Source organism: Hypomesus nipponensis, chromosome 9 (genome assembly GCF_054491055.1).
Source record: "Hypomesus nipponensis isolate SF chromosome 9, ASM5449105v1, whole genome shotgun sequence".
Lineage (NCBI taxonomy): Eukaryota > Metazoa > Chordata > Actinopteri > Osmeriformes > Osmeridae > Hypomesus > Hypomesus nipponensis.
This window is the reverse complement of record NC_140369.1, coordinates 9,043,025-9,161,687: the sequence shown is the minus strand read 5'-3', so window position 1 is coordinate 9,161,687 and position 118,663 is coordinate 9,043,025. Positions and strand designations below refer to the sequence as shown.

General features: G+C 42.6%; 17 protein-coding genes, 3 non-coding genes and 1 pseudogene across 27 annotated transcripts; 12 read left to right on the top strand and 9 right to left on the bottom strand.

The window, feature by feature from the left end:
- Window positions 1-940: 940 nt before the first annotated feature.
- On the top strand, window positions 941-6,727 carry dnajc14 (DnaJ (Hsp40) homolog, subfamily C, member 14). The gene is made up of 7 exons (XM_084705698.1): window positions 941-1,267; window positions 2,349-3,888; window positions 4,069-4,175; window positions 4,294-4,413; window positions 4,526-4,686; window positions 4,841-4,943; window positions 5,227-6,727. The coding sequence occupies exons 2-7, from the start codon at window positions 2,611-2,613 to the stop codon at window positions 5,522-5,524; spliced, it is 2,067 nt and encodes a 688-aa protein (XP_084561824.1). The 5' UTR covers window positions 941-1,267; window positions 2,349-2,610; the 3' UTR covers window positions 5,525-6,727.
- A 992-nt stretch (window positions 6,728-7,719) lies between these two features.
- Window positions 7,720-13,947, bottom strand: inpp1 (inositol polyphosphate-1-phosphatase). 2 transcript variants are annotated; one of them, XM_084705700.1, is made up of 7 exons: window positions 13,808-13,947; window positions 13,630-13,715; window positions 10,148-10,353; window positions 9,989-10,049; window positions 9,688-9,891; window positions 9,415-9,586; window positions 7,720-9,253 (listed from the first exon to the last, which is right to left on the bottom strand). In XM_084705700.1, exons 3-7 carry the CDS (start codon window positions 10,349-10,351, stop codon window positions 8,746-8,748), a joined length of 1,149 nt encoding a protein of 382 aa, XP_084561826.1. In that variant the 5' UTR covers window positions 10,352-10,353; window positions 13,630-13,715; window positions 13,808-13,947; the 3' UTR covers window positions 7,720-8,745. The 2 variants fall into 2 exon arrangements, with proteins under 2 accessions (XP_084561826.1, XP_084561825.1); XM_084705699.1 differs by having other exon boundaries at window positions 13,630-13,934.
- Window positions 13,948-14,758: 811 nt separating this feature from the next.
- Window positions 14,759-15,904, top strand: LOC146272709 (protein S100-B-like). Its single transcript, XM_084705629.1, has 3 exons — window positions 14,759-14,918; window positions 15,336-15,477; window positions 15,696-15,904. Exons 2-3 carry the CDS (start codon window positions 15,349-15,351, stop codon window positions 15,846-15,848), a joined length of 282 nt encoding a protein of 93 aa, XP_084561755.1. The 5' UTR covers window positions 14,759-14,918; window positions 15,336-15,348; the 3' UTR covers window positions 15,849-15,904.
- Window positions 15,905-16,008: 104 nt separating this feature from the next.
- On the bottom strand, window positions 16,009-19,551 carry LOC146272708 (bile acid-CoA:amino acid N-acyltransferase-like). Its single transcript, XM_084705626.1, has 11 exons — window positions 19,367-19,551; window positions 18,631-18,840; window positions 18,449-18,548; window positions 18,118-18,314; window positions 17,860-18,035; window positions 17,618-17,734; window positions 17,462-17,547; window positions 17,241-17,334; window positions 17,075-17,155; window positions 16,837-16,972; window positions 16,009-16,665 (listed from the first exon to the last, which is right to left on the bottom strand). Exons 1-11 carry the CDS (start codon window positions 19,425-19,427, stop codon window positions 16,565-16,567), a joined length of 1,359 nt encoding a protein of 452 aa, XP_084561752.1. The 5' UTR covers window positions 19,428-19,551; the 3' UTR covers window positions 16,009-16,564.
- A 161-nt stretch (window positions 19,552-19,712) lies between these two features.
- sys1 (SYS1 golgi trafficking protein) lies at window positions 19,713-22,270 on the top strand. Of its 2 annotated transcripts, none has more exons than XM_084705627.1 (4): window positions 19,713-19,992; window positions 20,513-20,757; window positions 20,837-20,904; window positions 21,028-22,270. In XM_084705627.1, exons 2-4 carry the CDS (start codon window positions 20,596-20,598, stop codon window positions 21,266-21,268), a joined length of 471 nt encoding a protein of 156 aa, XP_084561753.1. In that variant the 5' UTR covers window positions 19,713-19,992; window positions 20,513-20,595; the 3' UTR covers window positions 21,269-22,270. The 2 variants fall into 2 exon arrangements, with proteins under 2 accessions (XP_084561753.1, XP_084561754.1); XM_084705628.1 differs by having other exon boundaries at window positions 19,713-20,162.
- Window positions 22,271-22,956: 686 nt separating this feature from the next.
- Window positions 22,957-26,914, bottom strand: LOC146272706 (neuritin-like). The gene is made up of 3 exons (XM_084706336.1): window positions 26,650-26,914; window positions 25,423-25,576; window positions 22,957-24,729 (listed from the first exon to the last, which is right to left on the bottom strand). Exons 1-3 carry the CDS (start codon window positions 26,699-26,701, stop codon window positions 24,495-24,497), a joined length of 441 nt encoding a protein of 146 aa, XP_084562462.1. The 5' UTR covers window positions 26,702-26,914; the 3' UTR covers window positions 22,957-24,494.
- A 266-nt stretch (window positions 26,915-27,180) lies between these two features.
- On the bottom strand, window positions 27,181-30,602 carry LOC146272705 (translocon-associated protein subunit alpha-like). The gene is made up of 9 exons (XM_084706335.1): window positions 30,448-30,602; window positions 29,621-29,730; window positions 29,442-29,535; window positions 29,225-29,352; window positions 28,900-29,034; window positions 28,605-28,681; window positions 28,417-28,495; window positions 28,067-28,160; window positions 27,181-27,942 (listed from the first exon to the last, which is right to left on the bottom strand). The coding sequence occupies exons 1-9, from the start codon at window positions 30,515-30,517 to the stop codon at window positions 27,878-27,880; spliced, it is 852 nt and encodes a 283-aa protein (XP_084562461.1). The 5' UTR covers window positions 30,518-30,602; the 3' UTR covers window positions 27,181-27,877.
- Window positions 30,603-32,363: 1,761 nt separating this feature from the next.
- LOC146272704 (uncharacterized) lies at window positions 32,364-33,487 on the top strand. Its single transcript, XM_084706310.1, has 4 exons — window positions 32,364-32,481; window positions 32,580-32,647; window positions 32,741-32,784; window positions 32,938-33,487. Exons 1-4 carry the CDS (start codon window positions 32,456-32,458, stop codon window positions 33,187-33,189), a joined length of 390 nt encoding a protein of 129 aa, XP_084562436.1. The 5' UTR covers window positions 32,364-32,455; the 3' UTR covers window positions 33,190-33,487.
- Window positions 33,488-35,331: 1,844 nt separating this feature from the next.
- LOC146272703 (ammonium transporter Rh type B pseudogene) lies at window positions 35,332-37,572 on the bottom strand (annotated as a pseudogene).
- Window positions 37,573-37,745: 173 nt separating this feature from the next.
- arfgap1 (ADP-ribosylation factor GTPase activating protein 1) lies at window positions 37,746-43,468 on the top strand. The gene is made up of 13 exons (XM_084704195.1): window positions 37,746-37,951; window positions 38,278-38,344; window positions 38,646-38,755; window positions 38,933-39,104; window positions 39,196-39,296; window positions 39,399-39,485; window positions 39,652-39,766; window positions 39,868-39,924; window positions 40,044-40,076; window positions 41,049-41,105; window positions 41,520-41,579; window positions 41,948-42,003; window positions 42,088-43,468. The coding sequence occupies exons 2-13, from the start codon at window positions 38,285-38,287 to the stop codon at window positions 42,437-42,439; spliced, it is 1,260 nt and encodes a 419-aa protein (XP_084560321.1). The 5' UTR covers window positions 37,746-37,951; window positions 38,278-38,284; the 3' UTR covers window positions 42,440-43,468.
- A 1,494-nt stretch (window positions 43,469-44,962) lies between these two features.
- elmo2 (engulfment and cell motility 2) lies at window positions 44,963-58,208 on the top strand. 5 transcript variants are annotated; one of them, XM_084704191.1, is made up of 24 exons: window positions 45,057-45,099; window positions 45,892-45,968; window positions 46,383-46,450; window positions 48,067-48,167; window positions 49,411-49,451; window positions 50,235-50,307; window positions 50,410-50,460; window positions 51,282-51,451; window positions 51,552-51,651; window positions 52,157-52,308; window positions 52,625-52,703; window positions 53,228-53,263; window positions 53,608-53,658; window positions 53,778-53,900; window positions 54,055-54,174; window positions 54,350-54,454; window positions 54,549-54,657; window positions 54,917-55,053; window positions 55,214-55,377; window positions 55,547-55,659; window positions 55,794-55,901; window positions 55,994-56,076; window positions 56,295-56,375; window positions 56,480-58,208. In XM_084704191.1, exons 4-24 carry the CDS (start codon window positions 48,090-48,092, stop codon window positions 56,678-56,680), a joined length of 2,175 nt encoding a protein of 724 aa, XP_084560317.1. In that variant the 5' UTR covers window positions 45,057-45,099; window positions 45,892-45,968; window positions 46,383-46,450; window positions 48,067-48,089; the 3' UTR covers window positions 56,681-58,208. The 5 variants fall into 5 exon arrangements, with proteins under 5 accessions (XP_084560320.1, XP_084560319.1, XP_084560318.1 ...); XM_084704194.1 differs by lacking the exon at window positions 45,892-45,968 and having other exon boundaries at window positions 44,963-45,099; window positions 52,157-52,302; window positions 56,298-56,375; XM_084704193.1 differs by lacking the exon at window positions 45,892-45,968 and having other exon boundaries at window positions 44,963-45,099; window positions 52,157-52,302.
- Window positions 58,209-58,354: 146 nt separating this feature from the next.
- Window positions 58,355-61,899, bottom strand: LOC146272700 (leucine-rich repeat neuronal protein 2-like). The gene has a single exon (XM_084705234.1). It carries the CDS (start codon window positions 61,897-61,899, stop codon window positions 59,353-59,355), a length of 2,547 nt encoding a protein of 848 aa, XP_084561360.1. The 3' UTR covers window positions 58,355-59,352.
- A 9,731-nt stretch (window positions 61,900-71,630) lies between these two features.
- On the top strand, window positions 71,631-74,451 carry LOC146272699 (acidic mammalian chitinase-like). The gene is made up of 11 exons (XM_084705702.1): window positions 71,631-71,655; window positions 71,772-71,801; window positions 72,078-72,297; window positions 72,458-72,514; window positions 72,617-72,782; window positions 72,966-73,090; window positions 73,186-73,309; window positions 73,423-73,608; window positions 73,720-73,842; window positions 73,938-74,076; window positions 74,164-74,451. Exons 1-11 carry the CDS (start codon window positions 71,631-71,633, stop codon window positions 74,415-74,417), a joined length of 1,449 nt encoding a protein of 482 aa, XP_084561828.1. The 3' UTR covers window positions 74,418-74,451.
- A 218-nt stretch (window positions 74,452-74,669) lies between these two features.
- Window positions 74,670-79,629, bottom strand: slc6a14 (solute carrier family 6 member 14). The gene is made up of 15 exons (XM_084705693.1): window positions 79,564-79,629; window positions 78,974-79,139; window positions 78,069-78,200; window positions 77,771-77,920; window positions 77,479-77,590; window positions 77,025-77,157; window positions 76,767-76,907; window positions 76,477-76,612; window positions 76,271-76,363; window positions 76,056-76,181; window positions 75,853-75,971; window positions 75,657-75,756; window positions 75,419-75,528; window positions 75,147-75,314; window positions 74,670-75,021 (listed from the first exon to the last, which is right to left on the bottom strand). Exons 1-15 carry the CDS (start codon window positions 79,627-79,629, stop codon window positions 74,911-74,913), a joined length of 1,863 nt encoding a protein of 620 aa, XP_084561819.1. The 3' UTR covers window positions 74,670-74,910.
- Window positions 79,630-81,935: 2,306 nt separating this feature from the next.
- On the bottom strand, window positions 81,936-85,439 carry fmoda (fibromodulin a). Its single transcript, XM_084706452.1, has 6 exons — window positions 85,312-85,439; window positions 84,215-84,620; window positions 83,780-83,902; window positions 83,504-83,644; window positions 83,148-83,415; window positions 81,936-83,026 (listed from the first exon to the last, which is right to left on the bottom strand). Exons 2-6 carry the CDS (start codon window positions 84,563-84,565, stop codon window positions 82,875-82,877), a joined length of 1,035 nt encoding a protein of 344 aa, XP_084562578.1. The 5' UTR covers window positions 84,566-84,620; window positions 85,312-85,439; the 3' UTR covers window positions 81,936-82,874.
- Window positions 85,440-92,720: 7,281 nt separating this feature from the next.
- LOC146272695 (lumican) lies at window positions 92,721-97,152 on the top strand. 2 transcript variants are annotated; one of them, XM_084705319.1, is made up of 5 exons: window positions 92,721-92,987; window positions 93,708-94,067; window positions 94,339-94,663; window positions 94,823-95,180; window positions 95,213-95,395. In XM_084705319.1, exons 2-5 carry the CDS (start codon window positions 93,762-93,764, stop codon window positions 95,310-95,312), a joined length of 1,089 nt encoding a protein of 362 aa, XP_084561445.1. In that variant the 5' UTR covers window positions 92,721-92,987; window positions 93,708-93,761; the 3' UTR covers window positions 95,313-95,395. The 2 variants fall into 2 exon arrangements, with proteins under 2 accessions (XP_084561445.1, XP_084561444.1); XM_084705318.1 differs by lacking the exon at window positions 95,213-95,395 and adding an exon at window positions 96,604-97,152 and having other exon boundaries at window positions 92,724-92,987; window positions 94,823-95,140.
- On the bottom strand, window positions 95,869-95,940 carry trnaw-cca (transfer RNA tryptophan (anticodon CCA)). The gene has a single exon. It is a non-coding gene; the product is annotated as a tRNA-Trp (tRNA).
- Window positions 97,153-98,624: 1,472 nt separating the features above from the next.
- Window positions 98,625-98,696, top strand: trnaw-cca (transfer RNA tryptophan (anticodon CCA)). Its single transcript has one exon. It is a non-coding gene; the product is annotated as a tRNA-Trp (tRNA).
- A 4,502-nt stretch (window positions 98,697-103,198) lies between these two features.
- Window positions 103,199-103,270, top strand: trnaw-cca (transfer RNA tryptophan (anticodon CCA)). Its single transcript has one exon. It is a non-coding gene; the product is annotated as a tRNA-Trp (tRNA).
- Window positions 103,271-104,779: 1,509 nt separating this feature from the next.
- prelp (proline/arginine-rich end leucine-rich repeat protein) lies at window positions 104,780-110,969 on the top strand. Its single transcript, XM_084706371.1, has 7 exons — window positions 104,780-104,913; window positions 108,022-108,463; window positions 108,663-108,848; window positions 108,943-109,100; window positions 109,213-109,409; window positions 109,920-109,998; window positions 110,087-110,969. The coding sequence occupies exons 2-7, from the start codon at window positions 108,029-108,031 to the stop codon at window positions 110,175-110,177; spliced, it is 1,146 nt and encodes a 381-aa protein (XP_084562497.1). The 5' UTR covers window positions 104,780-104,913; window positions 108,022-108,028; the 3' UTR covers window positions 110,178-110,969.
- Window positions 110,970-113,984: 3,015 nt separating this feature from the next.
- Window positions 113,985-115,549, top strand: il19l (interleukin 19 like). Its single transcript, XM_084705794.1, has 5 exons — window positions 113,985-114,143; window positions 114,233-114,295; window positions 114,651-114,803; window positions 114,954-115,016; window positions 115,271-115,549. Exons 1-5 carry the CDS (start codon window positions 113,985-113,987, stop codon window positions 115,400-115,402), a joined length of 570 nt encoding a protein of 189 aa, XP_084561920.1. The 3' UTR covers window positions 115,403-115,549.
- The last annotated feature ends 3,114 nt before the right edge of the window (window positions 115,550-118,663 follow it).

Below are 118,663 nucleotides of genomic sequence, written 5' to 3'. Positions count from 1 at the left end.
TCATGCACAGGCCTATAAAAATGCTAATCATTTGGACATCAGCGTTGGGCAGCAACAAGAGGACAGTTTCCCGATGGTTTGGGTATCTCCGCATGACGCAGACAAGACAGGGGCAGAGCATTGGGCCTATGGACAGGGGATTCCCCGATGATGCAACAGGCATCATAGCTTCGTGGAATCAGAGAAGGCTATGTAGGCTTTAACATCTTTGTTAAAAGGAGATGTAGGTGTATTTGGATATAGCCTATTACTAGGCCTATATTATATTTCTTCAAAAATATAAGCAAAATGATAATCACATTGCCAAGTTTTTAGACATCAAAAGACTTAAATTGGGTAGGATAGAGTTTATAGGATTGTATTTTAAGTGATGGTTTATATTGTTATGCGCTGGATAATCCCAAGGAGGTTGCACAAAGCGCCATTGTCTCAGGCCCCTCCTTGTGCTCGGGTCGCTGGTGATGGGCGTAGAAGCATGTATCCACACCCCAAACTCCCAAGTTGTCTACAAACAAGAACTAACATTCTGTGGATAGGGCCTACGCTTAAAGGAGACCCAATGGCCTAAACTGTCCCTCGTGGTAGGTCCGGAGTTGACAGTCACGTATTGTGAATAAGGGCGGTCGCGCATACACCTTCTCATGTGCGCATTACCAGCAATCTCGGCTACAGTCTATTTATAGCCTATCAACAAGGCTAAACACAATTATGGCTACAGTCCTACCCCTGGGCAGAGAGGTGTGTGTTATTCATAGGTTGAGGAGAGGCTGACGACAACATTGAAACTAAAAGGTGAAGCGAACAGGCATTATTTAGAATGTAGCCTAATCTATCTTGCTGAGAATTTGGAGTAACTTAAATTTAAAAATTATGAAAAATAACTATGCCTCTTAAACCAACAGGGTAGGCCGACAAATAATCATTTAATTCCCAACCCTCAGTTTATCTAACCATTTAGAATATTCATGACCTCGAACTAATACCCAGCATGCTAACCGTAACCTAATACAGTATTTTAAGAACCATAATAAATATAGTAGCTATAGCGGGCATCATGGATTGGATAGGAATGCAGCCTACTGTAATAGGGTTAGCAGTGCCAGCGGAAACGGGGTTATGAGCTGGCTGTTGCCAGTAGTACTACCCTGGAAGTGAAACATTGTAGCACAAGCTAGCTCGCTCGCTATATGCAACAAGGGCAACGTCTGCTGCCATTGAAAAGTAAACAATATTTGTTTGAGAAGATAACAAATTATTGAAAACGGAGGTAAGTTGGAACAAAAACGGATTTACATAGTCCTTGTTGGATTTAAGTTGTGCCTTGTCTTGCTAGCTATCCTATTCGATTAGCTTGGCTGCACTGCAATAAGACCGGACTCTCGCACGCTAGCTAGCTAGCTAGTAGCAAGTTAAAACGTTCGAACTCTAAAGAAAATATTTGTCATCGCTCGTCTCTCTTTCATTTTTTACGGAAGCGAAAAGTGATTTAGTCTACGCTGTGTCCGTGTGTCCTTATTAGGTTGAGTCAACGCTGGATAGCCAGATTGCTGATCTAGCTATCCACAAACTCACCTTTTGGCTCGACCAGAACATTATGATTATTTTCAATACGGTCGGAAGAGCAATGGTGATATTAGCACGCCTATGTTTACATTTTGACACTGGTTTAAACTATGGTCGCTTACAAGTAACTTTACGTTCTCATACGAGAGGATAGATGGATAGAGGAATCAGTCTTTTTTTACATAACGTTTACAAGGTTCAAGCTCACCAAAGCCCATATCTGTTCCTCTCCACTGAATATATTTTGAACGGAATTAGCTCTGCCCTTTGCCCGAGCTAAACACACTAGTCTAGCTAGCTACATAATTTTAGAAACAACAGCAGTGACGTGCTAAGCTTAACATCAAACCGCTCGTTCTACAGTAAAACGTAAATCGTCCTCTTAACTAGCATATTATCTGGAAATTAATTCATTAATTACAAATGCGCAGTGTCACATCGCCTTGTTATGGGCCAAGAAGGATCGCCTTGCTAGGCAAAGCTAACGTACTGTACTTGGGCTATCTAACGTTCAACAATGCAAATGTATCATCACGCTGACTAAGATAGCTTAGACGTTTTGGCAAACCTCCCCATGCAGTGCGATTCATATTGAATGCTAGCACTTGCTCAAATTGAATGCAAATACATTGTTTTGAATTGGCAATCTATCGAGTGTTAGCTAGTGCTAGCTATCTAGTTGGTATGTAGTTATCTCCCCGTGTCATAGTATGCTTTGCTTAAGTTGATTAGGAATTAAGATGGTAAGTAATGTTAAAACTAACTAGCTCCATGTCTCTTCACAGGCAAGTTTCAGATGTTGGATGAGGCCAGTGGAATCCAACCAATGTAATGACTGATTATTTGGAACATCTGCCAAGCATTTGCATTGGTATTTACTTTATAAAAAATGGAGACTGCTATTCATGGATGCTGCCATCCTTTTCTGACCTTTCTCCCTTCTGAGGACTTTTGGTGAAGGCGTGAACTGAGAAAATGAATCAAGGCCACCACCTTCAATGAGAGTGGGTAGTGTCCTAGCTCTTTAATTGAGAAACTGAAAGTTAGATGGATATAGGCGTGGCTGAGGGGGAGATGGAAAGCCTGACAGGAGTTGAAAAAACCCTCCTCTCAGATGTGCCCCTTTCATCTTCCAAGTTCACACCCGATAAGAGGGAAGCTAGCGAGGATGAGGCTGATGTTGTGGATGAGGCTGTTCCAGAAGCAGAATTTACAGACAATCTCAGATCAAACCCTCAGGATACACAGAGTCCTGTCACCTTTGAGGACACTTTTGGGAACATAGATATTGAGTTACGTGTGACTCCAGAGACTCAAGAGGAAGTTGGGATACAGCCGGAAACAATAGTGGGGCCACAGGAGTTGTGGGGTAGAGAAACAGAGGAGGAAGCGGAAGAAGGAAGTCAAAATGAAGCTGGAAAGGAGCAGCACATCAATGGAGAGTCTGGATTAAGGAGGGAGGGAGCCGGGAGGAGAGGCAGACCTCGTAACAGTGGAGGGGGAATAACCACAGAACATACTAGCCACACTATATCTTCCTCCACTGCCCCATCCTACCCACCTAAAGGGTCCCTACCGTCTAGCGGTGGTCGGCACAAACAGGCCCGGAGACGCAACCACCACCACCACCAGGGCAGAGGCCGCAGGCGAATGGGCACCCAACTGGCCCTGACCTTGAGGGAGCTAATGTCTGAGTCGCTCAGTCCCTGGTGCATTTCCTGTATACATATGGTGGTGGAGCTCATTGTCACAGTGACGCACCATTGCGGCGTCTGCGTTGAGACAGGAGCGGTGGTGCTCTATGACTTTGGGTCCCAGCTTCTAGCAAAGATGACAGACCTCCCTGGGATGAAGGCAGACGCAGGGCGCACAGTGGATTGGGCAAGAGATATTGTGACAGTCCTAATAAATACGAGTTTGAAGTCAATTAGGGGGGCACAACAGGCTTCTGCATCCTACTTTGGGTTATTCTGCTCTGTGGTGCTGCTGGGAACCCAGTGGGCCAAAAACACTTTAGTGTGTCTGGGTGGTGAAAGGGGTAGGCGGGTGTGGACTGCCATGCAGGATTCCAGGGTCTGGAAAGGGGTGGCCTCTATGGCAGAGAGAGTTAGTGGCTGGTTCAAGAGGAGAGTAACACAGGTGCCCGAGTCCTCACCTGAGTCACCTGGTGGGACTGGGAGGTTTCAGTCTGGACAGGAGCTGGACAGACTGCTGGCCTTAGCTCTTGTACCTGAGGATGAGTTGGACCCCTTTACAGTGCTGGGAGTAGAGGCCCATGCTACTGAAGCAGAGCTGAAGAGGGCCTACAGACAGCTGGCTGTCCAAGTATGTCTTTAGGGAAATCGTCATTAGCAATACAACTTAAATACTTGAAAATGTGTCTTAATACATGTTAGAATATCAAATTGTAAAGAAATCATCACTGTACATGCTCCAACTGGAGTCTCTTTCATAATGGGCGTGCTTATGTCTATCCTTCTTTCTCCATCCATCTTTCTCTTTTAGGTCCATCCAGACAAGAACAAGCACCCTCGAGCCGGGGAGGCTTTCAAGGTCTTGAGGGCTGCTTGGGATGTCGTTAGTAACCCAGAAACACGAAGAGAGTATGAGATGTAAGTTTAGACAAACTCAAAGCATAAAAATGCCATACTGAATTGCAAGACGAAATACTTAATTGCCAGAATTGCACAGCAAAGTCAAGGACGTCACAATAGGTCTGTTACCATACAGGAAGCGGATGGCAGCAACGGAACTCTCAAAGTCGATGAACGAGTTCCTCACCAAACTACAGGATGACTTGAAGGAAGCCATGAACACCATGATGTGCACAAAGTGTGAAGGCAAGCACAGGTAAGTCATTCTTGTGGCAATATATTCGGAATATTTGTTGGCGTAAAGATTCTTTCACTACAACACATACCAATCTGGCCTTGTATAATTATTGCCGGCCTGTCGTGTACAGGAGGTTTGAGATGGACCGGGAACCTGCAGAGGCCAGGTTCTGTGCCGAGTGTAATCGTCGTCACAGTGCAGAGGAAGGCGACCTGTGGGCAGAGTCCAGCATGCTAGGCCTACGTATCACATACTTTGCCTGTATGGATGGCAAGGTCTATGACATCACAGGTACCATTAGAAATGTATTGTTTGCATGATGTCACGCCATCTTTTTTTTGTGAAAGTGAGTTGGTCTCTTACAGGGGCACTAGATTTCAGTTGAGACTTTGCCGTTGGCTTCTAATATCTTACTAATTAGTGTCACCCTCTCCTTCCCTTTCAGAGTGGGCTGGTTGCCAGAGGATTGGAATCTCTCCTGACACACACCGTGTGCCCTACCACATCTCCTTTGGCTCCAAGAACAATGGCAGCTCAACACGCCAACGGTTTGTCCCCAGAGTACAAGGGCATTAAGTGACAGTGAAATGAGCCCATTTGCTTTATTTAGATTATAATGACACTTCAGGGAACACTATGGTCATTTCTGGTCCTAGAAATAGAAAATAATGTAAATTACAAATTAAATATGAAGCATAGCTGAGGTCATCCATATTTAGAGTCTCTTTCATAGTTTAGATGGATGCTGTCCTTGGATGGATGCTGCAAACTGAACTCTTCTAGGAACTTAAGGTATGCTTCCCATCTCATCATTATTTATTTAACCTCCAGGACACCCTCAGAGCATCCACCAGGCCCAAGCAGCCCTGCTGATTTGCAGGATTTCTTCAACCGAATCTTCCAGGGTGGGCCCCCCAGTGACTTGACTGCAAATGGGGGCTTTTTCCCCTCAGGACCGCCCCCCCATCACCCCCCTGGTGCTGGACCTAGTGGACCCTTCACACCACCCCCACCTCAGACTGGCTTCTTCATGCCTGGGGGACAGAGACCAGAGCCCAGTGAGACCTGGACAGAGGCTGGCAAACCGCCCCGCAGGAGGAAGAAAGTTCGGAAGCCCTTCCAGAGGTGAACCCGGTGGACAAAATAATGAGTCACCATAGCAACACAGGGACACTACAAACAGTTGCCATGTTTGTCTCTTTCGCCTTTCGCTGTCGGTAGACCCAGACCTGCCCTACATGAGTAAAACTCAGGAAGATTCAGGTGGTCAGGACTGCCAAACCCAGACAGACAACACAGAGGAGCCAGCCAAAGGAGAAAAGAAAGACTGGACCATGAAGTAGAAGTATTAAGTATTGTAGGGTTAGGAAGTGGCATTTTTGTTGATTGACTCAAATTTCATGTTATCAATATGTTGTTTTGTGCTGTAGCCCCGCCACCGACATCAAGCCTAATGCTATAAGGACAACATAATGCTCTAGGTCTGACTTTCCTGCCAAATCCTGCATTGCATGCATGATTGCATCATTATAGTTCTATCACTTTTTACTTTTAGTTTTTGGCTTTAGTCTCCCTTTCAGCTCTCAGTTTCTGCTGTACAAAACGTGGAGCTGAGAGGGCTAATTGTGGCCAATTGGAATCAGCCAAATTTATGGATCAAAAAAGCTCCAAACTAGGGCTGTCACTAAGTACGATTTTTAGTACTGGACTATTCTGTCCATTAATTGAGTTACTTACGAAAAACACTGGAAACACTTGTTTTATTTTCAAATATACAGAATTTGAATTTTATAGATATAATGAATCAGTTTTTCTACTCTTATAGACCTAATTTCTAATCTTCTAGACCAAATGACATTGTACACATCGTAATGTTTTTTTTTCTTCTCACAATTACATTGTGTAGAATGGGCTTTCATGGACGCTGTGGGCACTTGAAGCTTAGAAAGGAAATTTTATTTATTTATTAAATAACGCTTTATTTTTTATCCGAGACATTAGATAAATCAACAGAATAGTTAACTACCAAAGTAGTCATTAGTGACAGCTCTACTCCAAGCCTTGGAGAACAGTCTCTTAAGGGCAACTCAACTGCCCATGTGGCTTTAACTCGCACACCCTTCCACTCGTTGCCTTCTTTGATCAATTGATAAATAAGGTTATCATTTGAGCAATTGATAAATAAGGTTATCATTTGAGCAATTGATAAATAAGGTTATCATTTGAGCAATTGCTGTTCTGCCATTTATTGCTTTGAATGAAAGTTAAAGAAAGTTTCATTGTCTGTAACGTTTGTAATTTTTCTTTGAATTTAAGTTTCAATTGAGATCAATCAGCATCTCTGTCAGTCTTTGATATCAGTGCTCCAATGCTGTATGCACAATATGCCTGTCAAAACATTGAACATTTGACAAACAAGCTCTTTGACATGACATAATAGAAGGAGGTTTTCAAATAGGTATTGGTGAGTGTAAACAACGGTTTTCAATCCTGTAACATTATTGGCTTAACGGTATCATAAAGAATTTAGAACTACAGAGGGGTTCATCTGTTGCACCAAACTGCATGTCTTGCTAAGTTTCCTGGACATACAAGCCTAAAATATAAAAAGAACATGAACATTTCAGTCATTCAGTAGTACGAGATTATGCATACTGTGTCCAGGAAACAACCCCTTTCTGTATCAGAGGACCGACTGAAGCCATGTGAGCCAGTGCTCGGGGGATAAGTCTTGAAACACTATACAATGATTTGTTAGAAGCAAGATGTCAAGCCTGTAAAAGGCCTATAAAACCAAGGGCGTAAGACACCACTGCCTCTCCTCCCTTAAATTGTCAATATGAGTATAGCACCCAAACTTATTCCTCCATTCATAACCTGTCTTATGTTCAAAAGTCAAACATTTTGGAACAGTTTATTCATCTAGTTCATATTTAAAGCATGGGGTCAATCTCCATTCATGAATAGCACCTCTGCTTAAACATAACAATCTAAAATGAGAAAATTGAGATAGTTGGTTTGAGTTCAGTTCTATTGCACCTTTTTGTCATTCTGTGGTTGTTTGGTAAAGTGGGATAAAGGTCTCCTGTTGCACATGTTAATTTGCTCTCCTTGAGGTGAAAATGTTTGCAATGCAAGTGATCATTCGATATTTTTTTTTATGGAAGTATTATAGATTTTATTAAATCTTTATTTTAGGCTACAATGTCACTTGTGATGTTTAGATGTCTAATTGACTTAAGAATGTACATTATGGTATAAGTAGCAGTCGGAAGAAGCACGTGTATGAAGTGAGCCTGCTAATGAACGAGCCAACCACATAGATGAATAATGTTTCATTTTTATATTTCAAACAGAATATGCAAAAAGAAAATTGCAAAAAATCAGACAATCATCAGGGTTTAATGTGTATGTTCTCTGAGGGATGGTGGAGTTGTGAGTTGGCTAACAAGTTTAATTTAATGATAAAGCATCACTGTTTGGTTAATTTTCTGCTTTCTCTGGTTTTCATATTAAAGTTGATTTCCAAAAAAAGATTTTTAGATCTTGATGTTTTTTTCCGTCCTTCTGTTAACTTATAATATATGTAATTATATAGATACCTTTTAGAGCAACATTTTATTTTGTTACAGATGCATCTAAGGTCAACTCAGTAAAGTACTAGTAGCCGTACATCCTGTTACCTCAGATTGGTCTAATCCCAGTTTACTGTAAACCAAGAGTGAAGCTGTGGATGTTCCTCCTTTGGCTTTTTCTTTGGCCTGATGAATTCACAGAGCTTTGTGACCTGATGAATTCACAGAGCTTTGTTGAGGGGGAAAAAGTCTCTATATAGCCTGTATCTTACAGCTCTGCTCCATAAAAGGCATTTTCTGGACTTGCAAATTCTGAACTGGTTCATTTGATTCTTTTCTACGCTTGCCTTGTTCACACCAATTATTGTCAAAAAGGATACACTTATGGTACTTACCACACATCTTAGTGGGTTCCCATGATAAATTATTCAACATATGTATAGCAGATCATTGATGAAAGAGTTCCACATTATTCAAAAATGTTTTGCCATGTGATATATTACCTAATTACAAGTGAACTTGTAAATGCATATTCAACACATTTAGTCATTTAGCAGACGCTCTTATCCAGAGCAACTTACAATACAATGTGGGGATACATTTATCCCAAATACAGTAGTTTACAGTTCAATAAATGTTAAAATTTCTAGGAATATTCACATTTGCATATACATGTCTACAGTTTGAAAAATAACTTGAACATAATTGTTGATATAAAACACAGATATCCTAGCAGTCAGCAAGCCTAACCCTGTACTTAACATTGCCACTTCAATTAAAACTTGCCTTTTAGTTCCTGAATGACTATTTGGAGTAGTTTGCTGTCTAGATAGGCCACCAGGCCTCCCTGGTTAGCCCAGCGGTCTGCCCCAGGGCTCTCTGTGTGGGGTCGGTGGTAAGTCAGTTCTTCTTGATGACCCCTCTCTCCAGAACTGGAACGGAGGCACTCCGCCAGGTCAACAATCCCCCCTCCCAAAGCCCGGAGCAGGGCATGAGGGGCACAGGAGTCCCACTTGAAGGTGCTGCCTTCAGAGAGTACATAGATGTCAGCCAGACCCTGGATTACACACAAGATTTTGTAGCCTGCTCCAGAGGCATACATGAGCCTGTCTAGGCCACACAGTGGGGTCAGGGCCTCCTTCACTGCCTGTTTCTCACTAGAGCTCAGGACCACTGATATCCCCCCTCCTCCTGTGCTTTCTTTGGTTCCGTTTTTAGGTCGGTCCACTGAGCAGGCCTTGAAGCTCCCATACGACACACCCCAGAAATGCTGTCCCTTCCACCTAAAACAAGAACATTTTATAAAATGTATCACTGCCTATACAGTTTTTCTTTTTTGCCAACAATGAAAGCCACAAGATGCTATAAAAGTGTAATTATTCTCAAAAAGCAGATAAGTAGTTTTATATTCAGTCAAATGGTAAAGCTTGGGGCTAAAACGTACCCCCCTGTTGAGTCTTTGTGGTGGAAGGGCTGGTTTATAACACCCATGACAGGTTCCCCCGTGGCCCGGAGGTAGACTCCAATCAGAACCAGGGCACATTGCAGACCTGATGGAGACAGATGCCCCTCCACCAGCACCTCCTCACGACCCTCAATATACTGACTGGTAGCATCTAAAAACACACACAAAAGGTCACTGCATTTTAAAATGTTAAGGTCCAACTGTGATTTGCCATACTTTTTGCTTTTGGGCTAACAAAGGAATGGGCAGTACCAATTGGGTCTATCCAGATACCCAGGTCTGTGGGACTAAGGGGCATGTTGAGGGTCTCTGTGCTTATGTCTGTGATTGCCACTGGATCCTGGTGGATGGCCCGAGCCAAGAGAGATGCTGCCATATGGTCACCATCCAACACTGTAGCCAGGAGAGCTGCTGTCTCCTCTTCCGTAACACATACTGTTACTGTCACGCTCTCCCCTGGTGGCAACACACACTGTTAGTCAGGTGACAACAATAGAAAAAGAAAGGGGATGCTGGAGGTATGTTTTGTTGTTATTAAACTGTCATTACTAACCTAGTCCATTTTCAAACTTGTTTGACTCTTCGCCATGTATAAAGCCAATCATTTCATCAAACTAAACAAATAAGGGGAAGAATTAAGGCTTCGGGCTTAAATCACCCACAGTATATTGTAAAATAAAATGATGATGCTTCTGAAAATGTTATGCTTTACCTGAGTTCCAACATCATGGCGGATCATTTCTTGAATCACCACATCTGCCAGTGTCTTGAAGTCCTGAACAAACTTTTTGTTCTTGTCCTCTCCAGTCTTCTCTTGAACAAGCAGCTGAAAGAGAAGGGCCTCTTGTCTGCAGACCCGGGCCACATTAGCTGCTTTCTCAGCCACCCGCAGGAGCAGTTTCAGCAGATCAGCCATGACTGAGACATAAATGAAAGAGACAGACAGACAGACAGACAGACAGACAGACAGACAGACAGACAGACAGACAGAAGAAGAACATGTAGGAGAAGTTATGGGGGTATGGCAGGTGAAAGAATTGGGAAAGGGTGAATAATTCAAAAGACCTAAACACAGATTTGGTACTGCCCTTTAGGAAGGAAGGTCAGGTTGTGGTGTGTGTGTGTGTGTGTGAGCAACAGAGAGAGAGAGCGATAGAGGGGAGAGAGAGCTTTCGAAGGGGGAGACTCAACTCAGTTTTCAGAGCTGTTACCACCCAAGCGTAAATATTTAAATTCCCCCCGCGTTGCGAAAAGAGGGGGCGGCTTGGCCACAATTTTTTAAGACTGCTTTCAAGGTCGTACTATACAAAGAACTACATACAACAGCTTTGAATTGCAGTTGTTTGTGCTTGACTCTGATACTCCATTAGCTGTTGCTGTGGTATATAGGCCTCCAAAGCCACATAAAGACTTCATAATGGAATTCTCAGACTTTCTGGGGGTATCATGCCAAATTTTGAGAGATTTCTAATTGTTGGAGATTTTAATATTCATATATGTTGCCCCCTAAACTCATTTACTAAGGATTTCATTAATTTAATGGACGTTTTTGATTTAGAGCAATTGGTTACAAGACCTACACATATAAAGGGGCACACTCTTGATCTAATCTTGTCCCATGGGATACTGTTGAGGGATATTGAGATATGCGAACAAAGTTTTTCAGACCATAATCCAATTATTTTCAATGTGCCGTTAGCACTAAATACTATAAGTCTCCATAAAACTGCTCGTAAAGTGTGGAGAATCACTGCTGATATCTCTGCTATCTTTTCTGCAGCGCTTAAGGAAGTTTGTCACTTTCTTGAACTTGCTGCACCGGAACTCAGTCCAGATGAATTATTATATAATCTTAACTCCATCTGTGGTACAATCTTAGATGATATTGCTCCAATGAAAACAAAACGCCAAAAATCAATCCCTGAGCCATGGGTGAATAATACTACTAGGACTCTGAGACAGGCATGTAGAAGGGCCGAGAGGAAAAGGAAAAAGGACAAACTACAGATCTCCTTTGAGATGCTGAGAGACTCCCTTTTTAAATATCAGAATGAGTTAAGAGTAGCCAAATCAGATTATTTTTCTACCCTTATAGATAAGAATCATAAAAATGTTTAATGTTATTAATACTGTGCTGAACCCTGTTGGATCTATTTATCCGACTGAGTCAGTGGCTATGTGTGAACGGTTTAGCAATCTTTTTGTAGAGAAGATAGCGGGAATAAGACATAATATTAAACCAACCACTGGTGATCCAGCAGGTCGATTAAACTACAACGGCCTGTTCAGTAAGTTTACACCTGTTTCAATAACCTTTTAAAATGACATTGTGAAGAGGCTAAAACCTACAGGTTCACCACTAGATACTATCCCGACACGTTTATTTAAACAAGTGTTCAATGAAATGGGTCCAATACTTCTACGTTTTATAAACAAGTGCCTTGAGTTAGGGGCTGTTCCTGAATGTCTGAAACATGCATCAGTGCAACCCAGACTTAAGAGGCCAAATTTGGATTCCGCTGACCTAGCAAATTTTAGACCTATTTCTAATCTGCCATTTTTAGCCAACATTTTAGATAAAGTAGTACTGTGTCAGCTTCAAACATTTTTAATCGACAACAACATTTTTGATATATTTCAATCTGGCTTTAGAAAATTTCACTCCACTGAAACGGCTCTTGTCAAAGTACTGAATGACATTTTCTTGGCCACTGACTCTGGAGACTCAGTAGCGCTGGTACTTTTGGACTTAAGTGCTGCATTTGACACCGTAGACCATAATGTCCTGCTGTCTCGCTTAGAACACCTAGTGGGCATCAGAGGCTCAGCTTTACATTGGTTCCAATCCTATCTGACAAATAGGAGCTTTTCTGTTAACAGTGGTAACCATCGATCCTCCTCAGTAAAGTTGACATGTGGGATTCCCCAAGGCTCCATTCTGGCACCTATGTTGTTTTCTTTATATATGCTGCCCCTTGGCACTATTTTTAGAAAATATGAATTAATTATCATTGCTATGCAGACGACACTCAAATATATTTTCCTCTTAAACAAAAAAATAGCTTAGAACAGATGACTGCCTGCCTCGAGGACGTGAAAGCATGGATGTCTTTGAATTTTTTTTGTTTAAATGAGAGTAAGACCGAAGTTATGGTGTTTACACCTTCCAGTGTACATAAAACAACAAATATAGATCTGGGTGTTTTTGCACCATATGTTAAACCATATGTTCAAAACTTGGGTGTGGTATTGGATAGTGCCCTAAAGCTTAATAGACAGGTAAATCAAGTTGTGAAGGCAAGCTTTTACCTGCCAGAGTTCTGACAGGAACTCGAAAATATATACATATAACTCCTGTCCTTCAGAAACTCCATTGGCTGCCGGTGTGCCAGAGAATTGATTTTAAAATCTTGCTTTTAGTTTTTAAATCAATAAATGGGTCAGCTCCGTCCTACCTCTCTGACTTGCTGACAGCCCATCAACCTACAAGAGCTTTGAGATCTGCAAACGTAGGCCTTTTAACAGTTCCAAGATCGAGACTAAAGACGAGAGGAGATAGAGCATTCTCTATTGCTGCTCCAAGACTTTAGAATAGTCTTGCTCTGGACATTAGAACAGCGCCTTCCTTGTCCGTTTTTAAAGTGAGGTTAAAGACCTTTTTATTTGATGTGTCCTATAGGGATGAGTGTTGATGCAGTTGTTTTGTCTGTATGTATCTGTTGCCATATCATGTCAGTATGTATCTGTTGTGATGTTGATTTTAGCACTGTGTATAGCACATTGGTCAACGAAAGTTGTGTTTAGTTGTGCTTTATAAATAAAGATTGATTGATAGAGGTTGTGAGCTTGAGTTTTCCATCTCTAGGGTATATCTAAGTAGGCTATAGAATGAAATCAGGACATCTCTGAAAAATGTAGTTACACTGAGAAATCTCTAAAGATATTAACAAACACAGGAACAAATCACAAAGGTATGGGTGCTGGCGAAGGGACATAGAATAGCTTACTATTTTAAAAACAAATGGCTTATTGCGGGTATCTCGTAATGTGGTGTCAGCAGTGCCTGAACGTAGCCTAATAACGTACATGTAATTCATCACATAGTCTTTACGGCACCTATGAGCTAAAGCTATGCATGTCAGAATAAAAATACGAATAGGCACACACAAATAGGTGCAAAATAATTGCTCTCACCGAAAAGGTTCAGGCTGCCGCTAAAACGTATTGGTATTTCCTTTGCCCTTGGTAGCTGGCCTGTCGGTATCCAAGCTGCAAGTTTCCTGTGTGTCATGCAGAGCAAACGTCTTTCCCGCGTCGCCAAGAAAGCACAAAATGACAGTTTATACACAAATAGCGTTAATAAATGCCTTACTGTTAAAGGGAGCTGTGAACCGAAAAGTTTTAGAATATCTTTGGAGTGATTACGTCGATGCAGATGTTTCGTATTATAGGGGGGGGTGTAAATTTTCCTCTGAGAAGAAAGCTTCGTAGCCGATGTGGGCGGAGTTTAAAAAGCACACTCTATTGAATCTAAACATTTCTCATAGATTAAAAACCTTTCTCTAAAACAAACACTGAATACATTCAAATATGATTATGCAGCCCCAAACTGTGTAACATCAATCGAGTATGTGAAATTGTATATCTTTTATAGTAGTTTATCATTGAAATATTTTTGCAACATCTTTTCCACAGCTATCTTATTGCCCATTTGGAAGTATTGAGTCAGAGGTGTGTAGAAAAATCATTAATGCTGTAACACGAGTTTAAATTAGTTAACAATGGTCTTAAAACTGGGTTAGGCAAGAAAATTAGCGAAGCTAGCTATTTTAGCTTCTGTTTGACACGATTCAAACAACCCCCCCCCCCCCCTCTTCTAAGCCACTCCCACAAAACTAAAGTAACGCTATTGAGTGCAGGGGCAGAGTGCGCGCAGGTAGGTAGACAGGTAGACAGGTAGACAGGTAGACAGGTAGACAGGTAGCCCGTCCAATCATTAGTCAGAGTTCGGTTTAATTTAATTTGTTGTGTTTATTACAGTCTTGCGACGCCCACAGTTGTCGGATTGACTTAATATTACCGTCCAACCTTTATATGTATTGGTTGATATCAAGATTTGCCTAAGTTTACTGAGGCACATATGACAAAAAGTGGTTCTCAAACACATTAGATTTTAAATAGTTTTTCAGCCTTCAACAGATGTGGGAAGTGCTATTTCCTGTCCATTAAGCTAATGTCCATGGGATATAACTTTCTTCCCAGATGAATTAAACAGAAGATGATTTAAGATTGTCTAGAAAAGCCTCTCATTGCCACCGGTATCCATTAAGGATATATTAGCCAGAGACTATAGTCTGGTACCACGGTCCATTAGAACAGCAAGCTTCCCAGTGGTTTGCTACAGTCAAAAAGTCTCTCTACCAGGCTGTCTCTAGCAAGAATCTCTAGCTTACACCACAGAAAAGGAAAGTTTCCTCAAATAGGTAAGACCTTTTTGTAATAAAATTGGCATAATGAACAATAAATAATATTATTCTATTTAAATCACACCCACACCATCATTACATGATTCAAAATATGGTAATATAGTTTACCCGTGTTGATTTTTATCCATGTCTAACGTATACATATTTAAAATAATGTTTATATTTAACAGAGTTTATTGCCATGATTGCAATGATCACATCAGAAACTGTTTGCTTCTAAGCATGCAACCATTAGTGCCCGTGTGGCATTGTGTTAACATTAAGCCTGAAGAGGATGATGACTTTTATCATTACAATGAAAGTGTATGTTTTTTCAACAAATTGTACAGTAAGGGTAACGGTAAGGGTTTACTAAAAGGCACAAGTTAATAAATGTATATTTGAAATTAACTGAAAGAAAATGTATTCGTACAGATCTCAGATTAACATGTCAGACCTGGAGAATGCCATGATCACCATCATCCAAGTTTTCCATAAATACTCCGGCCACAAATGCAAACTCAAGAAATACGAGCTCAAAAATCTTATTAATAATGAGCTGAGTAACTTCATTACAGTGAGTAATATTCGGTCTATAATGAATGTATTACATGTGTGTAAGGCATGATGAACATCGGTGTACGGTATTAAACAATATTTTATTTATAAATATGCACTATTCAAAAATGGGATAAAATGACTTTGCTTCTGTCTAGAAAATCTGGGAATAGAATGAATGGAATTGCATAGTTTGACCTCCTACTCCCTTCCTTTTTCTGTATATTCCTTTCAAAGAAAATTAAAGAAGATGTAACTCTAGACGAGCTCTTTGCTGACCTCGACCAGAATCGAGACCTGGAGATCGACTTCCACGAGTTCATTGCCATGATTGCAATGGTCACAACATCCTGTCACGATCTATTTGCTTCAAAGCACCACACAAATTAGTGGCATAATGTGAGCAATAAACCTGAACAGGATGACTTCAGATTCTTACAGTGAAAGTGTGTATGTCTGTTTTTCAATGAGACAATGAAGAGTGTGCTTTTGAACACTCATGCAAAATCTTGTATCATCCTTTTTTAAAGAGATGTGAGTAAATTAGACATCAGGTTTGGGTTACTTTATTTGTACCCGCAGGTAGATTTTTTCAGACAAACAGGTATACTGTACAAATTCCTAACAACTTCAAAAATCAGAGCCAAAGTGACAGTTAGGGAACGGGTGTACCTCTTCCAAGTATTAAGTGACTATGGTCTGAATAGATTTTAAAATAGCATTGAATTTGAAGTGGGAACATTGGGGGACAAGTGGGAACATAACAAAATAAATCAAAATAGAAAAAAAATATATTCTGCGTTATCCTCCAGCTAAAGTTTAATTGACAGTAGTTTCACTAAAAAAGCAAAGGAAGAACTGTCTGGAACAGTATTGCTGGCTGGAACATAATTTGATGGAAAGTAGCTGGCTGCTCTAAAAATGTGAAATAGACATTCCACTGGCGCTGAGCTGTTTGTGTTGCTTAACACCTTTAGGATGGCGTCATTAGCTTACACGTTTCCTGTTCATGTTACCTATTGTACTTTTAATACACAAGATTTAACCAATCCAATCTGGAAAAAAGGAGTGGCATATGCTGAATGATTTCCCCTTTTCAGGGTTCTTCACCCTCTTAGATTGCATTCCATAAATTCCAAAATCCTTGTCCAGGCGTGTTCCTGGGCAGCAGCATGGGGAGCGAGGTGTCCCCCCCAGAGTGTTATCACTACAGTAGAGACAAGAAAAAGATCAATTAGAAAAAGAGAAAGGTCTGTCTCTCTCTAAAATAAGACAATAGCGTCTTACTCTCATCGTGTTTTTCTTTTTTGTACTTCACACTGTCAGAGATGTGATGTTATAGAAAACAATAAGGTCAAAGAAGGGGAGGAAAGCATACGCTTTTTTGGTCTGGTGGTCCACATAGAGGCTCGTGCATTTGGAGTATAGGGTGGCTCAATCAGGTGACCAGCACCTGGGTATGACAGACGAACAAGCAGGTGGGATTTTCCTGCAGCCTTAAGACTCTCCTCAATCTAGAGACAAATGTATAGATGAATAAATAGGATTATCTAGTTGAACAGAACAACCTCTCGAGTCTTTGGACAATAGGGTGGAGTCTATCACACATAAACAACCTCATTTGCGTTCTCCATTGCTGCACAGCTTAGGTCATCTTCGCCAACAATGTACAGCAGGGGGCAGCACAGGTTCTCAAGCTGCACACAGACACAGATGGGTGCTATTATGCTCTCTGATCATTTCTTAACCATTAAATATTCCCTTAGCCTAAATATACTATACCTTTACTTTGTTCTCTGGTGGTATATTGTTGGGTAAGGAAACTTCTCTGAAACTGACATACCCCTGTTCATTGAAACTCCAGTGCTTCTGATAACTAAACCAAAATGATGTGGAAAAAAACATGCCAACATTTAGAGCTTAAACACAGCATTAAAAAGTATGTAATACATTTATTCTTAGTAACAATTCAGAGATGCATTCTCATTTGTACAACTTCTCACCTTTCAAAGCTTTGGTTCCTGCTGTCATTATCTGATAGCTTGTTAAAACTACCAATTGGCCCATTGATACAAATCACACACCTGGGCTGAGAGAAACTGGGTGAATTAAATTAAAAGGTATTTCACATCGGACCAAGATATTTGGAGTAAACTTACACTGACACCAATCTGAGTGGCGATTCTAAGAGACAGGTAGACTCCAAATGAAAGGCCCATGACACCTATCCGATCCCCACACACCTGTGGATGTTCCTGTAGCAGTTTGAATGCTGCCTGACAGTAGAGAAACCAAGAATAACTTAATGAGTAAATAAACGGATTTTAACCTAACTGGCAACAATATGGGAAATACCAAACAAGAATGAAATACCTAGTGAGATACAAACTACAAATGTTACCCTAAAGTACTGGTCTCCCACGTTAATGCAGTTTAGAGGACCGGGAATGTCATTGTGACCAAAATAGGCAAGGGCAAGACTTGCAAAGCCTCTGGATGCACACAGGGCAGAGCGATATTCTACCAGTCCTCCACCCATACCCCATAGGTCTACCATAGCTGGAAATGGGCCTGGGCCTATGGGAATAAATCAGGGGTTATCACATTAGCTACTGCATATTCCCTTATACTTTCCTGTTTATAGCCAACCAATGCTCACCTGGGGGTAGGAACAAAGTCCCCACTATTCCGTTTTGTCGTATTTCCATTCTTCTGACACCTGGAGCCATGTACCAGCGTTCTACATTGACAGCTGCCAGCTCCTGATTATTTTTATTATTATCTTCAAATGTGACATGACCATCCAGAATAGATATTTGAATTGGGTAGGGTGTCTCAACATTCTTCTTTCTTAGTCTGTAGAACAGGAGTTCCATTGGAACTGTCAATATTACTTGGATTGATTTAATGAATTGGAAGAACTATCCAGTGTTTTTTGATTGTGAAATATAGTGTTTGTGTGTGAAATATTTAGTTTGTCTGTTACCCACCTCAGACCCTTTCTTTCCCCATGTGCAGGCTGCAAGCTCCAGAATAAACCCATTGGCTCACAGCCCACATATGAACCCCCCACAGACACATCCCTGGTCACTGTGAGGTTGAGAAATAGAGAGTAAGAGATCATGTGGACAGATTATGGCTTTTGAAATTTAAATTAAGTTGCATATCTCACAGTTAACTCTGCCATTCTTATCTGTATTGTAGTGGGAGAGTGTCTCCCATAGGTCACCATCCTCGCTGTGCAAGCATGCACGCATGGTGATACGACTGAATGGGGGAAGGTAACGCCCTTCTATGGTAACCTGCTCATCGATGAGGGATCGAGTGGGTGAAATGGTCAAAAAAGGTGCTGGTCTGCAGTTGCTCCCCCAGCGGATTATCGCTGAGGTGAAAAAAAAGGTACATTTTGAGTAGGCTACATGTCATATCAGTTACAGAATGCATATGTAAAAGTAACTTTTAAAAAGGTTGATACATATCTATATGTAACCAGATGGAAAATAAGACAACATTTCAATGGTGAAAATGGTTGTTAAAGTCCTTAATTCAGCGTATTGTAGATATAGGCCAAATATTAGGGCTCTCAAGTCTCACGCTCTCACGCAACACTTTGTATTTCTCACGCATTTCAACCATTACTCATGCTGAAAAGTAAGGAATAACTTGTCCCGGTATATACAATTAATAGAAGCGCATGCATACTCAGATGACAGTTGTGTCGAGTTATACAAAGTTTAATGCAAATCGCTCTGGATAAGAGCTTCTGCTAAATGACTAAATGAAAATCAGAAAACATGATCACCCGCCCCCACTCCCACCCCTACTTTGCACACATTTCAAAGTTGTATATGAACATATTAAAACTGTAATCCTCCGAATTACGGTCGTTATTTATATTTTTTCCTTACCCAAACCATGCTGAAGGCATATCACCTTCCTGTGGATGTTGATCCTTTTCAGAACATACATTTCAGAGTTTACACAGTTCTGGCGCACACACGCGCTTTTAGAATGATGGTTTCAAGTTACCTATGAGAAATGGTTTACTGTTTAAAATGAGCAAGTTAAGAACTTGTTTATTTATATTTTTTAGGATTAGTTGTTTTACCACCCTGAAGTAAGCAGGATCCGGTTTGCTCTACTAACCCGTACAATGGTATATTAAACGCTTATTATATTATACATTTTCTACATGCAGTAACCTTCGACCTATGTCTTGCACAACTTCCGATACATTCTGGACTTCACTGTGTCTTCTGCACTGGAAGTGGCGCTATAGTTAACGATAATAAATCAGTAAAATATACTTCTAAAAGTACTAAATCTGCCCACCGTTTGAGGCATAGACTGTCGCCCGTTTAAGAGTGGCGGAAAATTAGTTCTGCGTAGAACAATCACTTCCGGTTGGGTTGTTTCTGTTGACAGCTCACTTTGTTAGCTAGCGCTAGCTAGCTGTTTGGTCAATTATGTAGTCAAAGATATGAGAGGAACTTTTGAGATGTGATGTTGGATGATTAGTAACAGTGTACAACAGGTGAAGTTCACTGTAATTTTCTTCTCGAGCTGTGCTAGTAAGGAAGGAAGCTCACATGACAATCGATAGCCTTGGCTTGCGAGTGTATTAGCCATAGTTAGCCAGCCTGATTAGGACCACCAACACCAACCAGGCGTTTAAGCTAACATAAGTTAGCATCAGAAACACAGGTAGCTAGTGACCACGTTCGTACAGCTACTTTCGCCATATATCGTGTGTCAGTAACCGATTATGAACTAGGTTAGTTTAACGGGATAAGCTAAATCTAAAATAACTAGCTAGCGTTACCTGGAACGCTTTCGAATTGGTGTCAAAATTCTAAACTTTGGTAAATATTAGCTTGCTAGCTAGCTAGCGGCTGTAAAGACGCCCGTCAACTAAACTAGCTAGCCAAAACTAACTCGTAGTGGAACAAATTTGTGGTGGGACTGAGCTACAGAACCTTAGCATATTTGTCCAGTAATAATGTTTAATGCGGATTAAACGTGAAGTCTAAATAGAAAATTGTTTGTCATTTCAGATCCTAAACTGATTGCATACGTGTAAATACTCTGGTACAGTCAAGCAGATTGGGCGACCTGTGTCCCAACTTGCAGCTCTGAGATGGCCAGTCATTTCCGCAGCTACATCTGGGACCCAATCCTCATTGTGTCTCAGATAGTACTGATGCAGTGCATCTACTACAGTTTCCTGGGTTTGTGGTTGGCTGGAGTGGACAGTCTTGTGCAAACCAATAGGTCATTGGACCAGATCTTCAGCTATGAGGTAAGTCTGGAAAATGAATGATTGTTTAGTTTTGAAGTAATGGCATCAGACATGTCATGACATTATTCTGTACTTGCAGGTGCTTGGGTTTGCAACAATGCAGGGCAGGCTGTCAATGATGGCATTCATCTTGAACTCACTTACCTGGTAAGTGGATGAGTTACTCATTGATTGATCCACTAGCTATTCTTTAAACACCATGCCTCATGCACCATGCCTCTGACTCTTGTTTTTGCAGTAACTATAATGCACCTGCCTTTGTTTCCTCAGTGCCCTTGGTCTGTGGTTTTTCATCCGTCGTGGAAAGCAGTGTCTTGATTTTACTGTCACTGTGCACTTCTTTCATATGATTGGCTGTTGGATCTATAATGCACATCTCCCAGCAGCCCTTTCCTGGTGGCTGGTCAATGTAGCCTGCATGGCTTTGATGGCCGTGATTGGAGAGTACCTGTGCATGCGGACTGAGCTCAGGGCTATTCCTGTCAACAGTGGACCCAAGTCGAATCTTTGACCTCCACCTGAACCAATTCTGGCACATATTTCATCCTGTGAACTGTTCAACCTACAGGAATTGGAATGATGAATACCCAAATTAGTGATGGGAAGCAATTGATTTAAGTGGTGGAAGATTTGAAAATAATCTCCTATCAATGGATCTTGATGTGACTTTTAACCTTTTCAACTTAAAGGTTATGTGTAGGCCTTTTTTTTATTTATTTGAACCGATTGGAAAGCAGACTTAAGTGTGGAATGAACCTAAACTATTTAGATGGCTTCTTGTCTACCATAAGGGGTTATGATTGTCAATTAAGATGGTTGAATGCTAAATATCAAACATGTTTTGTTGTTCTCTACACTTATTAACACATTGTTTACACATTATTTAATCGTTTCTTTTGTTCGCTAAATCGTTTAATTCTTCAAATGGTAGAACGTTAACTTGATAAGTGAGTAACATGCAGGATTTTCATTCAGTCTTAAACCATGCTATAACAGGCAGGTGGTATGCATGCATTGCATTGTTACAGTCACACATCAAGTTCACACCAGTTTATTAGTGTTTTATCGCTATGCATGGTATGCTATACTATGCAGAACAGATGGCCACTCTGGGCGTCTGTCAGCCATCAGCAGTGTTCTGACAGGATGCTGTCACTGTGCATCTGTCCTTAAGCTTTCTATGGAGAACTCCCATGTAAACTGATGAAAACCTATCATGGTGTAAATATGTCTTATTTTCATCTGTCACCTTGATTTGTTTAAATCTGGATAATGCGGTGTTGTGTTTGCAAACCCTTTCTAAGGGATGGGCTATTTGTTTTAAGTCTCTTCAGTAAATTTGATTACATTGCACATGCTTCACTACTGGACATTTGTTTATACTTTCAGCAGTGAAAATGAAATGTTGTCGCTGTAACATGGTTTAACATGATTAAGTCAAGTCCTATTGTTTAAGTTTATTTTAAGGTCCAATGTGTAATAAAGCAAGTAAAATCTTTATAGCCTTAATGTATTTGGTGTAAGAGTTTTATTTCATTACGTTTGCAAGACAATACTATGCAATAAGACAATAGATTTACATTTTGAAATATAAATATTCACTGTTTATGTTACACCTATACCGTTTAATACAATAAGTTGTTAAGCACAAACATTGTAAAGGGTTTATGTTTCATTGTGGATAGCCTGAATGTCGAGCAGGCGGTAGCATAATGAGAGGCTTATACCACACATGGATACTTAGTTCCCTAAGGCCTAGCCCTGGGCCCTGATCCTTCCTGAAGCCTCTGCCTCTCTAGTCCAGGGCCAGGTGGGGGAGAACATATGGGATTGCACTAACGAGTGCCTGAGTGGTGGCTGGGCCTGAACAAGCTGGATCCAGTACTCATTATTAACACATTGCCACAAGGAGAACTAAAAAAGAAAACCTTGGTGTAAATGAATGTGAACCAGATGAGTGTTGGTCTCTGAAACATCAGATATTTGAATTTACATGCACATTTTAGTGTTAATGTATGTTTTCTGTCTAATGGATGCATGTTTTGTAATTAGTGCACTCTATGTACAATAATACATTTGAACATCTAACAACAACTGTGTGTAATGACTGATATGATCATATCGTATTTCCAACTTCATACTTTATTCATTCAAACACATTTCCATAAAATGTATTTTAATACAATACTTAGTGCAGGCTTTTGTAAATAGTGTAGGCTTACTTTGCAGCTGGTATCTTCAAGGGACCACATACATATTCAATTTGTACATTCAGTAGTGTAATAGTAGCAGTGGTAGTTTCCTGATGTATTTTATCTACAGCATACTGTATCTTCTGAAGTTCAATCAAAAATGCATTATTTGATATTTGGTGGTTAATGATACACCCTTAATATAATAATATGGCCATGTTCATGCTTTCTTTAGCTGCCTTTCACATATAACAGGAGATAATTCTCCCTCCCCAAATGTTAACCATACATATTGCTCATGCATTGGGAACAGCTCTGTTATTGTTCCTGCACTTACCACCAGACACAGATTGGTTGACAAAATGATACCATTTTCCAAAGCACAGGGGAGGAGTGGACAACCAGTGCAAACATGCTGGTTACAGTAGGGTGTCTCTGGATACTAATGGGTACCATCGTATACTGAGTATCAAATCTAACACCTAGACAGAGCATGCAGAGATCCATTCCAAGTACCGTGGGGAGGTAATAGGAGAACATAAACTGAATGTATGCTGTGGAAAGAATTGTGCTGAAACTGCTGGAGCAAATCATGCATTTATGTCACAGATAGCTTTATCAAACATTAGAGATTCCAGAGTGAGGATTAAGTCCACAAGGCCCAACGAGGCAAACATAAGTCACAGAGAAGATACAGTAACACTGTTGTGCTATAAACTACAGATGCATTCAGTTGCATAATTGAATCAATCAGTGTGATGATAATAATACAGCTTGACAACAACAAATCCTAACGCTTTATGTTCCATTGGAGAATGCATGTTATTGCATCACAAATAATTTGCACCTACTGTATGTGCAGTCAGTGTGCTCTGTGTTATTGTGAAGTTAAGTTTGAAGTAAAAAAAAAAAGATTTGGGTACTGTGAGTAAATAATATTAAATGGGCAGATGATGGTATATAGACTCATGAAGTAACACTGCACATTCACACACAATCACTACTCATGTAACCATTTTCAAGTCCAGGAAAGAAGGAAACAGAAGGTGTTCACAAAGCATAGAGGGAATATCAGGTCAGATAATTACCTGATATTTACAGCACCTACTGAAAGGGATAACTGAGAAAATGAACAATAATGGGTGACTTGTGGTATGTGAAATGCCTTTTTGGTGTCTTTATAGCAGCCATGCAACTCACCCACGAGGGGCAAATAGTTTGTGGGGACATATATTCAAAATCTAAACAATTGGCTTGATTGTCACTTCAAGAAGCATTAATTTTTTAATTGCTTGGGTGTGTAACATCAAAACTCACTTTTTGATATTAACTTCTATGGCTCTTTGCTAACATAAACTTGTGATTAACAAGTGCAACACTATTTACATGGCAATTGACCATGGCAAGACCCCAGAGCTAGAAATGTTTACATATCAATTGCGTTATGTGTCTGTTGACCCTTTAGATTTCAGCTGTGCTCACATGGACACCAACCCAGGAAATGTGAAAGTGCTCAGGATCGGCCCCGGAAGAGGCATCCTCCACCTATTTGTAGGACCAGGTGGGACCATTCAGAATCAACATACCCAACAGCAGCAGGGATACGGTGGGTAGAGGTGAGTGCAAACTGGGAGCAGAGCTGGGGCTGCACAGGTCAAAGAGGCTTCCCTGGAAGCTGATCTTCCTGGAATCCTCCCTCAGGGTCTCCCAGATGGAACCCACCTCCTCCTGACAACCAGACAGCGCTGTGAGGGCACATGTGTGGAATGCTTCCCAGTGGCTATGGCAAACAACAGACCCAGTGATCAGAACATCCTAAACCCTTTTAAAATGTTGGCATTTAACTGGGTTACCTTTTTCCATAAAAACATCATTGGTTAGCACGGAACATTATATTGGTTTACAGTGAATCTTGTTGTCATTCTACCATTTTACACCATCTTGCTTTAATGTAGCCTCAACATTTGAGCTTGGTGCTAGATGGGAATTTTTTCTTAGACGACAAGGCATCTGTAAGTCTGTAATATACTGTACTATGTTACTGAGATGCACACTGTAACAATGACAAAAAGATGGCCTCTGAATTACATTACTGCTGCAGCAAAGTCATAAATTATTCAGCACTGTGGCTCAGTGTTTCAGCACCATTTATTTCTGCTATCCTCCTCAGAGACTGAGGCATCTCTCCTATGTTCCTCCCTAACAAATATATATTTGTCCTTGGATTTCAACATGTTTTTATGCCCAGTGATAGATTCAAATCCCTAATCAATAAATAGACATGGAATTTCATGTACATGCCTCTAGTTAAACAAATAAAAACAATCCGTTCTCCTATATTTCCTATTCTTGTACGGCAAGCATAGATGCACAATATACACAAATAGATGTCACATGGATGTACATATGCACGCACACACACACATACACACACACACACCAAACACACGTAACGTTATCTATCATATATTACCTGCACACAGCCTCAACTCCTCTCTCGCTGGTTACATTCTCCTGGTAGTTATCCATGCTCTCCCCAAGCTCCAAGACACAGTTAGAGAAGTCCCTGTAGATATTCTCACACTTTACATCAGCCGAGGCTCCTGTCACTGCCAGGTACAGGAACACTAAAAAATATAAATAAATGGAAAAATCTGATTAATGAAAAAGCCAAGAATAAGGAGTATTATTCAATCATACAATCATACATGTCAGAGACACTTGGGAATTTTAACAACGGACAGCTTATTCATCTTGTTACCAACATGTTGGAATCATAGACTAAACCAGTAATGAGTGTCTTCTCAAAAAACTGGGGTTCTGCCAAAAGTAGGTCATTATAATCCTTTGTTGTTCTTGGAGTTAAAATGGAGCTATATCATCCCTCAGCCTCACTCAACAGACTTTAAAACTGGCAATTTACAGTATAATTTTTTACCAAACGGCCTCCATTCAAATCTTCAAACATGTAAACAAGTCACAAGACCTAAAAATTTAACATTTGTGATGTTGGTTCAATGTATAATTGTAGGATTCATTTTACAACTCGTTATTTTCTTATTATTTTATAGATCAGACTTTTACCAGATCATGGACAAGGCCACTCTTTCCGCATCAAAGAAATGTATGTGAAATTCACGTGTTGAGAACACAGCATCAGTCAGGGTGTGGTGGAGGGAAGACAGCGGGATATTATAAACAGTGGGACAGTCTAAATACCTGTTCTATAATATTTTATCTTCTATTATTCAAAGTATAGTTAATTTTCTCTCCTCCAATTTCAATCCCAATTATTTATTAGGCTATTTTTCAGTTTAGTAGATGAATCTTTTTCAGAGATAAGCTTGAAAATGTATGTAATATTCTCACTGGGTGGTCGTCATTTTAGTACCTACACTGCAATGCTGTGATTTGAATAAAATATTGTTTAGCCTATACAATAGGTTATTTCACCACCCGAGAAGTGGGGTGTCAATATAAGCCCTGCAGGGTCGCCTCATAATGAATCAGTTCTGAACTTCATCTCACCTCGGTAGGAAACGGTGTAATAAATGTTGTGCATTTACAGTAATGCATTTCCTCTCTATTTCTATTTATGTTGAAAGACAATGCAATAGCCTCCTCGATGTCGCACAACGTGGGCTATTTTAAGATAAACGACCGTTATATCAGAAACAGGTTCAGTAAATATCAACCTTACCTACTGCAATACATACACATAATCCTTGACTCTTCACCGACATAAATTCCATATCCCATATCAAACCCTGCGGAGGGTATCTCGCGCCATCTGTGGAATCCAACAAAGTCGCTCATAAATTTAGATCATATCAAGGCGAACAGAAATTGATCAAGTTACGCCATTTGAGACGTCATAAAATGTGATCCTACACGGAGACGAACGTTTTGTAGTTAAGTCAATTGCTGTCCATCTTTCGTTCGAAAATGTGTTTACGGTCCTGACTCTACCTGTCCCTGATGTAAGTTGTTTTTCTAAAGTAGGCGCTCTCAGAGATGCTATGCACTCAAGCTGTGCATTTGTGCCACCCCCTGTTTCTCATTTGCTGTCGGTGGACTAGCGCCTATGGATAGGCTATACATTTTTTCAACCGGATCCTTATCAGAAATGATATTTTCAGGTGACAAGTTCTATTTGTGCTATGGTATGATTCGTGATGAGAGTTAAAATGCCACTGTAAAAATGATGACGCATCTCAATTAGGACAACCTGTACAACCCAAAACATATTTTATTTGGTTGAAAAAAAATGTGTGTAAAGTGTTTAATGGCTGATAGGCCATGTGACCTGATACCTTGGCAGCACTACATCAATTAAACTGAGCAAACAACTTGGCTTAAAACCTGATGGCCTTCCACACAATAGCCTGGAATACAACATATAACACACGTAGGTCTCTGCAGTAAAAAAAAAATCGGAAAACTCAACAAACCGAGTTTTTGGAAAAATTTTGTATGAAAACAATACTGCACATCCTGAGCCTTCAATGACATCACAGTTTAGAAATGGATGACAAAATATTTCTACTTACATTATTACATTAAAATCATGTAATTTTTGTTTCTAGGGCCTACAAGCTCACAGGTGTCACATGGTGTCTTCAATGAGTCAACACAGTTTAGTTTACACTTTCTTTTACTTATCAGTGATTCACAAACTGAAAGATCCTTTTTAAAAAGTTGGTTAAAAGTTAGCCAATGTCCAGTTGAAGACATGTCTGAATGGACACATCGCAAACCCTCGTGTCATCTGTCCAACAAACAACAACACAGATACATTTGCTTCAAGTAAGGACATAATACTTGTTTTGTGACTGGGTTAGCCCAAGGCTGAGGGAGGCCAGGTTGTTGGAGCTAATGAAGACATGCCTGTGTAAAGGACATTGACGAGGATTGCTGCTTGGAGTAGCTTATTGATCTGTTCCAGCAGCTCTCTTGGTGCGTTTCCGTGGGGAGGCTTTAGGGGATGCCTTGTCTGTAAACAGTTGACAATAGATATTTGTTATCCCTCTACATTTAGCCAGAAAACATCCCCTTACTTTGAAAATCTTTTTGAGAATAATTTTTGATATTAGCCAAGGGTCTACGTGAAAACATACTCATGACATTGAGAGTCTCCTGGGGAATCCAGCTGATGTCCACATCATTCATTCCACCAGTACCAGTCTCTACTTTCACTGGGACTCTCTTCCTCTGTACAAGACACAAGCCAAAGGTAATCAATACTTTAGTAACTGTCTTTTCTGCTTTGTCTGTCTATTGTGAGCCTTGTTTTATAGTTGCTCTGTAATTCTGATTCAAAATCTGTATTTTTTCCCCCCGATTCATTATTACATACACTGTACCCTTAGTTTAATCCAAAAAGAAAGATTGAATGTGAAATCAAATATAGTCAGATTACCATGTAACATTATCAGATATAACATGTACATCAATCAATAACTCTTACCGTCCGAGACTCCAGCACTTGGTAAATACCAAAAGCCATGAGGATGATCAATCCAGTGAGGAATATGTACATGAACATTCTGCAAGAGTTACAAAAAACAATGTCATACTACTGTTAACAGTTTTTTAAATGACCTTACATATATTTAGCACATTCACTAGAATTTAGTAATAAAAGTAATTACTTACGTTTCTCCATCCAGCCCCTCCTCCAGCTCAGTGATGGTGACAGTCTGGTTGTAAATGGCTGTCTGGAAAGTGTTGCCCTGAATAACAGTGGAAGCTCAAAATTAGTGCCTCAAGCCATGCAATCCAGAACCGGTCTCTGTTCAGAAATTGGGGTTATCTTCAAATACCTACACAAGTGCTTCCTAAAACAAGCACACAGTGAATGTTGAAGGGGCATGTAACAAATCAGTATCAGCAACTGTGATTTCAAGAAAACTAAGGCTTTGCATTCAGGCCCAATGTGATGTGGCTTTACCTCGCCATCCTGGTAGTTGAGGAGAATGACAAGACCAAAGGGCCGTCCAGCCATAGGCTGAGCTGGGATAAAAGAGTACTCAAAGGAGGCCTGCTTCTGGGGCTGCACCACTGTGCTGAGCGGCAAGGCTGTGAACTACAAAACAAAGCAAATAATAAAGAAGCTGGCCTAGTGTTTCCAGTAAAAAATAAATTGAAAAAACGTTACAAATGAAAAGCATGCCCATTATGAGATATGTGAAAAGGGAAAAACAAAGGAAAAGATTTGATATTGTTTGTTGTTTAAGTTCATATCTGAAGTCTTAATATGAGTAAGGCAGACTTACGTTCTGAATGTAGAACTGGAAGTCCTGAGGGTAACGGAACGAGGCCTCCAGTGAATGAACCGTAAAATCCTGGCTTCCCTTGTTGGTGAAACCCACCAGGAACTTAACAATTTCATTAGCTGGGAACTCTGGATAAAGTCAAAAATAAGAAATTATACAATTAATTTAACATGCATACGTGACATGCAACGTATGCTAAATTTCTTAGAGGACCAACCTTCGCCAGTCACAAAGATGATGGTGGTGTCAGCATCAGGATGGAAGGTTACATCAGTAACAGCTGAATCTTCATCCAAATCATCTTCAGTTTCCTACAATAATTATGAATGAATGTCAACATGAGCAGGAAAACAAATGAATCAAGCGAGTAAGTGAGATGAAGCTTAGAACACTTACCAAACCCACGACCTGATCTTCCTCAACAAGCACTTCATCTTCCTCCTCCTCTTCCTCGTCCACAGCTGCATCTGGGGCTACATCCTCAACATGATCTGCAGATACCTGACCTGTGTCAGCATAGATGAAGCCATTAGAAGTGTAGCGCAGCCATCACGTTACTAAATATGGTTCAAATCTTTGTGCATATCCCACACTCCAGAACCGGCACTATCGGGACATTTGGTGCTGCCCCCTAAACTCTGGCAAGTTCCAACTTACTTGCTTTAGTCTACCATGTACTGTATCTTACAGATGCATACATTGATTTTTATAAAGTATGCAATGCAGACTTATTCGCCCCCACAAAATAATGCAAGATAGGCTATTCGAATAGTTAACTAAAAATGATACTCTTATTTTTTTAGAGCGCAGCGCTTTCCGTCTGTGGTGACGTGTCCCAGGATTTAGGAACGCCATTAACTTGACTTGCACGATAACATAATTTTTATTTATTTAATTAGGTTATGTTCAAAGCAAAATAACGTTTGTTCTCAAAACTTCACTTACGATACGATAACGTATTCATAATTTCAGGCGGAAAAAAAGTGTTGCAGCTCCTACCTTGTTCATGATTCAACTCACAGGTGCTGGAATCTAAGAATTATCTTGGCCTAGGCTACATTTACATTGAAGGCTATATGTTCAAGACTGATTTAGTTGGCTACTTTCACCATTGTTACGGAATGAAAACTTTATTAAATGCCACGTCGATGTTAACTCTATCAGAATCTTCCAGCAAATACACATCTGGTCAGAATATATTCGTATTACATAAATATACATACCAGTGGCTATCAATCCACACGGAAAAGCCAGAAGAAAAATAAGTAGTAATTTGGAATGAAAATCAATCATTTTTATTCTGTCTTAGAACGTTGTAACTTGTACACATCAGCAGTCAGAAAGGAAAGAAAAGTTGAGAAGAGGGAGGGATAAGAGAATCTCAAACACGCCCCCTTTGCTTTGTAAAGTAGTCTGAGGCCCTTTTACTCCTGTGCTCAGGCAACGTCTCTGGGCACCACTAGGGGATCGGCTTGATTCAATCATCCAAAAACAGTAGTCTAAAGTAAACTGATTGGAGAAAAACGAATTCTTCATATAAAGCAATGGTTTCTTTAGTGTACTATCTTCCACTACGCTTACTCCACACTGATCGCTTTAATGGTAGGCACCTAGCCTATCATAATCACAATGACATTCAGATGTTGGACCGACATCTATCGACAAGGTGTCGCTGTTCAAATGGTTGCCATATTGTTCAGCAAATGTTAGAGCCCAAACACTAACCATAGCATTGGGAAGCCATCAGAACAGCGACCCCTGGTAGATTGTTGTATTTTACATTTAGTGGACGCTATTATCCAGAGCGACTTACAGTAAGTACATGGACATTGTCCCCGAGGCAAGTAGGGTGAAGTGCCTTGCCAAAGGACACAACGTCATTTGGGACGACCGGGAATCGAATCGGCAACCTTCTGATTAATAGCCCGATTCCCTAACTGCTCAGCCACCTGACTGTTTAACAATAAACATAGTATGTAGATGAAACAAGTCGAAATACAAAAAGGAAAGATTTACAAAAAGATACAAAAAAACATAATAAAGAATACTATAAGAAAGGCCTACTATTTTTTTTAAAGTGTACAATATGACATACATAAATGAAGAGCCGTACAGGATGTGCCAAACAATTCACAGTATGAGCAATGTGCAAGACTGTAATCCAGAAGTGCGTTAATGTAACGCATTTGTCAGGAGTGTAGGTTACATGTTAACGTATGTCAAAGTCTATGTCGGTGGGGGGGGCTCAAGCCTTGTTAATGAGGCCAGCTGCGGATGGGAAGAAACTGTTCTTGTGGCGTGAGACTTTGGTCCTGATGGACTGCAGTCTCCTGCCGGATGGAAGTGTCTGAAACAATTTGTGACCAGAATTAGTATAGCTGTTGGGTAATTGTGGTAAGCATTAAAAACTTGGAACTAGCTACCATTTGTCGATGTCATTGGAGGTACAAAACACATTCAATATAAAAATGCATTAACAGTGTTGTGCTCTATCCACTGTTCTTTATTTTAATTGAATGTATTTATTAATATCATAGCTGCTGCATCTAATTGCACCACAGCAACTTTAGACTCTCAAGCAGATGCAGCTCTGGCCTACTTTATGTCTCATGATAAGACTCATTATCTTCTGTCTTATTTTCATAGGAAGAATTGTGGTTTTCTGCAGATTGCTTGCTGATGCACAAGAGCTTCTGTTGCTGACATCCTGTGTTAAACTTCCATTAAAGGCTCATGTTGGTAGGAACCTGAATAAAATCTACATTTTAATTAGTCTTTCAGAATCAGCGAAGGGTATTATGACAGGCACTTGTAATAGAACACAAACAACGGGTACGTACATCATGTCTTATAAGATTGTTTGACAATCTTCATTCAAATGTTTCCTTAGATTTCAGTTATGCTTGATATTTAAAGAGATGCTCAAAGAAAGAAATGCTCAATAAATTAATGTCAGATGTGAATTCTGACTAATATGTGACATTTATATACATTTTGATGTGTTTTTTGTTCTTTCCTCTACAGTTTTTGATGTTTTCTGTGGGTCCTCTGAGTTATGGATACTATTGGGAGCTGTCAGTTCAATATTGGTTTTGTCAGTGTTATGGAATATTCTTTGCTGTATTCTAAAAGTTGGCACAGGTAGGATTTTAATGTAGATAAACATTGCTATACAAATGCTAATGCATCCTCACTGGTATTAACTATGTTTGCGTTACAGAAAAGGGGAAGATGTTTCTACCTCGCTTCAGAAGGAGGTATATACATTAATCAATGTTTGAGAGACAGAGAAATGCATATGTTTATGGTACAAACATGGATTTTCTGACTATTTTCTATTTTTCTCTGTAAACAGTTTAAGTTTGCGTTTGAGGGACATGGAAGACAACCCTATTTACGGAAATATAACCTACACTCAAACTAGTGAGTACAGATTCCTCAAATAAGAACATTGTGTCATGGATTTAAACAATATGGTGTGAGCTTGTGACTGTATATATATGTCTTTTTTTACAGGAGTTGACCCTCCAATCTGTCCATCATCTATCCAAAATTCTAAGGTTACAAGCAAAATTATTTTCTTGAGACCTGTGTTACTAAATAAAAATGTCCAGCTCTGTACAAACCTTTCTGTTTCATGTTGGAGCATTGATTTTATCAAGACAAAGTGTTTACACTATCATCTTACCACTAAATTTTTTTGTATTTGTCAGTCACACTATAAGGGTGAAGACTACGCCAACTTGACCCTGAAGGCCCCCAAGCAAACCTCTGGTCGCAGCTCTCCAAAGATTGAATACTCTGATGTGGTGACACTGCAGGTGTTAGAGCAGACTGAGAAGGTGGCAGGAGGTAACACAGACACAGTCTCTGTGCTGTCTGATCTCTATGCCTCTGTCCAAACTGACCACACTAAGACCCTAGACACGACAGAAGGAAACGAAGGCTACGCCAACCATGTCTGACTGATTGTTGATGACTTGTTCCTTCCTTGTTTCTGTGTGCACATTGGGGCTCTTGCTGCAGATTGGCTTGTGACCACAAGATGTCAGTGTGGTTCAACATTTAAATATCAATTGCATCGGTTGTTCTTCCTCACATTTGCAATATGAGACAATGTTAAATGAATTAAATAGATTGATTTTGTTTAGTAATCTTTTTCAGTGATGGTATTTTAAACATATTTTATTTAAAATAACTTACTCCACAGTGGAAAGTATTTAAATGAAAACTTGAGCTGTCCATGTACATAAACATACTGAATAACCTATCATTATTATTATTATCATCAATATTCTGAATTGCTTTTTTTTCAGAATAAACAATTATGCATTTCTGTCCAGTTGACTTCTGTTGTTTAGTATCTCCTCCAAATAATCATCAGTATGTTATTCCCTTAAGATACTGTATGTTAATGTTTAAACAATAGAACAGTACATTTAAGTTTAGACTAGTCCTGATTAGTATTAATTATGAACCATATATTACGTAATGTACGTATTGTACTAATGTTGTATTATCAGCAGTTTATCTAAGCTTGGATGTCCATTAATAATCATGGTCAAAATGTTATAGTGATAAGTCAAAAGCCATAGACTCAGATAAAGTTGAAGGTTTGTCCATGGGATTGGAAAAACTGGTGTAATAATACAGAGATAAGCTTGTTGGCACAAACAACTCTCTGATAAAGAATCTAAAAGGTATAGTGTTTGGATCACCAAACCTTACTGGTAAACGTTTGTCAATTTGTTGACACAATCCCCCCCAAATCTGACCCGTGTTAACTGTGGGGTACTCTATGGCAACCTTCCCATAGTTTCCCTATGTAAAGCGGTGGACCACTGGGATTGGGGGTAAGACAAAACGTGCAGGAAGTAACCCCTCCAAACAGAAGTGTAATTCCCACATTCACTTTATTTTATAACAACCTTCCTTGTAATCTGAATCTGAATAAGGTGTTGTTAAGGGTCTAAAACTACCCGGACCTTAGGTCAGCAGATAAAGTACAAAGTCAGTTATCAAATAACTCCACAGATAAATTACCTGTGATATGAGGGTTGCAAGTTCAATCACGGCAATACCAGTTTGAGAAAAGGCCTCTCTCCAATTCATGTCCTTGTATTTCTGCAAGCAAAAGTAATTGATTGACAGAAAGGTTGATATGAAGTTAGTAATTGCACAAATCCACAAGAGAATATTGAGGAGACTAATGCAGTTGCATTAGTTAGTCTTTGATTGAAAACAGTCAACACACCCTTTTAAAATATTGTCATTAAAGCCATACACCTATTTTCTTCAGCAGTTTTTAGTCAAATTAGTTTTGATTCCATTGTATCCCTATAAAATAAATCAGTTTTCATTCCATAGTATCCCTACAAAATAAATCAGTTTTCATTCCATAGTATCCCTATAAAATAAATGTTTGGGAGCTTTTGCTAAAGACCCAGAGAAAGTCATCAAGTCGTTTTTAACTGTTTATTTTGAACAGTTGAATGGTTTCCTTCACACAACCTACATAACTTTATACACAGTATCTTTCTATAATTTCATTGCTTTTATGTATTTTTAAGTGAAGGACTTGAGAGCATCTTTGAGTGTTTATGGTGCACAGATATGGAATCCTTGATAAGATGATTTAGGGTTTTTCTTCAGAAGGATTTTTAGTGTATTTGGAATTATAACAATCCCTGTCTGGGATACGAGCACACAGCACAGTGCCCCATAATGCTGACTCACCCTACACCCCCCCCACCCTCCCTCTGGCACCATATCTGCTGTTGTTCTTTTCTCAACTTTCCAAAACCCCTGCTACCACATTCCTTACGGAGACTAGTTACGGACAGGTTTGTGCTGCACAGATAACACAGCCCAAACCCAGGCCCTTTTCCTGACCACTGGATAGCCCACATGCCTGCCTTTCTTACCCTATAATCAATAAACCACCACAATGATCTATTGAACAGGATAGTGGAATAATAAAAAAATAAAAAATAAAATAATGTGAAACAATCTGAAGATGTATTGTATAGTACCCAACTGCTGTGAAAGTGCCAAGTCAATGAAGTGAATCGCCAAGCACAAGTTCAAGATCAAATCAATGTATTTATTATATATCTCTAAGGTGCAGGTGTCTGATACACTCAAGTTGAGCATCTCAGAGGACTGGACAAAGAATACAGTAATGAAGGTCAATTACATAATATCACAATTTGGGAGGTTTTACTCCCACAAGAAACTTTAGGGGGTGACATCAACACAGCCTTCGCAAGCACAGACAAAAGACGCCACATTCATGGTGCTAGATAGCGTTTGTTTATGCTTAAGATAGGGCTCCTAGAAATGGCCTTGACGTTCCATGTTCTCATGAGTAAATATAGAACGGTATAGTTCAAACATTGTTTATTATATTCAGAGCATTCCAAACAGTACAAAAGTAATAAAGTAATCATTAGTTATTGTTAATTGATCAGTGGTTAGACATACCTGTTCAAATCACATAACAGACAATCATAAATGTTCTGTAATTTTCATGCAACACATGAAATACAGACTAAATAAGGAAATATATATAAACTTTTAGTTATTTGGCTGCTACAATACATATTACTGTAGTTACATTTTAGGACTGCATTAGAAAATGCATTAGAAAATGCATTGCAAAATACATTACAAAATGCAACAATCAAGTTAGAGGACCATTAAATCTTGCAGTGTATAGAACAGCAGAAACAATATTTTGCAGCATAGGCTACTCATTGCCTAAATATTGTTTTCACAGAGTCCCCTTAACAGATATTAAATGATGTTACCTCAAACTTTGGTGTCATCTTCAGAGTTGATGGGAGCTTTGTTTACACCCATGCTGTCAAAGTCAGAGGGCACATCAAAGAACAACTCATCGTCGAAGCAAAACTTGTCAGATGGCATTGCCAGACAGGGCAGTTTCAGGGCAAATCCAGTTAGCAACCCCCCAACTGAGGCTGCTGCAATGGTAAAGAAGATAGCTGCGACTTGGAAGAGGGCCTGCTCCTGGGCAGTGCGTCCCAGGCCAGGCTTTAGTCCTGGGATCAGCTGCTGCAGCTCCAGCAGCTTGGGATCTCCCACAGGGGGTGCACGGTGAGCAAAGATCTGGTACATGCTAGGACCATAGGTCTCCTCAGTGGCCATGAGGATTGCACAGATGCCTGCAGTGCTGGATATGAGGCCAGTGAGGCCATGGAGGTTGTGAATCCCACATTGGTCTTGGATCCTCAAGTGGCGGGCCATGAATGGGGTTAGGTACCTGTAGCCAAAGAAGCAGGCTATGCAGCCCATGATGCCAAGTGAGTATGCAGCAGAGGGAGTGATCATCATATCCACAGAAGCTCCGACAGTTACACCACCTGCCAGAGTCACATTCTGAATGTCAGCCATCGTCAGCTTGCCTCTTTTGTTGAACAGAGCTGAGAGAGCGAAGGCGGTGAGGGTGGAGGAGCTAAGGCCTATGAACGTGTGCAACACTGCCCTGTGCTGGTCGTCTCCTTTGACAGTCAGGGCTGAGTTGAAGGAAGGCCAGAACACCCAAAGGAACAGAGTTCCCATAAGAGACAGGATGTCGGACTGGTAACTGGTGATCTCCTTAAAATGACCCTGGTTCAAGTTGGGGCGGTAAAGCACAAATGTCACTCCCAACCCAAAGTAGCATGCAAATAAGTGGATGAGGATGGTGCCACCAGCATCAGTGATCTTGAGATGCTTTAACACAAACCATTCTGTGACAGCAAAAATGGGGACTTCCAGCAGAGCCATGACAAGGAGCTGGACTGGACTGGTCTTCCCCAGCACAGCCCCAAATGAAATGAGCACAACCGCACAAGCAAATTCAGCATTGAGCAGGTTGATCACACCCAGATGAATCTTTCCATCATAGTAGAATTGGAAATAGCCTTGCACCAGAATGGCCCATTGGATAGAAAAGGTGGCTGTAAGGAAATTGAAGACCATCCCGCTGAAGCCATAAAACCGCAGGAAAGCCAACAGGCAGCCAAAGCCAATGAAGATCATCACCTGCACATCAGCAAAAAAGGGGTAGTCTTTATACAATGAGTTGTCCATGGGGTTGGTTTCATTGTTTTGCATCTTGGCATTCGCATTGTCATCATAAGTGACAAAGCTGGCATAGAGAGCTAGCAAAACCACCTCCAAAACCAGAACCAGCACTGGCAAGCGGACCTTCAGGCTTGTGGAATTATTCATGATTCTTCACAACTGACTGCTCAGTGATGGATTAACTGCTTGTTACTCCAGCAACTAAACTACCATGTCCTTTTATACTCTCTCCAGTCAGATAAGAGCACCTAAGGATACTGGGTAGCACTGGACTTCAGAACGCTCTCCCTGAACATTGGATTGCACTTTGGCCCTTAAAACGGTATTAGTTTTTTTTAAAGTATACAAGCTAGCATGCTATGGTTAGAATAATTATAATAAGATTATGTAGGTACAAACCTGGCAACCCTGATAATCGTGGTTCGTGTATCCCAAAATGCACTGTAACGCCAACGTAAGCAAACACGAAAATGGCCAGTGGTTGATAGTAGCAGCTAGCTTGCATTCACATCCATCTTTAGTCAATGGGTATTATTTAAGCTGATAGAAAATTAATTAATCTATCAACGGACACTTTGACTAGTTATACTCAGCTCAGGAAGTCAGCTTCTTGAAACACTGCTTGCGTTATTGAACCAGGTAAAACCCAAGAATACCGCTACTAGCTAGCTTACAACTGCTAGCAAACGCTAGGCTACCAAAGCTGACGTGACGGCTAACTAGCTACTGTAGCTATCCACGGCTTTACGTTTTCACTTTTGCTGTAAAAAAAAAATATTAACCATCCTTTGTTGAATTATGATTGTATTTCTCCGTATTGATATTTTCTGTTGCATGAAGACAGTCACAAATAAGTCATTGATTGTTGAAAAGACAGGTTTCAGGTTTGCCGGCATCCAATTGCAATGATGTGAGTCACTTTGATACAACTGTTATTAGTGCTGATCAGACCCTATTTTTTAAAGTGCGAAAATGGCAAGTCCGAGAACCAGAAGGGTACTAAAGGAAGTGAGAACCCAAGAAGAAAACAATGTGAGTATTATCTGTACAAATCCGTTGTGACATAATTTGTTTTCCTTTAACATTGTCAGAAATTGATCGCCGCTGCCCCATTCATTGTTAGTGCCTACATAAGATTAACTGTCTGTCAATGAATACACTTTGTTAATAACTATACTCTGTTAATAACAGAGTGAACTGAATTCACCGAATACACAGTGTATTTTCATATTTCATGTAACGTTTTAAAAGTATTGGAGCTGTACTTCTATTTCTTTAGTAAAGTGGTTGGTTTGGTTAGTAATATATCCTACCTATGTTTCTCTTTCTGTAGCTGTGCTTTGAGTGTGGTGGTTTTAACCCTCAGTGGGTGAGTGTGACTTATGGGATATGGATTTGTCTAGAGTGTTCTGGCAAACATAGAGGCCTGGGAGTCCATCTCAGGTAAGGCCAATATCAGATTTACACCGTAATACACCTGTCCTTAACAGAACACCATTTTCTTAGCTTTTCTAATGACGTACAACTCAGTCTACCCACCAAACCTTGCTAATCACAAAGGGTTCAATAGTTTTAGCTTTTCTAATTGTGTCCTCAACTCCACTGCACTGTGTTTCGCAGCTTTGTGCGCTCTGTAACCATGGACAAGTGGAAGGACATCGAGCTGGAGAAGATGAAAGCAGGGGGGAATGGGAAGTTCCGTCTGTTTCTGGAACTGCAGGACGACTACGACCCTAATTGGACTCTACAGGAAAAATATAATAGTAAAGCTGCTGCTCTTTTCAGAGACAAGGTGAAAAAACATACAGTAGATCAGAAAATGTATTGGGCATGGCATTGTTTGACAGTATTTATGTGACACACTACTCTATTTAACTTGATAGGTTGCAACTTTAGCAGAGGGGAAGGAGTGGTCCATTGAGACTTCCTCTGCTAAAGACTGGACACCTTCTCAGCCGAGAACTGGACTCTCATCTACTCATCGGTAAAGGAAAATCTTTGGAATAGTTGGGATTAGTTTCATTGGTCTCATTTTGGAATGTGCTTGCAACAGAATTTTTGAAATCAAATATCTTGTTTAAAACAGCTCAGGGGGCCCAGTGAAGACATCATCCAACCCTTCAGACAAGGCATTTGAGGACTGGCTTGGTGATGATGTTAACTCTTATCAGAGGTGAGAGCTTTACACCTTCAGCTTTAAAGATATGTCTGCAGCTTCACTGCCTTGGTTTACCACTTCTGTTTCATCTACCTATTACTACTCGACACAACACAGTTTAGTCTTTAATGTGCTGTATTGGTTCCCGTATGTTGTTAATATGAAATGCTCTATCCTGCAGTGGTGGGGGTTATAGTGGGAATCAGGAAAACCGCTATGTTGGCTTTGGAAACACCGTGACCCCTCAGAAGAAGGAGGAGGACGTGTTTAACAATGCCATGTCCTCCATTTACTCGGTATGACTTGGCTTAGCCTTAGGAATTTGAATCATTTTCCTACTTAATGTATCTACCATGTTTAGAGTAAAACATTTTGTGTGGCATGTTCTTTTCTGTAGGGATGGAGCAGTTTTACTGTTGGTGCTAGCAAATTTGCCTCAGTTGCCAAAGATAATGTAAGTACCTCAATAACAGTTATTGAGTTTGACTTTGCTCTGGTTTACTGCATCATGCCATTAATGTTACTTGGATGCCTTTTTTTAATCCAAACTAATGGTCTTCTTTTCTTAAACAGACTGCCAAACTGGCAAGTCAAGCAACCCTGAAGGTAGGACCACCATTTCGTTTAAAGTTTAAATGGGCAAATATGACTTGACTGTGAATATTGAAGTAGTCTGAACTGTGTCGCTTCCCTAACCTTCTCTCTAAACTGCCTTCTCTGGATGTAGTTAAGGGGCTATAAACCTCCCCCAGAGCCGGTAAAACCAATAACGACTGCATGGCTCTTTTTCACCACCATAATGACTATTTAGTTTATTATTATCATAATTTTGCTGTTGTTTATATATATTTATATACCAGTGGCTGGTTACTGGTGTATGGTCCATGTTTGTCTTTGCATAAAGACTTTTTTTTTCCCTGTAATGGATTTATTGCCTGTCAGCTTTTGCTTGGCTGCACTTATCTGCTTGTTTCGTTTAATTCTGGTTATTAGCTGATGGATAATCTTCATGTATAGATAGAAAATATGTTACTTGTGGTATAAAGCAAGTTTAATTAGTTTTATTTGATTTACATACCTTTATAAATGTCCATTTATCAGATATATATGTGCATAGTCAGTGCAGCACATGCCCAAGGACTAAAAAGGCACAGTTCTAACAGTATGAAGGTGGTCAATGCCAAGGAAGTGATTAATCCATGTAGTCCTAGTTTTAAACAAATATATTGTCTTACGTACATGCTTTATTAGTACCAATTACATTGCTTTATTTTGACCGTAGTCAACAATTGGCAATCCTTTTCAGAATATCAACATTCCTGTCACAACCCAAATACAACCTTTAATATATTTGTTTTTATATCTAACTGCCCACTTGATGTAGGGTTATCCATCCAAGCATGACAGCCCTGTTACTAAGTCCTTGTGAGGATCCCCTGCGCTCTGCTGAATGGTTGTTTGGTGAAATGACGGCTTGCTTCAGCTGTCTGACCTGAGAAGCATAGTGTTGTCATTGTGAATGTCGAACAAATCTGTTCGTTTTATTCACACATTTTCTTCCTTCTCACTCCCAACCAGGCCACAGAGTTAGGACAGACATTAAATGAGAATGTTATCAAACCTACCCAGGAAAAGGTAACATTGATGTTTGAAGTTGACAGTTTGGTGGTGGGTCACACTGCTTTGTAGAAACAGCTTCAGATGTGAATTTGCACTTTGAACATTGCCTGTCATTTGGAATGTGTGTCTGCTGTAGTTATTGGTCAGGCCTAGATGCTCATGTGCAGTAGATGCTGTATTTGTTTGACTTGGAGAATTTCCAATCTGTTCCAGCTGCTCAGATTTGTGTGTGTGCATTTATACGCTTTTTAGTTGTAACATTAAACATGAATTGTCGTTAATGGACATATCAACCTTATTCTCAACATGAAAAGATTGTAATCAATAATACTGTCAGATTTTTTGTAGTTGTATGCTTTCTTTGAAAACTTCAGACTTAAAGATTTATGTGGCCTCTATTTTACATGGAATGCAATTTGACCTGTCCAGGTGAAAGATGGAAAATTGTTAGATGAAATGACAGTCAGCATCACCGGGTTGGCCAACAAGGTAGGGGGGAGGCAGACCTCTGTCATACTGCGCAAACCTATAACTAGTCTCCTGGGTAAGGGACCGTGGGTTCAAGCCAAGCATCTATAGGCCATCCACTCTAACTTGGCAAGGCAAAGTGCTGTGCTTCCCATATTTAACCTTGAAAAGGAGACTGGTTTAGGTATGTTAATATATATTTGAAAAATATTAATGCAATCTATATCATATTTCTTTCTTGCTGCCACTGTTAATTATGGTGGTGAGTACTATACATGTTGTTTTGTACTGAATCTGTATCTGATATGTTTATAAGATGGTTTATCAGACTTAATGCCTTATGTGATGAAGGCTTGAGTTTTGTACAAGAAAAGTCTTTTTTCTTTCAGGTTCAGGGAGCTGGTGCAAAATTGACAAACCTCTTTGCTGGCAAACCGGAGGATGGGTAATAATACATTTTTCAACATGTACTATTACACTCTTGATTGAGCATTGTATATGAATGTACCTGACCAAGCATTCATTACAGATCAGGAGGAGAGAGCTACCAGAACATGGATGCCACCGAAGGCTACCAGGGTAACCAGAGCCAGCCTCCGGCCAAGGACTTCTGGGAAACATTTGGCAGCAACAATTCCCTGAAGCAGGCAACCAAGAAGTCTCCGAGTAGCGACAGTTGGACCATTGCTGACAACTCTGCTGAAAAGAAGAGCTCCGATAGTTGGGACAACTGGGGCTCCGAGGCAGCGTCCAACAACAAACACAGCACAGGAGACAGCTGGGAGGCCTGGGACAACAACTGGGAGAATACTGGGGAGACAAAAGGGAAAAAGAGCCCCTCGAAACCTGCGGAAGAGAGCTGGGATAATGCAGACTGGTAGAGATCTCTCTCTCTCTCTGACTCTCCATCTCTCTGTCATGCTTCATCTACCCACCATTTCTCTTTAAACCCTCTACCTGTCTATCCTCCCTCCTTTAGGCACTTTTACAGTCGCACAGCTCTGTTTATGAGAACTGGAACCAGCATGGGGCTCAATATTAGCAAATGATGTAGGCCCTATCATTCATTCTTGAATACGAATGACTGGATGTGGTATTGAGCCCAACTAAGGGTTAATTCATGAATTTAAAAGGAGTGCAGTCTATTTTATTTTAGAGGAGGTACAGATTGTTTTAATATAATTTTACCCCAAATTGGTGCCGGTTTATCCTTCTTAATTATGAATGGTTAACTTAAACCATTTGTTTAAGTACACTAGAAACAGTTATTATGTGATATTGTTTAGGACAAACCCTGCACTCAATGCATCATGTCAATTGACAATATCTTGGTGAAAAGCATCTTTCTGTATGCACATAACCTTTGTGTGAAGGCCCCCAACATTGTGCAATGATGCCGTGTATTGCTGTAGTTTGTGGATTCATGGGTTGTTTCGTATTTGAAAGATATCTTCCATTGTCAGCCTTCTTTTCTAGTAACGTGGAGATATTAATGTAAACGAGGATGTTGATACTGAAAATCAGAGATTGAGAGAATGTTGGTAGTAAAACTCCACCGCTTTTCTATGGTTGTAAGTCAACTGTTATGATTAGAGGTTTATTCAATGTAAAACAAAGTCTGAGTGTGATTTTCAGACTGAGAGGATTATTGCATGTGGGCTATATTGTTATACTGCCAAAACTGTGACCTCACAGTAACCTCTCGTGACCTCAGTTTAACTGTAGATGGATATAGTCTAATTGCATCTGTCTATTTACCACAACACTTTCTCTGTGAGCTGTTTTTCAAGTCTGTGTTGTGTTGGATTTGAGTTGCTGTGGATTGATGAAACCTGTACAAACTACCTTGTTTATATTGTCATATGAAATAAACACTTCCAAGGCCATAGAGGTCAAGAAGACTACGAAAACACTTGACTACAAAATTGTGATGTCACAAACATCCAGACAAACTAAACAAAAACAAATATTAAAAACTGCTTGAATTGAGGATCTTCAACTTCTTAGTCATGTCTGCATTTGAAAGAAACAAGTTAATTGAAATTAATCCTAAATTCAGCTGTTACTGCTGACCTCTTGAACTAGTTTAAACATCACCATATTGTGTCTCCTATTTCCATGTTATCTGTGTCTTTGGTGTCCTCAAGCATTGCCTCAAATTCATGATTGATTCTTTCTTGAGGGCACAACTTTTTGTTGCACCTAAAATAAACTATTAGCTTTATTTTGGTGGAACCCCGACTTGATGGTATGGAGTGGCATGCAACTGAAAGAAAACTGCTTTTTCTATATCAGCAGCAAAGACTTCTCTAGGATTTGCATGTTTCCACAACCAAGATGATAAAAAGACAAAAACATTATTAGTAAATCAGAATAACTGTGATATGTGTGCAAAGCTTGTTATGTGCATCCTGTGCAGTTATGCTCCCCATCCCTATTTGATGTATCACAGGCCTTAATGTGCTGTCCTCATGCCTCTTGATAACAGTTAGGCTGTTTGAGTGTGTGTTTGTTCTCTTTAAATATATGGACAGCATGTATTATGTTATATTAAAGTTAAATGAATCACAGATTATTTTATATTTATGATACTTGACTATACTAGACTTTTCTTGTACTGTATTATTTTGATGATACTTGGCATTTTAAGTCAAGACATCACAAACTTAGCAGTCCATTGATATATATCATTTGAATAATTCATTGACCGTTTCTAATCCTTAAATGGTCATTTTCTTTAGAAATTATAGTTCTAATGATTTCTAATCTATGTTACAGATCAACAAAGATAGTTAGGTATGCGGTCTTTTCACAGTGTTTTGTAAAAATAAGTCATTGATACAATTGTTACATAATTGAGGAGGGTTGGTCGCAAAACTTCTAGATAAGATATTTCTGTCAAGTCAAAGAAATTGTATTTTTTAATATTCTACATGAAGCTGTTTCGTAAATTTTATTTTACATATACATGTTAATTGCATATTGGGCTTCAACTGGATTTGTTCTTTATTGAGTTTACCAAACTGTACTGAGATCAACATTCCATATGGTGACTATTGTAAATGAATCCTATAAATATCAGTTAAGTCTAGCAGTACTGTCAATGGTCTGACAGATGTTACATTTTTGTGTTTCAGTGCACCACCTGTTGTCTCTGGCATTAAGGTATTAAAGACCTGTACACAAAGTGTAGCAGTAGCTTATGTGTATACGAGTTATTGTCGATGTATTTTACGCTTGGCCTTTTGGAGAGGACTGACAGCAGAGGTCGGCTAGGAGCCAGCCATATGCATATTCAAAACTGTTCTAAGGAAATAAACCCTGCTATTCTGTTCTTATAGTTGTCCTGCGTCATAACTAGAAATACAATAAAGATATTCTGCATATTGTTGAAGTCTGTACGTGTGTTTTTCTGTAACAAGCGACATAAGTTGTATGCCCCTCCCACAAGGCGTGGTTTTATGTGCCTTTTTCCCCCAAATGTTCAATTGGTGGGGACTGGGAGAATAGTCAAGCAGCTGCAATATTATTCAAGCTAAGGGTAAGTAACCGTTACTGCATACTATACGAATTTACCTTCACTGAGAGCGTTTAAAAAAAATGAAAATAAATACTTGTATCATGCACACTTAAGTGGCCTTCTGATCAAGCACAATATTAGCTAGCTATACAGCCGCAATAGAAAATGGATGTTTGTGAACGTACATCACCAGTATTAAGTCATCCTAGTCAGAGATTGAAACATCGCGTGTCAAAGGGAAATGTAGATTATGGTACATTTTGAATGCATTTCCCGAGTTTCAATAATCAGTGTAAAAATATCACTAATACTAAAACAGCCGTATGTCTGCTGCAATCCTACAAGCTTGCAATGCTGGCGTGCTTTTCCTCTCACACATTCCGCTTTGGTTTGCCAAAACGTTTTGCTATTGCTAGCTAAATACGAAATCATCTGGTCTGCGGTTAGTTCATAATGATATCAATTTTTCTATTGACATTAATGAAATGTTAACTTAACGATTAGTGTAAGTGTCAGTTCAATTAGAAAATAAATGGTATTTTGTCTGTGCAGTGCAATTAACCTGTAAATGTAGAACCCTTTGAGAAACCATCCAAACCATCGAATATCGTACATACAAAGCGTTGCTGTGCCAACGTTCATCAGCAAGTTGTGCGACAAGTGGGCTGACGCCATACAGTATGGGATAGCGTTTCTTTCCTGATTCATCATTATTTGAGTGGTTTATACCGTCAGTAATGCAAAGTTGTAGGGTCATGTCAGGAAAAGGATTCTGCTTACTGTACTTGCTTGTGACATTATTTGCATCCTCAGGTAGCTTGAAGCACATACTGTTCCTTGGGCCTCTTCAGTGTTTTAGTGTTCACCACTTCAGTATTATTTTGGCCATGGTATGTTTTTTTTGGATTGTCATGGTATTCACATGTAATTGTAAAAGTCAAGGCATGATATATGTATGACTATAAATATTGATTCAAAAGAGTGATAACTATGGGGGTCAGATGGCTGAGCAGTGAGAGAATCGGGCTATTAATCAGAAGGTTGCTGGTTCGATTTCCGCCGTGCAAAAATGACGTTGTGTCCTTGGGCACGTCACCCTACTTATAGAATGTCCCTGTATTTACTGTAAGTCACTCTGGATAAGAGTGTCTGCTAAATGACTAAATGTAAACTATAAACACCCATTATCTTTATTGGTGAAGGTTGAAACAGTTAATACAGTTCAAACATAAGCAGGTCTAAGAATTCTATATTTGTGTACTGTTGTTCCTAACAAAATGTCCAATGTCTGAATGTTTTGGCAGAAAACCCGATGCAATGGTTTGAGCTGCAGTTCTTGGAGTGAGGTGTCCTCTCAAGGCTCCTTCAGAAGGTGAGACTTCTGTATCATATAAGATCTAGAATCTTTATCCAAGTATGGGAAGAAAATCAATGCACATCAGTGACTTGGCCTCACTCACTCACTCACTCAAACGGCAAGCAAATTTGAATAAATGTAGTAAACAAGTCCAGTCTGTGTGCACTGTGATATCAGTATTTTACTCAAGGGAAGCTTTTACAGTTTTGTTAAGGAGGAGCATGGGCACATACTGTCATCATTGAGTTTTTTTTTCCTCTGTTGGGACAGCAGTGCCTTGGCTCTGGGAATGGACCTCTCTCATATAGACCCAAACAATGACAGCATTGTTGCTCAGTTGATATATAGTGGCAGGAGTTCCTGTCTGGCTAGGTTTACTTGGCTATTACATGTGCCATGTGTCATGTGTCTTCCGCTCGCTGTTTACTTGTTGTTTTTGCCTTGATATGATTGCATCTGAAAGAAAACATGCATACCATAACCATAATTGCAGGGTTGTCTGACATTATGTTAAGAAGGTAGTTGTATTATTGCCCTGTTTCAGCTAAAGTGAGTCACACCCCTGATTTGTGGATGCAATACTGTGCTATTTAGCAGGTTCTTGGTTTCAGGAATAGAGTTTGGTGTAAAAAGTTTCTGTACAGACCTGTCTGTCCAAGCCTGTCTGTCCAAGTAAGAAAGAATCATGAATACCAAGTCAAACAAACAAGACGCTGTTCTAAACATGCGCCATGTTTACCAACCAATAACAAGCCAAGTGGAGTCTCTGAAGACAGGGATAATTCTGGGATATTGTGTTCTTCATGGATTTATTTGGATGTCATCCAGGTATTGTATAATTGGCAGAAAAAGGATCATGCATCCCAACACAGAGACCAGCCTCTCCTTGCTTTCTCCTGACGTTGACATCCCACAGTAAAGGATTGATCAGAGCAAGCAGTGAAAAGCACTACCTGGATAAGCTAGCCTGTGCTCACCAGTGAAAAGCGCTATCTGGATAAGCTAGCCTGTGCTCACCAGTGAAAAGCACTATCTGGATAAGGTAGCCTGTGCTCACCAGTGAAAACCTCTCCACCTCACACTGCTATGCTAACCACTCCTATGACTCTCATGTGTTGGTAAAATCAAAGACTTCACATTTGCTTTGTCTTAGAATGAGGAGGGTGAGTTGCTCTTGAGTTGAAGGACTATGCAGTGTTCCTCTGAAAGCTGCTGATTCACACCAGTGTATGTGTTCCTCCATGATCTCTTATTATCCAATCATTTTAGAGGTTGGCATTGAAAGGGATCTTCATAAGGTTGAGAGGACAGTAGTGAAATCGGTTCTGGTCACCTCTTAAAAGGCTTAATGTAAATGGGTTCAACAAATTGCTGTCCTTTTCATAGAGCCAAATTAAATAGATGCTGTAGCTTGGCAGTCAATGCCACAGTTAAGCGATTCCTTTTGGAGCCAATTAACTTTGTACAGGTTTTGATCTCATTTACCGTGTGACATTAATATGTTTCATTACTTTTTAATGGTTTCTTATGTGTTTAAACATTTCCCTTTGCCAACAGAGTTCGATATCTGTCATATTTCTTTTTTTGTTGTTGTGAAATTATGAGCTCAGCTGTGTGTTCCCCTGGTCTAGTGTGGTGTGATAGGACAGCAGCCATGCCACCCCCATCTGACATTGTGAAGGTGGCCATCGAGTGGCCTGGTGCCAACGCCCAACTCATTGAGATTGACCAGGTCAGTGACTGTCTAAAAACATTTCACTAAAAGCATCCTTCCTCTGTTATACTACATTCTTACTCAATACACCTATTTATAGATGTTTTTTTTTTTCCTGTGCTAGTTACACTTCAGAGACGGTTTAATAATTGAAGGGTAAAGAAAGCAAAGTCTCCTAGCTAATGCACTGACAGATAGCTGAACCTCCACGTCTTCACCGAGGCTTTGGTCTGACTTGGTCCGATATAGACCCCACTGAAGTTTCACACAAATAACATATTTTAAAGGTCCCATGACATGCTGTTTTTGGATGCTTTTATATAGGCCTTAGTGGTCCCCTAATGCTGTATCTGAAGTCTCTTTCCCGCAATTCAGCCTTGATGCAGGATTACAGCCACTACGAGCAGTCCCACAACGAGCTTTCCTTAGGACGTGCCATTTCTGTGTCTGTAACTTAAACGTCATGAGGAGGAGAGAGGCGGGGCTAACTGCCATGCTGAACTTTCATTTTTGGTTTACACCTTTCAACATTTCTAGCCACTGGGGGACCAAACTCATAAGGTTAAATTAAATTAAGGTTAAATAGAAAATTAAAATGTTCATGTCATGGGACTTTTTGAGTACAATAGTCATTAACCTCTGATTTGAATTATATTTCCAGTGTTTCCCACACATAGAAAATCGGGTACGCCACAGAATCAACACTGGCCGCCACATATTGTATTTTGTCCCAAAAAATGTGTTAACACTATTTAGGTTAAAACACTTAGCGTATTAGTTCAGCTGCATTTCCTTTCCCTGCTCTCCCTCAGTCTCTCTGTCACTCGCGTGTCTCTCTCACATACACACGCAGTCACAATGTCAGCACACGTTAGCAACGATGCATACATACACCGTTCTAGTAAGACAGCTATATCAGCGAGCCTTGAGCATAAGTGCCGTAGCTAAAGGTGTAGGAAAGTTGTTGATTTTGTGAAGGTGTGAATCATTTTGGATTAATATTTAATATAATAAAGTTCTGTGTAACAAATTATTAACAAATTCATTATTTTGAACCCCCCCCGTCTGACATGAAACAACCCCAACCCCCCCGCCTCCAACACACTGAACCCCAAGTTGCTCCCGATGGGCAGGCTTGTGCCTTGCATTGCAAAAAGTTAAAGCGCTTTGAGTGCTGCTAGAAAAGCGCTATATACAGTAAATGCAGCCCATTTACCTTTTTGAAGCCCCTGTCTGGCTCATGTCTGTTCTGTGTTTTCAGAAAAAGCCCCTGTCCTCCATCGTACGAGAAGTGTGTGATGGGTAAGAAATATGCCTAACTTCTAACAAAATAACTTTGTCAGTGTGAGTGTATGGGGTTTGTGTGAACATAGTCAACATTTCCTCTTAACAGGCTGCCAATTTATGCTCCAAAGTTTGAGTGTAGTGGAAGTCTGGTACAAGTGATTCAGGCAGGGTTGCTGTCTCCACTCTCCCCTCCCCCTCTTCCTCTCTCTTTTTCTCCCCCGTCTGTGTTCTTGAAAGGCCTTTTTCTTAGACTAATAAAGGAATTCTAATGGTACACAGATGGGGCCAGCCTCTACTGAGGATGTTTTTTCTGCTTACATAACTGTGTATTACCCTACTCTCTCTGTCAGTCTGCGCCTATTCTCCCTGTTCCTGCTATAAGCCTCTTGTTGTTCTCATTGTTGTATTTACTTCATTGTCATCTGAATGATTATCTATCCATCAAGAAAATAACAGAATTTCTTCTCACTTTCTCTCACCCACTCACCCACTCACCCACTCACTCACTCACTCACTCACTCACTTTCACATGTGAATGTATTCAATTTTTCTTGCATTTAACGCCCACTGGATGTCTCCTCACTCTCTCCATCTGCTACTCTGGCAAACTAAGTGCTTAAAACACCAATCTGAGTTCTTTACATTTTGTACATGTTACCATGTTTACTGTGGGTGTATTTAAAAACTGTGTTTATCTCAACAATATTCTCAATTTATCAGTGTGTTCTAGGTGAGTATTGGACATTGACTGTGTGTGTGTGTGTGTGTGTGTGTGTGTGTGTGTGTGTGTATCCATAGCTGGTCTCTGTCTGGCTCTGAGCAGTTTGCTTTGCGCTATGCTGATGGTCCTCAGCTCTACATCACTGAGCAGGTGAACCTCTTTCCATGCTACCATTACAAGGAAACATGTTGCCGTTAAAACAGCATTGTTTTCCTGTGGTCATTTTACCTGTTGTATTCTTTTGTGTTCCAGAGTCGTGGTGAAATGAAGAATGGAACCATTCTTCGACTGGCCATATCTCCGGTGGGACATCATTTATAAATATTCATTTATATGAATATTTAAAAAACATTATTATTTTTATAAATAAAAATATAAATCATTTATATTATTTATCATGTTTTAGGTTTATTAAAAACATACTCTATAAAAACAAAATGTTTTCATAGGTACAAATATTCTATAAATGCATTTACAAAAGTTCCAGTATAAAGTAAACATTATGAGTCTTGCTTGACTTGACCTGAGACGAGGCTAGTGGAGGCGATGCACGGCCGTGTGTAGCGACGGCCGCGAGTAGCGACGGCCGCGAGTAGCGACGGCCGCGAGTAGCGACGGCCGCGAGTAGCGACGGCCGCGAGTAGCGACGGCCGCGAGTAGCGACGGCCGCGAGTAGCGACGGCCGCGAGTAGCGACGGCCGCGTGTAGCGACGTGTAGCGACGGCCGCGTGTAGCGACGGCCGCGAGTAGCGACGGCCGCGAGTAGCGACGGCCGCGAGTAGCGACGGCCGCGAGTAGCGACGGCCGCGAGTAGCGACGGCCGCGAGTAGCGACGGCCGCGTGTAGCGACGGCCGCGTGTAGCGACGGCCGCGTGTAGCGACGTGTAGCGACGGCCGCGTGTAGCGACGGCCGCGTGTAGCGACGGCCGCGTGTAGCGACGGCCGCGTGTAGCGACGGCCGCGTGTAGCGACGGCCGCGTGTAGCGACGGCCGCGTGTAGCGACGGCCGCGTGTAGCGACGGCCGCGTGTAGCGACGGCCGCGTGTAGCGACGGCCGCGTGTAGCGACGGCCGCGTGTAGCGACGGCCGCGTGTAGCGACGGCTGTGTTGCTGGTCTTCTACAGGCGCGTGCTGCCCGCCAGCTTCTGGAGAGGATCCAGTCCCACAGCATCGATGCTCGCTTGGAAGCCCTAAAGGAGCTGGCCAAGCTGTCTGCTGACCCCACCTTCGCCACAGAGTTTATTAACATGGAGGGCATCGGGACCTTGGCGCGCCTGGTGGAGAGTGGCAACCAGTGAGTGTTACCGCCCCAGGAATCAGTTCTCCCAGGGACAGGTCTTAACCCTAAGAAATGGGGGGTCCCCTTACCTTGTCTTCTCTCCTGTGTTGCTCAGCTTTGGCGAGATGCTTGCCTTCACTCTCACAGCCTTCTTGGAGCTGATGGACCATGGCATAGTATCATGGGACCTAATCTCACTCTCCTTCATCAAACAGGTAACTTTATTCACACACCTGGAATGTCCCTCTTACTGTATTCTCTAATTAGTGCTGTTTAATTCGATATTTCAAATGACTCTGAGCAGTGTTGTATGAATTTGGGATAGTGTGATGCCTGTCTAAGTCTACCCTCATGTTTACAGCCTCTTTTCTTTAATTGCTTGACCTTCAACCCTCATTGCATGCCGTAACTGAGTGGGTTGCTGTTACCTAGCAACCTTCCCTCCATGTTATTTGGAGCCCCTGCGGTTGCGTAGTCTGTCCATAGTGTTCAGATCAAGTCCCTCCACATAACCATGCTGCACTCTGCCTATTCTTAGAGGAAACTCATTCAAATTGTGACTTTTTTCTGGGCTTTTCTATTCTGGAGGGAAAAAGAAGCTTATCTCTCAATCTACCTTCTGACTGTTCATCATCATACTGAGCCAAAATGTGAGATATTCCACAAGTACGGAAACTGTGACAGAACTTTTGAAATGTCCGCTTGTTGGACCTCCCTTAGATTGCGGGCTATGTGAACCAGCCCATGGTGGACGTGTCCATCCTGCAGCGCTCCCTGGCCATCCTGGAGAGCATGGTCCTCAACAGCCACAGCCTCTACCACCGGGTGGCGCAGGAGATCACCGTGGGACAGCTCATCGGACACCTGCAAGTGTGAGCACACACACACGCACCTCCCACACCGCGGGTGTGGGGCGCAGGAGGAGGAGCGTAGCAGTGGGATGTGACTGAGAGCAGAGCAGGAACACAGCTGCTCCTGCTCTGCTTTACTGGCTGGGATGACCTCAATTCAGTGTTAAGAAATAGTGTTGAATGTTTTTACAAGTGTTTAAAATCCAGTCTGATATAATCATAATATAATATAATCCTTTGGCCTGCCATAACCAGTCACCACTGTAGTTTAGCATCAGCATGGGGTCACTCAGGAACAGATGCTTCTAACTGGTTGTTTTTATGCTGATATCTCTAGATCCAACCAAGAGATCCAGACCTATGCCATTGCTCTCATCAATGCCCTCTTCCTCAAGGCACCAGAGGACAGAAGACAGGTTAGTAGCAGGCTTTCATGCCACACTGTTCTACAGTTTAGACAGAGACATACATACATATGAACGATGCATGACATCTGAAGAGCTGTGTTATGCCCCTCCATGCATCTCCATGTTACCCCTGTCATACCCTGGAATATACACTTGGAATTATGTTATGAAGAAGTTACACTCACGTTACCTCACTCATCAGTACTTGTCTCATACACATTCATCATGTTTGGCTGCCGCTGTCCATGCCTTACACAATGAGATATAACTTCTCTCATAACTGACTACTAACATGAGCCTTTATTATTGTTCAACACAGGACTGCATGCTTGACAGTTCACATGATATCTTGTTGACTTGCTGGAATGCACCATATATTGAATAGCAGCAGTCTGACTGGCTTTTGTACAACTTTGTGACCGTACTGTGTCATGCTCTGTGCATGCCGTGCCCTGTAGTGTATGGTCCATGCATAAGTGTGTGCACTCTCTGTCTCCATTACTGTCACACCTGCACATCCCCCCCCCCCCCAGGAGGAGTACTCAAATCCCCTGGACCAGCACCTCACTGTAAGTATGCATCCTTCATTCCATCCACCTCACCCCCCCTCTATCTACCTCTGCTCCTTATAAAACCACAAAGACATCTTACACTTCAGACAGAACCATGACCGTGAATTACTCCACTATAGAGACAGGTGAATAGCCTGCTTTAGCTGATGTCTATCAGAGGTACTGGGGGGCCCTCTTGTGGTAGCAGACGGCAGGCATGGATGGCACATCTCTGGGAGTCTTGGGAGGGAGTTGTGAGCTAGAGAAATGTTGATGCAGTTTTTAAGCTTAAATTAGCAACGGTAGCCTTGCTGTGTATGCTAGGCTAACTGGATCTGACCTGTTTTAAATTGTTTTCTCAGGAGATGGCGAGTACTTTGGCTCAGAAACACCTGCGCTCCATCATCCTTAATGTGAGTGTCATCTCAACATCAATTCTGTCAACCATAGTCCAGCTCTGGTTCGTGGTTAAACCTTTGTTCTCTAGTAAGAGGTGGCGAAACTACACACTCACATATGTGCTCTCTCCCAGCATGTCATCAGAGGAAACCGACCAATCAAAACAGAGATGGCTCACCAGCTCTACGTGCTGCAGGTGCTGACCTTTAACCTCCTCGAGGAACGCATGATGACTAAAATGGACCCCAATGATCAGGTACGGCTGCAAATATTTACGTGTCAGAAAGGTGACTTCCTCTGCCCCTCTGCCTCCTGTGCCCATCTGCCTCCTCTGCCCATCTTCCTCCATTGTAGCCTGAAAACATCCTGATGTTCACGTGTGATGTTCTGCTGTCCCACCGTGTGTCCAGGCTCAGAGGGACATCATCTTTGAGCTGCGCAGGATTGCCTTTGACGGAGATAATGACCCTGGTGCCACAGAGAAGAGGAAGGCCATGTACACCAAGGACTACAAGATGCTGGGCTTCACCGTGAGTCTGCAGACCCAGCACACGACTGGAACTCTTCAGTCACTTGAGAATGTGTTTGACACGGAGGAGGTTTAGTACAGTCTCCCTTCAGAGATATTAAGCCGTTTTGGTTATTTGTGATAATGTGTGGTTTTTGAGCTTGAACATACTGAGCAGGTCCTTGTGTTGTGTCCAGAACCACGTGAACCCTGCCATGGACTTTACCCAGACTCCTCCTGGCATGCTGGCACTGGACAACATGCTCTACCTGGCCAAGCTGCATCAGGACACCTACATCAGGGTATGGCTGGAACACAGACCAGTCAGAAAGATGGATATGAAGCATCTCCAACAGTTATTTACTTATGTGTGTGTGTGTGGTTCTCCTCCTCCAGATTGTCTTGGAGAACAGCAGCCGTGAGGACAAACACGAGTGTCCTTTTGGCCGCTGTGCCATCGAGCTCACCCGGATGCTGTGTGAGATCCTGCAAGTGGGAGAGCTGCGTGAGTCCCGTGCCCGTCTCCCACACACTCAACACCTCCCAGAAGGTTCCAGATGGTTCCAGACGCCTCACTGCTGCCAAGCAACGGCCCGGCTGTCTGTAGCTTTCCAAAGTTTATTAAAAAAAAACTATTTTAAGGAGTCAAAAGGAACTTTATTTGTACAGCCGTATGATAGAAAACCAGTTTCAAGTCTTAATCAAAAGGCACTATGAAATAAATATCTGTATGGTTCTCATCCCTTTGTGTTGTGGTCCTGTAGCCAGCGAGGGCTGTAATGACTACCACCCCATGTTCTTCACTCATGACCGGGCCTGGGAGGAGTTCTTCTGTGTCTGCATCCAGCTGCTAAACAAGACCTGGAAGGAGATGAGGGCCACGGCAGAGGACTTCAACAAGGTCAGAGGTCATCCAGGAAGGCACACATCTATTCACCTCACGTGTTTCGTTGGATTTAAAGTTTGGATATGGGGCCTCAGTATTGAGTCATGTAGGTTTTTGGATGGTCCAGACGGGGTTAGGATGCAGTGTGTTTGGTGTTTTCCCCCTGCGTGTCCAGGTGATGCAGGTAGTCCGTGAGCAGATCACGCGGGCCCTGGCCATGAAGCCGTCGTCTCTGGACCAGCTGAAGAGTAAGCTGCGAGGCCTGAGCTACTCGGAGATCCTCCGTCTGCGCCAGTCTGAGCGGATGAGCCAGGACGACTTCCAGTCTCCTCCCATCATGTCAGTCCCACGGCACACGCTTACTCTCTTTGCGCGACTCGCGCACGGCTACGCCTAGAAAGCCATAAAACATGCCTGTTTAATGCATCTGCTCTCTTGTTGCCAGTAGTGTGAGATATGCTGAGGGTAGTGTGGGGATAGGGTGCTGACTTTGCTGATGATCCTCCAGTGAACTGCGTGAGAGGATCCAGCCTGAGATCCTGGAGTTGATCAAGCAGCAGAGGCTCAACCGCCTGTGTGAGGGGAGCTGCTTCCGCAAGCTGGGCAACCGCCGGAGGCAAGGTGCGGGCCCCTCCACACACACACTTACACTTTCTGTATCTATGTTCAACTATTAATTTTTCCTCAAAGAGCAATAAACAGTTACTTATGTATACTGTAGTTACTGTTATCTCTCTCTCTCCGTTGTCCTCCAGAAAAGTTCTGGTTCTGCCGTCTGTCCCTGAACCACAAGGTGCTGCACTACGGAGACCTGGACGAGTCTCCCCAGGGGGAAGTGCCTTTTGAGCTGCTAACTGACAAGAGTAAGTCTCCTAGCCTCCTCATCCTCCTGTAGTGCTGTCCCAGACCCATCCACAGCCTGTGAAAGATGACTGGTCCTGTTCTTTCCCTACAGTCCCTGTGTCTGACATCAAGTCCGTGGTGACTGGAAAGGATTGTCCTCACATGAAGGAGAAGAGTGCACTAAAACAAAACAAGGTAACTACACTAAAGGTTCCATGTTTCATGGGTTAAAAAATATCACATTTTGTCTCGTGAAATCCTAAAATTCATGCAGCAAGTTGCATTGACTTATTTCCTTCTACGAACTGTAACTTTAACACGTTCAGTACTACATCAATATTGCAACCTGTTAGCTTATTAGCACTTCCAGTCCAGTATAGAGGTTTGAAGTGGGATCTCTACTACTCTGTGAGCAGGAGGTGTTGGACCTGGCCTTCTCAATCCTGTATGATCCTGATGAGGCCCTCAACTTTGTAGCCCCAAACAAATATGAGGTAAGTTACCTGCTTTAGCTGAAGAGTCACCAGCTCATACAGTGAGCTCAGCCTGGTCTGGAATTATATACATTAACGTGTGTGTGTGTGTGTGTGTGTGGCAGTACTGTATCTGGACTGATGGGCTGTGTGCCCTGCTGGGCAGAGAGATGGGTAGTGACCTCACCCGGAGTGACCTGGATACACTGATCAGTATGGAGATGAAGCTCCGCCTCCTCGACCTGGAGAACATTACCATTCCAGAGGCTCCTCCCCCTGTGCCAAAGGAGCCAAGCTCTTACAACTTCACCTATAACTATGGCTGAAGTGTTTGAATGTGTCTGGTCTGCTTCTGTGGGTTTGTGAGTTTGCAAAGAATTGTGTGTGTGTGTGTGTGTGTGTGTGTGTGTGTGTGTGTGTGTGTGTGTGTGTGTGTGTGTGTGTGTGTGTGTGTGTGTGTGTGTGTGTGTGTGTGTGTGTGTGTGTGTGTGTGTGTGTGTGTGTGTGTGTGTGTGTGTCAAGGAAAAGGAAAGGACATGCTTCTCCCCTAGATGTCCTAGTCCTTAAATCTCAACAACACTAGCCTAATGCTCTGAAATCAAACTGCCCTTTACTGTTAAAGGCTGGGTACGTATGACTTATTGAAAAATGTGTATTACATTTACCAATACTATGCCAACTCAGTATGAATCACAAGGTTTATATTGTGTTGCCTCCTCTTATTCATCACTCCATGGCCTTATCAACAGGAAATGTGAAAAGATGCTCTATGTATTTGGAAAGAATACAGTTGAGTCTTATTATTGCTTAATACCATCAGGTTCATCCCAACAACGAAGTTTGTTGTGTTACTAATTATTCTTTGAGTTAGTGTATATACAAGTCAGTTCATTTGTTCGCTCATCTCCTAATTCATTACTAATCTATATTGCTGTTTGTTATGCAGAATAGAAATTATATTTTTGTAAATTATGAAATCTGTTTTAGCTGGGAAGATGACAAGGTACCACTGGCCCATTTTTAAAGAAAAACTAAATAGAAGCAGAAAGTTAAGCATCACAGCTTATTTTTCTTTCTATATTTCTTAAGACACTATTCTTTACAGTCAATCATAATGTATAAATGCTGTGAAAGCACAGTCAGCAGTACAGACATGGAGCTTTCCAGCTGCGACCAGCAGCTGTATAGCTCTCTAAGTTGGTAAGTCGGTCCACAAACATGTGGATGCATGTGTGTACATGATCACAGCTATTGCAAATTTGCGCTTGTTTTATTTAAGCACTGTGCTTTGGCTTCGGTGACACATTTTTGGGTCTGAAAGAAATGTTGAATCAAATGTTTTTGCTGTGCTGTAACGTACACTGCTAATGAAAGTAACAAGGAATATGCTCTATATGCTGTTGGAGTTAGTCATGCTGTGTGCATAAGCACATTCATTACAGTTTCATTCCATTCAATTGTAACTTGTTTTCCTTGTGAAAGGGAGTTCATGGTTTACTGGATTTTTGATTGTTTATAAAACTCCATCTAAAAGGGATTTGATGTTAAGTGTCGCAGTCCAAAGCTTGTAGCCGCTTTTAGAATACTTCAACAGGCCACACTGAACAAAAGAGAATTGCTATGGACACTCAGTCTGGATACCTCTGAGGTAGCTTTATCACTTGGTATACTTTTACATGACCTTGCTCAACAATTTCTGCGTTCAGGCTAGTGCTGGTAGTGTTGTTAGAAAAAAAAAAAATGACAACATGCAATTTAAATATGGTATTCATATATAAACCACTGTATGTATATATTGTGTTGCCTTCTAAAAAATGTATTTTGTTTTGTGTGAATAAATACAAGTTCAACTGGCTCAGCCTCAGCGGGAGCCTTCCGTCCTGTCCTCACACCCCTCACTGTATGTGAACGTCCAGACAGCATGTAGTTCCTCTCTTTAGCAGCCAGAGGGCGAACTGAGCACAGGGCTCACACGACGTTACAAAAAATACTGAACATTCACACGCTTCGTGTTACACCGAGCATGTCTTTCTGTAGATGTAAATTACACCATTAGTATATCAGTCAAAAACATTTTATTGATTGTTCAAAATAGAATTCAATACAGTCATATATCATTTTTGAAAGAGGGAATACTTATGGGTAAAGAAATCTAGATTGTACTGCAGAATTTAAGACCAAATAAAAGTGTGATAAAAGCTAGACAGGTTATTTTCACATCGATTTCTTGGATGTGCAAGACCCAGAAGGCGCATGAAGTGTATGCAATGATGCACTTCGGAGAATGTGTCTCTGTGTTTGAAGATACAAGGCTGGATGGAGTGGTTAGAATAGGATGGAAGAAGAGAGTCTGCTCTGTGAACTCAGTGTGTGGACCCGAGGGTCCATCTCTGTTTCCACTGAGAAACCTCCTGTCTCATCCTTTGTGCACACATCACAGGTTACAAAGACTGTTTTCACAGCAAGAGGAACAAAAACACAGACTGCTCTACCAGTTTGCATGTGAAGATTGAGAGAGAAAAAAAAATCCTGTACATCACAGTAACTGACAGTTTAGCCACATCCATGCCAGTTGTGATAGTTGAAACCTACTGTAACCTTCATAGATACCGGTAGGCCCATATATTCAGCTCTGGCTTTGGTTCATAGTTCGGTAGCTCTGAGTCACTGTTCAGTGTGACCCAGGCTCATTCTGCAATATCAGCACAGGCCTTGGTCAGTGATAGGTCCTGTGGATGTCAAATACAGACAGATGGTCTGCTGATCTCTCTGGTTTGTAGCATGGTTTGTAAAATCCTTCTTTATACATCTTGTTACACAAACATACAATGAGAATATATATTCATATATAAAATAAATACAAATCTCTTACTATATCATCCTGGATACCATCTCTGATGCCATCCACCAAGTAATTTATTTGAAAGTCATAACTTTCCATGTGTTTGTGTACTTGTGTATGTGTGTGTGTGTGTGTTACTGCATGTGTGTCTCAACATCACACAGGCTGTTGCAACCCATCCTCTTCTTGTCTTCCAGGCTGGTCAGAGATCTCTGGTGTCTGATTGGCTGAGCATTTCTTCTCCTCAACTGTGACCTCTGGGATTGCCTCATGACCTTTGACCTCCTGTAGAAGGGCACCGTTGGGTTTCTCCATGCCCTCCCATGGCTCCCCGTGCCAGGCTTGGAGGCCCAGCAGCAGCAGGGTGAGGGTGAGCAGCAGCAGGACCGTGGAGGTCAGCTCTGGGCTTAGGGTCAGGTCAGCGTAAGGCTCTGGGTTCTCCACAGTCCTGAGGGACACACACTGGGGCGGGCTCCTCTCTCTCCGCCTGCTCCAGGCCTGTCTTGGCCCCTCTCTGACCTCCGTGTGCAGACAGACACGGTAGAGGATCCCCGGCTGCAGATGTGTGAGGTTGAAGCTTTGTGTGCCAGCCAGGATAAGAGTGGAATGTGTCTGCGTATGTGTATCCGGGTGTGTGGCGTGCCAGGATAATTTGGCAAAGGGGAGGTTGTGGCCGGTCATCCAGGTTAAAACAGCATAGTGTTCTCCTATCTCCTTCACCTGTAAACCCCCAGCTGGCTTGAGGAAAGGAAACTCCTGCAGGCTGGAGGGCACCAGGCTGGAGGGCACCAGGCTGGAGGGCACCAGGCTGGAAGGCACCAGGCTGGAGGGCACCAGGCTGGAGGGCACCAGGCTGGAGGGCACCAGGCTGGAGGGCACCAGGCTGGAAGGCACCAGGCTGGAGGGTACCCTCCCCTCTCTCCTTCCATGCACGCCCACAGTGACGCTGCGAGTGTCTGCGCCCAGCGCATTCTCAGCCACACAGGTGTATAAACCTGCCTCCTTGGGCGTCACTCGGACAATCTGCAGTGTCCCTTCTGGGAGAAGGTTATAGTGGGAGGAGGAACCTTGGCCTGGGACAGTGGAAAGCCCCTGGGCATGACCGGAGGGGTGGGTGTGCTTGTGGTGGTGGGATGTGGCTGGACTGGCTTGAAGGGAAGGCATGGGGCTCGGTTCTGGCGTGTGGTTGGCTGCGTGGCTCATGTTAGGTCCCAGTTTCAGCCCAGTGGGAGTCACCCAGTAGATAGTGGGCTGTGGCTCAGCTAGAGCTCTGCAGTGCAGGACCAGACTACCCCCCTCTCTCACGCCCATGTATGGGGGGAGGGGACCTGGGGGGATCAGGGGAAGACAGGAGGCGGACATTTCTGTCAAAGACAGCTCCCTCACCCTGCGGGCTCTCAGTTCCGGAGGCTCAGAGCACAGCATGGCCTGGGGCTGGATGAACCTCACAGCTCGGGGTGTGTGCGCATCAGCCTGTGCGTCCAGGTGTGTGTGTGTGTCTGAGTCTGTGTGTGAGTGGCCCCCAGCCACCCAGCGGAACAGGCAGTCACAGCGCAGTGGGTTGGAGTGTAAGCTGACCTCCTGCAGGCTGGGCAGGGATAGAAGTGTGTGTTGGTGAAGGGCAGTCAGAGAGTTAGAGTTCAGCATCAGACTCTCCAGCCGGCCGAGCTGAAGAAAGGCCTGGGGGTGGATGTAGGACAGACGGGGGTTGTTGGTGATCTCCAGCTTGGTGAGCTCTGGGAGGTTCTCCAGTGCAGCTTTCTCAATGGAAACCAACTCTTCCATGTTGTTCAGCCCCAGCTCTTTCAAATGGACCATATCCTTGAAGTCTCCTGTCTGGACCAGGCCAATACGGTTCTTGTTGAGGTCCAGGAACTTCAACCCTGCCACTCTCCTCAGAGCCTGAGTGGGAACACTGGTCAGTAGATTGTCGTAGAAAGACAGGCTCTCCAGGTTATCCAGCCCTTCTAGGGCTCCTTCAGGCAGCCCCTTCAGGCCCATGTCCCCAAGAACCAGGCTCCGGAGGGAGCCCAGGGCCTGGAAACCCTGCTCAGGGAGGGCCTCCACCGGATTCCCCCCAAGCATCAGCACCTCCAGACTGGGCAGTGCCGTGAACCAGCGTGGGTCGATGGAGGTTAGTCTGTTGTTATTGAGATGCAGACGCAGTAAGGAGTCCAGGCCTGTGAAGGCTCCAGGGGCCAGGGACCGGAGGCGGTTGTGGCTGAGGAAAAGCTCCTGAAGGGCAGGCAAGGAAAAAAAGGAACTGAGGGGGAGATGGGTCAGCTGATTCTCCTCCAGATGCAGGGAGAGCAGAGAGGCCAGGGCCAGGCTCTGTGTCAGGCTTCTCACACTGTTGAAGTGGTTCTGGGAGAGGTCAAGCTCAGTAAGGTTGGGGAGTGTATGTAACCCGGTGCTGTCTAAGGCAGACAGGAGGTTGCTTTGCAAGCGCAGGGTGTGTGTATTGTGAGGGAGGGCCGAGGGCAGCTTGGTCAACAGAAGGTCATTACAGTCGACAGTAGGAGCTTCACAGTAGACAGACTCGGGGGAGAACCAAGGCTTGATCTGACAGACACAGCGGCCCGGGCAGGAGACATGCCATGGGAGGGATTGAATCACCACCGCACCCAACCCACCCACACACACACACATACACACAAACAGGAGCAGTTGAGACTGCAACACAATGGGAGTTGGCCTCCACATGCTTACAGTACAGAGTTAGTACACAAACACAGTCTGAGTTTGTTCTAGATTATTCTAGTAATGTAAAGTCCACTGACAGTGGCAATGCTGAAGGCGGCTTGCGAGTTGAAGCTACTGTTGTGTGGCTGATGTTCGTGTCTTGGTGTCTGTGGATAGTAGAAAGTAAACTGTTGCTGTTACATCCTGACAGCAGGTGGAGGTGATGGGGCTCTCAGTTTAGAGCAGAACTGCAACACAAAGAGACACAGAGAGAGAGAGAAAGAGAGAGACAGAGAGAAAGAGACAGATTAGAAGGCAAGCATATCTAGACACATAGCATATTTACATCAGAGGACAAGAGGAGGTTGGATTCAAAAGGGAGAAAGATGAGGGTGGAGAGTCTCCCTCATTAGCAGCACTCTGTGTAAGTGTCAGGCTGGCACTGGCACTGCTTGGTTGGCTCCTAACTGGATCATGTAATCATCTGGTGATCACACAACAGACAAGGACACACTCGGACAAATAGGCTGAAGAATTAGTACAGAGGAGGGGAGGGAGAGGTTGGGGGGGGTTGAAGGTAAGAGGAGTATGAGGTAGAGGGGAGGATGGAGCGAAGGAGGGAGGGATGACAGAGGAGGGATGGAGAGGAGCCAGGTTGGCGGTGGTGTGCATTTAGGGCTTGTCTGTTTGTCCTTCAACATCAAAGGAACGGTAGCTCCACAGGGAAACATGCTGGCTGAGGTTTACAGTACAAGGCTTGTGATTAGACACACAGCAGGGGAGTAGTCTTGTTTCATGACAACACATCTGAGACAATGGAGAGAGAAAGAAGAAGGAGACACTTATAACAGGAGATAAAGTTAAATGGATTGGAAGGATGGTAAAAGAAAGATGCAAAGGAGGGGGTTTAACTGCTGATAAAAAGCACCCAACTGTTGATCAAAGACACAAATGTTATCACTGGACCATTAAGCTCCTTATCTGTATCTAGATATATCAATTATTCTATGGGAAACTTAAAATCAGAACACCATGCTACCTTTCCATAGCCCTGAAGGGGTTGAGGAGTGAATATGCATGTATTAGAGTTGGATTGTGACAGAGAGTATGATTAGCGGTCTCTATGTTAGAAAGCCTCGCTCTGTTTTCCCCCTCTCCTGTCAAGATCTTTGTTCTCTCCTGGGTGCGAGCACCACAGCTGCAGTGGAGCGTCTAGATAAACCCTGCCTCTACTGTGTGGCACTGGTATGAGTGAGATTAGCTTGACTGCTCTGTGGAGCAGCCCAAGTAATGGAGTAGGAGAGTGAGAGAAAGGGCTGTTGAAGAATCAAATATTGTATGATAGCCTTATATTATATAACAGTCATCTATTCAACACATATCCCGGTACTTCGCTTGCTATTAAAGGAACGTAAATTATGTGATGTTCATTTTATTTTATTTCTTGTATGAAATACCATAGAGGTGAAAAAGCCTGTCATGCGTCAATCTATGTATATAGAATGCTTCACATTCTGTGTTCTATCCACCATTATCCACAAAATCCACCATTTAATCATTTGTATTCTATTCCGATCTGAGATTTTATTCGGCTGTAGAGTTCTGTTCCTCTAATGGCAGTTGTAGTCCACTCCATGGATCCTCTCCAGTACAGTTACACAGTTTGTTCTCAATCACCTGCTCCACAGAGTTCAACTGACTTTGCTGTGGTTAGATGGATCCTGCTACTGCTGAGCTACTCAGGGGAATATGGATTGTAGACAAGAACTGGGAACTTTACACACACACACACACACACTCACCCACTCACACACACATACACACAAAGCACACACCTGTTCAAACACATACGGAGACACACAGTATAAACACACAGACAGTTTATACTGTTGTATGTTTACACAAATTGCTTTTTTCATTGTGTACATGGTCATACACATATTCCTTCCATCTCCTTCTCACTGGCTCTTAGCATCGTCGTCATCCCTGCCACACACACACACACACACACACACACACACACACACACACACACACACACACACACACACACACACACACACACAGGAGGCTATGCAGTAGTTGCTTGCTACACAGTTGCCATGGAGACCTGTTTCTCTGCACAAGGTCAGTTCTGTCCCAGTCAAACATTGTCTGTGGAATAACTATGTTCACATGTTAATCCTAAATATAGTCTGAACATACAACACTGAAACCCAACTTTGTTGATACCCGAACAACCAACAGGTCCACATGAACAGAGAAAGAGGGAAGCTCTGCTGTACATGATAACTGAATGCCGGGCCAACATTTGAAACTGAATATCAAAAAACAGCATTCTATCCAACTGCGTCCCAAAGAGTTTGAGGAAAACTCTGTCTCAGCGTATCTCATTGATTCATCTGCAGCTTCTTCCCTGCGCCTGCTGACCTCACATCCTCTTCCACTAAAACATCTTTAGTTCTGCTGTACGGTACATATTAGGGAAAACTGCCTTCAGCAGCCATTACATCCCGTCACCTGCCTGTGCAGCTAGGAGACTTCTCTGCCGTCTGCATAAAACAAAAATACAGGTCTGTGTGAGTGTGTGTATGAGTGTGTGTGAGTGTTTCGGTGTGAGTGTGTTCATGAGTGTGTGTAAGTGTTGAGGTGTGAGTGTGTGTTTGTGACAACAGAAGGGAAGAGGGATGGGTTGCACAGAGATGCTTACGAAGAAGGAAAGCTTCTCCACTAAGTAGTTTGAGGGAAAATTAGATAGAGCTAATTTACACACCAAGAGGATGCACCCAAACCATTAGCACTCAAACACCCCCATGGGTTTCAATTACTCCAGTTAGCAGCTCAGAGTGTGTGTGGGTGTGTTTGTGTGGTGTGTGTGTGGTGTATACATATGTGTTCAGATGTATCATATACAGATTTTTGAAACACACTTGTAGCCTTATTTTTTGTGAAAAAATAAAAATAAGTTGCGTTAGAGTAAAAATGATTGAGGGTAATCAAAGAAGAATGGAGAGATTGAGAGAGAAATATAGGAATATTTATTAGCTGTACCTTCCGGGATTCTCACCCATTCTCTTTGATCTGCAGTCTCTCTGTGTTTCCACATTCCCCCATGTTCAATAATGGATTTCTGTTCATCTATTTTTGATGTCCCTATTTTTCTTCTTTGCTCTTACATTCTCATTGTGTGTATTTATCTGTTTCAGAAAAACTGAGCTGTGTGTGTATTTGTGTGTGTGCTGTATGCATGTATTCAAGTATGCGTGTGTGTGTAATTCCACACATGGATCACTACTGCTTCTTACTCTTTGTCCCTCTGTCTCTGTAAATGGAGAGCTGTGCCATAAACAAACACTGGCCGTCTTCTCTCCTGAAACATATCCTCAGACAGACAGCACTTCTGGGCCACTGAACAGTACATTATATTCATAATAATGATACACACACACACACATAGTACACACACAAATAATAGTACATACTACATCCCACACTACAAGGTAATTAGAAAAGCGAGATGACTCCTCATACTGACCAGAGGTGAAGAGGAGGAGCAGGAGGAAGAGGAGGAGTGGAGATAATACAATAATTAAAATCGAATAAAGTTAAAGATTTTTAAATTGGGATGCAAAATTCACCTTTCCTAACTGATTTTTTCTCTCTCTTTCTCCCTATCTTCCTTTCTTTGTTTTTCCTTATTTTTCTTCAATCTCTCTCTCGTTCTGGTCTGTGCCCGACAAACACTTGTGGTGTGAGTGATGACGTAACATGACTGTGGGCAAAACAAGTGCAATACAATTAGACAATTATGGAAAATGATCAGTGTTAGACAGCATGACTTAGAATGTTTGTGTGTTTGTGTCCAAATAAACCCCCCAAAAATTGAAGCCCAGAGAGAGGGGTTTTAAGACAAAGCACCAGATGTTAGTCAATAGCAGTTCGATGCATCCTGTGAAGCCATCCCTGTAAGTGTGTGTGTGTGTGTCCCTCTGTGGCCAGGGGTTGTTTGTGGTTACTGGGATGGATATGGGACAGACCAGACAATTATTTTTCTGGGATAATAAAAACTGTGGAATCATGTAGTGATCCCACTTAACTTGACAAAAGAACACATTTTATCAATAAATCAAAATTCATACAGAGGTTTTCCATCTCGCATTTGAGTGTTTGTGTATCTTTTGTGTTTGTTTTGATGTTTGATAGAGCAGGGTATGTAATGACACTGAAGAGGACACAGTGGCAACACAACGTCCTTATTACAACAAACAGAACGGCCACAGTTCTAACAGCTAATGAACGACTAGACTGGAGAGTAAGAATAATGACATGATGACATGTTCGGAGAGATGTGCATGTACGTTAGACCAATCAAGTCCTCCGTTGCTCTGGAGCGCAATAAGACTAATAAACAAACATGCTCATTATATTTATGCTCTGTTTGGCCAGCTCTGGCCCAATCCTCCCGCATGTCCTCACTCCCAGTAGAACAAACCCCCCACCAAGGGAGGGGGGGTAGAAAAATGCTAAGCTGTAGCTGAGGTTGCCTACTGCAGGATGCAGAGTTGCTGTGCTGTGTAACTATGATAACAGCACTGCAACAGTAGAGACACAGGAAAGATTGAGAGGGAGAGGAGTGCTAGATGTTAATCCTTTCAATGAAAAGAGAGATGCATTGGCTTGCATCCATAATTGCTACAACACACTCACGTACGTGCACGCACACACCCTCACACACACACGTACACACACACACAAACACACATACACACACACACACACTTACACCCACACACACTCATGTAACACATTTACAGTCTAAAAACCATATCACAGATCATTTCTACTGTGGCAACACTTACTACAGCCTGTCTATGTGCCTCACTCCTCCAGTGCAGTGTCTCTAACTAACACTCGAACTAATGTGCATGCACATTTCATCTTCCTTACCGTGACACAAGGTCTGGCTACATCCCCCTCTTCTTCACTCCTCTCCCTCCTCTCCTCCTTGATCACTCTCTGTTTTCTGTTCCCTCACTCTATGGTCTCTTCCTAAATGAATGTTTTCTCCTTCTTGTGCCACATTTGTGGATATCCAGGGGGTTTGTGCTCTGCCTTCTTCCCTCTGTCTCTTCCTCTGATGCAAAAGAACAAACTGCACAGACTGAGTCTTTGTGCACTGGTCCCTCCTTCTCTTGCTCTCTCTCTGTCACTCTCTCTCTCTTTCTCTCTCTGTCTCCCTATTTCTTTCCTTCCCTCCCTCTCTCTATCCCCCTCTCTTTCTCTCCCTCTCTCTGTCTCCCTCACTCTCGCTCTATCTGTGTCGCCTTCTCCCCGTCCTCCCCCCTCTCTCTCTGTCTCCCTCTTTCTCTGTCTCCCACTCTGTCTCTGTCTTTCTCCCCCCCTCTTTCTCAGTAGACAGAGCCTTTGAACGAGGTAGAAGAAGAGGAGGCGCACTCAGCAGTTATTCTGTCCCCGTTAGCCCCTCTCCTTTTCCAGTCTTCCTCCTCCACCATACTTAGTCCCTTCACCTTTCATCTGTACCACTCTCCATCTCCCTAGTAACATTTCTTCTTCTCTTTCTCTTTTAACTTCAGTCTTTCCCTCTTGGCTCTCTCTTTGTCAGAACATAAGATTAACATTAATAAACAGTGAAAGAAAAGTTGTACTTTTATAATGGAAACTAAGGGTTCCATTCAAAATATTATATTTCCAGGATATTTCGGTGTTATGATCAGTGAGTGACCTATGCACTTTTGTAAAGCTCTCTCTTGGAAGTCACTTTGGATAAAAGCGTCTGCTAAATGAATACATGTAAATGTATAAGAAAGAGTCATGGAGAGAGTGTGTGTGTTTGTACTTTCAGTGTCTGTCTCACTAAGAGCCCAGTAAACCTGGTCTATCAACCTCCAACAATCCTCTAATGAGAACTCTCCTCCCTCACTTCTCTCCTCTCTCTCCTCTGTCTCCTCCCTCTCTCTCTCCTCTGTCTCCTCCCTCAGTCTCCTCTCTATCTTCCCTCTTTCCTCTCTCTCTTCCCTCTCTCTTTGTATTCATGCGTCACTGTGTTTACCCTCTCAGCCATTCATCCTCCATTGTTGACAGTCAAGGTAAAAACAGAAAGCATCCGACTGAAGTTTGGTCTTCTCCTCAACAAATAATGACAATAATTCAGCAGTCTAGTACTTAAATCCCATGGCAATGAAAGTGTAAATGTATGTGTGTGCCTGTGTTGGTGGAGCTGCATACTAAACGGCAGATTCACCTTCCGTTGGACTTTTCCTTCCAACTGTCTTCAAACTCTATTTGGAAAACTCTTTGTATGTTCTCAATGAATTCTACAGTCGGTAGTGAACATGGACAACACTCCAATTAACACAGCAACACATACTTTCAATTCCTGTCATTGTTTATCTTGTGATATAAAGTTCCTCAACACAATTCTTCCGTATTCACTGCTTAACGGGGCTTTCTGTGTTGCTGCAGAAAAATATCAGCTCCTGCTTTGAAAGCTTGAGAGAGTGGGACTTTAAGGACCGGCTTGATGGCTGAGTGACACAGGAAGAAAAAGGAGAGGCTGCATTAAAGACAGTAAGTGCTTGGGGTGTACTCTACTCCCCCCTCACAAAGTATGCTCCAGTTACAAGGAGAGAAGGAGGAAGTGGACAGACATATTCTGTTTGTATTGTGTGGTCGGATGAGCAGTAATAAAAGGAGGACTGAATGAGAAGTGAGGATGGATGGAAAGGAGGATGAGAGCACTAACTGTTGGATCGTATTCATTTCTTGAGTGTTTGGAAAAGGAAGGGCTGGGAGCACAAAGGGTATCTCATAAAAGCAATGTTTTAGCCACACTTACACACATACGCACGCACCCACACATGCATACACACACACACAAATGATATACAACATAATACTTTAATATATTTAATCTGTATTTCTCCAAGATATTTTATATTAGTTATGTTTACATATGTATGTCTTTGTGGTTTATAGGCCTGTTATTGTTGCACAATTTGGTTCTCTAATGGTTCCCTCCTTCATTAGGCTGATTCAAGATCACACACACACACACACACAGAAAGACAGCAGTGAGTGGTAGCATGCTGAAAGGAATGAGAAGAAGAGGTTGCCATAGCAACTCTGTGAGAGCGTTGCTTTTATTGGAGAAAAAAACGGAGCTTTGCTTCCTCTCCCTCCTCTTTTTCTTGCACTCTTTTGTCTCCCAGCACCGTCGTGTGCATAGTTATACTGTCACAAACATCTTTTCACTATGTATATTTCAGAGGAGAGCGTGTAGAAATGTTTCTCTCAGTGACTAATTCAGTTAGGAGTGTCACAATAAGAACTCAAAAGGCTGATGACTCCATTGGATTATGTGAAGGCTTGTGTGTGTGTGTGGGGGGGAGTATATGTGGGTATGGTATGCGTGAGAGAAGGCGAGAGAGGGAGAAAGAAAGATTATTTTTTTAATAGGTCCATTTTTTCATGTCTGGATGAATTCAACAGCAACATTGCAAAGCAACAGAATACCTTTTTTTTTTTTTTGCTACCACAATTACTGACTTGAACCCTTGTTTTACACTAGCTTACAGCACCATTTCAAACAATGATTCCAAGCTCGCTAGTGATACCCTCTCGAATGTTTGTGTATGTGTGTGGATAGTGTGTTTGTAAGTCTGCTAGACTCATGTAGATCTTTGAGCTGAAGCATGTTGCAGTATAAGCTTCTGGTAAATTAATCATACATAAAAAAGCCCTACAGGTAGGCAACCCTACACACACACACACAAGACAAAGACACACGCAAACACGTAAACAACAACTTACATACATGTAGATGCTACAATTACCACAGAATTATTGTTTCCATGTATTGTATTTAAGGCTGGATTGAGACATTATCTCTCTTTATATAATCTCTCTCTTTGTGTGTGTGAGTTGAAATCATAAATATTTCTGAGAGACGATGATTGAGAATCTGCTGCCATGGTGACAGGCCCAGCAGTATCTAATAGCAACTAGATACCAAAGACCTTACATTGGGAAGAGGGAGAGAGAGAGAGGGAGAGAGACACTAAACACCATCATGTGTGACTCATACTTTAGAAGAACACAACCTTATGACAGTTGCGCAGTTCTCCTCATGGCATGAACATTACTAATAACCGGATGTTATATCATGGATTTACTGGATCAATAAACACAGCAATTCAAAGCTAGGCAGCACAGTATAGTACAGTACTCAGCACAGTAAACCACATTTGGTAATAAAATATGGATTTTCCCACCACACTGTTGAGCTGCACTAAATTTAATGGAGAAAGCTTCATGATGGCCAAGGTGAATAAAGCCTGCAATAGCTGCTTATTGTTTCTCCTTTCCCTTTGTATGTGACTTTGTGTGTGTGTGTTTATGTGTCATGTGTTAATGGCAACAGGTCTATTTCCAGTGTCAACACGCTGGATTGCTGGCTTTGGGGTTACCATGGTTACTGGTGAAGAAGGATGGTAGAAGGTAACACAGAGAGAATGAGAGAGCAAGATAGAAAGATAGGGATGGAGGGAGACAATCAGATGGATGGTGATAAAATGTGGTCATAATTGTCCATTACGATACAGACGCAAAAGGTGGTGTGCAGTTGCATGACAAATTTCAGGGATTATGTAGGAAACGGACAAAATGTCATAACCTGAGTTGGTCATGGGACAACAGTGGCCTCTGATGGTCATGTTTGACACTGCTGCTACAAAACTACAGATGGTAGGAGACCTGTAGACTTCAAGTCTCCATCTTCACTAATGGCCATCCTTCCCCAACAGGTACATTCCCATTGATACACCTTCAACATGATTTCCACTCAATCCACATAAAGAGGGACCACACTAGTGGGAAGCGTCGTACTTTATATGTTCACACTAGAGAGGAAAACAGGTTGTAAGCAGGTATCCAACTGAGCAATATGTGACACAGCCTGTCAGTGTCTTAAAGGTCATTCAGGGCATCACGTGTTTGTGTGTGAACTGATACTGCAGCTATGTACTGAGGGTTTGATATGTGTTCTTGAATGATAAGGCAGGCAGGTACAACCACTTACGGTAGGTACCACTGAGCAAACACCAGCACCAGCTGTCAGACACTTTCTGGCCTCTCCCAGACAATGAGCCCTTGTAACGTCTTAACAGAGGTCAAAGTAATGACTTCCACAGTCATTCTGGAAAGACTGCCATCATGTAATTCATTCTATTAACGTTATGGATCCCAAAGGAAATTCATGGATGTGGATGTCTATTACTGTGGCTGTTTTTTTCAGTGGCGTAACTCTTAACTAATGTATTTGTTTATTGCTCTTACAGATCAAGGTAAGCATTTTGTAAATGTAACAACATGTTTAATACATAGTTACATATGTTGACAAAATAATGATGGACTTAAATGGACTGACCCAAACAAGCTGTATTGTAAGTGGAGTTGGTGGGGGATATTAAAGAGGCAGCAACTTGCATTATAAAGTGATATCTTAAATAAGCAAGGAATCATATCATTACAGAAGGACGTGTGAAGTTTATCAGGTTTTCATGGCACAACACAATGGAAATCTCTGGTCAAAACAAATGTCAATGTGGCTGAATGCTGACTTTTATTGAGTCAACCACAGTGGAGAAGCCAGATCAAACATGGTGTACAGATAGAGGAAGGAGCCTGGGCTATATAAGGTTCATCCAGCCCTCACACCAATGTACAGAGGCAACATGGGCAAACTACTCATCTGCGTTGGTAAGCAGATACCGGTACACCTGCACATTTTCTCTTCATTTTGACTAAATGCTGTTATTTCTCCATGACCTGTCTTTAACATACTTCTCTTTCTCTCACTCTTTTTCTCTTTGTAGGATTGGCTCTCCTGCTGCATGTGCAGCTAGGTAAGTACAATATAAAATAATGGTTAGTCTGTTAATGAGGACAGGGTTGGAATTCATACCTCTATGACCTGAGCTCAAATTGCACTCTAAGATTTACTGACATCACATGGTAAAATAAATCTACCGAAAGTCAATGAACATCCACATTCCTATCCTTTGAGTGGACCATAACCATATTCCTTTGTTTATCATGCAATCCAGGATTTTCAAGTAATTATGTTATCTGAGTACTGCACAAACCCTGACACTAACCCTAACCCCCACATCAACCCATCTCTTTGTATCTTTGTCTAGGATCCTCCTACATCCTCTCCTGTTATTTCACTAACTGGGGACAGTACCGACCAGGAGCAGGGAAGTATTTCCCTACCGACATTGACCCATGTCTCTGTGACCACCTCATCTATGCCTTCGCTGGGATGGACAGCAACCAGATCAAGACCTACGAGTGGGACGACGAGAAGCTCTACGGACAGTTCCAGGCCCTCAAGAACCAGTAAGTACTCACTCACAGACACACAAGTGCAAAAGTCTGTACGCTTTTGCACATTTACAGGTTTGCACATGCACATATTTAAACACACATGTACACACACTCACGCTAACACATAAAAGTGCACAAATCTCTGAGCCGTTTTGTTTCTCTGTGTTTCTAGGAACAGCAACCTGAAGACCCTGTTGGCCATTGGAGGATGGAACTTTGGCACTCAAAAGTAAATCCAGACTGAGCGTTCCTTCTCTTATCCACGCACCTGCCTCCAACCCAGCACCCAACTAGGAAGAGCGGAATGCTGACGCTCCATGTCTGTCCTCAGGTTCACAGCCATGGTCTCCAGTGCTGCTAATCGCCAGACCTTCATCACCAGTGTGATCAAGTTCCTCCGTCAGTACCAGTTTGACGGCCTGGACATTGACTGGGAATACCCCGGCTCCAGAGGCTCCCCTCCAGAGGACAAGCAGCGCTACACCACCTTGGTGCAGGTACTGTCAGACCCCCTCTCCTGCACATCTACAGCTCCAGTACATGTTCCTCTGCCTCCTTACAGTAAGAGAAGCAAGGCATCATAAATCCTCTTGTCGAAAGTTTCTACGTTTCTACTTTGGGATCGATTGTGTGCATTCATGCATACAATATTGACACGTTCTGCTGTTCTCTGTGTGAAGGAACTGCTGAGTGCATTCGTGAAGGAAGGAAAGAGCACCAACCGCCCCCGTCTGATGCTGACCGCCGCCGTGTCTGCTGGGAAGGCAACCATCGACTCTGGATACCAGATCGCCCAGATTGGACAGTCAGTTTGCACGCACACACACACATACACGCACAGGATACACAAGTTTCTTTATCAACTGTGCTGTGGTGATAACTTAAGTTTGTCTTTGTCAGAGTGCTGGACTACTTCCATGTGATGACCTATGATTTCCATGGCTCCTGGGAAAAGAACACTGGGGAGAACAGCCCTCTGTACAGAGGCCCATCTGACCAGGGAGACCTCATCTACTTCAATGTGGTGAGTGATGAACTCCTGTCTATCTCTTGCCCTGTCCACGTCCCGCTGTCTGACAGAAGCTTAATATATTCATAGAGATGATCCATCAACACTGTGAGCGTTTGTGTTTTCAGGACTACGCCATGAAGTACTGGAAGAGCAATGGTGTCCCAGCTGAGAAGCTGCTGGTTGGTTTCCCAACCTACGGCCACACCTTCCGCCTCGCTTCCGCCTCCAACACTGGAGTAGGAGCTCCCTCCGCTGGCCCCGGCCCCGCTGGCACTTTCACCCGCCAGGCCGGCTTCTGGGCTTACTATGAGGTCTGTATGTGTGTGTGTGTGAAGGGGAGGGGGTTGTGAATGCTTGTGTACTGCATGTGTGTGTGTTTACAGCATGGGGAATCTAACCCCTTTCACTGCACCTTCCATCAGATCTGCACCTTCCTGAAGCAGGGTGCCACCCAGGCTTGGGACTCTACCCAGGATGTGCCCTACGCTTACGACAGCAAGAACATGTGGGTTGGATATGACAATGTCAAGAGCTTCCTGATCAAGGTATTACATCAAGCGCGCGTGTCACTACTGCTGAGATGAAATGACATGGAGCTGGTCGTGTGATACATGTCTGTAAACCTTCTTCCTCCCCACAGATCCAATGGCTGAAGAAGACTGGTTTTGGAGGAGCCATGGTGTGGAGTCTGGATCTGGATGACTTCAGTGGCACCTTCTGCGGCCAGGGCAGATACCCTCTGATCAACACCATAAAGAGTGGTCTGGGCACTGGAGCAGGTGATGCATGCAGAAAGACGCTAACACACACACACACACATACACACACACACACACACACCTGACAGTCTAATCTCTCCTGTCCAGGTTGTGCTGCTCGCACAGACCCCCTCCCTCCCGTAACCCAGGCTCCTCCCCAGCCCCCACCCAGCGGGGGTGGTGGTGGTAGTGGTGGTGCCACTGGAGGATCTGGCTTCTGTGCTGGCAAGGCCAACGGTCTCTTCCCAGACCCCACCAACAAGAACCACTTCTATGAATGCAGCCAGGGAGTGACCTACACCCAGCACTGTGCTGCTGGACTGGTGTTTGATGCCAGCTGCTCCTGCTGCAACTGGGCTTAAAGCTCCCCTTCAGATCCCTCAGCAGAACAAGATCAGCTACATGTAACAATTGTAAACCATTTCTGATCTGACTGTAATAAACATAATTTGAAGCAACCTAGAAAAGTGTGCCTCTATTGTGAAAAAGGACAAAGTATTCAAGGCTGCTGACATCACATAACAGAGATAGAAAAATACAAATCAAACAACAGAATATGTGGTCATCGTCATAAACAACATAACAAAGCAAACAGATGTATTAATACACAGGCAGCACATATATAGAAAAAAAAATGCACAAAGACGATAATATACAATATAAATTGCACTGACACAAACTACAATAAAACTTAACTGCAATCAAGACATTAAAAATAACATATCATCATCATCATTGTTATCATCGCCAGGATGATAGTAACAGAAGCAGGTATGAAGTAATGCTTAACAAAACCTGCCATGTGTCCCTCAGTGTTGATTAACAGAAACCCGATATATAACTCACACACACACCTCACAGTTGTGGGAGACTGTAGGAGTTGATGTCTCGTTTGTAACGCTCTCCACAGTGAGTCTCCAGGTAGGGACCCCAGGCCTCCGTCGGAGAACATATCTCTTTCAAACGCTGCATACACACACACACACACACACTAATTAGTTTTGACACCTGATGAACATATCTAAGAATTACACAGTAGGCTATACTTTATACAGTTTAACACATGACTACAGCTACACACATATGCACACCTGCAATGGTCCTCCCAATGCTCTGATGAACTTGTAAATAGTGATGATCGGGATCCAGATGAGACAGAAGGCGGTGATACACCAGCCCAGTGCTATGCCCCACCATGGGTACTGTACACCTGCATAAGTTGGGACCTCGAAGGTGAACAGAGACCAGGCCAAAATGACCTGCAGCAGAAACAGTCTGGGTCAGGGCTGAGAGGCTGAGGGGGAGGGAACTTGAGTGAATGGAATACCTTGAGGCAGTATGGATAGATGGATGAATTGCTTACGATGATGACACAGGGGGAAATAAAGTACCAGCAGGATCTCCACCACAACCAGAACCATAAGCTCTTGGTGCCAATCATCATTTCTATGTCTTTAATAAATCTGTTTCCACCTATGTTTTAGAGACACGCACAAACACAATTGTCATTTGCATTTATGAATTGTTTATCATCTATATTTGTTTCTTATTATGCAATTACTACTAATCACTATCATAATCATCTCTCGGTATAGGTGTACCGTATATGTAAATGACTCCAAGGACCTCTAGGAGAGCAATCATCAATCTGACCCAGCCTCCGCAGAACTGGTCAATCAGAGTTACCCAGTAGATCCCTCCCTGTAAACACACACAAACATACATACGCAAAATGTATCTGGGAAACAAGTTTGCAGAGACTTGTGAGGGCAGTACCAGGAGTGTGGGAGAACCTACCCTGGTAACACACAGTAGGCCCAGCAGGAATAAGACTGCACAGGTTACCACGGAGATGATGGAGCGTTTGGATTTCAGGGCTTGAGGGAAGGCATCCTGGAGGCTAGTGGTTAGAACCTCTGAGGACCACAGACAGGGGCCAGGGCTTTACAACAGCACTCCGAAGCTTGTTCCAGGTTGTCATTGTGGTCAGACATTCTCACCTATCCCAGCAAACTGGGAGTCCAGTCCCAGGGTGAGGAGCATGACAAAGAACAGGATGGACCACAGAGGAGAGATTGGAAGCTTGGAGAGGGCATCTGGGTACACGACGAAAACCAGTCCAAAGTCTGCACACACAAACACACGACTCAGGGAACAAATAGATGAAGCCAGGGCAGCATGTTCTGTAAGAGGGCATCAGGTAGGCTTGCCTAACCTGCCTGGGCGACCTCCGTCACAGGCTTCCCGTAGATAAAGGCCATGTGGCCCAGGATGGAGAAGATGGCAAAGCCGGCAAACACACTTGTAGCTAAATCAACACGGAGAAGAAGATGACACAACGTTTGGTCATTCATGAAATCTGAGTGACGATCTTACCTGCAATCATCTCTGACATCAGTTATGCACGCTCCAAATTCTTACCACAGTTGATGAGGCAGACGGCCATGGAGTCCGTATACACATTGTTTTTGAACCTGTTATAGGAGGCTAGGGCGATGATTCCACCATTTGCTGCAGACAGAGAGAAGAAGATCTGGGATGCTGCATCTTTCCAGACCTGCCACAGAAAGACACAGACATAAACTGAAAGGCTGACAAGCAGATGTTTATGTCATGTTTACTAGCCTACATAACAACAGGATTCCTGTGTCCAGCCACAGGATTAGTGTGACTGAGGTAAAGGTGAGGGTTCAGTACCCATAGAACCTCACCTCGGCCTCACCCAGCTTAGTAAAGTTGGACTTGAAGCCAATGTAGAAATCGATCCCGTCTTTAGCGCCCTCCAGTGTCAAACCTCGGATCAGGAGGATGAACAGCACTACATAGGGGAATGTAGCTGTGACATACACCACCTTGGAGGGAAGGGGGCAAAGGAAGCAGAAACAAAACACACAGATGCAGACATAGTCACAATTGAAAGGGGTTGGGGGGAGCTTGAAAAAGATTGAGGCCTCTGGCTTTAAACTCACTTTCCCAGAAGACTTGACACCTTTGTAGATGGCCCCACCCACAAGGATCCAGCTCAACAGCAGACAGAGGGCCAGGTACCAGACGACTGGCCCAGTCTCATCTATACCACTGGAGCGCTGCAGGACTACCTCACTGAGAGAGAGAGAGAGAGAGAGAGAGACAGAGAGAGAGAGAGAGAGAGAGAGAGAGAGAGAGAGAGAGAGAGAGAGAGAGAGAGAGAGAGAGAGACAGAGAGAGACAGAGAGAGAGAGAGAGAGAGAGAGACAGAGAGAGACAGAGAGAGACAGAGAGAGACAGAGAGAGACAGAGAGAGACAGAGAGAGAGCGATGGACAAGCTACTCAGAAAGTGTGGTAAGCTACCAGTTAGAGACCGCTTTTTACAAACACACCACCAGTCTACAACAGTTTCATACACCGTAGTGTGTGTGTATGTTTGTGCGTATTGTACTCACTCCCAGTATTTTTCACTAGCACTCTTTAGTGTGCTGCTGTTTGAATGACAGGTGATATTCATTCCCAGCATCAGGTTGAGACTCTCATTGACACCTGTCCCATTGCAGATGTCTATACAGAGGCAAACAGGGTAAAGATATTGGCCACCTAAAATGTTTTTAAGATAACCACCTTCTTCCAGTCAGTGCTATTGATGATGACCCACTTTGGCATATAGTACTGCACAGGACAGTTCAGTTGAGTACAGTACAGTTCAGAGTAACACATTTAGAGCATGAAGTAAAACAGAACCTTCAGGTGTGATGCTGCAGTTGCTGGAACATTCACTCCAAGGCAGAGGAAACTGGAAGGAAGAAAACAAGTAGAATAGGGAGTAGGCTATGAGCACATTATAGTAGATGGTTACAATGACGTTTGATAACACCATTGCTATCCCCACACCTGGATAGAGAAAGAGAAGTAAAAAAAAAGGAAAGAGAAAAAGACAATGCACTCCAGTTACTTGTCAAGTTACATTCATTTTTTTTACAATACAGAATTGTCCCATTTGGAATTTGGCGTTGAGACAATTGAGCATTCCCAGTATTACCCTGCATTGCTGGCACAGCCCTCCACACATTGATGGGCCCTTGGCTACTGAACTGGCCAATGGAGCACTCCAGGAAAAAGAAAGGGATACCAATGACAAACAACATGATGGAGTAAGGGATGAGGAAGGCACCTGGTAATACACATGAAAGAGGAGGGAGAGAGGTTCAATAATTGCCATGTCATCGTCCTCCTGTAATTGTGCCAACATATCCTACTCTGGAAAAGCTTTAGTGGTTCAGATGTAGGAACACCATATGTAGAAACACCAGATGTAGGAACACCATATGTAGAAACACCAGATGTAGGAACACCATATGTAGAAACACCAGATGTAGAAACACCAGATGTAGGAACACCATATGTAGAAACACCAGATGTAGGAACACCATATGTAGAAACACCAGATGTAGGAACACCATATGTAGAAACACCAGATGTAGGAACACCATATGTAGAAACACCAGATGTAGAAACACCAGATGTAGGAACACCATATGTAGAAACACCAGATGTAGGAACACCATATGTAGAAACACCAGATGTAGGAACACCATATGTAGAAACACCAGATGTAGGAACACCATATGTAGGAACACCATATGTAGGAACACCATATGTAGAAACACCAGATGTAGAAACACCAGATGTAGGAACACCATATGTAGAAACACCAGATGTAGGAACACCATATGTAGAAACACCAGATGTAGGAACACCATATGTAGAAACACCATATGTAGAAACACCAGATGTAGGAACACCATATGTAGAAACACCAGATGTAGGAACACCATATGTAGAAACACCAGATGTAGGAACACCATATGTAGAAACACCAGATGTAGAAACACCAGATGTAGGAACACCATATGTAGAAACACCAGATGTAGGAACACCAATCACCTCCTCCGTTCTTGTATGCCAGATAAGGGAACCTCCATATGTTTCCCAGACCGACTGCATAGCCAATCATAGACAACAAGTAATCGCTCTTACTGCTCCAGTTTCCCCTCTCTACATTCTCATCTGTGTTCCCATCAGGGGCTTGTTTCTGTTTGTTTCCCCTCAACTGAAACAGACAGATCATACAAATTGAACATACTGCAAATAATAAATGTATTGCTTATCTTATGGGTCAAAATCTTCCCCAAGCAATAGCAGGGCACAGTGGTACCTGTCCAGTCTATATTCAGTGTCATATCACATGTTTTTATTTTATACGTGGTTTGAATAATTTCTCATTGGCTGCTAGGTGGGTATTGACAAACTGCCATGCAGTTTCACTCTTCCAAATCAATACTCAACAGCACACCAACCTATTCACTTTGAAATGCACAATATTACGCCAAACAGTGCACATACTAAAGTTATTAATAGATCTGAAGGCTCCACCAAAATAATACATATGGCTAATACAACGCCATTATATGACGTTCCATCTTTCAGTGTTTCTTAACTCTTCTTAAGTCTAAACATTGGGTATGATATCCTACCGTGTCAGTAGACGCAGAATTTCTAAACACAAAGTTTGTAAAACTGCTCAATCCGACTTTCCTCATATTGATTGTGATGTGAAGCTGTCTGAAGTATTTCCAGGATGCTTTAGGAACAGTATTTAAAGTCCGGTGTGCTGGAGCGACACCTATACGTCTTTAGCCAATCACTGTCATGATCCATATTTGGAAGAGATTCTATTGGACAGAGGTCAGTGATGATCTCGAAAACTGCACCCCCACACTTCAAAATTACGAGCAATGGCAGTCAGACGTTTACGCAAGAGTAAACTCTTATAGTGGCCTTGATACTTTCATGTCATCTTTTGTGAGGTCAATATGGACAAACACATGTATCTACATAAAAAAAGATGATGGATTATCACAGCTTTTATTTTATTTTTTTACTGTGTGTCAGTTCAATGCAGCTAAGCCTACGTAATTTGTGGAAGCATCTCAACATTGCCATGACAAAGCACTAGCTGACGAACACCGCCTTTTGTTGCCCAACCAGTGGCTTTTCCGACCAAGAAAACATGACAGGTGTACATGACTGTATTGGATCATTCATCAACACATGCTGTGGATGTCATGATAATTATTACAGACTACAGTGGTCAACTTAAGGATTCCGTCAGGAACAACACCAGTCTCATTATAGGATGACAGGTGGCCAAACGCTCAGTCTTCTACCACAACAAGGACTGTAAATACACTAGGATTCAAAACCTGAACAACCACACTGGCCAAACCTCAAGGAAGGCTAAATGTGACATCAACCTCATAACAGAAACTTACATGATCCTATCATTATAGCCCTACGTGGCGGTAGAATGTTGGACAGCCAGGTGAGGTTAGTTTAATATTCGACATTCAACATTCGTCTCACATTCGGGCGTTAGGGACCGTGTTTAAACTACCCATACAATTTTGAAAAATTATGAATTTTATAATATTTTCATGAATATAAAACCTCGAGGACACCCGATTATTCTAACAATATCTGTTATACTTCCACAGCTTTTACTTATCCAATTAAGTTTCAAACAAAATTATCAAAAATCGCTAACCTCTGAAAATAGCTCAGTCCTCGCAAATCTTAATAACTTTTTCAAACTTGTCTCAAAATATTGCAAATATACACCAGATTATTCTAATAATGGGTTGCCTACTTCCACACCCTTTACTTTTTCAATTATGTAAAAAAAAGAAGGAAAAAAATCGCTAATCTCTGAAAATAACATGAAATCCTTGCTAATCTTAAGATTTTTTTCAAAATTGTACTGAATAAGTTTCAAACTAAATTATATAAATTATTTTTTGACGCAATTTTGAAAAATGTATTATGATTAGCGAGGAATTCATGCTATTTTCAGATATTAGCAATTTTCAATGATTTTGTTTGAAACTTAATTGAAAATGTAAAGGGTGTGGAAGTAGGCCAGAATTAGAATAATCTGGTGTATATTTGAGATGGTCTACTTCCACACCCTTTACTTTTTTTTGTATTTTTTTTATAGAAAATCGCTAATCTCTGAAAATAGCATGAAATCCTCGCTAATATTAATAACTTTTTCAAAATTGTGTCAAAAAATACCAAATATACACCAGATTATTTTAATAAAGTCTGGCCTACTTCCACACCCTTTAAATTTTCAATTAAGTAAAAAAAAAAAAATGCTTATCTCTGAAAATAGTTTAATCCTCGCAAATCTTAATAACTTTTTCAAACTTGTGTCAACAATTCTCAAATATACACCAGATCATTGTAATAGAGTCTGTCTTACTTCCACACCCTTTACATTTTCAATTATTTATTTGCATTTTGTTAAAACCTTGATTGAAAAGGTAAAGGGTGTGGAAGTAGGCCAGTAGGCTTTATTAGAATCATCTGTTGACAGTTTGAGGCTTTATATCATAGAAATATTATGAAACACATACATTCTCTAAATTGAACGGTTTAGTTTTCACCCGGTCCCTAACGCAACGCTGCAAAGTAGCGTCTTCCGAATGTCGAATATGAATCCTACTTCACCTCGGTGGTTTAGACGACACTTAAATTCAAAATGCCCTAAAACAATTGCTACTACTTCCAGTCGGCTTGAATGTATGCTATTAAATGTAATTCTAGCTAAATTTGCAAGGAACTTCTAGCTATTAACTAGCACAACTTCAACTAGCACCAACCACCTAACATCATTTGTGTTAGACATGAAAACGTAGTATTGACAGTGTTCAGGTATGTAAGAACAGCCGGGAGGGGTAAGAAAGGAAAACAGTCCACAGTCATGATGGGTGTGGGGTCATACTCCACTTTTAAGACAATGCCAGAGTATGTTCACACACACACAAACCAAGCAAACACATCCCAGTACATGTACAAATTGTTACCTTTATTTATTCATTCCATAAGACAGGCACTTAGTATTAAAACACCACAACCTTAGTCAATTTGAAGATCAATACATGCTATGCATTCATGTGTCAATTTTAGCACCACAGAATAAGACAATGCACAAAACAGTTTGCATAGTACAAAGCAACACCGCCATAGCGATACAAGTGTTGTGCTAGTTTGTAGAGACTAGAAATAACTAATATGGGGTTAGGAAGTATGGAGGCCTCGGGAGTGTGATATGTAATTATACATTTGTGAGTCAGTTCTCTGAGGCCAAGTGATTGAGTAAATACTCATAGCACTGTTCAACACCTGCAAATGCTGTCGCAACAGAATTATAGGTCGCAAAAGAATACCAAGAAACATATTGAAAATACTTCATAGTATAATGTATCTACACACCACAAAAGAGTGGTCAAACTGACCATGACCTACTGAGGATTAAACATGCATGCTCATTCACACAGACAAGAGCCTGAGCCTTAAGGCATAACTCTATGTATTAACACTACAAGAGTATGTGTTATGTAGTTATTCCAAAAGATTTTCTTTTTATGAGGTGGCTTTGCAAGTATTTTATGTGTAATGAAAACAACACAAATCATCACCTGTAATTAAACAATTGTTGGTAAACTGACAGCTGACCTTTGGGCTATTCAGCCTGTTGCTTCATTTTGTGGCTTCACTTCGGGACCTGATACATTAGCAGTATAAACCAAAACGCTGCTACCTGCTGTAGAAATAGGAGAACTACAGCAATGCAGTTCAGGTCTATTGCCCTCCAGTGGCAACATGAAAGCCAGACCAACTTAAAGTATTAGATTCCTATCCCTATTCAGTTTCCCTCCACCAATGGCTAAGGTTAGGAGTTGGGGAGGCTAATCTTAGCCTAGATCAGAATCTGGAGGATTTGCTACAGCTCGATAGTGGCTGCCAGGCGCAGACACAAGGCAGAATCAGAGGGCACATCCTGGGCACTGATCTCATTCCCATCCAGTCGCAGTGTCCGCAGCTTCGAGTAGTTCATCACATCCACAACACTGCAGAAGCTACCCAGGGTAAACTCTGGAGAGAGATATGTATAGAGAGAGAAACAGACAGACAGACAGACAGACAGACAGACAGACCTTGTTTTCAGAATGTATCCTTTGCCATTGGAGTGTGTGTTTTTGTGTCTGTGCCCTACCTTTAATGTGGTTGGCCTGCAGGTACAGGTGCTCCAGGGTGGCACTGACTGGGGGGATCCTCTCTAGCTTGTTGTAGCTCAGGTCCAGCTCCACCAGGCCAGTCACATTGAAAGTGTTTGGGGGGATTCCCTTGTCTGTTATCTGGTTGTGGCCCATGCGGATGTACTGTAGCTGGGAGAACTGGCGCAGGAAGCCCTCTGGAACAGCACTGATGGAGTTGGACTCCAGGTACAGTTGGTGGAGATGCTCTGGCAGACCGTCTGGGACCTGTCAGGGATCCACACAGGACGGTTATCCATCACCAGAAGGTAGCACATGCACTCTCACACACATGCACACATACACACACACACACCTTCTTGAGCTTGTTGCCGCTGATATCCAGCAGTGTGAGAGAGTTTAACCCCTTCAGTGATGCTGCCATATCTGTCACAGCGTTGTCATGGAGATACAGAACGGTTAAGTTGTCCATTCCCTCCAGGGCAGCAGGTGTTACCTAGGCAACAGAGCCAACAGTTCAAGGTTACATCATATATTTCATGTTCATTTCTCACCATAATCCCGAGTAGGCAATGAGGACCAGTAAACAGGTGTTCAGCAGTGCCTGGGTGGTGGATTGTATGAATATTACCTTGTTGATACTATTGCCATTGAGGCGTAGATCTCTGAGAGAGCGTGGGAGGTTTGGAGGTACACGGGTCAGGTTGTTGTGCTGCAGATAGAGACGTTCAAGACTCTGCAACTTGGCAAATGCCTGGAGAACATATGGCACAATGGAGGTCTTTGTTAGAAAACAACAGTATTCAGATCGTCCAGCCCATATTAGACTTTGTTAGCCTGCAAAGGAATTAAATCAACTTTAATAATGTTTGCTGCATGTACACTTGTAGTCACTGCAGATCATTCGTACAGGCCAAACTTCAGGAGCCACATCCCTGTCCTGACAATCTCCAGCACCACCACCGCATGAGGGGTGTGTTCAGGGGACTAACATAAGAATCTGTCAAACTGTTCAGTCTGGCTGTATATATATGACTGTGTTGATGGGATCCAGATGGCTTTCTACCTTCTTGCCGATGCGGTCGGAGGACAGCTGGTTATAATGCATCATCATCCACACCAGGCTGGTGGCGTTGGCTAGGGCTTCGTCAGGCAGGGCGGTGATGGCGTTGTGCTGCAGGTACAGGTACTTCATACGGGAGGGCACCGTGGGCATGGCTGTCAGCCCACGGCCGTCACAGTACATGGCGATGGGGAAGGAGGGAGGACAGTCACACTCTTCAGGGCACTCCCCTCCCGTGTTGTCTGCCTGGTAGCCTTGGCTACGCAGGGCTGACAGCCACTGGAAGGGATCGTGTCTCTGGGAGAGAGACGAGGGAAGAAGGGCAGCAAACAGGAACACACACACCACGCGCATGGTCACACCCTCGCTGGCCGCACGGCTGGGCAGGCTGGACACACAGCTCAAACAGCTGGTAGGGAAGGGAGACAGAGAGCTCTGTCACAACTGTTACACATCATAAATAAATATAAGGAGGATTCTGATGTAAAGGAGTAAAAGATTATTCCTTACATGTTTAACCACCATGTTTCATCCTATAAGATATATTTAGTGTCCCTCTTGCAATCTACAGTCTGGGGTTTTTAATAGACATAAAGTTAAAATGTTTAACTTTGAAAAATCTTCATATGCTTGATTATTAATACTTAACGGCTGCAAACATGATAACTGTTATTGTCCCGAGAAGAGATGTGGGGTTGGAAGGATTAACTTTGAAGTCACTGACACAGTTTTGTAAGCAAGGTTGTTGCATTGACGTTAGCTATGTTTGCTTGTATGCTTTGGGATCCACTGGGAATTTAGAGAGGAAAACTTTTTTTGAGGACAAACTAAATCCTTGAATGTCTCCTCAGTAAATGTTTCCCACAGCTGCCAAACCTCTCACCATTTTAGGAAGTTAAATAAGTATCTATTTATTCAAAGAGGAAAAGATCTGTAAAAGTTGAAGCTGTGTTTTCCATTTTCTACATTTCCTCTTTCATATTTTACAATCAACTATTTAAAAATATTAAAGACAAACATAAAAAATGTACACACACATACATACACATACAAGTGCGCGCACACACACACACCACACACACATACACACACATCCCTACCTGAACAGAGACGCCAGTCCCTCCTCTTCCCCTCTCTCTAAGAAGCTGTTCAAGACTGAGAGGGACTCTGCCAAACACTGTGAAAAACTATCACTCCTTGCTTGCCTTCCTTTTTCTCCATCCCCCTCTCCACCCTTCTCTGTCCCCCCGACTGCCCCACGCCACTCCACCCCTCTCTCCCCCCTTCCCTCCTCCTCCCCTCGTCTGCCATCTTTATTTCCACTGCCTGAGCTCCCACCCCTTCCCAAACTCCCTCCCAGCCCCCTCCTGGAGCCCCTCTCTCCCCCAGAGTGAGTGCTCTGAAGTGGGGTGGCGAAGCAGGATTGCTTGCATCTGTGGAGCACATTGAACCCCTCAGCCAAGCTCTCTATATTCTCCAGACTTGAACCCCCTCTGTTCCCCCACAGTGCCGGCGTTCCTCTACTCACTGTTTCCTCTAAGTTCTGCTCTTCTCATTAAAGGGGGTGGGTGGGGGACTAGCCTTACCCCAATCTCCAGGGTCCCCCCTCCCGTTCCTACCCATTCCACCCTCATCCCTCTCCACTGACCTGTAGCCATCTCTTGGGGGTTATAGCAATACCGCATACCTGCATATGTCTGGCTGTGTCTGCACAGCCAGGAGCTGTGTGCTAATACTCATTCAAACGCTGACCTCCAGAGTCTGCCTGGAATGACAGAATCACTTTTCTCAGTCTGAAAATGAGTTTGCCCTAGAACTCACTGTTCAAATATTTCGTACAAGTACCTGGAGAGAATCTACTGTTGTTCTGAGGTCTTATCTTGGGCCTCCTTCAGAGTCTGTGATCTGCCTCTCCTCTTCTCTCTCCTCCTCTCCTCTCCTCGCTCACTTTGTCTATCTTGGGATTGTGCTTGCTTGCTTTAAAGTAACTAGTGGATGAGAGGGGGAGAAGGAGAGGGCATCTTTTCAGAGATAAGGGGTTCCAACTCAGATAAGGGAGCTCCGTCTGGAATTAGAGGAGATGTACAGAGGAGAAACCTTTAACTGAAATAAGAGTAAAAAGGCCTAATATATTTGTTGGCAGAGAGAAGGAGAAAGTGAAAAGGCTGGTGTGTGGGGTGTGGAGTGTGGGGCTGTACTTGCCCATGTTACATTTGATTGCACAACCATACTGTTTGGTCTGCCAGCTCTTTCGATTTAGTATCACACACTATAATTTGTGGTCGTCTTTATGTATGACTGTACATTATGTTCACCCTCATTTGTGGGCATCCAAGAGGATGTACACATATATGCACATACAAGACAACATACACAGCGTGGACTGTGCATGGCTGACATAGGGTTAAACTCAAAATAGTGTTCTGCACCAGTGGGGCCACTCATGATAAAGCTAGCCACCAATTTAGATTGGGTTTCTGTGATTCTGGCCACAAGGCTAAATCTGCAGATTTGGAATGAGCACCTCTGATGCTGCTAGCAACAGAGTTGGCAGTGCAGTGTTAATTCATTCAGTTATTTTAGATGGTGTAGTATGAAGCTATCAAAAGTGTCAGGGTGAAGCCAGCCACTGTGATAAAGCAGTTGACTTGGACTTCATAGGCCTGGTTACGTGCCTAATGTCTAAATTATGTGCCTAACTTAAATTGAGCTGACAAGGTAGAACGAGTCATGTAGAAAGGATAGGAAGTTACAGTAGGAGAGGAACTGGGGTTAACTGGTTTTAGAACATGTTGAACTTCCTCATCAAAAGGGCTTATTCAGAGGGGCTCATCCTAGAATGCATGATGTGCATGAGGTGCATGCAGATAAACAATGATGCATGAAGGGCTTGCAGATAAACAATGCCTGAACTCCAGGACCGGGGTAGGAGTTAGGGGGTTGTACTCTCTCCCTGCTGCAGCAGGAAACGTTTTACATTCCTGCCTGTCTCTCTAGAAGGTTCCATCCCCTGGGGCCTGTGGCGCTCGGACCCTCCGACCCTCCAGTGACCCTGGGGGCCTCTGGGTATTCACCTGATCTCATGTGATGCCCACGCTGCTACACAGCAGCTGCCCAGGCCCTCACATGTCTTGTGTCCCCTCCTGTCCACATTTGTGCTCCAGAGAGGGACGCTGTGCATCCCCATAGACGTTAGGGACTCTTTCTCCAGGGTTGTTGTTGTGCAAAGTCAACCCTGGCTGGAGAGGCTGAAGGTTAACTATCTTTCCTAACCCTGCTGTAACTCAGGCCAGACGCTACATGGTCTCACATGGTTTTGTGGGGTTCACTTAAATACTTTTGAAGGCTTAGTTTAGAGGGCTTCCGTGTCATTGCCCATTTGGTATTTTGTAGTAAACAAACAAACAGATTGATATGTATTATGTATTTAATACATGTTTTAGACATTTTGTTGAGAGACACAACACATGAACCCAAACAACTGCTATACAACAAGAAGAAGGATGGGGTGAGGGAGGACTCTGAGTTAACTTAACATTTTGAAACCCTAACATTTACCTGAACCCTGTCCACTCTGAGACCTGCTAACCTTAACTATTGATATGTGAGCATACTCTATAAGCACATCTAAATGAATGTATTGCAGCTGGTAAGGATTTCTGGCTGTGCATGTGTGTGTGTTCATGCGTAAAAATGTATGTTATATGCAACCCAACAATTTTAATATAGAGAATGAAAGGAATCAGTTCTGGTAATCAGAACTTCAAAGGCAGGAACCTGAAGGGATCCCCCCCCCCCGCCCATATCCATGGCCCCAGGTCAAGAAGCAGGGCTCAGAGAATAGGAGTCTTCAAACCTTTGGCTCGTACCATGAATTCACCCTGAGAATGCCAAGCACCTACTTTCCTACAGGTACACTTTTTTTCGGTTCATGTTGTTTATTTTGTAATTGTTTAACTACATGCTCTTATGTTTCTTCCATTGGCACCTGATGCTTTTCACATGTATGCTGCCCGCAATGTTTTGGGGGCTATCTCGTTGCTATATCATTGACCTATACACTTTTGTGAAGGTCTGTCTTGGAAGTTGCTTTGGATAACAGCGTCTGCTAAATCAATAAATGTAAATGTAACCTTCTCATTTCTGACTTTCTTTCTCATTCCTTCACTTTCAAATGTTGAAATATATCCAGCTTTAGAATGGAATCTACTCTTCTACAAACTAATTCAGACCCCTTACACAATTACAGAGCTCCAAAACCTCTCAACCGCCAATGAATGTGTTTGTGTCTTTGAGACAGGCTGGGCCAGTGAAGACTGAGGCAATCTTTGTTCCATGAAGTTTTCTAACTATCTTATTTGATCCGGTGGTCGGTCACAGAGCGTCCCAGATGTTCCATCTCTGGAGCCAGGTGTCACACAGTGAGTAAACGTGCTCTGTTTGTGTCTGCAGGACATGAGGAATACTGCATCCTGTGGGGTTTTGAAGATTACAGCTTTGTACTTTCACAAACAGGTCACTAATCACAAGTTACACCACAAACAGACACATCAGATCAGACCTAAATCCCAGTCATCTCTCAATCACTTCCTGTGTAAAAGCAGCACACACACTCTTCCTGATTAGTTCCGTCTGACCAGTTTATGGGGCGTTTTATGGCAATTTAATTGTTATTGCATTCACAGCAATACTTAATACCCAACAAACCTTACATATTTTTTTTATCATTATCGTTCAGAATGGGTATTCAGCCAGAGACAAACCCACATGAACACTCTAATTTCAAGGGAATGATAAACACTGAGTACCAGGACAGAGTTGGTCCTGAAGGTAACCTGAGCCCCAGTATGGACCCTGCAATGCAAAGCAGATGTGTCCTACACACACACACACACACACACAGACACACATACACACGTACACACACACACATACATTTGTAAACATTAGAATCTCACTATTGTTTTCACTGAATGCCTTCGGTGCAGTGCTGAATGTGAAAATACATGTATACTTCAACTTACACAAAATTGGCATGAATTATGGGATGAATGGATGGATGGAGATAGAAATACATTTCATCTCGTCTGCTCCCACATGCCATTCAAAGTAGACATTTCTGAGAAAGCATGTTGGATGTATGTCGACATTATGGCAGAGAACTCGAAAGCTTTTGAGTCTGCCATGTAGCTAGAATCATACAACACATCATGAGGAAGTGTGGCTCAATGAATCTGAACTATGTTCCAGATGTGTTAGTGACCACACTATACACATACATGCATACACACACACACACACACACACCACACACACACAACACCACACACACATGTTGGTAATTAAGCTGAAAGCCTCTCATCTTTTTAACATTTTGATGTGAGTAAAAATAACACTAGTGTAAACACCAATACTATTTCTTATGACTCAAAAAGAGAGGCTCTCTATTGACAGTGGGACAGTACATTGATATGAATGTTAACTCAATGCTAACTGGTTACTCAAACTCTAATGCTTTGCATCCCATTTCTCTGTCAGGCTGGACACAGGACAGTGGTTGTGCTTGGGGAAATGGCGCCCTCTAGGTTTAGTGAGGTAGACCTTCATGGGTGTGTGTGTAGTGAGACCACACATTCACAGTAGCACAGAGTAAAAGGAGCCTATAGAAGACCTTCCTAGAAACATGTGGATGGGACATCTGCCATAAGGCAGTGCTTATATAACACAACATCAGGGGAGAGAGAAGCGGGGAGCTTTTTACTGGATGAGAGAAGCGGGTCTAAAAATCTGTCTGTATTGGAGAACGGAGACAGAAAATGAAAATACAACACTCCCATTTGTTCTGCTGGCAGTTCAAAGCCACGCCATTAACAGCTATCTCACTGCTGATGTATGAAATCCTCCTCGGCACAATCAGACAGTGTCATCCTCCACCATACTGGGAAACGAGGAGTATAGACAGCACATCCATCCTGCAGACACAGGCAGAACCCTCCAGCCTGCCTCAGCTTGTCTCAGGGTGCTGAGATCATGTGCAGCGCTGCTCTGTTGGAGGCTCGCTTCGGGTCTGGAAGGGGCTCGGGTGAGGTGGTGTGCAAGGTTCCAGCCACGTTCATGCCTGTCAGACCCTCTTTGTTTTGTCACTACTTTGTTGGCACAGAGTCTCCAGGAAATTAGTTCAGAGAGTTTCAGGAGCGTAGTTGGGAATAGGGAGGAGAAGGAAAGGATTTGTGGTCCATGAAATGTGGGGCAGAATAGGGGATGATGAGTAGGAGAGGGTGGATACTTGGGAGGGGTGTGGCGTGGATAGGATAGGGATCAGGGAGGAGAGGGGTGCCGGTGTTAAGGATGGGGTGGAGTCAGGAGATGAAGATGGGATGGGTGAGAGGGAGATACCGTACAGTAGTAGAGAGATATCACAGTGGAAATAGATACCACATGCAAACTAAGAGCTGACAGGAAGAGAAGCTTGAGGCTGGAAGACAGTGGTTCTAATGCAGCCTTTGAAGACAGACAATACCAGCCTGAATGGTATTCTGTATTTGTATATTGTCTCAAACACCTTATAGTGTATATAGTTGAAAACCAACAAACCTTCCCTATTAGTCAAATCATGGGCACTAACTATGTTCAGAATTAAGTAACCCTCTTCACAAAAACAAAATTCAAGCTTGTTTTGACACCGTAGGAACTGTATTTATGAGAAATTTCCTGTCTGTGTTGATGTTATGTCTGGGAGTGAGAGGATTTCTTGGAGAGGCTGATCCTTATGACCTCACAGTGAAAGGTGTTGTTCTGGTGCAGGGGATCCTGGCCAACACGGCTAGGATGGAGGGAAGATGAGATGGAAGGTTTCCTCATTTCCTCCTGCTGTTTATGGAAAAGCCATCAGGCTGATGATGGCAGGAGGGAGGAGGGGGGAATGGAGCAATGGAGGGAGCTGAGTGTGTCTGAAATATCATGTACAGTAACACACACAGAGACATGCCTCCACACACACACCCACACACACACGTACACACACACACTCACTTTCACACAAATATCCTAACATTAGACATGCTCAATCCGTCTGGCTCACACCCCCTCCTGCTAAGTCCATCTAATGATCACCGTTTGAGGTTTGCTTTATATATCCCACCATCTTCAGTCTTGACCCCTGTTCTAGCTCTGCCTGAAACAGTTAGGTTGAAATAACCTTAGCTCTGGCAGAAATAACCGTGTTGGTTTGAGATCCTACAGAGTGGAAACCACATGAACCTCAGAGCAGTCTAGCAGGCTTAAGGGTTTGGGTGAATGTTCTTTTCTTACTGAATGAAATCCTTTGGAATGGAATGCATGATCATACACAGGCTGAAAGGCTTGGGTTTGAAGCCATACCATAGGTATATGCTTCGAGACACTCCCATGGCTCCTAAGTAAACCATCCTCTGTGTCACCACACCCTCTCCCTATCGATTCCCTCTCCCTACCCAGTTCTTGATGAACCCCCTGATATCCAGCAGTAACCTTGGGGAGTCAACTCAGCTAAGACGCACATGGGAACCATCATAAAAGACCCACACACATAGAAGTGAAGCAAGACACACGTTCTCATCCAGGAGTCTCTTTGGGTTAGAAAGCTATTCTCATAACAGCAAGCACACATACAGTAATGTACCCCCCACCACACACACACACACACACACACGCACACACACACATATAGCACACACACACTCACACAAGTGCAGCAAGACACATTCTTATGCAGTGGTCTCTTTGGCTCCCCAGGTGCCCTATTTGGCTACACTGTGTGCTGTTAAAGCCAGAAAGCATACATAGCTCAAACACGCACACACATATGCTGAAACAAGAACACACACACACACACACACACACATTGCCATCATAGTCCAGGAGATTGGAAGCTTTTGCCCAAATCACAGAATTTATTCATCATGTTTTTCAGAACTGCTCAGTGGGAGGCAAGTTTCCTTGAAACAACATGGACATCAGCTCTTGGCCACAACTCTGAGAGATGCAGTGCAACACCCTACACTGAGATGCCCTGAGATTCCTGAGTTATGAAGGGATGTTAGAGAGACAAAGGGTATATTATTTATTTTCACTGAAAGTTTCACGCCACCCTAATTCAAACCCCATTTCACTCCTCCTTTGATACTCATCTTTATGTCTCTTTCTCGCTTTCTCTCTTTCTTTCTCTCTTGCTGTCTTCTCTTGTCTTCTCTCTCCTTTTCAACTGTCTTTCTCTGTCTTCTTTTATATATCTCCCTCTCCCTCTCCCTCTCCCTCTCCCTCTCCCTCTCCCTCTCCCTCTCCCTCTCCCTCTCCCTCTCCCTCTCCCTCTCCCTCTCCCTCTCCCTCTCCCTCTCCCTCTCCCTCTCCCTCTCCCTCTCCCTCTCCCTCTTCCCCTTACTTTATCCCTTTTTTTTCCACAGGGTTGGCACACATGTTTCCACCAAATGTTGATGGTGTAACAGTTACCATAGGAGAGAGAGAGAGAGAGAGAGAGAGAGAGAGAGAGAGAGAGAGAGAGAGAGAGAGAGAGAGAGAGAGAATGAAAGAGAAAAAGGAGGTTGTAGAGGAGGTCTAGGCCCAGGTTGTGGGTACTTAGTGGAATGGAGGAATGTATCAGGCAGTGAGTAAACACTGCAGGTAGAACACACACAAACACACACTCTCTACAATGCAGCACCACCACGACTGAACCTCACGGAACCACTCAGGAACGACCTTAAGCAAGTTTACATCTGCAGCACCAGACCCACAACAGGTATGTGTCTTAAATCTATTCTCTGTTATTTTGTGTTCAATGTTCTTCAACGTTTTTGAGGGGATGGTGCTGTGCACTTTGTATGAAAGAAATGGAAAACTGGTGGTCTATACAAATCCAATACTGCATGCTGAGGATAATGATACTCCAAAGACAAAGTGATGCGTGATACAATACAGAGTGCGAAGATACTACGATTTTAAATGTCCCTAAGTCTCCCAACATGTTAAATGATGATTGTGTCAATCAAATATGAATAACAGCTGTGGTGAGCATGTAGTCTCTGTCCCTGTGAGACCACTTAATTAAACTGTGTGTGTGTGTGTGTACATGTGTGCAGGCATGTGCATGTGTTAGTGTTTCCGTGTGTCTGAGTGTGTGTTTCTACTGTACTGTAACAGGCTGCAGATGTGGAAAAACACAGACACGCATTCCTCCCTCTCATACACAGATGTTTGTCTGCAAACAGGAACCAAGTGCATGATCCTGGCTGCCAGCTCAATCCGAGCTGCTGTAATACATACATTATTACTATTAAAACTTACAGCATGCGTAACCTGACTATTAGCACATTCCTAAGCTAGTCCACTATTTCCTGGCTTGTAGACTTGGCTTTACTAGAGGTAATCACCAGAAAACACTTTGATGGTTACTGCACTCCAGATTCATGCGGTGACCAAGATGAACTCTCATCTTACCTAACTGCACACTACTCTTCAGGTCAGATTCCTACATCCAGTCAGCAGCGGTGTTGGCTCCACAGCAACCTGTTCCATGGCTCTCCACGCGTCCACAGTGGTCCTGGTCCTGGTCCTGATCATGCCTGCCCAGGCCTCTACTGATGTGGACACGGACTACGGAGGGGTCCCCCTGTGGATAAACCGTTTCCTAGGGGAGCCCAGTGTCCTGACCCTGCGTGGCCGGATGGACCCGTCATGGTACCGGGCCAACAACCCCCAGGCCTGTCCCGAGCCATGTGACTGCCCCATCCAGTGGCCCACAGCCCTCTACTGTGACCACAGAGCACTGGGAGCCATACCAGACAACCTGCCGGCGAGGACTGAATACCTCTTCCTACAGGTGAACACTACCACGTTGTCATAGTTACTCAAAAAACATACAGCATTTGACTCCTGTGATGGGAATTATTGTAAGTGTTACCTCAGCGTTGTATTTCAGTAACTGTCAGAGCGATCAAGGCAGTGGTATACAGCAAGCGTTAGTGTTTAGGCTTATAAGCCAGACCTTGGGGTACAATGGTAGGGGGTATGACCCGAGAGCAGAAGATCGCGTTGGTCTCATGACTTTAAGGAAAGACAGCAGTTCCATTTTTTGTGTTCTGTTCCCTCAGGACAACAACATCTCATCCCTGTCATCCTCTCCTTTTACCAATGGCACCAGCCTGCGTTGGCTTATACTCGACCGTAACCAGCTGCAGAGCAACAGAGTGGACCACACTGCTCTCCAGAACCTGACCAGGCTGCACTTTCTTTTTGCCAACCATAACCATCTGACCACGGTACCAGAAAACCTGCCAGCTGGACTCCGGCAGCTCAGATTGGCCTACAACCACATTACCAGCATCACCCCAGGAACCTTCCAGAATCTAGAGCACCTCACTCTACTGTTGCTGCAGGGGAACAGACTCAGCACCATCACGGAGGATGACTTCAAAGGTAGCTAGTACTACACCTACACACACACACACACACACACACACACACTGCAAGAGTGGAAAAGCATGAGACATGCAGTGAAACTGACAGAGGGACAAAGCAATGACAAGTCTGATGACGTTTCTGAGGTCGTCTTCTCCCGCTCTCTCTCTCCCTCAGGTCTGGTGCATCTGAACCTGTTGGATTTGAGCGGGAACCTGTTCCCCACCGTCCCCCGCCACCTCCCCCCCTCCTTGCAGCAGCTCTACCTGTCAAACAACTCCCTGTCCGGGCTGGAGGAGGACTGTCTGGCGGGCTTCAGCGGGCTCAGATACCTGCGTCTGAGTCACTGCGGTCTGCAGAGCCCCAGCGTCCACCCCCAGGCCTTCAACCTGTCCTCCCTGGTGGAGCTAGACCTCTCCTACAATAAGCTGAGCCTCACTCCCACTGTCCCCACAACCCTGCAGTACCTCTACCTGGAGGCCAACCAAATATACCGTAGGAGACAACACACACACACAGGCACACACACACAGAGGTACACACACACACACACACACACACACAGAGGCACACACACAAGCTCGCCACACCAAATAAACACACTGGCAATGTGCATGTTTGGAGAGCTGCATACAGTAAGAGTGGCATAGGAAATCCAACACCTTAACCCTGCTGTGAGGAAGGAAAGGGGACATGTGGAAAATATGACTGGATCTGTAAGGCAAAGTAACAAGCTGTCCAACACACCCCTCGTGCTCAGGGGAGGGCAGGGGGGCGAGGCTAGAGGAGGGGGAGGGGCTAGAGGAGGGAACAGAGCTGGGGAGGCATGGGTGACATGGAGAGAGAGGAGCGCTGAGGAGAGAGGAGTGGAGGGGTCTGGAAACATCTGGGAGGGATTCACAAGGGGTGTCAGGCGAGCCAAAAGCACGCTCTGTTCTTTTCTTTATAATATCCTCTTCTTCTCCCTTCGTCTGTTTCTCTCAGACAGAGATTAGATTTCGATAGAGGGAAGCAGTGGAACTGCAGCCACAGTAGATCTACAGCTTTAGGCAGACATGGGAGTAAATGAACCACAGCCTATGAGAGGGAGGATGACATGGACATGATGATCTTCATAAATCTGTCTTTACTTGGTTCAGTTATCTTTTAGGAGCATTATAAACCGATAAACACAGACAACAATCTAATACCAATGACATGACAGCAATAATTTCTAAAATCACTGACCCCGACGTGATTTGAACACGCAACCTTCTGATCTGGAGTCAGACGCGCTACCATTGCGCCACGAGGTCCTGCACAATCTTAACAAAAAAACTACTCTCTACTCGTATTTGCCCCATATCTTTACCATGGGAATTCAACCAGATTCCCATATCAGTGGAGAACTTCAAAGCTAACTCTGTCTGTGTGTGTTTGTGTGCGTGTGTGTGTCCATGCATGCATGCTCAGATGTGTGTGTGTGTGCATGCATGTATGCTCGGATGTGTGTGCGACTGTCTGACTAAACTGTGTTTATAGATAGCATTATTCGCAGTCCAAGAGTCAGACATTCTGGTCTGACTAGCACAGCGAATGTTCTGGCCAGAGGAAAGAATGTATTCCTGTTTTCCAGCCTGGGATCCAACAGACAGGTCTGTGTGCCATTCTGGGACTGAACAGAGAGAAATACTACCTCAGTAACATTCACCTCACTGTCTAGCTCCCTGACAGCTACTGTGATTGCTGCCAAACCCAGTAGAAAACACCAGGTGATGGCAGAGACAAGCTGTGGCTGTACTTCATCCTAGCTAAAGCACCAGCAATCTATCTAATGGGGTCAGCTTTTGTTTGATCACTAATTTCAGAGGAACAATCCAGCTAAACGGATGGTGAAGACATAGAGTTAATTTCACCATTAGTATGCCTGCTCTCATGTTCCCAGAGTGGAGTAACTTTGGATTGTATGTTCCTTCCAGAGTTCAGCGTGAGCAGTTTCTGCCAGGACGTGGGTCCTCTGTCCTACTCTAGAATGAAGATCCTACGACTTGATGGCAACAAGATGACCTACCACCAACTGCCTGCTGACTGGGTCTACTGTCTACGGGTGCTTCATCACATATACATATGAGGCTGCCTCCTGAGCCCTCCTGACCCCTCCTGACCCCTCCTGACCCCTCACAGTAGGATCACAGAGTTCAGTATGACAAGCTATAAATCCCATCCTCTCATCTCCCGTCATATAATCCTACTTTAGTACCGAGACAATCCAGAAGGCAGTCCACAGTGTACACTGAGTGCTGTACAGGCCAGCTTCTACGGAGTACCAAGAGCAACAGGTGCTCACAACCCAGCCACACAAACACAAGTTGCAAACATACATATGAATGTGCAGATTGTATTTGAGCATAAGCACTCCATTTTTATCTTTGTGAAGCCTACCTATGATTTGTTCTTTTGAGGCATGTTTTTGTATTTTACAGTTTTGAATAACAGACAATAGACCCAATAAACATCCAAAATCACTACTGAATGTCCACTGTCTTTTCTCCTCAGAAAGTAAACCATGCAGTGGTAGAAATAAAACTACAGATAAGATCTACAGGAAGGCAATAAAGGTCACATTTCAAATGTATTGGTTCATTTCTCTGTGCCCATATTGTACCCTGTGTGTCTGGGTGGCAGACAGGTAGCATGGGAGTGTCTCGCTGTGTCCAGCTGGGAAACGTGTCTCCACCAAGGAGACACAGTAACATTCCTCTATTATGACAGCATCCCATAATAACCACAAGTAGCCAGCTGTTAACACCATAGCGACAGACTGTTGTTGTGCCTGAATCACATTAGCAGACCCCTAAAGTACCTAAAGAGACATTACATCCAGCCGACATCCCCAAACAAAACATATATAACTGTAACCCTGGCTGCACACAGGGTTGAAAGAAGCCTACATTTACTGTGCTGCACAGTCTGCTCTGGCAGCTTTGCGACAGTGTACTATGTGTGTGTTACTTTTTCATTTTTACTATTAAAAATCTCACTACCATATTTTCCAAGTTGCACTGTGTCTCGTACCGACCATCCATAGTCTTTAATGTGGTCTATAAACTGAGTGGAAAAGTGGAGAGATGGAAAGAGTGAAAGGAAGAGCGTGATGGAGGAGTGTGCTGTGACAACCTTTTCTTGAGTTACTCATCTTCCATTAAGCCAAATAATTAATTAATCTTACCCATACACAACACAACACACACACACACACACGCACACACACACACACACACACACACACACACACACACACACTGGAGACAGGAAAGAGACAGACGTTATGATATGGGTCGGAAATACTGACGTCAGTAATCGCAGCCAGCATTGACAACGTGGATTGAGTCATAGAGAGGATAAAAAAGGCTGTTACATAGTTTCATCATCACTATTAGCACTTCATTATACTTAAACCACTGTGGATTTCTGTAGTAGGACTGATCCTCATGGGGGGTTGTTGCTGCAAGAACTCTGAAGGTTTGGACATGAATCTAAATTCAGTCTCATTCCTGAAAGTAGCTCAACTGTGAGTGTTGAATTTACAGTTCCTTTCCTTCCCTGTGTGGAATAATATTGTATGACCGGGACATAGCAGAATACAGAGGCAGTACTGTGCTGTGCTGCTCAGCGCAGGTTAGGAGAGCATGATATACAGCCCTGAGTGGTAGAGTCATCACTGAGACTTGCCTCGGTCATTCTTCCCCAGCCCCCAGCCCCCAGAAGAGACCCGGTCTTGAAAACAACTCAAACACAGCTCTCCCTATAGGGTTGTAACACACATACCAGGGGCCCAGCTCTCTAGGCTGCATTCCACCCTAGAAAATGAGTGGATCCTGCAATTCATATCTGATCATACACACATATACACCCACTCACACCTCCACAGTGCTGTGGCCACTGGAAAAACGGTGGCTGTATTTTCTATTAATACACTTTGAAAGGGGTGTTGCAGCATGACCTTGTGGCGCAACGGTAGCGCGTCTGACTCCAGATCAGAAGGTTGCGTGTTCAAATCACGTCGGGGTCAAGGTTTTTAAGATATATTCACTGTACCCAAGGTAGTTTCATTCAGAACCCTCTCACCCTGTTGACTAGATGCAGAACAGGCTGAACTAGTCAGATTCCAGTGCGGTAGCTTTGAGTGTTACCTCCTCAGACCTCCTTGCTTGGGCTGTTAGGCAGACTGCTGTGTAGGGGAGGCTGAGAGGAGACCAACAGGCCTGTTTACGAGCCAGGACCCTCCATCCTGTTCATTATACTCACAGACGCTGACTCTCACATTTTATTTATTAACCCCACAAACTCCTCCCACTTTACAGAACTGTTAAAAAAACACAAACTTATCTCCTTCAACCAAGACATGGAATCTTCATGTAACAACAACATGATGCTTCAGTTATACATGTAGTACATTTAACTCAATATTATTCTCTCTCTGTTGACCTCCTTTTGTTTTACCAACCCAATGGTTCCTGACAGTCTCAAAAGATAAGAGCAGGTTTATCTATGACAGTTTAGGACATAACATCAGAATCAGCTTTATTTGCCAAGTAAGTTTAACAAACAAGGAATTTACTAACACATATTTCCATACAGCAACAATCCTATCCATAATTTCCTGCATGTGTGTTTACATTCATTGGTTTTCTTTGATTATCTAACAGTGAACATAAAACAGCACGGCAGTTGATGTTGCTCATTTTGCATAATTGGCAGCAGTTATCCTTCTCAATGTTAACATTTTCACCCCTTCTGTAATACAGGGGGTTCAAATGACGGTGGTGGAGATGGTCAAAGCAGGTTGGGGGGGGGGGGGGGGGGGGGTTCCATGAACTGCTCATCAGGCAGGCCTCTGGAACACAGCCTCATATGGGAAACACATGGGGATTACATAAGGTAACACACAGGCACATATACATCCACTGAAGGGAGGTGGTCATGATGAGCAGGCATCCAGATAGGATCCATCTGTTGTGGAAAAATCAATATCATTCAATGTACTACTATGATGAAACAACGGATATTATAATGTAATATATGTTTGTGGTAATATAAGGTAGGACTTGATTGACCAATTAGAATGAACACATGACAATATTAAATCCTTTCATTTCTCATACACGGTTCTGACTGCCCATATCTGTCAAAAAGAACACTTTAGTATCCCTATGACAGATTAGTGTAGTGGAACCTGTGTTAGTGTCAAATTCCATGACATTTTGTGAACAAACACTGGGTCACTACAACCTTGGTATATGTTGTCATGAATTTCAACTTGCCTCAATTTAAACCACAATAAAACAGAGATTTACAAACACTCTAACTTTGCAGTTTCTGTCTTTGTTGCTCTAGTAAAAGTGCCTGTGTCATATCCAGTCATTCACAGCCCAGTCAGAAACCAACACCAGGATCCAGAACAATGACCCCCCCAAGTCTCAAGTCTTTTATTTGTCAGGTACACAGAACAACACAAGGTCAGACTGGGCACTGAAATTCTTAAGACAAGCAACGCAAGCATCTGGCATAACATAACATATAAGTACACAGAACATAATTTACATCTATGCGGAGCTTAAATAAGTGAAAGTTCCGAAATATACAATGAGCAGGTGTATTAAAATAAACAGTCTGAGACCACAGCCTCTTCCCCTCTGACTGGAGTTAAGTCAGTCTGGGTTTGAGTCTGGGTCTGTCTGATTTGAAGTATGATAGATGGGCTTTGGCAAACTAAGGACATATGACAATAATGTGATATGGATGTCTGCCCATAAGCAGCATAACCAACCTCAGCTGCTTCCTGTCTCATATGCAGCAGAAATGTGCCCTGCAGGTATGCACATATCCATGAGGCTCGATCTGCTGGGCTGGTTTAGTTACTCCCGCCCGTGACCTGTCATAACGTGACCTGTTATAACGTGACCTGTCATAGCGTGACCTGTCATAGCGTGACCTGTCATAGCGTGACCTGTCATAGCGTGACCTGTCATAGCGTGACCTGTCATAGCGTGACCTGTCATAGCGTGACCTGTCATAACGTGACCTGTGGACCTCTACCCTTCTAACAGCAGTGGAGTTTCCTCAAGCCGTGCTCCGAACAAAGTTCCTTCACACAAGCGAGTCTCCCTAGATACTGCTTCCCCTGCTGTCATGTCCCCGGCCTACGCCAGACCGGGTTTTAGTCCATTTCTTCCAGGTCCTGTCATCCATTCCACTTCTTCACTCCCTCCCGGTACTCACCTCACCTGCGGCTCATTCCCTCATCAACACCACAGCTCTTAAACCCCGGATTGTCACCCACTACTTGCCAGTTTGTTGTATCACCGACCCCCACGTCTGTATTCCTGGCTTTCCATGTTTTTTTGGACCAGTCTATGCCTGTTTTTTTGTGCTGACCCCCTTTGTTCTTGTTCCACCACCAGATCACCGCTTCCAGCCCTCCGTTCTTGTTCCACCACCAGTTTACCGCTCCACCATCCACCAGTACCCCTAACCGTTCTCCCTCAAATAAAAGTTCTGCGCACATCTTGAATTTTGTGTTGTGCGTTTGGGTCCTCAGGACAGCCCTGACACCCTGCATCCTTCAGGGCTGTTCTTTTGATTCAGGTTATTCAATCAAAATGAGTTAAAGTAGGCCTATATGTATAATTGGGTTTAATTAAAGATCCGTTGTTGGTTGGACTCCAAGTTTATTAAACCCCATAAAAAACCTAATGAATCCAATTTCCGGTCCTCATCTGTTTGGCAGTAAATATGTTACACATTTATTTCCAAGGCTCACTAACATGCACATTTGTGTTGTGATTAAAAGATGGAATGTTTACTTCACATTACCGCATAATGAACACTACATGCTACTTTGCCAGCGACTTAAGGGTGAGTTCAGGTAATGTGGGACATCAGGTAAAGTGGGACAGTTAGGCATTTTGATGATTTAATATGTGCAAAACCGACATCCAATCACTAGAGCTGATCTTGACTTGTAAATACAACACTTCTAGTCACTATGCAGTGGTTTTTATTTTTCTGACATCAGAGTAGGCGATCTGGCTTTACAAGAGGCCTCTTGTAGGCCTATATACAGAAGAAACGCATCGAAAGTTTAGCAGCATATGACATTATATTTCTCAAAGATAAGGCTGGCAAAGGAATTTTAATTAAGTTACAATGAGTACTATTGCAGCATATTGAAGGGGTTTAACCACTGATTGAAACACACACTAAAATGTGTAAAATAATGCTTTGTTAGAAAAAAAAAAAAAAAAAAACGTCTTTGTGCCTGTCCCACATTACCTGATCATGTCAGGTAATGTGGGACAGCATTTTTCAGGTAAAGTGGGACATCTAGTAATGCTGTGTTTATGCTATAGAAGTAATTTAATTTGACAGTTCTAGTTATCAAATGTTTAATACAAATGCATCATACTGCACTTTAGTTCCCAACTAAATAACAACTTACAATGTAATCGAACCAGCGCTTTCAGACTTGTAAGCGTAACCGCTAACTCTAGTCCAACGAAATGCTACAGTAACGCAGCGGGACTAGCTAGCTAGCACATAGACTGCAGATCACTAAGGTTTACATCAGTTACACTTTATGCCTATTGTATAAGTCAAACCCCACAACTAAATGAATCTTGCCACACCCTTGCACCTAGCATTGTTGTATATAAACGAATTATTATTATATTAGCAGACTATAGGCTGACAGACGATGACTGTGCCACTTCACCAGACAAGCTGTCCCACATTACCTGAAAATGCTGCCTGAGTGAGAGAGGGGGTCATGTTATGTTTGAAAGTGTGTAGCTTCTAAAATATTGTGTAGTATTCCCATTTCAGGCCAACATGAAAATGTTCCTAAACGCTAAAACGATTTACAGAAACACCACTGGGGCGAGTTAACAGTTATTTTGTAAGTCTACTGGAGCCTCTACCAAAAAATGTCCCACAATACCTGAAATCACCCTATGTGTACCCTCGTCCCTTCAACCGTTGACTTGACTGTACATAGAAGACGCATGAGGGAGTACGTGCGGCACGTTTATTATCCGACCATCTCTCAGCATTTCCTCCACGTTGAGTTCTGGCTGAGTTTCACAAGCCTTTGTGGTTTTAACAGTGTAATCATTCCAATCGACCATTAAATTACAGGACGGGCCGCTCTAGGACCGTCAGATCATTATACACAAACTATCTCAGCCTGTGCTCGCCAAAAGAGCAGCTGTTGTCTGCAGCAGGAAAGCCTCGTCCCCAGTGCTGCCTCTGAATTTGTTAGCTGTTGTACAAACAAATCTCCTTCTCACCTTCTCAACAAATATATTGCAGCCTTGTCATTTGTTTAGTCACTGTAACAACAGTTTCCATATAGCCTACTTCGGCAGCATTGCGCTATTACTTGTAGTATCACTATACATTTTGTTGCCTGTTAGCGAGCAATAAAATAGTTTAAACACGGCCACCACAAACTTTGAAATGCTTCTACGAAATGGTACAAGGATTGAAAAATACTTTGAAGAAAGTCGTATAAATGACTTCGTGGCGCAACGGTAGCGCGTCTGACTCCAGATCAGAAGGTTGCGTGTTCAAATCACGTCGAGGTCAAAGTATTTTAGGAACTGTGTTTACATGCAGATTGTGCGATATCTTAACTGGTAAAAGGGTGCTGTTACCTGTGAATTGACAGGAATGTATAGCAGATTACTTCAACTGTATTGTACGTGCCCAAATTGCTACATCAGCACAACTGTCAGAAATGTTTTACTGTGTAAGCATCATTAGCACTGGAAGTAGCTTTAGTGACCTTGTTACCACTCCCTATTTTACCACACTGTTCACCAGGATGCACGCACGCACTCAAGCAAAGACACACAATCCTGGCAGACTTACACTGGTAATATCATCTGAACTTCAGATTTCTTGTAACAGTGTTTGTAGCTCGGTATTTGGTACAAGTATTTTAGAGAGGAGGTGGAGTGGTGGACAAGCAAGCATTGTAAAACCTTGAAAAGGTGCTTCCTGTGACATCACCCCTGCAGCAGTACCATATGAGACTCATAGAGAGCTAAAGTCATGGTGGTTGGATTGTGAGAGCAAAGAGTCATTAACCAGGATTCCCACAGTCTCATAAAAAAGTTGAGGCAGGTGGGGCTGGGGAGGCCCTAAAGAATGTGTAAGTGACGTGTTTAGGAGTGTCTCTGAAATATTGGAGGAAAATGTGATTTATGCCTTAGTTTCTCTTGGTCTGGTCCCTTCTCCCTCTCTCTGCCCCCTGACCAGATGGCTTTTCCCAGCAGAGTGGCCTCAAACTGGGGAATGAGCTCAGCTGTGCTTCCTGGAGAGAGAGGAGCGAGTGGAGTGAGAGGAGTTGGAGAGGGAAGGGGCAGAGCACAATGTGAAGACAGCAGAAGGCTAAGGAGAAATGATGTGGTAGCTGTACATTAGTAGAGGGGCAGTAGAAAAGGGGACCGAGTATGTAAAGAAAAGGGGGGAGAGAGACAGTGATGGAGGGAGCCACCAAGGGGAGAGGGCAACACATCTCCATCTGTGCTCTGCCTGTTCCCCTTGAGCTGCAGGAATGTGCTGCTAATGAGTCTGAAAAAACAGCCTGATACCCACATACATACATTCATTCACACACACACACCAACAAACACACACACAACCTAACACTATGGCTTACCACAGCTAAATTGAACCATGGATGACAATGAACACCTACAGCAAGGAGAGAAGAACATTCAGAGAGTCAAGCAGTAGGCTGGTTGTAATTAGACTCACATGAGAATCACTGTATGTAAATGATCAGAGAGTGAGTGGCAGGATGGATCCCCGGAGCATACAGTCAGAGTACAGTACACACTGCCCCCTCCCCCCACACCACACACAGGGATAATGAATGCACCTCTAGAGGAATGGGAACTGATTGAATCCAAAACTTCTGAGCGGAGTCAGTAGAGAAAGAAGGCACTGTGACCTCACAGGGAACACAGCCAGGGAACAGACCCAAGGCTGGCATGTCCACTAACGGAGAAAGGGGGAGGGAGTGAGAGAGAGAGAAGTAGATGGAGTCAGGGAGGGAAAGAAAGAGAGGGAAAGAGCCAGAGAGATAGAGAGAGAGAGAATGGGAAAGAGGCAGTGAGGAGGGGGATAAGGAGAGAGAGGGGTGGGAAAAGAGTGAGAGAGGCAGAAAGAAGAGAGACAGAGAACTTGTGACTTGATAAAAAAAGGGCAGGTACCAGAGGCAGGTAAGGCACATTATTTATTTTACGTATGCTGCACGCTTAATAACAGTATGTAAACACAGCAGAAACATAAATGTGTGTGTGTTAGAAATAAAGTGTGACAGAGAGAGCCGTGTAAAGCATGTGTGCGTGTGGAGGGAAGAACTTGGCAGATCCAAACAGTGCTTGTGTGTTTCTATAGAAACCCTGTGCCACGCGAGTGGTACTGCTCTCTCCTCCTCTGCTGACAGAGGCTGAGGTACACAGCTGCTCTGCTTCTTTTGACACCATAAACATTTGCTCAGGAATCAGAGCACGGTACTGTTTAAACTGTCTGTCTTTGGTCCTGAGACACATCTGTGTGAGAAAATGAACAGAAAGTGGAGCTTATCTTTTTCACAGTCTAATGAGATCATGAAAATAACAGTGTGCTGACATTGGCTGGGGCCGTAGAGGCTACAGTATTTCAGTCTGCCTTCAGAAGCTTTGTAGTTCTTATCAGATAATAATACTGTTTTCCATTTTTCTGTGAATGGGCAGCTAATGATTGCTTGTATTATGGTTTGTATACCAGCAGAATGTTGTGTCACAGAAAGTAAGGCTTTGCTTGATCTGAATTTTACATCAGCACTGACAAACATGGTGAAAGATTTAAAAACCAGAAATATTTCAAGCACTTCCATTCCTATCAAATGGGATGTGCTTGATTGTGATGGGTGGGACTTCTCTTTTCCACTTTTCTTTTAAGAGAAAAAAATGAATGCAGGCTGAAGAGAGAGCAGAAAGAGATCACACTGCTCATCTCTGAGTTATCTTTCTAAATAAAACTTACAGAAACTTCACCAATGCATGCCACTACTATAGACTACATAGATCATTTGGCGCAAATGAACAATCTGCTACTTTGAATGCAAGTGTATAAATATGATGTAGGTCCAACAAGGTTATAGTTCAACAGCCCAACTACAAAGAGAGTGTATTTGAAATCCCTAGCAACAAGCCCTGCTGCTGAGTTGTGTAAAGACTAAGACGTAGGCTGTTTGTTAAAGCACAGACTGCAGGCTCGACAGCTCCTCTGCAGAGCTGTCGCCTCTACAGAATGGGTGGCTTGACTCATCCTGCACAACACTTGTATTCTTATTCTGACTCCTTGACAAGGAACAGTCGACAAGTGATGTCAGCCATATCAGGATGCAGAACTAAGGTTCTGGATCACTGGACAAAAACAGGCTGTCAGACAGACTTGGGCTCTGGATGACTGGATAGAAACAGGTTTTCACCCAGACTAGGGATATAGAATTCTGGATGTGGTGGGATATAACAGTGTAATCCCTCCCTTAGGGGCAGTGCCAGGGAACACCATGAGGACTAAGGCGGGTTCAGAGCTGTTTTCCTGGCTGGACAGACCAGGCTCTGTACCTCATACTTGTCCCATGACTCACATGACTCATGCTGGATGTGATGTTTACCAAATTGGCCAGCAACATTTCTTAGTTCAACAAAGTGATATGAAACTGATGTTGGACCAACACACAATCAGCTTAACGTTCAGTTCCACTGCTGAAATAAGTAAACAATGCTGATAGATCAACATCAATCAATGGCAGTCTTTCTGGCCTTTCTTAGTTATTCAATCAATCATTCACAAACAAAACGTACTCAAACACACAGACGCATGCATGCACGCACGCACACACACACACACACGGATCAGAACCAAACATCTGCAGATCATTTTTTCCAAACCACCAGCTGTGTATGTGTCAGTGTGTGTTTGTGTGTTCATCTCTATCTGTCTTATATTGACATCCATTGTGAGCTCATCAAATTTGATAATAAATTGACACGCATCCTGTCACCATCTCCATTCAGCTTCAGTAGATGCAGAATGGATTTGACCAGTGGTAAGGTACCACTAAAAAATAACTGACCGCTATTTTTGGGTTTGCAGACTGGGTTTTGATTGAATTTCCATGCAATACTATATCACCACACACATGGCTTTAACATGATTGTTTCCTGTAGGTGAAACATACACAGAGATGGCAATAGTACACACACTTCAGTCAGGTAGAAGTACAGATACACATGTTTAAAAAGACTCTGGTAAAAGTTGACGTATTGACTACACTTTACCAATCGAGTTCAATTAAAAAAGTACAGGCTCTGACATACACTTGAGTAAAAAGTATCCATCACTACTACCTATTTTAGTGTCATGCTGGTTACAACAGCATAATAACAATGTAACAACAGTGCAATACAGTGTAGTAACAGTGTAATAACAACACAATAACAGTGTAACAACAGTGTAATCACGGTGAAATAACAACATAATAGTGTACTGTATTATAAAAACTGGTAACATTTGAAATATTGACTACACTTTTTCACTCAAGTTACATTGAACATTTAAAATTTTAAATACATACATGCATCGACTCCATGAATGCAACAGCAAATCATGTTTAGCCCAGACTGGATATAGGCAATATGCTTTCAAAGGAAATAAGTAACACACAAGAAAAAAACAAACAGAAAAATAAAAGGCTGTTTGTGTCTGTGGTGCACTGTGATGGGTATGTGTGTCCCTCATGGTCACTCTGGGACACACTGCTTTCCCCTGGTGTCCTCTGGGATGAGACAGATATGCTGTAAATCATCCACAGCTCTGGACCTCGGTGCTTCCCTCTCTATTAGTAACACAAAGGAGTCTGTATCCTCTACCACTCCTTGGATCTTTCTTCATCCCACACCCTCTTTGAGTCTCTTTCCTAGACAAACACAAACACACACACACACACACACACACAGTGTCTCATTTTAAAATCTGGAATATGAAGCAAATGTGTGTGCCAGGTATGCATGAAAAAATGCCTGTGTGTTTAGACCACAGATAACCAAGCTCAAGTTGAGCTTCAGCATTCTTCCAATTCCAGAGGCAGTCAACTGCTCACAAAATCTCCCCAGATTTTTGATCACAGAGAGAGTTACTGGAGTTACTGTACAGGGAGAACACATATACAAATACAATCACATACTACTATTTTCCTATATACGTCTGATTCATTTCTCTCTTTCCTTTCCATTTGCTGTTCTCTTTCCTTTCTCCCTCTCTCCCTCCTGTCCCAGACGGACCATGAAGGCAGGTGTGGGACTCGTCTCTGCACTGGCTCTCTTCCTCCTGATGGGGGCAGTGTTTACCCAGAGAACTCGGCCCAAGAAACCAATTAAACGGCCCCAAACCACCAAAAGACCCACTTTCCATTTGCCCACCCCCCCACCTGGCCAGCCTGAACCCCAGGAGCCCACTGACTTCCCCCCGCCCATCCTGGGCCCCCCCTCCAGCTTCCCTGATTGCCCCCGTGAGTGCTTTTGCCCTCCCTCCATGCCCAATGCCCTGTATTGTGAAAACCGAAACCTCCGCGAGGTCCCGCTCATCCCGTCAAGAACCCACTACCTATACCTGAGTAATAACTACATCTCCAAGGTGACAGCGGAACCATTCCGCAATGCCAGTGAGCTGCGTTGGGTCAACCTCGCCAACAACCGCATCCAACACTTCGATAAACAGGTAAGTGGCCCTCCTTCCTTTCACTATCTTGCACCTCAATCCTGATCTGAAGTCAGATGTTTCTTTACTCTGCCTCATTGTTTAAACTCAAATGAGGTAAGTTTGGCCCTCAGGACCATTGGCATGAATCCCCCCCCCCCTGCTCTCCCGCCCCCCCCCCCCCCGCCCAAACACACACACCTGTGTTCTTCTGTGTCAGGTGTTTGAGAAGCTGCCGAGGCTGCTGTACCTCTATGCAGATCGTAACCAGCTGAAGGAGGTACCAGATGACCTTCCAGTGGGACTGGAGCAGCTCTGCCTCAGCAGGAACCAGATCTCCAAGATCCCCTCAGGGGCCTTTGGCAAGATGGAGCACCTGACCCTGCTGGACCTCCACCACAACAAGGTAACACACCTCTCTCTGTCTCAACAACAGGACATCGTCACAGCCAGATGTCATAGGTACCATGGTTTTGGTGTTTGTGTCCCTCTTGTCCCAGCTGAGTGACAGTGACTTAGGGATGAACACCTTCAAGGACCTGAAGAACTTGATGCAGCTCAACCTGGCCCATAATATCTTGAGGAAGATGCCTTCCAGTGTTCCCACTGGCATATCACAGCTATTTCTGGACAAGAACAGTATAGACGACATCCCTAGGTAGACTCCCACACTCATGCACACACGTGCGCACACGTGCACACACACACACACTCACACACATACACATACACACTCACACACACAATAAAATACTGTCTTTCTCGCTCAGGGACTACTTCCAAGGCTTCACTAACCTGGCGTTTGTCAGGTTGAACTATAACCAGCTGAGTGACAAGGGTGTTCCCAAGGCTGTGTTTAATGTGTCGTCTCTCCTGGACCTGCAAATGTCCCACAACCAGTTGTCCTCTGTGCCCCTGTTCAACCCTCATCTGGAGCATCTGCACCTCGACCACAACAGCATCGAGAGTGAGTAACACCCTCACACCACAGTAACATCCTATCTGAGACAATTTATTTCTGCGAGACGATTTTGCTCTCTGCGGGGGTCATTAGGTCACGTGGTGAGCTTCGCACATCACACAACTTCAGGCCTCCCCTCCAGAGAGCGAGGAGACGGCAGCTTGCAACACGTTGATGAGTGACAATATTGTCATGTATTCCCTTTGAAGGATAGGAACCCACATGATGACCACACACAGTGCCTTAAGTATTCCATTGTAACTACCTGAGTACAGGGTCACTCCAGTATATATGACACTTTCTGTAACCTCTTGCCTCATTTGTTTGACCACCATGTGATAGACCTTGATGTTTTAATGATTACAGACCTGGCCTGCTTGTTATAAATCAACCCCTTTTCATTGTCGGTTCATCTTTTCCAGACACCAATTTAAAACATCACTACACTGTACATCTGTTCTGCCACAGGTATACAATGTGTTTGTAATTGTGTGTGGTTGTTTGTTCCCATGACAGGTATCAATGGAACCCAGCTCTGTCCCTTTAACCTGCAGTCCGACAGTTTTAGTGATGATGCCCTGATACCCCGACTAAGGTACAGTGCATCACCTCAGAGCATTCTGAATATTAAACCATCCCCCCATACGCGTGAGAAAGTGGATGACAGTGAGTCCTTCCCACAGGTACCTGCGTCTGGACGGAAACCACCTGAGCCCTCCTGTCCCTATTGATGTCATCATGTGCTTCAGACACCTCCATTCCATTGTCATCTAGAGACGCCTAGCCTGGCCTGACACACACACACATACACACACACACACACACACACACACACTCTGGGGTAATGCACACCTCGTACACTCAGTACACAGTTGCCATGCTATAGTTGGAGTGTTTACCTATTTGGTGACGTTGCATCACTCAAGATCATATCCAGAAGTATTATTATTATTATCTTAATAATATAATAGCAAATAGCCTGTGATAGCACATTTTTGTGTTTTGTTTTTTTTCCAAATAATTCCATCCTTTCAAAGCTCAGGTCAGCTCAGGTCAGATGATGCCCAGAAGGAGGAACCTGAATGTATCCAGCTTTGATCACTCAAATATAGGAATGAATTAGGTCAATGCTGACAGTTGACAGCATCAGGGCATACAGAATATGTATGAAGCTGAAAACCAACCAGTTACATAGTCTTCTTGACGCATGGATTTAGTTGTTTTCGGTAAGTTTTGTTAATAGTTAGTAATAAGGATACAGTAGTGGTAAAGATCAACAACTTCAGAATAAGTGATGCCTTGAAAATAAAGGTACATTGACTGACATGCTACAGATGTGCAGAGAAGGTTTGATTATGGTGTACCATAGGACTAGAATGTCCTGAATGTACTGAAGCACCACATGGGGGCAATTCTACCTACAGGTGAATATATAAGTGGAACATGACTACCGTGTAGTTGAAAATGTCCTTGAGGTACCTATGTTTTTAAGGTGATTTGTTCAGAATGATCATTGTATCCTTGTTTGTATAAAGCAGATGTTCAAATAAAAGCGATTAAAACCTGGTCTTGGCTCAATGCTTTTCTACACTTATCAGTGATCATTTGTAAGAAAATACTTCCTGTCCCATCCAAACCTAATATACCCTCAAGTGGTGGTGATGTGTTACTGTATAGAGAGGAACACTATTCTGAATGTCTGCCTGGAAAATTGCAGTGCAGCAGGCTTTGATAAACACCAAGGACCTCTAGTGGTTCAACATATGCACCGCATTAATCATTCACCATGCCTTCTGGCAAGCTTTCCAGTTGAAGTGGAACTAAACTCCCATCTCAACTTTAACCTGCCCGTTCTTTTCTTTTTTTAACTTAATGGTGAAACATTGTGGGTGTGGAATGTAACATGAATATAAATGTATCGGGTAAATGGAATGCTTATTCCTCTTCATGCTTTAAAAGGTCCTGTCAGAGCGACTGACAGGCGTTCATTGTACGTGTTCATTGTACGTGTTAGCGCTCCTCCATCATGCGCACATTTTACCGTGCACATAGCCGGACCTACTTATTTCTGTAATGCCATGGCAGACTTGCATTTTTTATCTGCACTGCTCCTTTTAATATATTGTATAATGCCCTGTACTGCATTTTACAATTTTAGCCTGTCTTTCTCCACATGTGTAATCTGGGCTTTTTCTATTATTATTTATTTTTCATTCAATCCCCTACCACATTTTTTATTTTTGTGTCTTGTATTTTTGTGTAACTATATGTCTTGCACATTTGGCTTTGTCTTGGCCAGGTGGCCGTTGCAAATGAGAATTATGTATTCAATCGGCTCACTTGGTTATATAAAGGTCAAATAAATACAATTTAAAACATGTTCTGAGTGACACTTTGACATTTGACCAATTTTGACCAATTTATAGCCAGCTAGTACATCTCAGAAAATGGTACTCACCCTCCAAGTGATACGTCAAACGACCCACCTGCCCAGACATTAAGTACATGGGTCCCCTGGCAGAGAAACGCCTAACCCCTGTATGTTTTCAAATAAACCGACCTCTTTCTCGCCACAACTTTTACAAAAATTCCTCAAAATCAAGGTCCAGGAGTGATACATTTAGTCTGGTGTGAGTATTAACCACAGTTAGCAATGATATGTAGTTAGTAAAGTTAATAATAAAACTTGTTATAGTTTAGCTATTATTTTCATTCTTTCATTTTTCAGTATAAATCTTGAGTTTTTTAAATTCTATAATAACCTCTAGCAAAATATACTGTATATTAAGGACATTGTGAAGGATTATATTCATTTACTGATAAAAAGTCATTTCCATTGATAGACTGACACAGTTTTGACATTGATTGACATTGTCACTGATTTCCTGGCGCTGTAGGCTGTTTCCGATTAAACCACACTGGTTACCTAGCCTACCAAACTGGCTCTCAGAAGGGACCCAACCTGCTCTGCAGGTGCCTGATTCAACTACCTGTTACTTACGTGTGAGGCTAGAGTGTAACATCACATCCTATTGCTGCTGGGAAATGTACACTGCATGTGACAAAAATAAATTCCCAACTTGCCTCTTTCAGCCTATCACAATGAGACAGCATGAAGCCAAAGGATATATGATGGAAAAGACCATCTTGAACAGAATTGTGAACAAAATTGTTTTATGGCCTGAGCCTAATTTGCCAATACCAATAGTTGTTTGAATGTGGATCCCCCCCGCCTCACATTTAAAATACAAGAAAAGGCATCAGTTAAATTACACTATGAATGTGTTTTCATACTAAATGCTTTCTCCAGCCCTTGAAACTTGAAATTACATTACAATATTCCTGCAGATGGAATCTTTATCACGAAGATCATGAAATTAAATAAATGGCCCGAAATCTTCTCAAACAGATGTACAGTGTAATAGTGTAATATACAATCTGGATATAATACACATTTTTAAAGGATACATGGAAAGCTAGCAGTGGGATGACAAGGATGAACATCAGGTCAACTAAATGTAATGTGCTGTATAATATGTTGTGTGTAACAACCCAAGGAAGGTTTCTATGGTACCAGATGATGGAGACCTCTAAAGAACATAAAAACATATACCAAAAAACTATACAAAAATTGTGTATAACTCATATTCAAAACTTTAAATCCCATTGGGAAATTATATTTGTCTTGAAACAATAAAGACAATTCATACTGTTGTATTGTGTCTCTCTTTATTGGAGAACACATGACCTGATGCATACAGGAATGCTATTTATGAAATCCCAGAATAACCATTGCTCCTTCCTCTTTCATGAAACCAAATGACATTGAAGTGATACTTTCCGGTTTGCCTCACCTATGTATTTCCTTCTGCTAAGGTATGTGTGTGTATCTGGGTAAATCCCCTCCATCCTTACACTATAAGAGACCTGAGAATCAGCATGGACAAACACACATGTCCAAGACAGAGAACATACTGCAAAAAACATACTCAAGGTAAGGCAGGACACCTGCACCTCTGGGTTCTATGGGGACCTGTTATTGGTGACATGAAAGTTGAAAGGTAAATGTTGTAAATATGCATTACTGGACATTTGCAAATATGATGATGAAAGTGTGAAATCGTTAGGAGTTGAAGTCTAGTGTCCAGGTGAGTTACATCTCAGAAGATAGAATTGGAAGATTGTTAATGGTCTGTTGTCAGACATGTTGGTTGACAACTGTGGTCCGTCACCACAGTCCAGTGACTGGTGTGGAGACTGGAGAAGGATGACTAAGTTATGGCAAGAGTGGTTTCTGAAGAAACTATTAATTTCCTAGGCCTTCTCACTGTTTCAATAACAAAGCAAGTTTGTAATAAACAGACTCAGTCATTCACCAATAAAACACAGGATGAAGCTTTCATCTCTATAGAGGTTGTTTTTGTTCAACTTATCCAGCAGAACACTAATTTAGTGAAATACAATGCTATACCATATTGGTTAAAGCAGTGTTTTCAAATAGCCTATTATAAACTCAAACAGCAACCTTAAGTGTATGATTTGATGTCAGTGATCCTGTCTCCCTGTCAGGTTGTCATGGCGATGAAGGTGTTGTCAGAGTCCTCCTGCTCGCGGCTCCTCCTCGTGCTGTTCTGTCTAACAGGATGTGCCATGGGCCTCAGGGTACACCTAGGCAGCTGCACTGTCAGTGCACACACACATGAACTACGCAAGCACTACTCTGAGATACGGGCAAGCGTGGTAAGATCACACACACATACACACACGCACACACAGACATAAACACACACACACAGAGTCGAAGACAAACAATTTTTGGTATGTTTCAGATTGCAGAAGACAGTAACATGGACATGAGATTACTGAGAGGAGCAGTGATGAAGAATATTCAGGTGCGTACCACTGATACCACAATTTGGCAATGACAATAAAGAAGTCCCCTTACTTGTTAGATTGCGTGTGTGTGCCTGTATAGCTCTTCTAATATTATTGAGCATTTTGGACTTTGACATGAGTTTCACCCTGAATTTCACATGATAAAGGGGACTTTTGTTCTATAGCCTCTCGTATCCATCGTCTCAAAGTCATATCAGTCCACCAGTGGTAGTATTCTGACCTGTAATACCATATACTGTCCAGGAGGGGGAGACATACTGTTTAGTATTCTGACCTGTAATGCCATCTACTGTCCAGGAGGGGGAGACATGCTGTTTAGTATTCTGACCTGTAATGCCATCTACTGTCCAGGAGGGGGAGACATGCTGTTTCCTGAGTCTACTGCTGCGCTTCTACGTGGAGAGAGTGTTCACCAGCCACGCCTCCTCTCATCCACAGGACCGCCGTACCATCAGTGCGCTCGCCAACGCCTTCATCACTATTAAGAGAGACCTCAAACTGTGTGTGAGTGAACACATACACACACACACTTGCGCTGACATAACACATCATAAAAATGTATTCTCTATGTGTTTTCTGTACCTGTGTATGTGTCAAACCAAGTCAAACCCAGATTTCTGTTCTCTCTACTGCACCTGTCTCGGTGCTGTGCAGCACTGCCACTGTGGAGAGAATACCAGAGGCAGGCTGGACTCCCTACATACTGACTTTGAGAAGGTAACTACACATGTCTGTGACAGGAGATATATAGAGATATATAGAATATATAGAGATATATAGAGATATATAGAATATATAGAGATATATAGAGATATATAGAATATATAGAGAGAACGATACAATTACAGTATCGAGATATAACACATCTCTGTTGCTTTCGCCCTTTCTTTCTTTCTACCTCCCTGTCTCAACCCTTGTTATCTACCTCCCTTTGTCTCTACCTCCCCTTCTCTTTCTCCCTGTTTCCACAGCTGGGAGTGCAGCAGGCAGCACTGAAGGCTGTGGGAGAGCTGGACTCTGTCCTGGAGTGGCTGGAGGGTCATGGCGCTCATACACACACACACCCTTTATCGCCACGACACAGAGAAATAGATCAGGCCTGAGAATGTACTTAGCTCAAAAATATGTGATCAATTATTAAAATGTTATTTATTTCATTTAATATTTATTGTTCTCTGAACATTTAAAGGTATGTACAATGTCTTCTGTTGAAAAACATAGGGGCATTTAAAGTGTGGCCTTGTCCTTACATCACTATACAATGGTATAGATTGCAATAAAACTATTTTTGTATTTGATTTGTATATGATTTGCATTTGATTATATTAACTGATGTTGTTATTTCATTTCCCCATACCCACATCTGGGATACCTGGAAACAGAAATACGTGCTACTGACATCTAGTGGTTGTAAAAAGAACAGAAAAGCAGTGCATAGTGCTGGCTGTTCAATACTGGAACTTTTTGGGGAACTGGAAAAACTCTCTACAATACTACTTATTATTACTAGATTTATTGTATTGTTATGTATCAATTGACCTCAAGGAACCAAAGCCTATTTTCATGATTCATTCAGTTAGATGATGTCTCGAAACTGAGTACTCTCGCACTACAAGTCAGAATTTGAGTGATTAACTGCAGGAAATTATGAGGTGTCATAATCAGCAGTGTTTATGTAACAGTTTTGTGTTTCCTTGTGGTTACAAACTCAAGTTGTTTTAGTTTTGTTATGGTCAGCATAAGGAGTGACCAAGAGGTAAAAGGTCAGTTCCAGTTGACTAATATATTCTGTTTTACTGACCCCAAATCACTCAGGACAGTCCCTATGTTGATTGCTACATACTTGTCCAATTGAAATAGTAAACTGGGCCAAGTTGTGCCATTCATAGGGGGATTATTGCGTGTCAAGACTACATAGTTACATAGTTAAACTACAGGAGATGTACAAACATTTTTTAAGGGTCCACAGGGGGGTGGGGTTTAGGGTAGGGGGCACGGCAACAGCATACTTACACTGAATCGACAAAAAGAATAATGATCTGATATCAGTGGTTTAGCACCAGTCAGAATCAGTGTGTGTGTGTGTGTGTGTGTGTGTGATTGTGTCAGTGACCTTGGGATAAGGGAACTATAGTGACACAGAGTTGTATATTACATAGTGATGTAACAACTTCCAGGAATATCTGAGTTTAGCATTCCAGCTACACAGGAGTGCCAGTGAGAAAGGAAACCATTACAATATGTTATAGAACACAGGATGTAACATTTCAGCAGGAACATACACACACATAACTAAATAACATCAAGAATGTTGTCCAAACCTCAAATAAAGCACACTGAATCACTGACAGCTATTATATATGACCTCTTAACTCTCAGATAAATACATACACACTTTCATTCACATCATGCTGTCATTCTTTACAATAAAGCTCTCAAACTTGCTGTCACACATAGATATGAGTATTAAACCTAGGGCCTGATGGGCGGTTACTGCAGACACTAAAATAGAAGGCCCAGATTATTTGTGTCTGATATACTGCTTATAAATCAAGATTAGTGCCATTGTAAACAAGTACAGGTATATTATAATTGTTTGGTCTTGATATATTTGTAATAATCATTCCTAGTTTTGGGTGGGGGTATAGTCTGATATGGGTGCAGAATGTGAACTGGTGGCAGGGTGTAGGGCAGGGGTGTTCATTCCTGGTCTTCAGGATTCTCAATCCTGCTCCAATACACCTGATTCAAATGAATGGGGCTGTGATAACAACCATTCTGCTGGAGCAGGTAAACATCTAAAACATACAGGACCGTGGCCCCTGAGGACGAGGATTGAACACCTGCCGGGTAAGGCAGAGGGTAGGGGGTAAAGTCTGAGCAGGGTGGCCAATGGACTACTGCTTGTTGAGCAGTAGTGGATGATGCGTTGTTGCCTAACCATCATTGTGCAATAACAGGACAATGACAGGACAATGACACCAGATCATGATTGTTCTGTAACAAGTGCTATTTTTTATTTTCGCAGAAAACAAATTACAAGAGTTTTGCCAATTCATCGTTATTCATGACAAAAAAGGGTAAAAGAGAAGTTTGAGAAGATGCTGTACTTTACGTTTGGTTACATTTACATGTAGAAACCCCTACTTCAGTTTGAGGGCTATGTTGGTGTCACTGTGAATGTCTTTCCCATAAAAGGCTGAACAAACCAAAAATTGTTAACCAGCAAACATCAACTCAGTGTGTCTGAGTTGTCTATGCACTTTTGTATGCAGTGGTATGTGGTTTACATATACATGTATCATATGGGATACCATATATATTACCTACAGCAACATATTAAATATGTATATAGTAAGTGCAGCATAAAATGAACTACACAGGTCTAACAGTGTTACAGTGGTAAGTGTCAACAAATGTTTGTTTTTGGAAGGTGGGCATAGTAGTAATGAGAGGCCACGTGACTTGACCAAGCCAATAAATCACATGGAGAGAAGAAGGAAGTAAACACAAATCCTATTGGGACCCCAGTAGACGTTAATTACAAGAGCCGTACAAAAAATACTGAAAAATTAAGGATAAAAAAAATTGACTCACAAGTATGGGTGACCTTAGAAGAGGTTTAAGAGAATTGTATTAACTTCTATGATACTTCCCAGAAATCTAAAAGGGGAAATCTTCAGGGGGAATATGGACCCTGGACCACAGAATTTGCTGTATCATGTTCTTATGTCACCTCTCTATCTTTCAATTTCTCTGCCTATGTTTCTGTCATTGCCACCCGCCGGGGATGGCACACAGCTGACAGCCAACCTGCCAACCCACACACATGCACGTGTACATACACTCAGAGGAAGTTCCTAGCGCCCAAAATATAAGATGAAAGAGAAAAGAAGGCAGCAACAGACACCCTCTACATCTTTCCTTTCTTTCTCTTAGAAAACCCAACAAATCACCACCTGACAAAGAGCATCATAGTTAACTTGTCATCATTAATGGATGGCGTAAGAGAAAAAAACGTATTTCCATACTGAGCAAACAAACTACTATTTCCACACGGGGGTAGAATACCACATGCATGGTGTTGGTAAACATATGAGGTCCTAATCAGAATCAGAATTTGTTTTTATTGCCATGTAAGTTTACACAAACACAGAATTTACTGTGGCAGGAATTCCTGGTGCATACAATAAACATATACGGATCTTATATATTAAAAAAAGGAAACCTCATTGGATAATGGATTTATGATTTGAGATAAAATAATAAATTACTTTAGACTTTTTACAATAATAATAAATAATAATTACAATTATAATAATAATTGATTTGATATGTAATGCACTTTACGTTTGAAACAAATC

Excerpts from the sequence above, each read along its gene's own strand:
- LOC146272695 (XM_084705318.1), top strand. The coding sequence starts at position 93,762 with ATGGCTCTCCACGCGTCCACAGTGGTCCTGGTCCTGGTCCTGATCATG. Across the intron at positions 94,664-94,822 it reads CACGGAGGATGACTTCAAAG|GTCTGGTGCATCTGAACCTG; the intron begins GTAGCTAGTACT and ends TCTCTCCCTCAG. Across the intron at positions 95,141-96,603 it reads GGAGGCCAACCAAATATACC|AGTTCAGCGTGAGCAGTTTC; the intron begins GTAGGAGACAAC and ends TGTTCCTTCCAG.
- arfgap1 (XM_084704195.1), top strand. The coding sequence starts at position 38,285 with ATGGCAAGTCCGAGAACCAGAAGGGTACTAAAGGAAGTGAGAACCCAA. Across the intron at positions 38,345-38,645 it reads GAACCCAAGAAGAAAACAAT|CTGTGCTTTGAGTGTGGTGG; the intron begins GTGAGTATTATC and ends CTCTTTCTGTAG. Across the intron at positions 39,486-39,651 it reads GATGTTAACTCTTATCAGAG|TGGTGGGGGTTATAGTGGGA; the intron begins GTGAGAGCTTTA and ends TCTATCCTGCAG.
- LOC146272708 (XM_084705626.1), bottom strand. The coding sequence starts at position 19,427 with ATGTATGTTCTGAAAAGGATCAACATCCACAGGAAGGTGATATGCCTT. Across the intron at positions 18,315-18,448 it reads GGGGAAAGAAAGGGTCTGAG|ACTAAGAAAGAAGAATGTTG; the intron begins GTGGGTAACAGA and ends CCTGTTCTACAG. Across the intron at positions 16,973-17,074 it reads CAATGGAGAACGCAAATGAG|ATTGAGGAGAGTCTTAAGGC; the intron begins GTTGTTTATGTG and ends ATTTGTCTCTAG.
- slc6a14 (XM_084705693.1), bottom strand. The coding sequence starts at position 79,629 with ATGAGGAAAGTCGGATTGAGCAGTTTTACAAACTTTGTGTTTAGAAAT. Across the intron at positions 79,140-79,563 it reads ATTCTGCGTCTACTGACACG|TTGAGGGGAAACAAACAGAA; the intron begins GTAGGATATCAT and ends TGTCTGTTTCAG. Across the intron at positions 76,364-76,476 it reads CGTCTGCCTCATCAACTGTG|CTACAAGTGTGTTTGCCGGC; the intron begins GTAAGAATTTGG and ends GTGTTGATTTAG.
- prelp (XM_084706371.1), top strand. The coding sequence starts at position 108,029 with ATGAAGGCAGGTGTGGGACTCGTCTCTGCACTGGCTCTCTTCCTCCTG. Across the intron at positions 108,464-108,662 it reads TCCAACACTTCGATAAACAG|GTGTTTGAGAAGCTGCCGAG; the intron begins GTAAGTGGCCCT and ends CTTCTGTGTCAG. Across the intron at positions 109,410-109,919 it reads CGACCACAACAGCATCGAGA|GTATCAATGGAACCCAGCTC; the intron begins GTGAGTAACACC and ends TTCCCATGACAG.
- elmo2 (XM_084704190.1), top strand. The coding sequence starts at position 48,090 with ATGCCACCCCCATCTGACATTGTGAAGGTGGCCATCGAGTGGCCTGGT. Across the intron at positions 52,704-53,227 it reads CACCAGAGGACAGAAGACAG|GAGGAGTACTCAAATCCCCT; the intron begins GTTAGTAGCAGG and ends CCCCCCCCCCAG. Across the intron at positions 54,455-54,548 it reads ATCAGGACACCTACATCAGG|ATTGTCTTGGAGAACAGCAG; the intron begins GTATGGCTGGAA and ends CTCCTCCTCCAG.
- fmoda (XM_084706452.1), bottom strand. The coding sequence starts at position 84,565 with ATGCGCGTGGTGTGTGTGTTCCTGTTTGCTGCCCTTCTTCCCTCGTCT. Across the intron at positions 83,903-84,214 it reads CCGACCGCATCGGCAAGAAG|GCATTTGCCAAGTTGCAGAG; the intron begins GTAGAAAGCCAT and ends TATGTTCTCCAG. Across the intron at positions 83,027-83,147 it reads GCAGGCCAACCACATTAAAG|AGTTTACCCTGGGTAGCTTC; the intron begins GTAGGGCACAGA and ends ATCTCTCTCCAG.
- dnajc14 (XM_084705698.1), top strand. The coding sequence starts at position 2,611 with ATGGATATAGGCGTGGCTGAGGGGGAGATGGAAAGCCTGACAGGAGTT. Across the intron at positions 4,176-4,293 it reads ACACGAAGAGAGTATGAGAT|GAAGCGGATGGCAGCAACGG; the intron begins GTAAGTTTAGAC and ends GTTACCATACAG. Across the intron at positions 4,944-5,226 it reads GGCAGCTCAACACGCCAACG|GACACCCTCAGAGCATCCAC; the intron begins GTTTGTCCCCAG and ends TTTAACCTCCAG.
- LOC146272706 (XM_084706336.1), bottom strand. The coding sequence starts at position 26,701 with ATGGAATTTATGTCGGTGAAGAGTCAAGGATTATGTGTATGTATTGCA. Across the intron at positions 25,577-26,649 it reads ATGTGTATGTATTGCAGTAG|TGTTCCTGTACCTGGCAGTG; the intron begins GTAAGGTTGATA and ends TATATTTTTTAG. Across the intron at positions 24,730-25,422 it reads GGAGTTGAGGCTGTGTGCAG|CCACTGGGAAGCATTCCACA; the intron begins GTAATATATGAT and ends TGTTTGCCATAG.
- inpp1 (XM_084705699.1), bottom strand. The coding sequence starts at position 13,726 with ATGACACACAGGAAACTTGCAGCTTGGATACCGACAGGCCAGCTACCA. Across the intron at positions 10,050-10,147 it reads GCCATGATGTTGGAACTCAG|TTTGATGAAATGATTGGCTT; the intron begins GTAAAGCATAAC and ends TTATTTGTTTAG. Across the intron at positions 9,587-9,687 it reads TATCTGGATAGACCCAATTG|ATGCTACCAGTCAGTATATT; the intron begins GTACTGCCCATT and ends GTGTGTTTTTAG.
- LOC146272705 (XM_084706335.1), bottom strand. The coding sequence starts at position 30,517 with ATGATTGATTTTCATTCCAAATTACTACTTATTTTTCTTCTGGCTTTT. Across the intron at positions 29,731-30,447 it reads GTGTGGATTGATAGCCACTG|GTCAGGTATCTGCAGATCAT; the intron begins GTATGTATATTT and ends ATGCTGACACAG. Across the intron at positions 28,496-28,604 it reads GAGGGGCTGGATGGAGAAAC|AATGTTCATGTACATATTCC; the intron begins GTAAGTAATTAC and ends TAACTCTTGCAG.
- LOC146272699 (XM_084705702.1), top strand. The coding sequence starts at position 71,631 with ATGGGCAAACTACTCATCTGCGTTG. Across the intron at positions 71,656-71,771 it reads CAAACTACTCATCTGCGTTG|GATTGGCTCTCCTGCTGCAT; the intron begins GTAAGCAGATAC and ends TTCTCTTTGTAG. Across the intron at positions 73,310-73,422 it reads ACCTCATCTACTTCAATGTG|GACTACGCCATGAAGTACTG; the intron begins GTGAGTGATGAA and ends TTGTGTTTTCAG.
- LOC146272704 (XM_084706310.1), top strand. The coding sequence starts at position 32,456 with ATGTTTCTACCTCGCTTCAGAAGGAG. Across the intron at positions 32,482-32,579 it reads CTACCTCGCTTCAGAAGGAG|TTTAAGTTTGCGTTTGAGGG; the intron begins GTATATACATTA and ends CTCTGTAAACAG. Across the intron at positions 32,785-32,937 it reads CATCTATCCAAAATTCTAAG|TCACACTATAAGGGTGAAGA; the intron begins GTTACAAGCAAA and ends TGTATTTGTCAG.
- sys1 (XM_084705627.1), top strand. The coding sequence starts at position 20,596 with ATGGCCAGTCATTTCCGCAGCTACATCTGGGACCCAATCCTCATTGTG. Across the intron at positions 20,758-20,836 it reads ACCAGATCTTCAGCTATGAG|GTGCTTGGGTTTGCAACAAT; the intron begins GTAAGTCTGGAA and ends CTGTACTTGCAG. Across the intron at positions 20,905-21,027 it reads ATCTTGAACTCACTTACCTG|TGCCCTTGGTCTGTGGTTTT; the intron begins GTAAGTGGATGA and ends TTGTTTCCTCAG.
- LOC146272709 (XM_084705629.1), top strand. The coding sequence starts at position 15,349 with ATGTCAGACCTGGAGAATGCCATGATCACCATCATCCAAGTTTTCCAT. Across the intron at positions 15,478-15,695 it reads AGCTGAGTAACTTCATTACA|AAAATTAAAGAAGATGTAAC; the intron begins GTGAGTAATATT and ends TTCCTTTCAAAG.
- LOC146272700 (XM_084705234.1), bottom strand. The coding sequence starts at position 61,899 with ATGTGGAGGCCAACTCCCATTGTGTTGCAGTCTCAACTGCTCCTGTTT.
- il19l (XM_084705794.1), top strand. The coding sequence starts at position 113,985 with ATGAAGGTGTTGTCAGAGTCCTCCTGCTCGCGGCTCCTCCTCGTGCTG. Across the intron at positions 114,144-114,232 it reads CTGAGATACGGGCAAGCGTG|ATTGCAGAAGACAGTAACAT; the intron begins GTAAGATCACAC and ends GGTATGTTTCAG. Across the intron at positions 114,296-114,650 it reads CAGTGATGAAGAATATTCAG|GAGGGGGAGACATGCTGTTT; the intron begins GTGCGTACCACT and ends TCTACTGTCCAG.